At 40.9% G+C, this 121896-nt stretch overlaps 1 protein-coding gene across 2 annotated transcripts; it reads right to left on the bottom strand.

The window, feature by feature from the left end:
* Positions 1-4004: 4004 nt before the first annotated feature.
* On the bottom strand, positions 4005-102558 carry chd1 (chromodomain helicase DNA binding protein 1). 2 transcript variants are annotated; one of them, XM_007893111.2, is made up of 37 exons: positions 102439-102558; positions 101024-101230; positions 60561-60771; positions 59785-59895; positions 58572-58642; positions 57252-57389; positions 54375-54637; positions 53150-53375; positions 51690-51790; positions 48641-48819; positions 44491-44618; positions 43491-43707; positions 43063-43152; positions 42574-42764; positions 40681-40869; positions 39081-39243; positions 36187-36339; positions 34717-34788; positions 28354-28503; positions 27731-27879; positions 24690-24786; positions 24090-24185; positions 22026-22193; positions 19250-19407; positions 18411-18452; positions 18176-18303; positions 17171-17309; positions 15744-15894; positions 14319-14438; positions 13265-13399; positions 12081-12353; positions 11854-11994; positions 10638-10816; positions 9455-9554; positions 8065-8116; positions 6883-7081; positions 4005-5833 (listed from the first exon to the last, which is right to left on the bottom strand). In XM_007893111.2, the coding sequence occupies exons 2-37, from the start codon at positions 101074-101076 to the stop codon at positions 5386-5388; spliced, it is 5481 nt and encodes a 1826-aa protein (XP_007891302.1). In that variant the 5' UTR covers positions 101077-101230; positions 102439-102558; the 3' UTR covers positions 4005-5385. The 2 variants fall into 2 exon arrangements, with proteins under 2 accessions (XP_007891302.1, XP_007891303.1); XM_007893112.2 differs by lacking the exon at positions 102439-102558 and adding an exon at positions 102374-102391.
* Positions 102559-121896: the final 19338 nt, after the last annotated feature.

Genomic DNA, 121896 nt, shown 5'->3' with positions numbered 1-121896 from the left:
TAGCCACATGGTGTCCTGTAGCTTAGTGGTTAGCACACTCGCCTCGCAAACAAGAGGACCTGGGTTTGATTCAGAGGAAGCTTTCTTACTCCACATGCCTGTTTACATAGCAGTAAGTAGGAACCCGGAACAATGGTGATGGGTGTCAGCGTGCGTCAGCCAGCAAAACAAATTCTCATGTAGATATCTGTTTTGGTTTTCCAGAGCTCTCAGGAGAGGGAGAAATTTTTCAGGATATTCTCCCCCTAATTTTTTTTGTTTTTTTGCCTTTCCTGAGAGTTTTCACTTCATTTGATGGCCTCTAGGCCTTTTATCACTCCATTTGCCACAGTTCCATGATTTCCTAAATTTGGTCATTCTTGCTTTCAGACTGACATAGAGTGAAACAATGGTGCGGGAAAGAAGAGAGAAACTTCAGTTTTAGTCTTTGAAAAGACTAAACTTCAGTCCAGACCTAAGTGTTTTATTTCGTCATTCATGGAGAGCGAAACATGTGCAACATTCACCTGGGTGGTGTCCTGCTCCATCCCTATACAAGAAATTAGCCGCAGTTCAGCAACGTGCAGTTATAAAGCACCTTTTAAGTGGGTGAATGTTTTGAAACATTTCAGACAACAAAGAATAGCAAACCGGGAGGGGTGAGAATTTAAGTGTGTTGACCAAGAGGTATGCATTTAAGAGGGTTTGAAAGCGTAAAGGTATTTTAGAAAAGCTGAAGAGATTTTGGAGTGAGTTCCAGAGAGCAAGGACACAGTGCCTGACACTCTGCATAGAACCAAAGGCGATGACAGAGAGAGAGGGGCAAGTCCATGAATGAAATGGATACTTTGAACAAAAATCTTTTCAACCTCACTGTCATTAATGAGACTCATTTTAAAACATAATATTGTGCAAAAATGCAAAACTACTGAAATAACATCTCAAACGAATAGTAGTTTTACGGTCAACCAGCGATTTGCAAAAAATCTTCAGCTGGAAGTACACCACATGAGCACCATTCAATTCAGTTACTTACATAATGCATAAGTTTGCTTCATCTTGTAGCATTCTCGATGTCAACTCAGAATATTGTGGTTTCAAGTCTTGCACTGGGACTCGAGCTCACTGTGCAGGTTGACTGCACAGTGAGCTCAAGTCCCAATGCAGTGCAGTTCCCTCAGAACACCTCCCTACAGTTGGGAGGTGTCATCTTTCAAAAGACGTTAATAATAATAATCCTTGCATTTGATATAGCGCTTTTCACGTCGGGAGGACGTCCCAAAGCGCTTCACAGAACACACTGTAAAGTGAATTGACTGTATATTTGTGGGCGAATGCAGCAGCCAATTGCGCACAGCAATGTCCCACAAACAGTCGTAGATTGAAAATGACCAATTTATTATTGTTTTTGGTTTTGGAGGGATTATTATTAGGCTCTGTGTGGAGTAAGGAAACTTGCCCAAGGTTTCGCCCTCTGCCTGGAATTGAACTCAGGTCTCTCACTTGCAAAGCGAATGCTCTAACCACTGAGCTACAGGACTCCACGTTAAACAGAAATTAAATTGTCTTCTGGTGGATGTGAAGATACAATTTAACAAGGGAAGTTTCCATTGTCCTTACCAAATTAAGTGGTTATCACCTCATTGCTGTTTGAGGGACTTTCCTGACATTGACTGTTGTACACAAGTGCGATTCAACTTGATGAAAATGCAAATTCTAACTTGTTTTTGTATTTGCAAATGTTCATTATTCTTGTAATGGTGTGAGCGCCTTCCATTCTCATTGTTTGTGTCAGTTGGTTATTGAGCAATTCGCTTACTGCTTTTTGCCTTTCCTTTCAACATGGGCGTCCTGCGGCTTCAGTTAGCATAACCGTGGGGCCCACCTCCACTTCTCATATGAAAAACTGACTTCCAAGTGGTCAGATTGGTGTCATCACTTTGTTTGCACATATGCAGTACGTACCACTGAAATCATTTCATAATAATAATCCTTACATTTGGTATACTGCCTTTCACATCAGGAAGGCATCCCGAAACACTTCAAAGGATATACTGTAAAGTGCAGTGAGTGCGTTTTGTGGGCAAAATGTTCACATTTATGTACATCAGTCACTTATCCTGCACATAGTACACATGATGTGACGTTAGCAGTGACCTGGCTATTTGTAGTACTGTAAAGCTCTGAGCAAATGGACCTAAACAAACAACTGCACTGTAACAGGGTTACCCTATATTAACTGATTGTTACACTTCGGAAGGTAGATAATGCTTTCATTTGATCTCAAGGTCCTCACAACATTCAAGTCTTCAATAGAATCATTTGATTAATGTGCAGCCATATAACTCCTACTCATATTACACAACAGTATTGTCAATAGACCATAATAGTACATTTAAATCTGTTTTATGGTATTCCAAAACTGGTTGGTCGAAGGAAACAATTGTGTTCCTGCTGATTTATCACAATTAGCACAATTGTCAGAATAAATCAGTGGTAGTCTTTTGGGAGGTCGTGGCAAAAATCAGATACCACATATCACAATACATTGTAATACTGACACCTCCACATGAGATGGGGACTGAAATTAATGTTGCTTTAACTAATATTTTTGTACTCTTGCTAAATTCAGGAGATTCCTGAGGCTGGGAAAATAGCTAAAATCACTCTATAAAGTGTCAAGAACAATACCTGGAAACTACAAGGCAGTACATTTCACATCAATTTTAGAGAAAAACTTTGGAGAGATAGAAGGCGAACAGCTGGAAATGAATAACATCTTTAAATGACTAGGATTCTGAATTCAGGAAAGGAAAATCATCTTCAGCTAACCGCCTGGAATTTGTTTTGAAAGGAATTACTGATATGGTTAACAAAGGCAATGCTGTTATCACACAACTTGGATTTTCTGAAAGGTTCGCTAAGTGCCCATTCAGACAAAAACTGGTTTAAAGAAGGAAACACATGGTAGCCAGAAATTGAAACTTTTCAAGCTAGAAAGAGGTTGCAAGTGAAACCTCTAATAATTTTGATTAAAAAATATGTCCAAGTGTATTCTAAGCAAAATCATAATGCTTATAGATGACAATAACCAAACAGGAAGAAACCAAATGGTGATAAATTTATTCAGATTTTGCATTTGAATATTTGGGGTAGTTGGGCTTTTAAATAGAACATGTGGTTTAAGATTGGAAGTATAATATGTATAGTAATGTGGAATAAGGAAGTGTGGGAGTGTCATCCGTTGAACCTTGTGCTGATCAGGATAGAGATCTAAGATTATTGTGGATAAATCAATGGGACAATCATTCCAGTGTTTTATAGCACTAAAAAAGGCAAATAGGATATTTTGCTGGCATGATAAATAGATACGAGGTTAGATTGAATAAGGCCTTTGTCAGATCTGGAAAATAACATACAATAATCTTAGAATGTAAATGACTGCCCTTGAGCAAACAAACAAATACTAGACCTTAGTTATGAGACATGGCTGAAAAGCTGAGCTTGATCTCTGGGAAAATAATTGCAAGATGGTTGATTGCACATTTAAAAATTTATGAGGGACAAGGAATGATCTAGCAACTTGTTCACCATTGTAAAAGATATAAACACATAACAGAAATGTGGAAGTTGAGAGTAAGAAGGGAAGGAAGCTGTAACTGTTTTTACATAATTTTTAATCAATTGTGTAAAAAGAGTTGTGTGGAATGAGTTACTGTGAAAGGTCACCAAAATTATCTAAATGGATTCGAAAGACAACTCAACGTGTTTCAATAAAAATAATAGATTGAGGATTGTGAAACGAATGTTAAAGATCATCAAAAATCATTGGCCTGCTGGTCCCTTTCCTGCCCTAAAAAATCTTAGTCTCTTCTGTGTAATTATTACAAGTAAATATTTGTACAAATGGATTACTTCAGACCTGGTCCCAAAGTTAATGAAAATAAAATTTAAATAGTTAAGTGGCATACTTTAGTATTACCTGGCACAACTCTAGATGTTTACCAATTTAAATCACACATTTGTATGGGAAAGTTACAAAATTACTTTATTAAAAAGTCTGAGATATGTTCTGGCAAAACAAAAAGGGTATTGAAGCAACATATTGGGTTGCATCAACCTGACGTTTTCTTGCACAGTGAAAAAGATCGTCTTAGAATCCACATATTATTTCTCTGTAAATTTAATTTGTAATATATAGTATCTATTTACATCAGTGTGCATTATAACAGTATCTAATTTCCCTAGTTTACCAATACATTGGAAATTCATCTGACTGCATAGCACATCATTTAAGTATTATTGCCCAGTTTAATAGGGAAAACAAGTGTGGGAAAGGTGTTGCATCAAATTTTAGCTCACTTTATTGTTCTTGTTGAGGATGGGATCTTCAGGGGAGGGAGAAGTTGTCATCTTATAAAATGTATCTCAAACTATAATCTGTGACAATAACTTGATCTGAAAGGAATTTCTTCTCATTATTAGTTACTACAGCAATCACAACACAGACTTTTTTTTTAAAGTAAACACGTTTCTAATACAAGTTACCAATAAAAAAGGACTAGAGGGCTAAATATAATGGAATTGATTTTCCCTTTCCCCTTTTACATTCTAAACAGCAAAATGTTTCATCCAGACAATTCATAAAAACTGTAGTACACGGATTTTATATTTATGAAGTGAAGGCCTGAGTAGGTGGGGAACGGAAAACAGTCAAAAAAGCCTGAGAAGGAAAAAAAAGCTCAGATTCGATCCACTAATTTACAATAATTTACAGTAGTATATCTTCAAAGGCATTACACAATTGATCACCAACAAAACAACAACCCTGCTATTTTACAGATGTAAGTACAGAATTTAAATATTCAAGCTTGCTGAGAACTGGCAATGTGGTCGCAGTGTAAAATGTAAACAGTCTCAATACAAATAGCTTTGGAAGGTGAACCCGAGTCCTCTGCTTTTTCAAGTTTACATTTAGACTCCGTTCCTAAACTCCTGCATAATCGTGCGATCAAACGCGGGTCATTTACATTTTCTGTCGTTCTTCAAAACATTATTCAGGTCAGTTGGGCCGAAAAGCCTCCAGATTGTTGGGAGGGTGAATACTTATGATCCAGTGTGTTTGGGGCAGTGTTCAATTATATGCAGTAGTAAACATGTCCATCTCTGATTTAAAAAAACAGGAAGAGAAAATAAGACAACATGCCACGGTATGTAGCACAGTGCAGCATTAATCTCGATACAAAAATATTTTCTTCTTATGAGATATCAACCTTGCAACCTATAAGGAGGAGCAACAATACTGCAAGTAGCAGCTCTCGTCTGCATGTTTTAAGTCACGTAAGGCATTTACTGTGTTCTTTTTTTATGGCTGCATTGGGTGAAGACATGGCATCACTCGTCCTGTTATGTTTTACGGCTGTTCCAGGTGTGCTCTGGGGTGCTTTTGTGATCGGAAGAGTAATCAAGGGGGGATCTGTGTTCCAATGGTGATCTGGAGTCATAAGGGGACCTCTGATCCAGGGGGGACCTTGGGCCACTACTTGATGGCCTATGGTCCACTGGCCAGTCTGAGTGGTACCTGTAATCCCTGGAGGATTTCTGGCCTGAGTATTCTGAGCTGGATCGATGATCTGAATGGGATCTGTAGTCTGAACTGGATCGATGATCCAAATGGGATCTGTGGTCTGAGCTGGATCGATGATCCAAATGGGATCTGTAGTCTGAGCTGGATCGATGATCTGAGTGGGACCGGTGGTCTGAATGGGATCTACTCTCCTTCGAACTGGCCTCTGACCGGTGACCCCGACTCCTGTGTTCATCAAGCTTCCTGTGCTTATTTTCACTGTAGTACCTGTGAAAGTTGCAAAGTATCAGGCTTTACTTTCTGGGTGCACATAAGCAAGAGCTCCCAAGAGAACTCAAGTTTTGACACAATTTTAACACCTTAGCGCGATAGCACCTAAACCACTGCTCGATTCAGCTCTTCATTCTGGTTGTTCTATTGCTCCTGCGGGCTCAGACCTTCACCCAGACTTACCCATGAAAAAACACTAATCTTTAACTGTCTGCCAAGAGCTTTTTTTAAGAATAGTTAAAATTCCAACTTTAATACTGTATAGGGCCTTGGTGAAACTGGACCAAGAATATTGTGTACAGTTTTGGTCTGCTTATTTAAGAAAGGACATACTTGCCTTAGAGGGGATGCAGCGTAGATTCACTAGGTTAGTTCCTGGGATGAGGGGGTTGACCTATGAGGATGGGTTGAGTAAACTAGGCCTATATTCTCTAGAATAGAGAAGAATTAGGGGTGATCTTATAGAAACGTATAAGATTCTTATGGGGCTTGACAGAGTAGACAGTGCAAGACTATTTCCCCTGGTAGGAGAATCTAGAACTAGGGGTCACAGTCGTAAGATTAAGGGTCAGCCTTTTCGAACAGAGTTGAGGAAACACTTCTTCACTCAGAGGGTAGTGAATTTATGGAATTCTCTACCCCAGATGGCTGTAGATGCTCAGTCCCTGAACATATTCAAGACTGAGATTGATAGGTTTCTAAAGGATAGAGGGATTAAGGGATATGGGGATAAGGCAGGCAGATGGAGTTAGGTTAGAAGATCAGCCATGATCTTATTGAATGGCGAGGCAGGCTCGAGGGGCCTAATGGCCTAATCCTGCTCCTAATTCCTATGTTCCTAATACAAGTATCTTAAATTTTAGCAACTAAGTGATCTATTACCCTCTGTACTACAATACTGCCAAAATACAAGCAAAACCCAACACCACCATACAACAGCTATAATTAAGAAAGTATTAAGAAACACAATAGGTTAATTTTTGACCCAATACATTACCAAAATTTATACTACCTTGAAAGACAAAAGTGCAGTGACTGCAACCTACCTGCTATCTGATCGGTAATGATCCCGGTCTCGGTGGTCTTTGCCATTGCTAAACGAGGAATACGGTCTCTTTCTTGATGAATCACTGTGATGCTGATCTCTATGGTGGTCATGATAATGTGATGAGTGGTGTCGGTCAGATGAATGGCTTTCCCTACTGCTGTCGTCGTTGTGAGAATTCTCCCTCGGCTTTTCAGGTTCTGTTTTAATTTAAAAAGTTTTCATTTAGAGGAGTATCAAAAGTTATCCCAAAATGCCAATTTGATAAAGCGCTTCCACGTTTGCAGTGATGAGAGTGGTTTATCAATTCTGCATTTCAAGTACATGAAGATGGTTCATCCACTTCAATTTTGACCTTTGCTTTGGGTCTACCTGAGGAGTTCATGCTCTTCGCAATGACAGTGAAAAATCTGCCTTTTCCATCCAAATGTTCGCGTCTCAAATAAGTGACTGATACTGAGGTGCAGTTTGTAATAAACTTGCATCTGGCCTTTCACATCAGGAGGATGTCTCAAAGCACTTCAAAGGATATACTGTTAAAAGCAGTGCAGGTGTACTGATGTATTTTGTGAGCAAACGCAGCAGCCAATTGAGCATAGCAATGCCTCACAACCAGCCACAAATGACCAATTTTATTTGGGGCATTGAGGACACTGAGAGAATCTCTCTTCTCTTTTCAAATAGTGCCATAGAATCATTAATGTCCACCTAAATAGACAAACGAGACCTCAGTTTAACATCTTATTTGAAGGACTGCACCACTGACAATACAGCACATCCCCATCACTACAATGGATGTCAGCATAATGAGTTCTAAGTGAGGCTTTAACAACCTTCTTACTCAGAGGCGAGAGTGGTACCACCTGAGCAAGGCTAACACACCTAATTGAGCCAGACTGGTATTGTATTTAGTTATAATTCAACACCTCGCCCAAGTGCCTAACCCAAAGACAAATGTCAGCAGGTTGTATAACTGTGTGGATAAAAACAAGAGGAACATAATCAATGTCTGTATGTACAGATTTTACAGCAGTGGCCAGTAGTGAGATCAGCTAGCGAGTTATTGTGCCTCTCCCCTATACCAGGTAGCACCCCTGCTGCTAACCCTAGCTAATATCAGCTAACAACACAGGCCAGTATCAACCCTGAGACGAAATAAAATAAAAAGTTGCCAACAACATACCTGAGTGTTTGGCATTGTGAATGTTGAGAGTACTGCTGTGCTGGTCATTATGCTGTGGACAGAAAAGACAGATAAGGAAACCTAGACAGTACAGACAGGAGAGGCTGTTTGTTCGGATTATATATCAATCTTCTTATAGACAACTCAAATTAAACAACTCTTACTAATCTGATACAGAAAAGTAAAATACTCTTTAGGAAGTGCAAAATTGGGATTGTTGTTTTGACAGTGGTGTCACTGGGTTTAGTGTGTTAGTGCCAAGAAGTTACTGGCACAATATGGGGAAATCTAAAGAAATTCTGTTTAATGTGGTGCTTACATGCTTCTTGGGAGATGCAGGTTCCATCCCTCCCTCAACCCAATGCTCAAAATGCTCTCTCCAAACAAGTTTGAAAGCACAAACTCTCCAATTAAATTTATTATGGATTTTACCCAATTTAATAATAGTAATAATTTATTCCATTTCCGAGCACGTAAATTTGAGCAAGGTATTGAATCTGTCTCACTCTCTCTCACCCCAGCATTTCATAAATTAATTTAAAGATTTCCAATTATGTCAGTTTTTTCTCCTCCCCATTAATATAATTTGTTGAGTAATATAACTTATCAATTTAAGATGTAGTCCAATGGCTCTAAATTGAAAAGTTTTGGGGGTCAACCAGATGTGTGACAGGTGTAGAAACCCATCACCATGCTTAAGAGTATCCAAACCAGACTTAGAGCCACATATGGAAATGTCCATATCTGGAATGGATTACACATTCTTCCCTGGAATGACACATCCTTTCTAATTCTGGAATATGAGGTGCAGGTTGGCAAGAGATGAGGCCTGAGGATCCCAGTGTGTGTTGGTGCTACTCGAGCCTAGCCAGCTCAATCCGTTTGCCACTGAGAGCAATGTCTGGCAAGTTCCCCATTGGTTGTCCAGCTAGGACCTGTTAGGGCCTTGGCTTACAGTGTTAACAGGAGATGAGTGGGAAAACTCTCTACTTCCGATGTAGAGACATTTTAAGACAACTTCATCTTTTGAGAAGTTTTACTTGCAGAAATATGGGCCAACAACAACTAACATCTTCACGCAGAGTAACATCTGGGAGCGGTTTACAAAGACAGAGTGGGAGATTGATGAGGGGGTAGGAGAGAAGTGACTGTAGACAGTTGAAGACCATAATCCTTTGAAGACTAACAGGTTAAATTAAGCCCTTATAAGAAAATGCTAGATGATCTACAATGGGGAAGGGGGGGGACTGATAGGTTCAATGGCCTTTCTTATTCCATATTCTATTATTATCTCAACACCATAACCAATTTTTGAATGTGGCTTTGTAAATACATGCTCATTCAGCCAGGTCAGTCATGGGAACTACTAAATTCCAAAGTGCTCTCATACCCGAGAGTTCTCCAGTCTCTTCTTGATCGCATGCTTGTACAATTTGTGCAGTTTTCTTGCGTCAAATTCAGTGAACTTTGAAACAAAAATCCATAGATTCCTAGAAATGAAATACAGATTTTTATGAATTAACCAAAGCTTATTTCTTCCAATACGAAAACACTAATAAAACACTTGAGTTAAAGTCGAACATTCTGTTCAATGTTATCTGCAGTAGTTTAAAAAGTATTAATATAAACTGTACTTGTGAACCATTGAAATTAGGCATCCCTGTAACCCACCATCCTCAACATCTAACCACTCCAGTGAGGTGCCAGAGTTACTGACTTTAGTTTGATAGAGGCATGTGATTTGGAACAGCCAATAAGCCAATGCAGAGCTCTCTGATGCTTACATAGCTCAACTGTGATGAGGCATATCATAACTCTGATGGATATGCTCAAGTCTGATGAGTTCCCATCAATTTTATTGCACTCAAGCAAATACTTATCCAGTCATTGTTTTTTTAAGAAAATCGATGATGCACCAACAATTTAGTATTAAACTAAATGTCTAACCTCTACTTTCTGAGCCTTTGAGCTTCAAATCTGTAAAGTTCGGAATAATCTGTATCGCTCTTCTCTGAACCCTTCATAACACCCCCTTGACCATCTGCTTAATTGGTGCAGATCATCCCAAATACGGTTTATGCTCATATTATTCATCTGCTCACAAACCTTGGCATGAGATCATCAAACTGTATGATGATGCCAAAATTACGCTCCTCCAGGTCATTTAAGTTTACTTCAGCCAAGCTTTTTTCAGTGAATTCAGAGATGCGACTCCTCACTCTAAGATGCCTCAAGGAAGTGATAAGGTGTTACATCAAATGAGCACGTCACCCCAGTAATAAGGGTCCTGGCATATGAGCAGCAAGCATCAAGTTGTCCTAAATATTATTTCCTGGTTATGGGCAACTTTGCAGGTGGTCTACAGTTTAGATGTTTCTGAAATTGGACTATACTTTGTGACTGACTCTCCATCTGAGTTTCTGTTGTTTTCTTTCCTTCACTTCCTGTTTTTGCCTCCCTGAGGCTTGTTCTTTGTGTGTGGTACGCATGAGAGAGACTGTTTGTGTGTCAGTCTTTCCCCGTGAGGGTAGAGGAAGGAAGTGAAGAAGGGGAGAGAGGATACAATGTCTTACTTTCTCCACTGTTTGATTTGTTCAGGGTTTGAGTACTCCTTCAGACACTCGGTAATGTGGTCACCTATTTTGATCAAGCACTGCCTGGTGTGCTCCAGCTGCTCCTTTTCTGAAAGACCCTTCTCAGGCCTGTCCAGCTGTTTCAGTGCTGCCTTCACAGGCCTCATCCTTTCTTTACACTAGAAAACAAAGTGTATGTTTATGATCAACTCATGTGTACCCTCCCTGCCCTCCACGCCTCCTGATCCCAACTCTCAGCTCGGGTCCAAATTCCTGACTGTCCAGTGTCTTCGGACTTCCTCCCGATGTGAAAGGTTACAAATGTGAAATTACAAATGTAATTTGTTGTTGTTTGTTTAATAGCCAGGGGTTCATGCTATTGATTGCCATCCAATGACTTCTGCTAGAAAGTCGTGTGTGTCAGTTTGACTCAGAGAGTATGTCAGCACTCTTGCTGTGGAGTAGAAGGTTGTGGGATCAAGCCCCATGTCAGGACTTGGAACTCATATAATGTAACTGACACTCCAATGCAGTGGTGGGGTGTGCTACATTCTTGGAGATGCTATCCTTCAGATGAGATGTTAAACCGTGTTCCTATCTGAATGTTCAAGTGAATATTAAGATCCCATATTCGAAAAGGGAGTTTCTCCCAGTGTCCTGGCCAACGATACCCCAAATCAAATTAATTATTCACTTAATGGCTGTGGTGGGACATCGCTGTGTGCAATTTGGCTGCTGTGTTCATCCACAAAACAGTCACTCCACTTGTGAAGCGCTTTGAGACATCCTCTCGCTGTGAAAGGCACTAAATCAAATGCAAGGACTATTTATTATTATTGAGTCTCCTAGAAATGCAAGAACGAAGCTCAGATCTGCAATCTCAGCAGAACTGAAGTCTCACAACCCTGTGTGATGGTCCTAGAGAATCCCCAGAGGAAATGCTTCAGGGGCAATTTTGCTGGCATCCATTCGATGATGCTGCTGCTATACAATGCCTTTCAAAAGCATAGTGTAAGCTGGAAAACATACTCCACTAATGACTCACTTGCAGGGTCACACATCAATTTAGAGCACATGCCCACTGACAAGCATCTTTAAATTGGGGGCAAAGAAAAGTCTGCGGAATAGATTCAAATGGGCCCATTTCCCAGGAGAAGCAGAGCATCAATGTGCACATTGGGAACAATCCCTGATGATAATCAGCACTTATACTTACAATACTAAATGTATTTTGATCAAGCTCTTCCGCTTCCTCGGCAATGGGAATGGGCTCACTGCTTGCAGTGATATGAACTGGGACGTCAGCAAGCAATGGCTTCTTAGACTTCTCCTTCATCTCCATTTTAACTTCAGTTGCCTGCACCAACCAAGGTTATCATCATTAATATCAACAGTCAAAAAAAACACCTGAAACATACTTTGTTATTCACTAAACCAGTTTACCTTTTCTTCTTTCACTTCTTTTTCTCTATGTACAGATTCTTTTTCTTTCATTTCTTTCTTGTCTTTGATATCCTTCTTGATATCTTTTTCTTTTGCATCTTTCTTTTCCTCCTTTTCCTTTTTGTCCTTTCTACCTTCTTTTTCTTTAGCCTCTTTTTTGATTTCCTTTTCTTCCATCTCTTTCTTGACTGCCACTTCATGATCCACTCTTTCCTCATTTTCTTTTTCCATTTTCGATTTCCTTTTTGAGGGTTTTGTTCCAGGGACGTCATCCTGAAGGGAAAAAAGAGTAGAAAATGTTAAGAAACCCATGACGGAGAAAAAGCACAGCAGTTATGGAAGAAAAGATCAATGTTTGCCACCTGCCAAACCATAGAAATTTATAGTGCAAGAGGCCATTCAATCCATTGAGTCTGCACCAGCTCTCAGAGCAAGCAATAGACAATCCTCATGTATAACCGTGCAATTAACATTAAGTGCACTTTCTACTGTTGTTGTTGTCGGACTTGATAACCCATTTCATTATCTACCTGCCCAATACACAAAGCAATGCTATATTGAAGGAAGTTGATATAATCCAGTCATCTTGTGTATTGTAATCACAATGGAATATCTCCCCCCGCCCCCAACACAGATTAGATCACTGCTTGGATATGTTCAGTCGTATTGGGGGAGGGGTGGAAGGATCTTATACAGATATTTTAGGCTCTATTCCATAATTGAAGAAACTACAAATAACACATTTATGTTTTGCAGACAAAACACGACCAGTTTCAGTTAAATCATTCAACCTTCCAATTCCAGTAAAATCATACTGAGGCAATGCTACAGTGAATATAAATGGGTAAAATATGCCAAAGAGTATGATGATGACATACAGNAAAAAATGCACCTTTGTACAAGCTTTAACATTTTTGGAAGAGGAAATTTTAGATATAGTAATATCACATTGCATAAAAAGACATTTCTGACACCATGAAAAAGCACAATTAACAGCTCAGCAAATTCATAAGTTAGTTTTTAGAATGATTCAAGCAATTCTAATAAATAATAACGCTTGTATTTGTCAAAACAACTCAAAAGCACTTCACAGAATTTACAGTAAATTGTAGTGACTGTGTATTTGTAGGAATGTTCCTGTTCAAAAAGATCTTGTGTTTCATTTGCAATAGTTGAATATCTACCTTGATTTCTCCTTCTTCATCTGAGCTTTTGACTGAGGGAGGTGGTGGAGATGAATCACTTTTAATTTCTTCCACCTTCACAACTTTTACAGCCTTACTTCTTTTATTCCTCGGCTTCCTTTTTTTTGAATTAGCCTTTTTAAAAAAACATAGAAAACCAATAAGTTTATTATGTTCAATATTTGTCTAATATGACTATCTCAATAAAACAATTCGGATTATTTTTGAAGACACATAACATCGAAGAGCTTATTTGCTGGGTGACAAATCAGACGATTATTCTACATATAGCCAAGATTATCAAAGCAGGTGTCAGCCTGACTCAGTCTCGTCTGGGTCAGAATGCTGTGGCTTCAGATCCCACTTTGGGCTTTTAAGCTCACTGTCTAGGCTGACATTAAGTGCAGTGTTGGCAAAGTGCTGCATTGACGGAGGTACACGTCCTCTACTGTACCTATGGTCAATTTAACCCCTGCTTCTCCCTTGCTCAGTGTCTATTATCGCCATTGTGCAATTCTCTGAGACTCTATCCTGCATGAAGGGCGCTATATAAATGCAAGTTGTTGCTCTTTGGATAAGCCTTTAAAACAAGGCCCCATTTGCCTGTTGTTCATGTGGATGTTAAAGATCCCAAGACACTCTTCAAATTAAGATGGGAGTTTCTCCTGATGTCCAACAATCCTCCAGAAATTTTCTGATCAGGGGAAAACTAAGGTTCCACGAGAATTCACTGTAGAGTTCCACACAAAATACTTGTTTCCAGATTGCCTGTATTCAGCAAGCAGAACGTTGATGTATTGTAACAAAGGACTGAGACTGTGCACAGATAACTGAATATCATTTCCGTGGAGATATGACTAAAATCTCTTTGCATTTAGTGATTTTTTTTAAAAAATGCCCTTCCTTGTCCACCTGCTCTGGTTGAGTCTGTTCTCAAGTTGCAGCTAAGATGCTATGCAACCAGGTTACAGGAACCATAGATTGCTTACAGACCCAGAAAGTCATTAATCCTACCCTCACCACTCCCACACACACTTTTGATAATTTTATGTACCTCAGCCAGCCTCTGTGCCTCCTTCCTGGCCAGGTCTTTACTGAGCAGTTTGATGAGGTAGTCAGCTCTGGTCTGCAACTGCTTGGCCTGCGGCTTCTTATCTGGATCATCAGGCAGAATCTGATGAGAAAGAATAAAATAATAAAACAAGAGCAATATCATGGTTATCACTGCACAATTTTTGACAGGGGTTTAGTTTGCTATATAAATGCAAGTTGCTGCTTTATGATACAGGAATGTATTCCTTTCCTTTGTATGTAAAACAAAAGGCGTACTTTCTACAAAATTACTTTTGGGACATATAGCCATGATCACAGGCATGAGCTGGACTGGAAAACGAAACACAACTCAGATGATTCACAGATTGACAGTCTGACTGGACAGTTGACTGGATTTCAACTCCCGCGAAATGGAAGTGTGGCTAACCATTTATAAGAGAATGCACTAACTTGTAACCAAAGCAGTACAATTCATTTTAGTATTTGTATTATTTATAACATGCAGTCATACAGTAACATTTTCACTGGAACAGAAAAGTTTGAGAGGATTTAACAGAGATCTTTAAAACTCTAAACAATTTTGAGAGCATAAATAGTGAAAGATTATTCCCACTAATTGGTAATGAGGAGGTATACAGTCACAATCATCACTGTAAGAGTTAAGGTTAATATTCAATCAACCAAAGGCTTATGAAAACATGAATTATTTGCCACGTATGATTGATTATTAAATAGCATTATTATTAACTGCATTTACAAGAGAATTGGATTGTAAGAGGAAAATCATAAAAGCACGTAGAAAGAGCAGGGAACTGAGTAATAATAAATAATCCTTGCATTTGATATAGCGCCTTATCATGTCTTTGAGACGTGTCAAAGTGCTGCACAGAATATACCATAAGGTGATTTGACTATTTTGTGGGAAAAACGCGGCAGCTGATTGCGCACAGCAATGTCACACAAACAGTCGTGGATTGAAGTGACCAATTTATTATTTTATTTTTTTGAAGGAATTATTACCCCTGGAAAAGCGATCCGCCAATCGACTAAAACTGGGTTCCTACTTACTGAGGCGTGTGGAGTAAGGAAACTTGCCTAAGGTTTCACCCTGCTGGGAATCGAACCCAGATCTCTCGCTTGTGAGGTGAGTGCTCTTAACCACTGAGCTACAGGACTCCACATAGTAGATAGTTCCAGTAAGAGTTAGCATCAGTACAGGCTCAATCTTCAGAATGGTTTCCCCCTACACTGTAACTAACCTATGATTCTCTGTAGATGTATTCAGCTTTACAAACAAGATTGACATGTACTTAACATCTTTAACTAAAATCATCAGAGCTTTTCCATTGCATGCAATGCAAGTTGATGCTCATACAGTTATTTGTAATCTATCTAGCTCTATGATGGTCAAAGGCCAATTTTGTACCTTGTGCGTTAAATTCAGATCTGGATCCATCTTTATCATTTCCCAGCTGCCATAGCCATACTCATAGATGCCTATTAAAAGGTTAGAGTCATCCTCCTTGTTCCAGTCCACGTCAAAATGAGCTGCTTTAGTGTGACTTGGGATTGTGTACCTGTAAGGAGAGAAAAGGGGGAGGGGGGGAAAGCATTCACAAATCAAAAACAGATAAATGCAGCACATTTCAGAGCTTAACCTACTTCTCATATCTAGCACTCATCTCCTATAACTATGAGATTACTGGAGTTTATAGTGAACGTCTTCATAGAAACGGTCAAGCATCACAGAATTTCTGTGAAATATACAAGAGGTTGGTTGGTCAGTTTTTTCTTTTAAAACAAATCTGTTGATTATGTTACAGCATCTAAGAGTAAGGCACAAAGTTATTGTTGGTGTACATGATGTACGAAATAAGGCATATTTTGGTTTGTACATCAGTGTCTGTAACTAACTTTTAATTGCAGACCGCAATGAATGCCCAATTCCTGCTCCAATGATAGACAATACATTGGTCTAAACCTACCAATCCCCACACTTTGGGTTTTTGACTTCAACCAATCCATCATGAGCAGTTATCACAGAGGCCAGCTTCAAGACATACATCTAATGTGAAAGGCGTGAATTAAATGAACATTTTTGTTTCCTCTTTACCTGAACTCACTCCCCAATCAGTAATAGAAGACACAACATGCACCCACATAATGACATGTCACAATATGTCTGAACAACAGAAGGTCACATCTACAATACTGTGTGGAAACACCAGATAGGGCAATGCTCACCACAGGGACAGAAGGAATATCTGACAAGGTGGCATTGGCAGAATTGAGCACATTACATGCATGAACTCAAGAGAAATATTTGTGGAGCAGTGAGAAAATAAAACAAGCTGCTAAAACCTAAAGCCATTAAGGGCTAGGAAGGAAAATAAATAAATATTTTAAACAAAACGCAAAATACTGCAGATACTGGAAATCTGAAACACAAACATTATGCTGCACACAGAATAGAGGCATATTTAAAAAAAAAGATCAGGACCAAACAGATCTGGACATAAATCTTTATGAACAGTCTCAAAAGACTGAACAGATTTAAACAACGGTTAGGAGGTTTAAAATGTCAAGAGATCAGTCCTGTGCCTTTAATTGTTCTGCCCTAGAATATATGAGATTACAAAACACAACAGACAAGTTTTTTTGGTAAAGCCAATAAAACAAAAGTACGACAAACACTTGCTATACTCAAACATCTGGCTAAGTACAAGTTACAAAGGGAAAACCTAACGAAAATGTGTAAAGGATGAATGCAAATAACTTCTATAAAGTATATAATCCCAGTTCTGGTGAGTAAAGTAATAATCCCAGTCTGGTCTTCATCCAATTGAGACTTACTTCTTTCTATCCTCTGGGTCTGGTGAAATGGATTTGTGCAAAGGTGCCAGTTCCTCTTCATGGGCAATCACAAGTTTAGCATTGACCTGCACGCCTGAGATGCGAAATGTAGGTCCTTTCACTTTACCACGACGGGCAGCTGTATGTTTTTTTAAAAAAAGAAAACATCCAGTTTAAACCACATTTCTATTTAAAAAGAAACAGCTTGACTTCCACATAAGCACACATTTCTAAAGTTGTTTTAATATTGTGAGAGGGGGAAAGCCTTTTGATTTCTATGGGTTTAAAGATTTCCATGGATTTAATAGAACAGCCATTACAAGCAGACTGGTAACAGTGTAGATTTTAATCGCCAGAGTGTGGGCTAAGGCAATGTGCTAAAATCTAACAGGAAGTTTGCAAATATCTCTGTGGACAATAAATGCATGCTAAACCAGAAAGGTTGCAAATTCCATCCCTGACTGTGAATTAGCCTATCTCACCCAATCACCACTTATGATTGGATTGGTGTCAGTGTCCCAGGTTAAGGAAGGAAAAATCAGACAAGGAAACAGATTATCATTAGACCCAAATAATAATCCTTGCATTTGACATAGCACGTTATCACGCCACTGAGATGTCTCAAAAGCACTTCACAGGATATATTGTAAAGTGGAATGACTGTATTTTGTGGGTGAAACTTGGCAGCACAGCAGCATTCCACAAACAGTCGTGGATTGAGTGATCAAATTTATTTATTTTTGAGAGGGATTATTACCCACTGAAAGGGATCTGCCAATCGACTAATAACTGGGTTCCTATTTACTGCTAGGTAAATTGAGGCTCGTGGAGTAAGAAAACTTGCCTCTAAGGTTTCACCCCACCCAGGAATCGAACCTGCAAGGCTAGTGCGCTAACCACTCCATAATAATAGGAATCCTTGGAATTTATCTGAAGTAAAGCTGTAAATTGTCTGAAGAGAAAGGTGGGTAGACAATTGGTGAAGGAGGGAAATAAAGCTCTTACCAGTCTTCTCTTGGGCTGTGGATTCTCGAAGTGCTTTAATACATCCATTGTGCACCATCTCTCCCAACCTCCTGAGGTCCACCTCAGATTTATCCACCAGTTCAGCATCTCGTGCAATTGCTTCTAGCCTTTTGATCAAATTGGATTGTTATACCATCAGACTTACAAAAACTGTGGTGGTAATTATTGGGTATTGGGTACAACAACAGTCTGAGGAAAATTAAAATATTTATACCTCTCAAGGGGTCCACCAAACTTCTTGTAACTCTTGATAAACCTAGTGAACAGAAAATGACTTATAATAGCTTGTTTCCTGAATATACATCAAAACTCTGACATTTGGGGAGATGAAAGATTGCTCCAAAAAGGATGTGCACAAACTGCACTTCACACTTCATTAGTATTTCAATAAAAATCAGACTGCATTCAAAAATATATTTCCCAAATATTAAACCCAGAGAGGGAGAAAAAAGAGAAAGGGATAAAGAAAAAAAGAAGCACAGATGGACACTCACATCAGTATGCAGATATAGTGCATTTAAAATATGCCAGTCTGGATTCTCTCAAAGGCTTAATATTTTCTTCTACAAAATTGGGAATCAATTTGAACAAAAAATGCCCCTTTTCAGACTTTCATCCCCCTTTAATATATGGTTTAAACAGCCATGCTCACTGGACTCTACAATACATCGCCTTAGACTGTTCTCCACTGTGACATATGGCACCTTTGCCAACGGCACTGTGCTCACTACATCTCCCCACTGGTGTGAGGCAGGCTGTTCTCCCCCTTGCCACAACATGCTGACCAAGTAAAATTGTTTTATAAGTAATGGATACAGGGAGAGCAGTGAGGAAACACAAGCCAAACTGTAGTCTTAAAATTACTTTGTATTAAGAGTGTATGAATCTGGAACTTACATTAAAAACAATCTTTAAAAAAATAAAATGTTGATGTATTTTGTTTCACATTTCACAAAAGCAAGACCGTCAGAGAACAGAATTGCAATTTTTAATAGGAGTGGTAATCAAACAATCTGCTTTTCTCCAAAATCCAGCATTTGTATAAAACAATACCTTCTAATTTCAGCATCACTGAAGCCTTTAATGTTTTCTCGTGGAATTGTTCGCGGCCGACCACGTTTTTTGGGGCGTTTCCCTTCAGATACTGAGTCGCTGTCTGACTCTGAAGATCTCCTCCTTCTGCGTCTTCCGTCATTTCCATTAAAACTGATCTGAATTGAAGAAATGGACAAACCACATCCAGTACCCAAATATATTAACAAATAATCAATCCATAAATTTAATCACATCCTTCACTGAATCTGAACACACAGCTGCAAGTTTTCACATTTGAGAACACGGTTGTAGATGAGATATTAGACAGTTCTGTTCAATTCCATTTAAACACCTGTTATTGCAACCTAGTGCATGAAATGCAACAGAAGAAAAATGACACTTTACAGCATGCAAACATGTTTCTACAGTACACAGTTTAGCCACTGTGTGGCATTAAGCACATTTAAGAAGTACTAGATACATTACATAAACTTAGAGCTATCAACACTCGATTAACATGCTGGATCAGAGATGGCAAGATTTTAGGCTCCATCGACCTTAATGCTGAAATGGGATGTTGTTAGAGTTGATTTTCTGGAGACACGAGTGTATTCGCCCACAAAATATTCAAATCACTCCACGTTACAGTACATCCTAAGAAATGTTTTGAGATATCCTCCTGATATGAAAGGTACTATACTAAATGTAAGAATTCTGTAACCACAGAATGTTAGTAACAGTGTCCTTTAGTGGGTAAAGAATCATTGACCCAAAACGTTGACCAACTTTTCTTTCTTAATAGATGCTGCCTGACCTGCTGAGTGTTCCCAGCGATCTCTGTTTTTATTTCAGATTTCCAGCACCTGCAGTATTTTGCGTTTCCTTCAGTGGGTAAAAATTATTCTATCACAGCACACAAATAGGAAGCTAATTTGTGTGTATGGGGCAGAATGTTGGAGGCCACAACAACAACAACAAGAAGACTTCATTTATAGAGCGCCTTTCACGTCGGGAGGACGTCCCAAGGCGCTGTACAGTTGGGTCAGGACCCGAGCAGGGGGGAAATGGTCAGGGTGAGGGGAGGGAAGGGAGGGAACGAGGAGGGGGTAGAGAGTCGAGAGGGGAGCTGAAGGCTCGGTCAAAGAGAAAGGTCTTGAGACCGGCCTTGAAGGAGGAAAGGGAGGAGGCGGCGAAGGCACTGGAGGATGGAGTTCCAGAGCCTGGGGGCTGAGAGACTGAAGGCCCGACCACCGATGGTAGGGCGGTTGGGGCGGGGGATGTGGAGGAGACTGGAGCCAGAGGAACGGAGTGTACGGGCAGTTAAGCAGGGGATGGTTTAGCTTTGTTCTCCACATTGCTATCCAACAATAAATAGGGATGAAGTATATTGTGTAAAAGGGAAAGGTAAATTCATTGAGTTGATTATGGCCTGGGCAAATAGAAAAGTGTGGAAATATTTGCCAAACATTGCAGGGAGATTGGAAAATTTTGCAGAGAATTGCTTGACATTTTTGCCAAATTTTACAGAAAATTGGTGGGCAGTTGATTGGTGCTATTGAGGTTCATTTTACCACCAACTTATATTTTTTCATTTTATTAATGAAAAATAAACATGAGGAAACAATACATATTAGATTGCTTATTTAACAAAAACTTGATGGCCTTTTTTTTGGGTGAGGGACACATCAGTGGGACTACAGGAGCTCTCAGGGCCTAGCACCACATACAGACCAAGAGAGATATATACACACTCACAGCTACAGAGACACAGACAATCAGAGTCACTGAGAGAGAGACACACACATACAGAGAGCAAGATACACACTCACAGAGAGACACACATTCGCAGAGAGAGACCCACACTCACATAGAGATAATCAGAAACACAGACCACACATAGGCACACCCATAAACTCAGAGACACAGAAATACTCACAGACACTGACAGAGAGAGAGACACACATACAGACATTCAAACACATCTCTAGAGACATACACACAGGCAATCACCCCGCCACCCCAGGCATACACACAAACACACAGAGACACAGACAATCACAACGGTGGCATTGAGTGAGGCCCATTTGCGGCTTGCGCTGCACCGCGCATGCGAGTCCGGAACCGCCCCACCCACAGTGACATCAGGTAGTCAAGCTAGAAGCTACATTTATAGCAGGTGAGATTGTTTGTGGCATGTTCGATTGGCCCAGGTTATGGCTTGGTTAAAGGAAGAATATTTGCAAAATTTTACACCTGAGGATGGACACTACCAGACACTAACTCCAGTTCAAAAGTGGAGTGACTGAGGCTGATGAGTACACAATGTACTTTATCCCATTTTTTGTGGGACAGAAACTGGACTGCTGTCTTCTTTTTACCTTCAGTAAAGTCTTATGGGGCAATTCATTATCATGTCAGTCAACCAGCAGAACACAATTGGTACCTGCAAGTCCTCATTTGCATCCTGTAGTTTGACAAAGAATTGGACACAAATTGACAGAACATGGTGCATTTACAGGACTGTGTGCACAAGTGCACAAATAGGAAAATAAAAACAGTGAAAATCATGCCTCGAGGCAGAAAAAGCTTTTCCAAGGTACTCTTAGTTTTCCTGTTTCAAGTGCTTTTACAACCCGGGTGTCTTGTACAATCACTCATTGACTGAACACACAATGTTTGCAGTACTTTGCCCTCACAGTCATCGATTGACTAAAAATAATAATTGCACGGGACTTTGTTCTGTAGTCAAACATTGACAGAACACAATATTTGTACAGGACCTGTCCGACATTACCTGTTTGGCACAGTTGCGCATTCGAGGAAGCAAATAGATCTCTTCAAGCTCCTTCTGTCGGGCTTCTTCTTCCATCCTTCTTCTCTGTACCTCTGGAATAATGTCATCCCATTCCTTAATGTTTCGTTGAGGTTCAAGATCATCGTCCATTGTGGTAAAATTCGCCACCTAGTTTGATGGAAGAAGATTACTTGGAAGTCTACAAATTAAATCACTTATTAGCATGATTCAAACACAGAAACCTACACAAACAAAATCAATAGAAATCATAAAGTTATAAGAAGAGGTTCAGGGGGAAGTTGGAGGTGTTCTCTTTGGAAAAAAGATTTCAAAATGACGCATAAATTTATTTTTTCCAATTATGAAAGGGACTGAGAAAATTGATCCTGGCAAACTGTTCATTATGTTAAAGGGTTGAAAAAAAACAATGTTACAAATTGAGTTTCAAATAAGAAGTCAGATCAATAGAACCTTTGACATCCATAAGGTAATGATTTATGGCAGCGCGGGCCGATAGGCAACCCGCGGGCAGCATCCAGCCGAGTGGGTGATTTTCCAACATTCCAATTTCTGCTCCCTCCCTCCCTCCCTCGTGAAAGTCCTCCTATGGCAGCAACAGGAGCCAGCAGTGGATGCAGCACGGAGAGTGGAAATAATACCAGCCTTTACTGCAGTCTGTCAGGAAGACAAGTGTGTCTCTTACCAACCACGTCCTTAGCCACTTAGTCCAGCTGCTACAGATAGTGACCCGTGTGGCTGATTGGGAGAGAGAGGGATTTAGAGGGGGAAAGAAAGGGATTGAGAAAGGGGGAGAGGGGAGGTGAGAGAGGGGGGCAGGGATAGAGAGATGAGAGAAGAGGGAGAGAGTGGGGGAGAGAGGGCTGGAGAAGGGGGAGAGAGGGGTGGGGGGAGAGAAACTGGGGTAGGAGAGGGGGGAGAGGAGAGGGAGGAAAGAGGGGAGAGGGAGAGAGGAGAGAAGGGGGTGACAACAAAAGGGGAGACAAGAGAAAGGGGAGAAAGTGAGGGAGGGAGTGGAAGATGGAAAGGTCTTGGACCAGATAAAATCACCGGCTGGACTGGATGTAGCTCGCGGGCTGCCAGCTGGCCCACGTTGGATGTGGCCCACAGACCTTCCTCAAATAGCCCGCATCAGCCAAAAACTTGGACCACCCTCACGTATGGAATAGGGTTCCAGGAAGAACCATTGAAGTAAACAGTTTAAATGGTTCGAAAGATAAATTGACCATTTCTGGGGAGAGACCAGATTGCATGGAGATGGATAGGTGGAATTTATCAAAATACTGCATATAGTTTGTTAGGAATTTTTTTTTTTGTGTTGTTAAAACAAAATCTTATCCTTAAACTTAAAACAGAATGTAATAGCCAAGGTTTTATGAATAACTTGGGCACCTCCACTTACTCACGGTAGGTAAACATCCACAAAGTACTTTCCTAAGTGTTTGCAATACATTTTGAATGAATGAATGTTTATAAGGGACCATCAAATTTCCTCAAGGTGATACCTGACATGCATTTGTTAAAATTCTTGCAGGTAGTCTTAAATTCTACTGATGCATAGTCACTTCTCCCCAGCAGTTGTTTCCGTTCTTCCCACTCTGCTCTATTGTTCTTTCCTCATTTCTTTTGTCCCACCAATGATTGGTGACACTTCATCACTATGCCCCAGTCTTCGCAATGCTCTTCCCCCAAATCCATTTGCCTCATGCTTTGAAAACCCTCTTTATCCATGTCTCTGATCGACATCCTCAAACACCCTCGACTTCCTACTCTAGTCACTAAACATTGTCAAGCATGAAATCATATGTGAAAGCAGTTACACAGTGCAAGATGTTGGAGAATTAACTGACTTGTGGCAATATTCAAATTACCACCATCAAAGCTTATAGAAGATCAGTGTAGGTTCATTTGTACAACAATAATAATAATTAATTTATGTGCCAGTACAATATTAAAATAATGCTTCTCAATCTGGGTACCAGATGGACATATGGCTTGTACAGTGCTGTGTGCAGGGAGCAATAGATAGGAAATTGCAAAATGTACCTTGAACTGTGAGAGCAGCTCCTCACCCACTGTAGTGGGACCAGCTTCATTCTCCCGTGTTTCAGCACGACGAAGAATTTCATCAATATCCATTTCCTAAGAAAAACAATTTAGTATTTTACATTGCTCCAGTACCATACTTATAGGAAAAGTAGTACGTTAGAGTTCAATATTGAGGTTTCTCTTAATGACTTCATAATTTTAAAAAAAATTAAGATTTAATTTCTCATGGTGTGTGTGTCTTTTGCCTACAAATATAGACACTTCACTTCGGTCCAAAGTGCTATAGGACGTTTTGATGTTATATGCGACCCCCAGTCAAATGCAACAATTTGTTAACATCAAAAACATTTTCCTAAAATTTAATATTAAGGGAAAAATTTTAGAAAATTGTACACAAGATTGTACAAAATGAATAGATAAAGCCATAAAAAATGTTTGGGCCTCTCATGCTTTTGCAGTTCCGGTACTGACAATTTGATGGGGGGGGAAAAAAACTGCGACAAGAATGAGAAAACAGAGATCACAACCAAACAGTAAATATATTCACTGCCAGCAACAAGCCTACAGCAAATTCATTCAACTAAACTGAAGAACTACCTGTGGTTCTTGCTCCTCTCCTTCTGGCTCCTTGAAAAGTTCCTCAGCTCCAAACTTCAGGATAGATGCCAGCTCTTCTTTATTAAATGGAGTAGAACTAAAATTAGAAGAGAAAAAAACCTAGTCAAATACAATACAAATCTGTATATTCTGTCAAGTGCTTTGAGGGGTCTCAACAACGTGATAAGGCACTAAATCAAATGCAAGGATTATTATTATAAAATTTACATTTATGTAGTGCCTATCATGTCAGGAGGATGTCTCGAAGCGCTTAACAGTACTTACTGCCTTGGCACCCGAGTTGTAGTGGCAGCCAAGGATGAGTGGGAGATGAGGAAGATGAGGAGGGGAAAGATGGCCAAACACAAGGTCAAAGAGATAAGTCTTGACTCAGCCCTTGAATGAGGTAAGAAAGGGAGCAAATAGGAAGTATGGAGATCCAGAGAGTGGGGAGAAAGAGGCTAAAATCCTACCCAATGATGGTGGGGCTGAGCGAAGGGGGCAGCTGGATTGGTTAAGGTTCGAGGAGGTTGAAAGGTAGGGTGGGACAAGTCTGTGGAGGGATTTAAAGGTGAGAACAAGGATCTTGAACTTGATCTGCTGGGGGAATGGAGCCGAGCTAGGATAGGGGTGATAGGCAAATGTAAGGATTCTTAGGATTATAAATCTGACATATCAAAAGATCACAGATCCAATTACTTGTGAGTCAGTTGTTGAATTAGCTAATCTCAGATGGGGCAGGAGTTGTGGCATAAAACTGGCTTCAGTAAATTTAGGCAACTTGGAGGGGGGGAGAGAGGAGGATCAGCCAAAAACAAAATCAGCCAAAAAGAATCAGCTACGTTTCCTGTTGCTAAATCACTATCCAGTGATGCTTGTTGAACAACCTCTTAAAAAGCATGTTACGTTGACTTCTGACAAAACCAGACCAATTTTAATTTATCAGCCAAAAATAAAAAACAACTTGAAAAGATGCGTGTTCTTACTGGGACATCTATAATTTATCCAATACCATTTAACTCAACTGTACGATCTAACCCTAATCTATGTACACTGTCAAATGATAACATCACTACTATTAGCAGTGATATTAGCAGCTTGTAGCAACAATCAAATAGCATACTTAAATCATGATGTAAACTGTCTTCCAAGAGAGAATTTTCATTTTTCGAAGATCTCATCATCCTCAAATAATCAGTCCTTGTAATTGTCAATGCAATTACTGTTTTTGTAAGCAAACCCAGCAGCCATTGCTGTCACCAAAGTTACACAAACAACCATTAGGTGAATTAATCTAGACGATTGCTAGCCAGGACCCAGGAAGATTTTGCTTTCCATTTTGAATAGTTTCACGGGATCTTTAATGTCAACCTGAAAACTGGGACTTCAGTTTAACGTCTTATCTGAATGATGGAATTGGCAATAATGCAGCACCTTCACTCCCCCCACCTAATAAATTATCGGAGTGTCAGTCTAGGCCCCAAAGTGAGAGAACTACCAACCAACCGAGTCAAGCTGATGCATCTTTTTATCCAGAAGAGGTCTTCACCTCCCTTCCTCCCCCAGTTATAAACTATATCAACTATGTTTAAGACCAGTTGAAACCACGACTAAACCATTTCTTAAGGGTACTGGCAAAGACAATGGATGTTGTAATGGGAAGACAATTTTTTTTCTGTGTTGGATGTCGGATGAATCATTCAAATAAAACGGGGACGAAAGAGGTAAAGGTGACAAGATTTCCTTTTCTTTTGGTTATCTTTTGCCTCCTAAATGAAAATCAAAATTTACTGACAAACAATTAAGAGTTATTCAAGCAGGACATTCCCTTTCCAAGGGATCCATTAGTAGCCTCATCAATAGATAATTGCTTATAAGTGAATCATTTGAGTGTTTTAAATCATCTTCTAATTTTTGACCAATTAGGTGTCAACCTAGCTCAGTTGGGAGCACTCTCATGTGTGAGTCAGAAGGTTGTGAGTTCAAGCCTTGTATTGGAAAGCAGATGGTCTTGGCCCACACTTCAAAATAGTGCTGTGGGTATGCTGCATTTGACCGTGCCTTCAGCTCCCCTCTCGACTCTCTTCCTCCTCCTCGCTCCCTCCCTTCCCTCCCCTCACCCTGACCATTTCCCCCCTCCTCTCTCCTCCCTTCCCTCCCCTCACCCTGACCATTTCCCCCTGCTCGGGTCATGACCCAACTGTGCAGCGCCTTGGGACGTCCTCCTGACGTGAAAGGCGCTCTATAAATGGAATCTTGTTGTTGTTGTTGTTGTTGCATTGCTGGAGGGGAGGTCCTTCAGACAAGACGTTAAACCGAGGTTCCTGTCTGCCTGTTCAGGTGGATGTTAAAGATCCCATGGCACTACTCAAAAAGAGTTTCTCCTGGTGTCATGTTCAACAATCCCTAGATAAAAATTGACCAATCACTTCATGGCTTTTGTGAGACATTGCTATTTGCAAAATGGCTGCCAGGTTCACCTACAAAATACACTGACATTACGTTTTACAGTAAAATCCTGTGATGGTGTCTTTCTGATGTGAAAGGCATTATATCAAGTGTACAACAACAAAAAAATAATATTTGTAAAGTGCCTTTCACGTCGGGAGGACTTCCCAAGGTGCTGAACAGTCGGTGATCAGGACCCGAGCATGCGGGGGGGAGGGGTGGAGTTGGGATAAGGGAGGGCAGAGACGAAGGAGGGCAGCTGAAGGCATGGTTGAAAAGGAGGGTCTTGAGTCATGCCTTGAAGGAGGCAAGGGAGGGAGCAAGGCGGGTCGGGGGAGGGAGACAGGGAGCAGGCCGGAGTTTACTGAACCTAGGGAGCGGACAGGTTGATAGGGGGTCAGCAGGTCAGAGTGATAGGTGGTGGGCCTTGAAAGTGAGGATGAGGATTTTGCATTCTATCCTCTGAGGGATGGCGAGCCAGTGGAGGGAGTATTATAATTAAATTTGTAAGTATTATTATTGTAATGTAATACAATGTAATGTCATCTAATGTAAGCATTAATAAATTGCACAGGAAGGCCTTGGTTACATACTTTGGGGGATTGGAACCAGTGTGCAGCACTGTTTTCCCTGTTGTATCCATTCGTTGTATGACAAGATGATCCAACACCATTTTCTTCTTTGCTCTTTCAATGATCTCTTCTTCTACTGTTCCCTTTGTAACTAGCCGGTATATATTCACCTGTAAACAAGATTACACCATTAAACTCAAAATACAAATGCAGTTTGAACCACAACCCTTTTAAGTCCACTAAATCAGTTAAAAGCATATTAAGGTAATCCTTCAAGTTTGCAATGACCATGCAAACTTAGCACATTAGAAATAAAGCAACTTTTGGGGAATTTAGGGTACAACCTTTTATTAAGCATATACATATATTTTTCCATTTAATATCAATCAATCATTGTTGGTTGAGCTTTCTCCCATTCTGGAAGCCCTTTGCTGTGCTCCCACTTTCCCCGCCTTAAGACCCATCTCTTTGATCACATAGGTACCTTCCCCCACCTGACCTCCAGGACCACTATATCAAGTGCTTTGAGATGCAATATGAAATATGCTATATAAATGTAAATTGCTGTTATGTCCTGCATACAAGTATCATCAATATTAACCAAAATATTCTGCAAACAATGAGAATCAACAGAAAAATGTTACCTGTTTTTTCTGACCAATCCTGTGAGCTCTGGCTTGAGCCTGCAAATCGTTTTGTGGATTCCAGTCTGAATCAAAAATAACCACTGTGTCTGCAGATGCTAAGTTTATACCCAGCCCTCCTGCTCTGGTTGACAGCAAGAAGCAGAAGTCCTGTAGCCATAATGAGATAACATCTCTCAAACACAGTCCTCAAAATTCTGCAGAATCATTACTGCCCACTTCCCCCAACAAATTAGGAAGATGTACATTATACATTATTGTATCTTTCACCTGTGTAGGAATACCTAAATCTAGCTAATTTTTTCATTCTCCTCAAATGTTTTGTAGATCTAAGGTTCAGCAAACATTAATACATATAAAAAATACATAATTCTAGAACACAGAAATCACTATTTGACTTAAATAATCTATCTTTAATAATCTTCTGAACGTGTGAAAATACACCAGTCTCTCTCTCGAACCATTCCCAGTATCATATGTGGAAATCCTCTGAATAGGACGTTCATTGCACCAGTGAAGACAGACTCATACCATCAAGCATACTGCAAGCACTTCTTCACAAGTGAAACACAAAATTCTGAAACTTCACACTCAATGTTCTATTTACAAGGTGAAAAAATCTGACTTTTAGGTTATATGACAATATACAGCTCATACTGCGGGAAAGAAAATTGTCAAGTGATTAAAGGTAAGTAGCCTGATTTAGGTTTATTTTTCCTGCTCTGAAATTGGACTAAGTGTCAGCCTGGCTCAATTTAGCAGCGCTCTTACCCCTTCCAAGTCGACTTGAACTCATATAGTCGAAGATGACACTCCAATGCAGTGCTAGGGATGTGTTGCATTGTCAGTGCCAAGAATTTGAGGCAAACACGAGAAGCCAATGCAGGGAGGGCGGACTTGACCTACATTGATCTGTCGCTAAGCACCCTTGTGGTGGAGTCGGCTTGACAGCAGACACAAGTATTTGTCAAGGCCCTTCACATGAGGACCTGGATTAAACAGCTGGTGTTCAGTAATCTTGATACACGGCATTGGACTTGGACCTCAAAAACATCAAGGTGGCTGGCAGGTTGCAAGCTGTCCTGTCCTCCCACAACCTGAAGGCAGATGTCCACCAGATAGCTGATGAGAAAACTGTAAGGCTTGGGGCGACAGCTGCTGGAAGGTGTTACCTGGAGTCCGAGTTCGTATATCCAGCGTCTGGAATCCACCTCGATTGGTTTGCAGAGAGATAATCATCTGCTGCTTAAGCTCCGCACCTTCAATTGGTGGAATCATCACTCAATGGGAAAACATATGTGTTCGAGCTATAGACAGGAAGATAGTGGCAATGCTCTCACACATTTCATGCTGAACTGTGTCGCCCATCAAGAAGCTCCCTGGGAGTTCCTGATACCTATCATCCACACAATGAGAACTCAAACCCATGCTTAAGTCGGATGTCAAGTGAACAACTAGTGCCTATCCTCGGGGTGGGTGGTGGGGTAAAGGAGAGGAGGTAAGCAGGTCTCCTTGGACCTGAAATGGCTCCAAGGTGACATTTTGGCAATGGAATGTTGGAATCGAGCCAACCAACCGTGGCAATCTCAGTAGTCCAGTTCCTGAGCCAGTCAGGACTGCAGTACTCCAGGCAGTCCTGGTGACAGCGCACCTCGGCTGGCTCATCGACAGGACTTGGAAGGACAGACCAGTCACTGAGGTGGGGACTCTTCCCACTCAGCTCTCGATAACCCTGCAAGCCAAAGCCCTAATGGGTAGGGTGGTCCTAGCTGAACAAGAAGCGGGAAGCTTGCCAGGCAGTGCTCTCAACGGCAAGCTATGTGGTTTGGGGTTCTCCAAGCTTTGGCATTTGCCAACCTGCGTCTAATACTCTCCAAAATTAGGTAAGCAGAATATGTCTTTCCAAGGATAGAGTGTACATTCCATTCCAACAAACAACAACAAAATTAGATTTATACAGCGCCTTTCACGTCGGGAGGACGTCCCAAGGCACTGGGCAGACAGAGATACGGACCCCAGCTAAGGGTCGGGGTGGGGAAGGGGGAGGACAGGGGGAAAGTAGGGAGATCGAAAGCACAGTCGAAGAGGCGGGTCTTGAGGCGGGTCTTGAAGACGACGAGGGGACAAGATGAAGGGACTGTGGGATGGAGTTCCAGAGGGTGAGTGGAGAGGGGAGGAAGGCCCGCCTGCCGATAGTGGGGCGCGAGCAAGGCAGGGAATGTGAAGCAGGCTGGAGCCCGCTGAGTGGAGGGAGCAAACAGGATGGTAGGGGTTTAGGAAGTCAGAGAGGTAAGGGGGAGCAAGACCATGGAGGGCTTTGAAGGTGATGACCAGGATCTTGAACTGTATCCTCTGTGTGATGGGAAGCCAATGGAGTTGGGCAAGGTTGGGGGTGATAGGGTCGGGGAGCCTAGTGCGGGCGAGAACACGGGCTGCAGAGTTCTGGATGATCTGCAGCCTGTAGAGGGAGGAGTAGGGGAGGCCAACAAGCAGTGAGTTTGCATAGTCGAGCCTCGATGTAATGAAGGCGTGTATGAGGGTTTTCAGTGGCCTGCGGTGTGAGACAGTGTTGGAGCCGGGCGACGTTGTGGAGGTGGGGAAAGGCAGAGCGGGTCATGGCACAGATGTGGAGTAGAAAGGATAGTTGAGGGTCAAACAAGACGCCAAGGTTCCGGACTGGCTCAGTGAGGTGGAGTGTGCAACCATGGATGGTGATACTGTCAGCACCTGAGGTGAGGAGGTGCTGACGGGAGCCAATCAAGAGAGCCTCGGACTTATTGACGTTCAATTGAAGAAAGTTAGCTCTCATCCAGGACTTGATGTCTGACAGACATTCTGTCAGGACAGCAGTGGTCCTGGAGTCAAGGGTGGAGGCAGAGAGGTAGATTTGGGTGTCATCCGCATACATGTGAAAGTTGACCCTATGTCTGCGAATGATGTCACCAAGAGGGAGAATATAGATGTTGAAGAGGAGGGGACCAAGGACAGAGCCCTGAGGAACTCTGCACGAGATGAGAGGAGAAGCCATTTGAGGAGATGAAGTGCAAATGGTGTGAGAGGTACGATCTGAACCAGTCAAGGACAGTGCATTGGAGTTTGAGGTGAGAGGAGAGGACAGAGTGGTCGATGGTGTCAAAAGCAGCAGAGAGGTCAAGGAGGATGAGGAGGCAGAGGGAGCCCTGGTCGCAGATGGACAGAATGTCATTTGTCACTTTGACCAGGGTGGTTTCTGTGCTGTGGGCGGCACGGAAGTCCAATTGGAGGGGTTCGAGAAGGGAATAGTGGGAGAGGAAGTAGCGAAGCTGAGAAGCAACAACTCGTTCCAGGACCTTGGAGAGAAAGAGGAAGATGGAGATGGGGCAGTAGTTAGAGAGTAGAGAAGGGTCCAGGGAGAGTTTTTTAAGGACAGGAATGATGACAGCGGTTTTTAAACTTCTGCATTGGTCTATCGTTTTGTAGACCGATGCGGAGAGGACAGTTGGTAGCAGAAAGTGGGGGGTGAGGCGGGGGACTAATAGGGAGGGTAGCGATGTGGATCAGGGAGGAGAGGTTGGCCCCTGAGGGGGGAAAGGCTGTCCCCTGAAACATCTCCTGAATTTCCATATTTAAGTGAAACTCAGTTTGGTGTGGATACTCTTATACATGGGGATGTTCTTCCTTTCTATGCACTCTTTGGAATTTTTTTGGTAAATAAATGTTGGGTTCCACAAACCAACTATAGGTAAACCCACTTTCTAACGAAGTGCATTATATCAAGGTTCTACTGTAATCTGTTTTGCACAAACATGTTTTTTTAAGACCATATTAGCAACATTAGGAAGTTGTGCAACAGCAAGGCTACTGTTGATTCAACCAGCAATAGCTGGCACTAAGATGCTATCTACAGGTAATGGATTCCTTCCTCTTCTCTCAACTCCCAAAATTGCTGATGGTTTAACGGAGAGTAACCTTCTTATGGCTTTTGGTCCATTTAATCTGATTCTTTCAGAATGCCACCCAGGTTTTGTGGCTTCTACCACCTTTCCTGGTAATCTATTGCAGCTATTAATTATCTTCTGTGTAAAGAAATACTTCCTGGTGTTTTACTAAAATTGCCCCGCACAACCCTGAATCCATTTGTGGTCTGCTGAACATGCAAGTACTGTTCTGGCTTTACCTACTCTATTCCATTCAGCACCTTATATGAGCATTAACTCTATTGTGCTTCTCTGCACTCTCTGGGTGGCCTCCTAATGTTGCCATGACCAGAACTGTACTTGTACTCACTTATCGAAGTGCAGCCTGATCAGAACATTGTACAGCTTGAGCACAGCTTCTGAGGATCTGAATTCAACTGATTTTGCAACGTAGTTCAATTTTGTGTGGATTAAACTCCTCATCGCACACACATTTATCGTAATCACATAATCCACATGAACAAGAGCTTTGTAAAAATGTTTTACATGGCACCCAAGTACAGCATTATAGAGAGAGACTACTGTATTTAAACAATTCTACACAAACTATTGAAACTTTTAGACTATTTAACCAAACCTTTGGCGTAGCTAAATTCTCTGCTGTGGCATTTTTCCTACACCTTATGGCAGTAAGTTTTCCTTTTGTGCAGACAGTGCAGCATCAGCTAGCTCACAGATAAGAATCTCTAAAAGGCCAGAAACAATAGTTTCACTAAAACAGACCAATCTCACAATAACTGCTAACAGTAACTATTCAGAAAAAAGACCTCCAACCACTTCACTGATGTCTTCATAGAAGTACTTTTTAAATTTAATAAGACAGAACATTTAAACTATTCTGTTATATATTCTTTTTTTAAAAAAAACTATTGTAGTAATGTTGCCTGGGACTTAGTTATTCCATTAAAAAGAAAGCTAGAATTGAAGTGGTCAAATCTAGTGTAAAATATCTAGCAGCAAACTTCCAAATGTGATATTCTGTAAATGGGTAAAGTTGTTAAGGTTAAAAGGAGATTCCCGATATTTGATGACTGCAAGGTGGCCAGTTAAACTGGACATTCAGATTTGAATGGTTTAGGAAAAATAGTGGCAAACATCAATTTATGCACACTGTTTTTCCTAACTTGATTGTTGAACGTTGGGCCTCCCTTGTACAATGGAGTCTAGTTAAAATGTTAGTTTGTGTGTGTGTGGGGTGGTGAACAAAATTCTAACTAGTGCTATAAGGGGGTGCGAACATACACGGATTCAATTGGCACTTGAAAAAGCCATGCGAGAAACTACAATGGCTGACTTCTGGGTCATTGGGTCCCTGCCAACATTATTTCCTGCGTGTTGTGGTTGATTTTTTTCAAGCACTAATGAAGCTAATCTACGAATTTTCGAGTTTCTGGGCAACTAAATGTTGGCCTTCACACCCCAACCATGTAAGTGAATCGCTTATAATGAAGCATCTTTTAAGGGTGTTCTACTGTATTTATACCTGATGCATTACTGGCAAGTCTGCAGAAGCTGAACCTGCTTGACCCCAATTTAAATTGGCTAAACAAGCACACGCTAGGGATCAAACCAGTGAACGTCACACAGTCCAAAATCCTTCATGATCTTAGCCTTTAATACTATGGTCCTAAAATGCAAGATGGTACAGAATTTGATAAAAATCCTTAAATCCAGTCTTAGTTTGGAAGCCGGGCTCATTCTTTGCCTAGAATTCAACCTCCATATACCATTATTGGGGGGAGGAGAAGAGAAAAGAGGAGATGAAAGTGTGCTACTTTTTGTTTTAACCCTGACTTGCCAATTGTCACTATTTATTCTCACACGTGCCAACCTTACACCAGCTTACTTCCGTTTTCTTGCTGGACTTTAGAATCCCCACCCGATGCTTGCATGGACGACAGGGAAGTTTCCAACTCGTGTATGGTAGTGAGTCAGTGAGGAGATGTCACATAATTGTCAACATCATAAAGTAACAGAGTGATTTCAGTCATGGTTTTGTCAAAACCAGTGTGTCCCTGGCCAAACGAAAACTGTGCCTGGATACTGTCCATCCATCAACACTCCCCCACCCACCTTCAAACAACCCAGCTAAGCATGGATGAAATATCTGAACTAAACAAGTGGACTGAAGCACATGCATTCACACCCCAAACCCCACCACTTCCTCATTAGGAGATAGGTCACTGTTACTTGTTGAGATGCACACTAAAAAAATAATAATTTGGTCACTCAATCCACGACTGTTTGTGGGATGCTGCTGTGTGCAATTGGCTGCCACGTTTCACCCCCAAAATATACAGTCAATTCACTTTACAGAATATTCCGTGAAGTGTTTTGAGACATCTCAAAGATGTGATAAGGTATTATATCAAATGCAAGGATTATTATTTTTATTAGTATTACTTACTTCAGATCCTTCTGCATTGAAATGGTCAAGTGCTTGTTTCCTTAGTTCCCCCTTAATAGATCCATCAAGTCTCTATAAGGGAGGGAGCAATAATTAACATTGTTAGGCATGCTTCAAATCATTTTTTTGAAAGATGCAATGTTCCTCACATTGTTTCCCGATACCCCACCCCCCATCAATCGATAAATTATTCACTAACTACAACAAGATAAATAACTACAGTGAGGTGGTGCTCTCTGGTTGGGATCAGTCAAACCTGTAATCCTTTGACTGGGGTAAAGATTTAATGACTTAGACTAAAATAAAGGACTAAAAGGTGAACTATTGCAGATCAGTCATCTGAACACTGAGGAATACACAATTCAAGTCACAAATCAACAATACTTCAAATTAGGAGAGGGAAATTTAAAGAGATCTGGGAGTAAAGGCAGACCCAATCAGACAATAAGTTGAGGCAAATTAAAAAGAAATTGGATTCTAGGATAGATTTGTCAGACCACACCTAAAATACCATGTTGTTTAGTCACTGCCACAATAAACATTTACTTGCACGGAAAGAAAAGAACAATAAAAATCCATCCTAAATTAGGTACCGAGAAAGACTAAAAAAACATAATCTGGGTTAAGGGAGGGGTTAATTTCAATGCAAAAACTATTAAATCATGTAGATACATTAAATTCAGATTATTACTAAGTAAATCAAGAAAATAGGTCCAGAGATTATTAATGAAGAATTGTTCAGTAAAGACGGTCTTTCCATCTTTCCTGCTGCTGAGCAAGAAGGGAGCTAGTCGATCTGCTTTCATACTCTTATTAATAAACAACTTGTATTTATATAGCTCCTTTTGGCTGCCCTGTATGGTTAGTTAACAAAATAAAGCAAGAAATATTCAATCAAGAAAAAACCTAAAACAAATTGAAGATCGAACATAGACTTATCTAGAGTCATATGAACGTTCAGGGGGGCGCTTCTTGACAGCCCCACAGGCCACTTCTGACCTTCAGGCCACTGCTGGGATAAGTACACTTCATACAGACTGGGTTGTGGGAAAGTTGATCAAAATTGTTATAACAGCAAGTTCCAGCACTTTAGGACAGGGAATGCATTTTTGTAGCATGTTTTTCCAATCTCCCTCCACCCACCCCCAACTATATAACCTAACTAGGATTGAGAGAGAACAGGGAGAATCATGGAAGCACTTGGCAGCAATTCAAACAAGAGATTAATTGCTGAACCCCTCGACTCTAAACTGCATTGTCACCAAGGGGTCGAGTTCTTCGTCTTTTAAGTGGTTTCACTGTCAATGCTTATGGCTATTAAATGTGACCGAGACATCTCCCTATTGAAGGAGATTCAGAAGACCAAACACTTATCGGCAGTTTAATACACACACACACACACACACATATTTTTTGGCTAAAGCACATTTTAATAACTGCATTTGGGACAATTGTAGTGATAAAACTGACCTGGAAACAAAACTGTCTGCATTTCAAATACTCTGCTAGAATATCCAGCATCCGAACCATCTGAGAGAAAATAAGCACTCTATGTCCTCGTTCTTTTAGTCGACACAGCAGCTTGTCCAACAAGATCAGCTTCCCACTGCTGCGGATCAGATGCTGGCAAAAAAGGGAATCAGAAAATAGCAATTATAACAATTTTCACACACTCCACATATCTTTACTGTAGACAGTTCAATGCCAAAACAAATCAAGCAATTTTCAAAAGTTGATGATTTACTTTCAGAGATAGTTTTTGTGCATTGTAATTATACAGATAAACCAATTTCATTACTCTGTATATGTCCTTATTTGCATTAGCATGTATTTCCAGAATTAACAGAACAAATGGCACATTAAACACTGCATCTTCTTGAAAAAATGACGGGAGTCAGTCAAAAAAAGCTCATTGGTCTGTCTTCCTTGAATCTGACAGCAATATATGCAGAACAATCATACGTAGGTTTTTAATGTCAATAATACCATTTATCTTCATTCAAACTTAGAGATTAAAAAACAAGTATATACTCTTGCACAAGGAACATGGTAGGAGGCAATTCCGTGTAATTTTCTAAAATGTTTGAGAAACCAGTGAGCTTGTAATGCAGAACCTTCCCTCAGGTGTCAACTTGGCTCACGGTGTCATTCTCTGGGTCAGATAGTTGTGGGATGAAACTCCACATTGAAACAGAACCTAATAGTCTTGGATGACACTCCAATACAGTACTGCGGAGCGCTTCATTACCAGAGATGCATCCTTTTGATGAGATTTAACCCAAGATCCTGTCTACCCATTCTTCAGGAGATTGTTAAAGTTGACAAGAGAAGGGAGTTGTTCTGGTATTCCAGCCAATAATCCTGCAGATTAGTTGGTCATTTGCCTCATGGCTGTTTATGAGACTTGTGTGTGAAATGGTTGCCTGTTTGCCTACAGAAAATTGTCACTATGCGTAAGAGTAATTGCTGTGCAGTATTTTGAGATGTTTTCACAGTATATGTGCTATAAAAATTTAAGTTTTTTTCTAAAGGGATTGGTAGAGTTCCATTACTGAATTGAGTACATGTGGTCTGTTGAAGCGGCTTGATAAAGCACCAACACTCCATATGCTATATAAATCTCCAATTGAGATGGCCAAAGCAATACAATATTCATACTGTAAAACAAAGCAATCTATTTTACACAGTTTACTGAATAGTCTGTACCAGGATTTATTTTTACTATTTGAAGCAATTAGAACACTTTTTTTTAAATGAACAAAAATTAAACATTTGCATTAAATTGCCATGGATCTTCTTTGTATTTTGAGCAGGCCACATTATGATTACCTAGAGGTGGGCTTCAAATCCCCAAATTGGCATAATTTACCATCTTTGTTTTTCTCATCACTCTACCCTTCCAAACAAACCTGTTCATCATATTGGGACATTTAATGTCACCTTTACCCATTTCAGTTAAGTCACATGTGATGGAACACCAAATGTTTGCTCAGTGATCTGATCATATCATTTAAATTTAGGACAGCCCAAGCACTTAGGTAACTAGAAGAATCCACAATGCCTTTGCTTTCCTGCAAATTGCAGATATCCAGCATAGTGGACACACTTGCATAGAATCTGAAGGCTGACCAGTACTCGAGCACATGCTTGAAATCTATTGAAAGTGAGAGCTCACAACAACAACAAGATTCCATTTATAGAGCGCCTTTCACGTCGGGAGGACGTCCCAAGGCGCTGTACAGTTGGGTCAGGATCCGAGCAAGGGAGAAATGGTCAGGGTGAGGGGAGGGAAGGGAGGGAGCGAGGAGGGGGTAGAGAGTCGAGAGGGGAGCTGAAGGCAACAACAACAACAACAAGATTCCATTTATAAAGCGCCTTTCACGTCAGGAGGACGTCCCAAGGCGCTGCACAGTTGGGTCATGACCCGAGCAGGGGGGAAATGGTCAGGGTGAGGGGAGGGAAGGAAGGGAGCAAGGAGGGGGAAATGGTCAGGGTGAGGGGAGGGAAGGGAGGGAGCGAGGAGGGGGAAGAGAGTCGAGAGGGGAGCTGAAGGCACGGTCAAAGAGAAAGGTTTTGAGACCGACCTTGAAGGAGGAAAGGGAGGAAGCAAGGCGAAGGCACTGGGGGATGGAGTTCCAGAGCCTGGGGGCTGAGAGGCTGAAGGCCCGACCACCGATGGTAGGGCGGTTGGGGCGGGGGACGTGGAGCAGACCGGAGCCGGAGGAACGGAGGGTACGGGCAGGTAGGTAGGGGGATAGTAGGTTGGAGAGGTAGGAGGGAGCAAGGCCGTGAATGGCCTTGTAGGTGAGGATGAGGATCTTGAAATCAATCCTCTGGGGGATGGGGAGCCAGTGGAGGCGAGCGAGGGTGGGAGTGATGTGGTCCCGAAGCCTGGTGCACGGTCAAAGAGAAAGGTCTTGAGACCGGCCTTGAAGGAGGAAAGGGAGGAAGCGGCGAAGGCACTGGGGAATAGAGTTCCAGAGCCTAGGGGCTGCAGGCCCGGCCACCGATGGTAGGGCGGTTGGGGCGGGGGATGTGGAGCAGACCGGAGCCAGAGGAACAGAGGGTACGGGCAGGTAGGTAGGGGGATAGTAGGTCGGAGAGGTAGGCGGGAGCGAGGCCGTGAATGGCCTTGTAGGTGAGGATGAGGATCTTGAATTCGATCCTCTGGGGGATGGGGAGCCAGTGGAGGCGAGCGAGGGTGGGAGTGATGTGGTCCCGAAGCCTGGTGCGGGACAGTACACGAGCTGCAGAGTTCTGAACACAAGTGTATACTTCAGTTTCAGTTGTTAAATGTAAACATAATTTTTTTTCCCCTAATATTAATTTTCTTAACTCTCTGCACACACTCCTAAAAACCATACCTGTAAGGCCTCGTGTCTGTTGTAGAAATCATTTGCTTCAGGCAATTTAATGAGGTAGCAATGGTTGCAACACTTTTTAAGTTCCATCATTATATTGAGAAAACCAGATGTGCTGCCTTTACAGCCTTTACTTAAGGCTTTGTAATTCCTGGTCAAAATCCACCTGTTACATTAAAAAAAACGATAATTAATATCATTATTATAACCCAAAACAGTGGTCTTTAATGTCAAACAATCTCGTATTACTGCCAAACTATGCAAAGCAGATTTTACAGAAAACTGGTCAAAATACAGATGTTGATTTTTTTGTAAAAAGCATTACGATGCACAACACAAAAATTTACGCAACGTTGATCAATCTTGTAACTAAAACCTGATCTAGGTATAAAAATCCTGTTACAAGTTCATTGACCCATTGAGCATTTTAATAACATGATGAACATTTCATCAGCAGAAAACATGCAACTCTGGAGATTCAAATGAGATTCCTATTTTATGATTTTTTTAAAAAAACAATTAAGATCTTAAAACATACAAAATGTACACTGGCTGGATCCAAGCACCATTTTTTTTAAAAAAAACTAGTTTAAAAACTAGAGCTTTTAGTTTAAAAACTAGAGCTGTTAAGTTTAAAAAAGAAATTAATAAAACAAAACAAAATCTATCCCCCTGAGGACGAGAAGGGGTGGAACTAAGTAAGCCGGGTCCCCTTGGAACTGGCTCCAAGGTGATGTGCTTGGCAAAGGAATGTCAGATCAAGTCAATCCTGTGTCATTGTCAATAATATGGTTCCTGTGGTCAGGGAAGTGCACAGTACTCAAGAATATGCACAGTGCTCAAGGCAAGTGCACAATGTTCAACACAAATGTATAGTTTCAGTTGTTAAATGTAAAATGATGACAGACCGGCCAGCTTCTCTTACCAACAGGACTTGGAATGGCTGACGCTCAGTTGGAGCAGGGATTCTTCCCACTCAGTTCCTGTTAACCCTGCATGTCAAACTCTAATGGCTAATGGTAGCTGCACAAACAGCAGGAAAGCTTATCAGACAGGGTTGTCATTGGCAAGCTATGAGGTTTTAGCTGATTAAACTCCAGCAGTATCCCAATGCACACTTGCCTCCAGAACCAAGCCTTGGTTCTCACCAGCCTGTGCCTAACACTCTCTGGAAAATGGCTTTCTTTCCCCCCCTTACTCCACGCCTCCTCGGCCCCCACCCTCAACTCAGGTGCAAATCTTGGTTTGTTCAGCAATTTGGGACATCCTCCTGATATGAAAGATAATATATAAATATGCAGAGCCCTGTGTATTGGAATTATGTAAGCAGTATATGTACAAATTCCATTTAGTAGCATTAAAAATAAAAAATATAATCCTTGCATTTGATATAGCACTTTTCAACGTCTTCTAGACGTCTCAAAGCACTTCACAGAATATGCTGTAAAGTGAATTGACTGTATATTTGTGGGTGAAATTATTCGATATAGTTCCGAGCACAACAATTGGTGCTCACGGAATCATAACCCAACAAAGTCAAACGGCTTCAGAAGGAGAGAAAATTAGCAAAGAAAATAAAGAATAAATTCTTATAGACCATTACTTGTAATATTGTTTCTGAAGTGCACTCATCTCCACTCGCAGGATCTGTTCAACCTTGGCAGGTAGGGATTTCTCAACATCCTTTTTCACTCTCCGCAGTAAGAATGGCTCAAGCTCCCTGTGAAGGCTTGTGTATCCGACTTCTCTTCCTTTACCATGTTCCTCTTCAAATATTTCCCAAGAAGCAAATCTTTCCCCCAAAAACAGAGAAATGTCAAAAAAAAATGCTAGTACCACTGTCAGTCATATTTCCTCTAGAAATGTTACTGCATATACATGGAATAAAACTTCAGCTCCATACATGATATAATAATTTGGTCACTCAATAATAATCCTTGCATTTGATGTAGCGCCTTATTACGCCTTTGAGACATCTCAAAATGTTTCACAGTATATACTGTAAACTGAATTGATTACATTTTGTGGGCAAAATGCGGCAGCCAATTGCGCAGTTTATGGGACACTGCTGTGGCAATTAGATGCTGCGTTTCGCCCACAAAATATACATCAACTTACTTTACAGTATGCTGTGTGAAATGCTTTGAGACTTCTCAAAGACGTGCTATATCAATTGCAAGGATTATTAATATACAATTTACTTTCTGTAAACAGCTGATGGACAAACTGCCAAACTACCTTTTTGTATAAATCTGCAGTCAAAACAAAATCTTCACTGTAGTAACATTCTTTACAATGGAATACCTGTTGTTGATTCTCATTATGCACCAAAAACAACCACTTTTTTGGTGAGTTTGTGCACAACAATCTTGAGGATACTATCTGGAGGATTCCTAGCCCAATTGTGGGGAAAATCAGGACTTCAGGAACTGCTAAACCAGCAATTTTAAACAAATGAAAAGGATCTCAACCTGCACAACCTGATCAAAAAATAATCCCAATATTAGAGTGGCATCCAATTCAAGTTTTTAATCTTACAATGCTATTGTTTATTGCAAAGTGTATATTTTGGCTATTCACAGACTCTAATAGAAACGAGTATCAAAGAATCCTTCAAGTTTTTCTCTGTCTCCATTTCATTAACTTTATTCACAATATTGCACTGCAACATTTGTAAATCTTTAAATCTAGTCTAACTTTGTAGGTGAAAGAGCTTAAAATTTTAGCTAATTCAATGTTATAATTTTTTAGATTTTGCTACTGGCTATGATTTACATTATACAGTATTGTATACACAACAGTGAATATGTTAAGTATTTAACATAATTTGAAAACGTCTGATAAAACTTTTCAAGCGTCTGATAAAACTTTTCAAACATTTGATAAAACTTCAAACATTTGATTAACTTTTCAAACGTCTGATTAACTTTTCAAACATTTGATTAACTTTTCAAACGTTTGATTGACTTTTCTACTACTCCATTTCTAATTTTCAAAAAGCTGGGGTGTTTTCGTGGCATTATTATATCACATCATCATCGAAAATTTGAGTATTTGGGAATAATAAAGTAAAAAACTTTGGCGTGAGCTGTGCATTTACTGAAAGCATAAACAATGCAAACCAAAATATACACTTTGCATTAAATAATAGTGTTATAAGATTGAAGACTCGAATTGGATGCCTCTCAAATAATGGGAATATTTTTTAAGTAAATCTTTCCACAGATTTGATCAAGTTGTGCAACTGAATAACCAAGATACTTATACATTCATAAAGATAAAAACACACACATCTAGATTATATTTCAGAAAATTGTTTTGAAATGTCCATGAAATTTCACGGATAAAAGCAACTCTGGTCAATGCTATCGACTTTTCCAGTTTCACCAAAGTTTGAAATGTATTGCCCTCGATAATGGGAACATTTCAGTCCAAATTCCCTCAATTCCTCTTTTCTCCACCCACAACAACAAACATAAATTGGCAAAACACCTACTTTTCTGGCATGATGAAACGAAGGAGGGACCAGAGTTCTTTGAGGGAGTTTTGCAGTGGGGTACCAGTGATAAGCAGCCGGTGACTGGATTTAAAATCCATCATGGTTTTATAAAGAAGAGAATCGTCATTCTTCAAGCGATGAGCTTCGTCCACACCAATGAAAGCCCAATTTACACCTCCAAGGAATGACTGAAACAAAACATCAAATTAACATGTTGAAATATTTTATTACAACATAGTAGCCTAAGGTTACTGACCATTTTCATGTTTGTAAAGTTACAACCAGAAAAAATCCCACTATATTGAACAAATTGATCATTATTCAACACTGCAATGTTTCTGTTTAACAGCCTACGTAACTATGACGATTTAAAAAACGATGTTTTCTAACACAATCATTATTTAACCTTTTTCAATATACCCCTTCATATTTTCTCCCTCCATCTTTTGAAAGCAAAAATTCATGCTAAATTGATTTAGTACCTACCTTATCTTTTAGCAAAATCTCATATGTTGTCAGTAAGATATTGAATTTCAACCTTTTATTCTGAGGATGCATCCATTCGTATGTTCTTATCTAATAGAAAAATAAACAAAAGACAACTTAATAAATGTGGCAACTTTGGTAAAACTTCCATAAAAAAGTAACAAAGTTGTGACCAAATGTGGATTTGTTCTGAAAAGATTAGATGCCATTATCCCATTTCACCTTAAGGTTTTTTCCCCTACACCACCATTCGCTTGTTGTGTTCAATGCTACTTCTACAATGATGGTTATTCAAAGATTTGAGAAAGGCTCAAATCAGAAAGGTTCAAGTTTGAGACGAGAGGGGAAAAACTGAATGTGCTCATGCAAGGGGGTGAATAACCTCCTTCTGTGCTGTAGAAGTCTATGATTATGGAATAGCAATTTACCACATTCCTGCTGCTGATATCACCCAAGTAAACAACAACGTTCATTTCGGGTGACCACAGTTCAATTTCTCGCTGCCAGGAAGTTAGCGTTGAGAGAGGAACTACTAAAAGGAAAGGTCCATACAGCTGGTGCTCATGGAACAGATAGCTGAGGAAGGAGATGGTTTGTATTGTTTTCCCAAGACCCATTTCATCAGCGAGGATAACACTATTGTTCCTGAAAGACACAGAAAACAATCAATAATCAGTAGTATAATTTTAAAACCGAGTTTAAATTTTTTTCACATGAACACACTTAAAATAAAACGCAGAGAAAAATATTCAAAAACAGTCACCAGGTGATTAAGAGCATAATAATAATAATCCTTGCATTTGATATAGCGCTTTTCATGTCTTCTAGACTTCTCAAAGCGCTTCACAGAATATACTGTAAAGTGAATTGACCGTATATTTGTGGGCGAAACGCGGCAGCCAGTTGCGTACAGCAGTGTCCCACAAACAGTTGTGGATTGAAAGTGACCAATTTATTATTGTTTTTGTTTTGGAGGGATTATTATTAGGCGTGTGGAATAAGGAAACTTGTTCAAGGTTTCGCCCTTCCGGGAATTGAACCCAGGTGTCTCACTTGCAAAGTGAGTGCTCTAATCACCGAGCTACATACATCACAGTCTAGTGCAATAGAGTCTAGTGCAATAATTCATTTCAATCATATACGACTACAGCTATACTACTAAAATAAATTACTGCACCAAACTGCATGGTGTGGACTGTATTATCGCACTGCTCAATTTTATTTTAAAATGTCATTCTCTTCCAAGAATTGTTTTTACACAAATGACACATTCAAAATGTACATCATGTATACATCACTCTCCTTCAAATTTAAAAAGATTAAATTCACCCCATCCAATTTTTTTTAAACAATCAGAAATTCCAGCACATGTAAAGCTATAAGAATAGAAGCATCAGAAGTTTTGGGCTTGCATAGAGAACCACTTACTTGCACCAAGAGTGTGCCAACCAATTTAACCCTGATAGCTGATAGTCCCGGAGCTCCAATACATCAGAACTTCCAATATATGATGGCTGTTTCTTCAGTGCAACAAATCTGGGTCTTTGCTTTAAGACCTGCATATAGCAGAAGAATCATTTGAAAGGTCATAAGTTTCAGTTATCACAAAGAACTTTATTTGCAGAAATAAGCACTCTACTTTTAAAAAAAACATATTTATTTTGTGTAGCTCAACCTTTTACAACTTGGAAATAAACAATCAATGAAACACTAAAAGCCATCTTTTATCTATTGGAGTTTAACTCTTCTCTCTTCCTTTCCCACCCCGAGGTTTGCCTCCCTTCATTTCCTCAACATCACAAAGTGGAACTAAAAAGCACTTGATAAATAACACTAATGTTTGCATTTGACAAAGCTCTTTATCAGATCATTAAAATGTCTTAAAAGGGCTTCACAGGATTTACTGTGGAGTGATTATATTTTGTAGGCAGACCATTATTATTATTATTGTCCCACAAAAATTGATTCGGACAGTCAGAATTTTTTTCATAGCCTAATTCACAAGGGAATTTCTTGAAAAACTTTAGCTAGATGTTGGTTAAGAAACAAGCGCCAATGTTTATTTGCAATAACAACTCAAATTAGTCATATCACTATCAATGTAATAAACTATCTGGAGTGTTTTTAATTATGACATGCAAGCAATACATCCTTAAACAAAACTGCAATCAGTCCTTTATTTGCAACAACAGGAAGCTCAAAAGAAAATATTGCACCATGCCATGTTGTAGTGAGATGTGAGTCAGCTCATTCAACTGAATATTTCATAACATAACATGTAGGAGCAGGAGTAGGCCATTCGGCCTTCGAGCCTGCCCCGCCATTCAATCATGGCTGATCTTCTAATCTAACTCCAGCTAATAACCTGACCCTGCCTAATCCCCATATCCCTTAATCCCTTTTACAATAAGAAATATATCTATCTCAGTCTTGAATATGTTCAAGGACTGAGCGTCAACAGCCCTTGTGGTGAGTTCCATACATTCATCACCCTTTGAGTGAACAAGTTCTTCCTCAACTCAGTGTGAAAGGGCTGGCCTCTGATTTTAAGGATGTGACCCCTGGTTTTAGTTTCTCCAACCAGGGGAAACAATCTCCCACTATCTACTCTATCATGCCCTTTGATGATCTTATAGGTTTCTATAAGATCCCCTCTAATTCTTCCATATTCTGGAGAATATAGGCCCAAATTGGTCAACCTATCCTGGTAACTCATCCCCTTCATCCCTGGTACTAACCTAGTAAATCTACACTGCACCCCCTCCAAGGCAAGTACATCCTTCCTTAAATGAGGAGACCAAAACTGGACTCTGTATTCCAGGTGTGGTCTCACCAGGGCCCTATACAGTTGCAGCAAGACTTCCCTCCTCTTATACTCTAATCCTTTCATAATGAATGCTAACATACCGTTCGCCTTCCTAATTGCTGCTGCCCCTGCAGACTAACTTTCTGTGATTGGTGTACAAGGACACCCAAGTCCCTCTGGACACTAACACATTCCAATCTCTCCCCTTCTAAAAAATAACCCACTTTACTGTTTTTGCTACCTAGGTGGATGACTTTGCTCTTCCCTACATCTTCATCTGCCACCTCCCTGCCCAATCGCCTAACCTATCTATGTCTCGCTGCATTCTTTTAATTTCAACCTCTTCCCGCCCACCCCACCCATCTTAAAGAATACAATGCACATTAGAATAAATTAGAATATACAGCACAGAAACAGGGCATTTGGCCCAACTGGTCTATGCCGGTGTTTATGGTCCACATGAGCCTCCTCCTGCCCTTCCTCAATTAAGTCTTTAAGCATAACCTTCTATTCCTTTCTCCCTCATGTACCTTTCTAGCTTTCCCTTAAATACATCTATGCTATTTGCCTCAACAACTCCTTGTGGTGGCATATTCCACATTCCCTCTACTCTCTGTGTGAAGAAATTTCTTCTAACTTCCCTATTTGATCTATTTGTGACTATCTTATATTGACTGCCCCGGGTTTTGGTCCCACAAGTGAAAACATCTTCCCTATGTCTACCCTATCAAAACCTTTTATCATTTTAAAGACCTCTATCAGGTCACCTCTCCGACCCACTATCCCCCCACGTACCTGCCGTACCCTCCGTTCCTCTGGCTCCGATCTGTTCCACATCCCCCGCCCTACCATCGGTGGCCGGGCCTTCAGCCTCTCAGCCCCGAGGCTCTGGAACTCCATCCCCCAGTGCCTTCGCCGCCTCCCCCCTTTCCTCCTTCAAGGCCGGTCTCAAGACCTTTCTCTTTGACCGTGCCTTCAGCTCCCCTCTCGACTCTCTACCCCCTCCTTGCTCCCTCCCTTCCCTCCCCTCATCCTGACCATTTCCCCCCTGCTCGGGTCCCGACCCAACTGTCCAGCGCCTTGGGACGTCCTCCCGACGTGAAAAGCTCTCTATAAATGCAATCTTGTTGTTGTTGTCAACCCTTACCTTCCTTTTCAGCCTTTCTGATAGGTATAACCTTTCAGTTCTGGGATCATCCTTGTGAATCTCCTTTGCACCCTCTGCAGTGCCTCTACATCCATTCTGTATGTGGTCTAACCAAGGTTCTATAGCAGTTCACCATAACTTTCCTGCTTTTCATTTTTATCCCTCCAAAAATGAACCCTAATGCCTGGTTTGCTTTTTTTTTTAATGGCTTTATTAACCTTTGTTGCTACTTTTAGTGAATTGTGTACATGTACCCCTTATATGTGTCCTTTGCTCCTCTACTCCATTTAGCTTTTTATTTTCCAGGATGTATGTGACTTCCTTATTTCGTCTATCAAAATGTACCACCTCACACTTTTCTACATTGAAATGCATTTGCCATTTAAATGGCCATTCAGCAAGTTTATTAGTGTCTTACTGTAATTTGTTGCAGTCCTCCTCTGTATTAACTACTCCCCCCAATTTGATATCATCCACAAATTTTAAAATTGTACTGCTGATTCCCAAATCCAAATCATTAATGTATATTGTGAACAACAGAGGTCCCAATACCAACCTTTGTGGAACACCACTGTCCACCCCCTGGTAATCTGAGTAGCTACCCTTCACATAGGAAAATAGGAATTAGGAGCAGGAGTAGGCCCCTCAAGCCTGCCCCGCGATTCAATAAGATCATGGCTGATCTTCTAACCTAACTCCATCTGCCCGCCTTGTCCCCATATCCCTTAATCCCTCTATCCTTTAGAGAAGTGTGAGGTAGTACATATTGGTAGAAGACATACATCCTGGAAAATAAAAACTTCTACTCTCTGTTTTCTGTTTTGCAGCCAGCTTGCTATCCATTCTGCTATTTCCCCCGACCCCACATGCTCTGACCTTATTCATTAGTTATGTGGTACCTTATCAAACGCCTTTTGGAAATCTAAATATATTACATCTACCACATTATCCTTGTCTACTCTTTCTGTTACCCCTTCAAAGAATTCAATGAGGTTGGTCAAGAATGACCTTCCTTTTTGAAGTCTGTGCAGCAGTGTATACTAGAATCACAGCATATTACAGCACAGAAACAGACCATTGGACCCATTAAAAAAAAGTGGAAGGGTGGGAAAACCAAAGACAACCCTTATAAGCCATTATAAACTTTATTTTGTTCAGAAATAGACATCTCAATTTGTAAATAACACTAATTACTATGTGCTGTTACATTTTCAAAAATGCTATTTAACATCACGATGTACAGGCTGACCATGTTAGAATGCATTTCGGCTGAACTTGGATTCACTTAGTCTACTATGGACCTACTATACTCAAAGTGTGTTACTCCAGCTCCACGTGCTAAAATTGGCCGACTTCTGGGTTATCAGGTCACCATTGACTTCATTTCCTGCTTGTTGATCATAAGAAGCATCAATGTCAATTTCTGTATGCTACCCAAAAAAGTAGGAAGTGACATAAGCAGCCAAACAACCCAGACATCTACCATTTTTCCACCTTTCAGAAGCATTCCGAAGCCACCGTGCGAGAAGAGAGCTATATAAATGCATGGTGTAGAATGTTGCCCCTGAGATATTGGGCTGCACTGTAAAGAAATTTGTGAACAGATTAACTTGTATTTTGCATACCTTGCATTCCTTAAAAGGGATGGTTTTCGATTGGTTCCGGTTCATATATGCGTCAATGTACGATTTAAACTTTCTGCTAATAAGACCTCCATCTTCCCAGCTGCATTCAGAGTATGAAAGGCCTTGCCATTTGCATAAGTAGTCTGGAAAACCTGATACACCTTTCTGGTTGGAGTGGGCTGAAAATAATAATCATTATTAAAATGTTGTGTTAAATTTAGTGCTAAAAACACAAATCTCTGGGGAAAAGAATCATACATCTACTTTTTACAGCGAATTTCTAATTTTTTTCTTTGTTTACAGTGTTATTCACCATTATTAACTAGCCTTTCACAAGACACTGAACAAGTTTCATCAGAGAAAAATTCTGTATGTGAATCCAAGGTTGTGCGACATACACAACAGACTTGTCTCTCGCCTGACCCGCCCTACCATCGGTGGCCGGGCTTTCAGCCTCTCTGCCCCCACACTCTGGAAGTTCATCCTACGGTCCCTTTGCCTCGCTTCCTCCCTTGCCTCCTTCAAGGTCGGTCTTAAGACCTTTCTCTTCGACCGTGCCTTTGGTCTCCCTCCCACCTCTCTGCCTTCCCTCACCCCTACACACCACCCCCCCTCCCCCATGCTCGGGCCCCGACACCTGACTGTTCAGCGCTTTGGGACGTCTTCCTGACGTGAAAGACGCTCTTTAAATGTAATTTTGTTGCTGTTGTCGTTGTCATGAAGAAACCCAAGTGCTTATGCACTTTCCTTTGCTTATGCATTGGAGTGTTGCTGTTGGGAGGACGAATCTTAAAAGCACTATTCATTGTAAGTATTTATTGACAGACTTTTTAGTAAATATTTACTTTACTGGACTCTTCCATGGGTTTGTTTGATTACCATCCTCTGCCAAGTATTTCTCATCCAATACCATAAAGTTGCCTTTTTAAAAACAAAATGCCTGTCAAAGCAACAAATAAATGAATCTGGCAGAAACACTGCAAGGGATTTCCCCAAGTTAAAATCATTCTCTCCTCCTACTCCTTGAATGTCTGCTTCAATCTTTGTGGAACGAAATAAAGGATAGAGGGATTAAGGGATTTGGGGTTAAGGCGAGCAGATGGAGTTAGGTTAGAAGATCAGCCATGATCTTATTGAATGACGGGGCAGGCTCGAGAGGCAGAATGGCCTACTCCTAATTCCTATGTTCCTATGTAAATGGCCTACAGAGCACCACAGAGGCCCAGAAGGACAAACAATTTGGAAAAGGCTTAAAATAAAATGGGATGTAATCAGTTAAGTACTTCTCTGAAAACAAACCTCTCCTTAAAATCATGGAAGTACTGTCTAAGTGAGTAAACATTATTACAAAAATAAAAGCAGAACCAGTCATAAAGTATTAGTCAAAGCCTTCTCTGCTTTTAAAAGCACATTCAAACAAAAAACACTTTCAAACAAAATGATTAAAAGTACACATAATGTTTGTTGCCAACTAGATCTGCTGGTAGATGTGGCTCAAGGTGAGGTAGTTAATCTTGAACCAGCATGGAGTTACAGTATTCATGTCTAAACAGTATCAGATAAGCCCAAATCTATTTTTTTGGTCACCGTGATTAAGATAAGAGTTCCACATATGTATACAACAACAACAACAAGATTCCATTTATAGAGCGCCTTTCACATCGGGAGGACATCCCAAGGCGCTGTACAGTTGGGTCAGGACCTGAGCAGGGGGGAAATGGTCAGGGTGAGGGGAGGGAAGGGAGGGAGCGAGGAGGGGTAGAGAGTCGAGAGGGGAACTGAAGGCACAGTCAAAGAGAAAGGTCTTGAGACCGGCCTTGAAGGAGGAAAGGGAGGAGGCGGCGAAGGCACTGGGGGATAGAGTTCCAGAGCCTCGGGGCTGAGAGGCTGAAGGCCCGACCACCGATGGTAGGGAGGTTGGGGCGGGGGATGTGGAGCAGACCGGAGCCAGAGGAACGGAGGGTACGGGCAGGTAGGTAGGGGGATAGTAGATCAGAGAGGCAGGACGGAGCGAGGCCGTGAATGGCCTTGTAGGTGAGGATGAAGATCTTGAATTCGATCCTCTGGGGGGTGAGGAGCCAGTGGAGGCGAGCGAGGGTGGGAGTGATGTGGTCACGAAGCCTGGTGCGGGACAGTACACGAGCTGCAGAGTTCTGAATGACCTGCAGCTTGTGGAGGGAGGTGCCGGGAAGGCCGGCGAGGAGAAGGTTCCCATAGTTCAGATGATAAAGGCGTGGACCAGAGTTTCAGCAGCGTGAGGGGGGCGGTAGTGCCGTAGTCTGACGATGTTCCGGAGACCACCTATATATGGAAATTTTCCTGGATGGAATGCACACCCTCTCCAAAGAGGGATGCACCTGACTTACTCTCACCTCATTCGGGAGACGAGAGTCAATGCCTGAAGACCGCAGCATGTATGTTGGGGGACTGCTAGAATTTAACCAGTTAAAGTGGCATAGCTCACAATTGAAATCACTGTGTGGCAACCTTCCTGCAGCTTGGCCAGCTCGGCTTGCTGGATTAACAGCTGAGTAGAAAGAATCCCTGCCCCCACTGGTCCTTCCAAATCCAGATTGGCTGTCCTGTCATCAGCAGTGCCCTAGAGTACTGCAGACCTGCCTTATTCCACTAAATTATTGAGAATGTGAAACTATTAACAATCACCGTGCTTGCTTCTTTAAACATTTGGATTGATGGCATCTGCTTTGCTTGATTTGATTTTGATGGCATAGCAATATTCAAAGCTACAGTGGGTGGGTTCCAACGCTTCATCATTAAACTGTCATATATAGAACTTGGTTGTCCAATTGTTTATCCCACAAATCATAACTCTGCCCAGCAGACATTTCAGATTCAGTCATAATCTAGCATTTATTTAAGAGAATGTATCAATGCAAGAGATTTTTTTTATATAAAAAAGTATAGTTTGAGAATACTCAGCCTCAGTAATACCTATAAATAAGATATCCACATAGTTACTTAGTTCAGACAATGTAGCTCTAACTATATCCTACCTGGGATGTTGGTTAATACTTTCATAAAGTCTTACCAATTATTCGCTCCACAAATTGATACTGACTGTGCAAGTCATCTACCAGCTCCTGCTGACAGTTGAAGTATTCTATGTCTTCAGGAGATGCTGCTTTCAGCCTAGAAGGTTAATTTTAATTAAAGTGTTAGATTAAAAAAAAACATTTTTAAGAATAATCAAGGTGAATTTCAGTTACCTTATTTGGAAATCTCTAAAGACTCTGGAACAATACTTTATTCGGGCCAAGCGGAAGGATGCTTGGTTTAATCTGCTCATTTCATAACATGGGGTCTATAATACACCATGTGTAAACACCAGAATTACCTGCAATACTTTTCATTGGTTGTTAATTGCACAATGAAGGGCATTTGTAATTCCCTCTGTACATGTTTACACGAGACACATACTCATGAGTTTAAACACTGCATACAATAGCTTTAACTGCCTAAGAACAATGAATACGATACTGTTTGCTTCTGAACACGAAACAATTTCTTCAGTGGTGTACTGAAGGGTCCAGGTTTGTATGGATCCTTTTAATAAGCAAAGTATTCCACTCCCATCCCCAAACCAAACACCGAGAGCTTACAGGAAAACCATAATAAGGGAGGACATTTAAGTGACACTTAAGACTCCAGTTAAGACATGAATAATCAGATGGCCTTATACACCCACCTTATCCAATGAAAACACATTTTTATTAATATACAATAAATCCCAACAATACAAATTTACATTTATATAGTTTGTTAGAAGTGCGAGCACGTCTTATGGCACTTAACAGTACTGGCTGGGCACCTGGGCCTGGCAGCCAAAGTGGGCGGGGAGGGAAAATATGACTGAAAGCTCAGACAGAGATAAGTCTTGAGATGGACCTTAAAACAAGTTGAGGGAAGGATCGAATTGGAGGGACTCTGGAATGAAGTCCCAGAGAGTGAGGGCAGAAAGCCTGAAAGCTCGCAAGGAGTATTGTAAACAGTTAAACAGAACAAAGTCAAACACAAACAGGTCAAGTGTTTGTGCCTGCCAGGCTTCCTTTTTAGTTGGAAATAACTACTTTTTGGATTGGTCTGTGACATATGTGAAAACCCATCACCATGCTTAAGAGTATTTCAGAATTTCACACATGTATGTATGAATATTTCCCATCATCTGGAATGGTGTGCAGTCTCTCCCTAGAGGGATGCACCCTTTCTTCTGGAAAATATTAGGCACCCATTGGGAACAGCCAAGTCCAGGGAACACTAGAATGTGTGTTGGGATATTTCTGGAGTTTAATCAACTAAACCCAAATAGCCTGTCCTTTCAAACACTTTCTGGCAAACTTTGTGCTGCTTATCCAGCTAGGACCACCATAATACCAGTTAGGACTTTGGCTTGAAGGGTGAACAGGAGCAGAGTGGGAAGAAACCCTACTATTAGTGACTGGTCTGCTGGCTCATGACTCAGGCTATCACAATTTCACTTGCATAACTTACCATCGTTTCTTGTCTTCCTCCTTTTTCTTGTAGTTCTCCAGTTTTTTCATTCCTTTTGTGTTTTGTTGCAAAAGTGTTTCTTCGCTCTCCCAGGTGTTGTGGAGGTGAGACCATCCCTTCCATTTGATCAAGTACTGACATTCGCCTACCTCCTTCAAGGGATCAAACCCGAAATTGGGATTACCCTCAGCCTCTACCGCATAGACAGTGGTGGCAGCACCAGTTGCTAAATAATAAAAATAAATTAAAAGTGAGAAACATTTTTAAAAAATCTATACAGCTATTCTACTACACTTTTTATTAAAATAACTTGTTTGCCAAAATAAAAGTAAATCCATTTTAACAAATTAATATGTAACAAATGTTAACCCTTTGAATGCAAAAATCAAGAGAACAGAAGTACGTAACTAAATATAAATAAATAAATGTATGTACTTATAAATGAACAATATAAAATTGTAGTAAAAAGCAACAATTTACACTTATATAGCATCTTTTGAAGAGGTCGGGAGGAGGCCTCAAAGCACTTTACACAGCTGTCCAGATACCTGAGCTGGAGGAAGATGGGAGGGGAGGACAGGAAAATGAAAAAATAGTCAAAAGATGGGCTTTAATAGTGGGGAGGGAAAGGGTGAGGCGAAGGCACTCTAGGATGCAATTCCAGAAATTTGGACAGAATGGCTGAAAGCCATTGATTGTGGCATGAATCATGTGGGGAACATGAAGAAGGGTGATGTCAACTGAGCAGAGGGAACGGTTAGGGTTGCAGATGTTGAAGAGCTGATATTCTCCCAAACACTCTGTTGCAATAGTATTCATACAGAACATATGTAGTCTGAATCACTGCTTTCATGTTGTATCCCACGAGTTTTTCCCGCCTCACTTGAAGGCACTGATCCTTGCAGCCAGGTGGTTGTGCAGATGTCAGATGCCCTTGCCAACCTCATCTTAATGACCATTCTTCACATGTGAATTTAGATAGATTGAGGGAGAGTACGGGTATGTTATTCAATGGTGAGGACACATCACATTCAAACCCGCTAATGTCTTCACTCAGCACCCATACACTTTTGCAGCACAGATCACAAAGCAGAGATAGTTTGGGCACGCAAACGGATTGTGAAGATGATGACAGACAAGCCCAATCTTTGGCTATCCACATGTATTAGATAAATAGGCCAATCTACGCTGCTAATTCTCACCAATAATTATTTATACAGCATACCTCCTTTCTTCCCTTTTCGAGAATCCATCAATCTTTCTAGTGTCTCAAATTCTTCCTCTTCCTCCAGGGGAGGAGGAACATCTTCCCCACACATTTCAACCAAGTCATCAGAATCAGTTTTGGCATCTTCATCTTCCTTGTAGCTGACGTTTACCGTTGCCTGGCGACGAGAAGCCCTTTTATCATCAGGTCCATCGTCATCATCTGATGATTCAGTCTGTTTCTTCAATACCTTACCCTTCTTCACACTTTTTGTTTTAGCCCTTTGTTAATTACAAAACAAAATTGCAAAGTTACCGGTGTTCAGAAAAACTGTACATTTTCTCTGTATTATGAAGTCCTGTAGCTTTGTGGTTAGAATATTCGTCTCGCAAGTGAGAGGACCTGGATTCGATCCCCGGGCGGGGCGAACATTGGGCAAGTTTCCTTACTCCATATGCCTCGGTTTACCTAGCAATAAGTAGGAATCTGGTTGTTAGTCGACTTGCTGATCCCGTTTCCGGGGGCAATTATCCCTTCAGAAAAAAAATAAGAACTTGTTCACTCAATCCCAAACTGTTTGTGGGAAACTGCTGTGTGCAATTAATTGGCTGTAGCGTTTCACCCACAAAATGTACGGTCAATTCACTTTACAGTACATTCTGTGAACCAATTTGAGTTGCCTTGAACACGTGATAAGGTGCTATCTAAAAAGACAGGACTATTATTATTATAATTCACATATCACTCAAACTGTGAGAAAGTACCAATAGTCATTCTAAAATGATCACTGAATGAAAGTGGGGCGGAAAGAGGAAAACATTGAACTATTTGAAGTTAACACAGTTTAGGATACTATTACACACCTCAAATTTCAAGCTACAATAAAGTCCTGATACTTTGTCACTCCAAGGGAAGAGCTCAGTGACCAGTTACTTGGAGTGGCAAGTTAGGCATATGTATAAATACAAAAATAAATGCAGCTGGGATCGTCACAGCATGATGATTTAAGTGGTAGTTATATTACGCCAAAGTCGAATTATCAGGAATGTACTATAGTTTAAAAACAACTAGATAAACATACAGCAACAAGGACAACAATAGATGTAGCTGAACTGAGACCATTAATGAGTCATCTGAAATACAGTTGAAGCTGAAGTGTGTGGGCTGTGTGGTTGCTTTAATACCCTGGAGTTTTGTTCAATGTCTTTGGGCATGAAAGAAACTTCACAAGAGCTTTATCATTGCAAGTTATCTGTGGTTTGTTGTCTGCCTCAAACTACAACTCTCTTAGTACAAATTATTTCGTTTTTATCAAAAAGAGCTCTCAGCATTTTTGCTTGGTCAGCAGGATGTCAGACATGGGTTAAACCCACTACCACGCTTACGAATTTCCAAACCAGACAGTACCACACATGCAAGCCATCTCCCTTTAAATTATCTCGTATCTGGAATGAAGCTGTTCACTCTGGTTACCTAATTCTGGAGAGGATTAAAATATTTTTTACATTTGATACAATACCTTTCATGTCAGAAGGACATCTCAAACATTTCACAGGAATCGCTTTAAAGTATAGCAACCATGTGATAAGGCACTATATCAAACGCATGGATTATTATTATTTTTACGGGCAGCTTTGCCCCACAAACAGCCATGAAGTGTGGGGGACTGTCGCCAGGAAACTCAGGGAAATTCTCTTTTTGAACAGGAAGGCAAAAATGCAGTGCACCATCCACTACCTCTATTGAGATTTCTACCTAGAGTGGAAGTCCAAAGTTAGGTCCAGGATCCCAGTGTACATGTTGGAATACTGCTGGAGTTTTAACGAGCTACAACAACATAGCGTGTCTTTGAGAGAACTCTCTGGCAAGCTTCCTAATGCTTGTGCAGCTCGGACCATCCAGCATGTTAGGGATTTGACTTACAGGGTTATAGAAGCCTACTGGGAAGAATCCCTGCTCTTAGCAGCCTTTCTGTTCCTCCAAGTGCTGCCGACGAGCCAAGCTGGCTAGTCTGTCAAACTGTCTCAGGAATGGGCGATCAAGACCACCACAGAGGGTTGGCTCAATTCTGACATTTCGTTGCTGAGCCCATCACCTAGCTAATTTGTATATAAACACAGTGCAAATAAGTCAAATAAACATTGATAAAATAGGATAAATAATTTCAGTATGAAATAGTTATCTGAAAACATAAATCATTTAAAATGTAGGACATAGATCATGCCTTTCCATGTGAGCTTTTCTGGTAGAAAGAGGAGAAAAACAGAATGTGATGGACATATTGAAACCTACATCCATCCAGAAATATCACCTGAATACCCACATTTCAAAAATCCCCAAAATTGCTATTGTATGTGGAAGATCAGCTTTGCATCAAAAATGAACACCACTGCTTCTCTAAAAAGCAAATGTTCATTATATGTCACATCTATTTAACTTATCCAAGAGGATCTATGCAGCAAGGAGGAAGGAGCATTGTTTTAGCCAATGAAAATAAATGTGTGGCGATATGAGGTGATTAAAGAGGAAACTATAATGTTCAAATGATTAAAGCATGTTTTCTTCACATGAGCACAATAGGTACAAATATTATTTTATTACAGCACTTTCCCTTATTTTTACAGTAACTGGAACCAGTCACCTCCTGCACTCAGCTGCTATGTAAAACAGATAATGTTAACATAACATTTGTAGTTTTACAACAGTGTTTGAATGTTAAAGCAGCTCAATTGGGCTTAGCAGCGATGGGAGCTTTGGACAAGCTCGAGAAATGAATTGGAGCTGCCTAGTTTGTAGGATATTAGTTTAGTATTTGCTGTATACTCTCTAAAGTCAGACAACTCTGGTTCTGTTCAGAGTGTCCAGAGCAACTAAATTGTTTCCTGAAACATTTACCTGTTCTGGGGTTTCCTGCTTTTGACTTTGTTGGTGGGCTGATAGTCAGATTCACTGTCTCCTGAGGTACTCTTATGTTGACCTTCCTCCTCCTCTTCCTCCTCTTCAGACCCAGTACCAGACATTTGCCAGTCTTCACTAGAGGGATTAAAACAGCAGCAGTTATTTGAAAAACTTACAAATTCATCAAAAAACAATTAGATGGATATGTGTATATATATATAATTATATATAACATATATATATTGGGAACTGGTCAATTTCTGCAAATAGTATGAACATGGATAATGCACAACATTTTCACAACCATAGGGATAAAGTACATTTTTGCTTGATTCCGCTAATCTAAAATATATATATATGTATATGTTTGCTCCTTCCCACCCACAATACATTTGCAAAAAATACTTAAATCTTTGGATGCCAGTAGGGACCCATGCAGTTTACAATAGTTGTATGGGTTTTATTTTATCTTCCAGCATTCAAGCTATTTGAGGTTTGAAAAGTTTACAAAAATCCATACTATAATAAAGCAATCCAATGCAAACTTTTGAAACAGAATCTGAATTAAAGGTCGAGGATTAGCCATCTAGAACCATACTGGCACAGATATTATTGGGCGGAAATGAGAATTCAGCAAAGAATTGGGGTAGAAAAATAGCCCTGATGACAATGACAGTAAAAAGTTCCAAATGCAGACCATTGTCGGACTATTATTAGAAAAACCCCAAATTTAACAAATTTAACAAAGTAAAGTACTGACAAGCAATTGCTTTTCTGCTTTAGACAAAGAAATGTCAAGCCACGTGTATCATGCCTTGGGGCATCCTCGCGACATGAAAGGCGCTTTACAAATGTAATTTTGTATTGTATTACACTGTTAAAAGATTTAAGGAAAGGACTCTAAAAACAGAAGAATAGGATTACCTAAATAAGTTGATAACTCAATTGGAACAATTTTTAAAAAAAGTTAAAAATTAAGTTGTGAATATAAAAGAAATTAAATATATACAGCTGGTAAATTGCCATTTAGGATAGACAGCAGCATCTATTAAAAAGGTACTTAGAGAGCACTGTGTATCTGAAAAATCATCAGTAAGCTTATCAAAGTTTTACTTTGGGAAGAGCAAAATAGTTGTATTATAATAGTATTTTAATACATTTGTTGTACCTTTATTGGAATCAAGAGATCTCAGGTGAAATCTTCCAATTTACCTTAATACAAGCTGATTTTCTTCATTCATAAACTGAGTTTCAGGAAAATTATTCATTGCATTTTTACAAAAAATCCTGACTTTCATCAACAGGACCCAGACTTACTCTCTGTGTTTCTTGTGTTTAGTAGTGCTTTCACTGGAAGATTCATCATCAGACCCTTCACTACTAGAAGACTGCGGAAACAACCATAAAACACATTTTAAAATGAATTGTTATGAAAGACTGTAAACAGTCATGAAATCTGAACAATATTCACATTACACTGTGAAACCAGTAATTACAATGTAACTGGCTTCAAAGCAAGCATGTCACGACTCCTCATTGGGAAGATTTACTGTTTTTCACAGATGTCACAAACCCAAGACCTATTTCAATTGTATGATGCAGGTAAAGGTTAGAAATCAAGTCTAGGTTTATACCTTTACATACTCTAATAGATGCAACAAAAACAAATCTCAAGCTCAAATATGTGTTAAAATTGACTTCTCTCCACAAACAACAACAAAATTACATTTGTATACAACAAATTTGACTTCAGAAATTTATATTTACTTATACTGATCAATTTGACTTCTGTAACTTGTATTTGTATACACCCATTTAGTGCTGTTTATTTATGAAGACTAATCATTCTGAAAATAGATTTTAAGATGCCCAAATGCTGTGAGATTTAAATTAATTTATTTTTCTTCTCATTCCACAATGATTTGCTGATAGCTGCAACTCAAACTTTGCATGGGTTTTCTCCAAATGAACAGAAATAAAGATTAAGAAGTATTACAATTCAGACACCTAAGGCCTCACTATAACTGGATGTAAATACTTAATAGCATTTTAAGGATTATCTCCTTTTTGTCAAACAAACTGGATAAGGAGAGGCTTCCAGCATTAATCATTTTGAAATTTAATAGGAAGTCCAAATATGCATTTAAAAATGATCATCAAGCAAAATTAGGCTTCTTAGAAGGCACAAAAGACCTCTGCAACGTATTCTGATACACCAATATCAAATACAAATGCAAAAGGTTGGAATGAAAGCACGACTATAAGAGGAATTTCGGTTCAAAATTTCCTTTTTAGGAAAACTCACTTATCAATTTGACTTCAGAAATCAACAACTTAAATGTACTCCCAATTTAAACAAAATGATTCTTCCGGAAAGTAGATGTAACGTAAACTCTTTCCTCTCCCTTGTGGGATTGGCTATAAACACAGGTATTATATTGTTTACACTTTCAAAGTTCATTAATTCCTTGCTCCAGTGAATTAGTATCTGAACAGCCTTTAGGCTTCTGATTTTAAATAAACTTCCTACCTCCTCTGAGCCATTGTTTGATGACAATTGCTGCTGCTGTAGCTGTTGCTGCTGTTTCCTGATCATGGCAGATCTCTGAACAGCTAAAATACTTGGATGAGATTTCCAAAACTGCGACAGAATAAAATGAAGTGGGTCACAAATTCAAACTTACAAATGGTCACATAATAACATATCTTAACCCTTCAAAGTGTCACTGGTGCAATGAGACTACAATTTCAGGCAGTGGTAGATCATCTACTGCACACATCTAAATTTTTGCAAGATTCCTTTTTTGGATTTCTCTCTAAATCCTTTTAGTTAACAGGAATGTATCTAGTTCCCTCTAGAAACATTTTATAGTTTATTGTACGACCGTGTGTTCTGGTATTCGGTTCCATATGCAGATCATCTCGTAAGCAACTTCAGAGGAAAGAGACAAGACTATTGGGTAGAGAGATGCAGATAAAATGTAATGCAGAAAACTGTGAGATTATATATTTAGGGAGGAAGAATAAGGAAACTTGGCCACTCATTACGGGATGTCACTGTGGCAGATTAGCTGCACATTTACCATAACCATTGACAGTGCTTTTGTTCATCTTTTCCCTTGCCACCTTCTTCAGCTCCCACCCCAGCTCAGGTGCACAGCCAACAATATCAAGTGCTTTGAGACATCCTCCTGGCATGAAAGGTGCTGTATAAATGTGAATTGTACTGTACTGTGTATTTGTAAAGTGTTTGACAAGATTATTTTCATGTGAAAAGCACGTATATAAATGCAAGTCATCGTTCACCTCTGCTCCATCGGTTTTGGGGACTTTGCTCTCAGCTGGTCTCTTCCCTCTGGATGATGATGCATTACTTCTTGAACCTGATGTATCAGAATCGGATTGGCTGCCTGAGTCTGAGCCACTGTCAGAGTCACTGGAGTCATTGCTATCGGAACGGCTGCTGCTGCCATCACTGCTGCTCCCTGAACTCGAACCAGATTCCTTGTCTGATTGACTGAAAAATAACCACCAAAAGAAAATCAATCAACACACAAAGCTTTATCAAATCTTATGCTCCTGTTATATACAGTAAATACTTTCAAGTTTCCAATAATATACTCATGTCCACACAATAACTTAAGGAAAATATTGATGCCTGGCTATCATTCTTTAATACTTCCACAGTGAATGTATTATAGGTTTTAAGAAAACCTGCTCCACTGACGACTGTTACTGCTGCTGCTAATGTAACCTAAAATGAGAAGCTGGGATGTGAGCACAGCATTCCTACATCCATTATATTTGTTTGCTGGCTTTAAATGCTGATATAAACCCTACAACTTGGACCCATCTGCGGGTTCAGATGGAAGTTAAAGATGCCATACCATTATTCGAAAAGAGAAAAGATGTCCTCCCCGGGTCCTGGCCAACAATCCCCCAAATAAAATTAGTAATTCGCTCTTGGTGCGCCATTGCTGCAAATTGGTTGGTGTACTTGCCTAAAAATATACCGTCATTACAATTGATAGTAAAATCCAGTGAAGTGCTTTGAGATACCTCAACCACTTGAAAAGGCACTATATTAAATGGCAGGATTATTATTCACATTTTAAATTAGCTCAAAGATTATTATATTTAGTTACAACGTGGGAAACTAGCATGGTCTGTTGGAGCATTCTTCGCTTTTGCACCATCATCATTGCTGCGAACTGACCACAAGCAAAATATGATGAGAGACACAAAATAATGCTTGTTTTTGGAGTTCACCCTGCCCGTTACTTTCTCCCACTAAAAAATATTTATATGTGCTATTCTCCATCTCAAAGAACATCTCTGAACAAAACAAATCTGTCTTAATCTGTGATGTAATTAGGAAGAAGTCAGTACTAATATCACCTGTGCTGCCAGAGAGCTACGTTCTAAATGTTTTAAACAACATCTCGCATGCCAGTTACTTTTTGACTTTGCTATTTTTAATCTGTGCCTTTAAAGGATATTCTGACATAAAATGTCTGCATTGAATGTTCAGGGGTGAATGGAGTATTACGATCTTACATAGTTTTATAATCATTATTTTACACTGAATCTGCAAATCAGATTTTCTTTTAAGAGACCTGTAAAAAACGAATTGTGCTAACAAATGCACCCGAAACTGCAACGGTTTCAAAACCAATGTGAAAAACTACCTGGCGAAATTGTTGCAGCTAGCTTACTAAAAATTAATAACAGACCATCAAGCATCCAAAAGTCACTACAGAGCTGCCATCAGTCACAAGGCTGGGTAGCTAGCATCCCAATGGCTTGGTCAAGGCAATGACTCATTCAAACATGATCCACGTCATAAATTAGAAGACTGGTTGCTATGCAAATACAGATGGGCAAGAGGTGGACTGACAAACAAAATAAGAAATCAAATTTGCATTTGCCTACAAATATAGTTATTTGCTTTTGGACCTTGTAATCGATGGCAGATCTGCACTTTACAGCAAATCGTGTGAAACGATTTGTTATGTCCTCCCGATGTGAAAGGTGTTATATCAAATACAAATTACGTATTATTATCTTGTGCTTCAATCATGTAACCTAAGCAAAGACCACAGTTGTCCCTTTAACACATGCTTAAAAGGTTACTAGGGCTTGAAACCAGAATGAAAACCACCAGCTATTATGAGTTGCCAGTTCACAGCCAAAATCACTGGCCTGAAACAATTGCTTCCTATTCATGCATGTAGTGGAGACAGCTCATGAAATACCTGCATAAGAGCCTCCAACAGGTGCAAGCACGCACCTCTCTACTCCAGAGCAATGCTCAATCCCATTGTTACTGTTCATTGTGAACCCACCACAAGCACCCTCAATCCTCAAATGCAAAGAGGTGATGGACTTCGTCAAATCTGAAAGGACAACATCTGCTTATCTGCATCCTCCAAATACTTTATAATAATCCCTGCATTTGATATAGCTCCTTATCATATCATCAGAATGTCTCAAAGCACTGCATAAAATTTGTTGTAAAGAGTAGTGACTATGTATACGAGAATATAGCAGCCAATTTCCACACAGTAATGACTCAAAAACCTTGTACGACACACATTATGTGGAGGAATTTTAGCCAGGACCCCAGAAGAAATTGACTTCTTTTTCAAATAATGCTGTGAGATCTTTAATGTTCATCCCTGAAGAGGAAGATAGGACCTCAGTTTTTAACGTTCTTGGTTTAACTCAATAATGGCATCTCTGACATTGGGTGCTCCCCCAGCATTTCACTGAAGTGTCAGCCTAAACTGTGAGTTCAAAGTCTCACTGTGTGGCTTGAACCAGCAATCTTCTGAGTCAGGGCCAGGCTGACATTTTACAGAAGGAAAAATACTGCAGGTTCTGGAAATCTGAAATAAAAACAGAAATCGCTGGGACCCCTCAGCCAGTCAGGCAGTATCAATAGAGCCATGGACCCTGTTGACCTGCTGAGTGTTCCCAGCGACTTCTGTTTTTATTTTACAGTCCAGGTGCATCATCACACTGCACCAAAGCCTAGCATCAAGCCCTGTCTTCCGTAACTGTATGAAATTTCGCAATTGCTGAGAATCATGGAAAATTCATAAATTCAGCCTGAATTCACTATTAAGCTGTTTTTTCCACAGTTGGTAAAACAAAACAACAAAATTACATTTGTATAGCTCCTTTCACATCGGGAGGAATCCCAAGGCGCTGGACAGACAGCATTACGGTCCTGAACTGAGGGTTGGGGTGGCGGAGGGGTGGGGGAAGAAGGAGGGAAATCGAAAGCACGGTTGAAGAGGAGGGTCTTGAGATGGGTCTTAAGGGTGGCGAGGGAGGGAAGTTTGGTCTGTGTAAGACCTGGATCTTTTGAATAGTGCAACTGGATAGACCGGTGAGGAGTGAATTTGAGTAATCCAGGTGGAAGGTGACAAACGCATGCAGGAGGGTTTGGGCTCCATTTGGGGTAAGGTATGATCGGAGATGGGCAATGTGGCAGAGGTGCAAGAAGGCAGTCCTGGTCAGGGATTGTATGTGGGGGAGAAAGGACAGCTGGCAGTCGAACCAGACGCCTAGATTGCGCACTGGTTCGGTGAGTGTGAGGGAGAGCCCAGGGAGGTTGAGGAGTTCAGATCCACAGGAGTGAAGACGCTGACAGAAGCCAAGGAGTATGGCTTCTGTCTTGTCCACATTCAGCAGCAGGAAGTTTGCACTTATCCAGGTCCTGATGTCTGCCAGACAAGCTGATAGAATATCAGCGGACCTGGAGTTGGTACTGGAGGAGACAAAGTTAATTTGTTAGTCATCAGGATACATGTGGAAGTTTACCCTGTGTCTGCGAATGATATCACCCAGAGGTACCATATAGATAAGGAAAAGAAGAGGGCCAAGGATGGAGCCCTGGGATACTCCGCAGAACGTGAGGAGAAACCATTTGCCGAGAAACCAAAGGAATTCTGAATTGAAGAACTGTCCACAATCTAAACATTTTAAGACAAAATGGTCTTACAGGTTAAACCTATGTTTTAATTTACAACCCATTAATCTAAATCCGACAACATTTACTCTGGCTTTTTCACAGCGTTTGAATCCCATATTCTTTACGCTCACTGTTTATTCATTCTTTCATATCCATACAGGCTGTCAGGACATCGGTGGTCGTGGAGGGTAGAGGAGGAAAGGTAGAGTTGGGTGTCATCCGCATACATGTGGAAGTTAACCCCATGTCTGTGGATGATGTCACCACGGGGAGCATATAGAGGGTGAAGAGGAGGGGATCGAGGACAGAGCCCTGAGGGACACCGCACGAGACAGTGCGGGGGCTGGAGGAAAAACCATTTGTGGAAACAAAATGAAGACGGTGGGAGAGGTACGACCTAAACCACTCAAGGACAGGGTCTTGAAGGTTGAGGTGGGAGGACAAGCGGTGGAGGATGATAGCGTGGTCGACCGTATCGAATGCGGCTGATAGGTCGAGGAGGACAAGGAGGCAGAGGGAGCCCTGGTCGCAGATGGTCAGGATGTCATTGGTGACCTTGACCAGGGCGGTTTCTGTGCTATGGGCAGCACGGAAACCCGACTGAAAGGGTTTGAATAATGAATGGGTGGAGAGGAAAGAGTGCAGCTGGGAGGCGACAACTCTTTCAAGGACCTTGGACAGGAAGGGGAGGTTGGAGATGGGCCGGTAGCTTGATAGCTGCAACGCATCAAGGGAAGGTTTTTTCTAAGTGGGAGTGATGATGGCAGTTTTTAGGGGAATGGGAACAGAGCCAGAGGAGAGGGACAGGTTGATGATTCTGTGAGAAGTGGGGCAAGGAGGTGGAGCTGGGAGATAAGGAGTGGGGATGGGGTCAAGGGAGCAGGTGGTGGGTTTCAGGGACAGGATGAGTTTGGTGACAGAGGGTGGGGAAACGGGTACGAAAGTGTGTAGGGGAGGATGGGTAGGAGTCGGAGTGTGGGAGGGAAGGGGTGGGAGGTGGATGGAAGTTGGAGGGGGAGTGACCGCGGAGCGGATTCCCTTGATTTTGGATTCAAGGCTCCTCCCCCCGCTGTCCTGCCGCCGCTCCCCGTGTGGCTGAACTCCCTGCCGCCTCAAGCTTAAAACTACCTGAAAAGGTAGGTCCAGGCTCCTCCCCGCGCTGTCCTGCCGCTGCTCCCTGTGTGAGTCAAAATGGCGCTGTGGCATCCTGTGTCACAGAGCACGCATATAGCCAAGCGGCGGCGGGAACAAAATAAAGAACACAGATGAAGCTAAGCCCCGGCAACAACAACAAAATTACATTTTTAAAGTGCTGAGTCCTCCCAAAAGTAGTCCCACCAGATGAATATAGATAAAGATGAAATGTCTGTCTGCGTGTCAATCTACATTCCATATTGGATCCTTTGGTTGCAAGCGAAGCTGCAACAGGTACAGCTAGGTTTACATAAAATTATACCTTATAATAATCCTTGCATTTGATGTAGCGCTTTTCACGTCTTCTACACATCTCAAAGCGCTTCACAGAATATGCTGTAAAATGAATTGACTGTATATTTTGTGGGCGAAACGCAGCAGCCAATTGCGCACAGCAGTGTCCCACAAACAGTCGTGGGTTGAGTAACCAAATTATTATTATTATTTTTCTTGAGGGGATTCCTATCAGGCGTGTGGAGTAAGGAAACTTGCCCCAGGTTTCACCCTGCCGGGCATATAACGATTGAGAAATCCTTTTTCTGCACAAAAGTGGCTATCAAGAAGTTTATTTTTTAAACAAAAGCAAAAACTAGGCATAACCTTAATTGACAAATTATCATAAACTATAAGCTTGAGGTCATCAGTTCCTTCCTAAGGATGTGCTTTGAGTACCAGTGACAATTTCATTTTTTCAAACATGAGAAACTGAAAAGATGAAAAGATAGCAAATATATCTGCATTCCTCGAGTATTTAAACTTGTTTTTGTGCAATATACCGTAAATAATAGTTACTATATTTATACCTACCCTTAATCAAATTTGAATGTGAAATGCGATGTGATTGTACTAAAAATGTAGAAATTATAAATGTTTTTCTACCCCTACCCCCTATTCTGCCATATATCTTTGTAGTGTAAATGAGTTATAATTCATCAACAGATTCTGCAAACCTACACAGGCTGGTACAACTAAGACTGCCCGATTAATATTCTACACACTTTATTGTATTAAAATCCACCATCAAACCTTTTGCACTCAGGCGGAAAAAGAACATCCCCCATAGCTCTTGATTTAAGTTGGATTGTACACAATTAGAATCCTAAGCATCTTTGTTATCTGGCGGAAATCAGAATTCATTTGCCAGATGCTGATTTTATAGTAGGAGTAATAATATAATACTAGTTAGTGTTACATTTAGTAATAGTTACTAAACTATTAGTTACATTATGTTACTTAACATACTGAAGCCTGGGTCTTGATCATTAGTGGTTACAATTAATGTTTACAAAGAGTGTTCACAGCAGTGTACAAAACGTCTAATTTCCAGAAAGTGTACCCCAGTGAAAGTGAGACAAGCAAAATCGCTATTACAATTCCCCTTAGAACTGTTAAAAGTGGCAACTGCTGCATTTTCCAAAGGATGGTAATCATCTTATTTGACCTCTTTAATTTAAATGGAACAGATATTTAACTGAATTGTTACACAGCGGCTACCTTCTTAACACGTTTAATAAATGCCTGATATACCGTCACTCTGAGGGAAGAGAGCTCAGTGAATTTATATCCACGGTGACTATGTCGGCACAAGTTTTCCGGGGCCACTATGAGGTGCTGTGGCTGTGAGGACCTACAGCAACACACAATGCACTTGCTCAGAGCAAGCAGCCGTCAGCGTGACAGTGCAGCCCGGGCCCCCACGATTAGTTGAAACTTGTTTTAAATACAGTATAACTAAAAATTTCTGAATAGGCATATGTGTCTATCAATGTGCTTGTTTTCTGTTTCCTGGAGCTTACTTCTGTTACTGTATTGGAAACTGTGCACTTCTCAGGAGATGTACTGTAGTGTATTAAAGAACAAAGATACTGTACTCCCAGGCTGGATGAAAACTAAACATCTTTATGCAATAATAATGCTTGCATCTGATATACCACTTTTCATGTCTTCTAGACATCTCAAAGCACTTCACAGAATATACCGTCAAGTGAATTGACTGCATATTTGTATTAAACAATTTAATAATTTGATATAACAAATTATATTGCATTGTATTTTCAACATGACAAAACATGGCACATGCCCAAAGGCAAGGGCGACCTTTTACCGTGGTACCAGACCGCTCATCGCGAGAGTTCGCCCCAGTTCAGCTGGCTGAGCAATGCATTTAAATTTGTTCAGATGATATATACAATATTTTTACTTATAGGTATGTGCAGAATATAACTTTATACATTATAAGCGAGTGACGAGATAAATGGGGAGCGGATGCTTATTCAGATTTTGCATGAGAAGTGGCTGAGACATTGACAGCATGTATCATGTGATGATATAAGGCAGAATCTGAATATCAGGAGTTCACTATACATACTGAAAGTCTAGTTAGACCTGATTCTAGCATTTACAAAACTACTTGTCGTGTCTGCATGAAATAGAGGGGTACCAAGAAGACAATGTTAGCGAGCGACTTGGGGGAATTAATATTAGTAAAGAAATGGTTTTAGGTAAATTGTCAGGTCTTAAAACTGATAAATCCTGGACCTGATGGCCTACATCCTAGGGCTTTAAAAGAGGTGGCTACTGCGATAGTGGATGGCTTGTCTTTGATCTTCCAAAATTCTCTGGATTCCGGAACGGTTCCCACTGATTGGAAGATTGCAAACGTAACACCACTATTTAAGAAGGGTGGGAGAGAAAAGATGGGGAACTATAGACCAGTTAGTTTGACATCAGTGGTAGAGAAAATTCTTGAGTCCTTAATTAAAGATGTCATTATGGGATTCCTGGAAGACCATAACAAGATTAGGCAGAGTCAACATGGCTTTACAAAAGGGAAGTCATGCTTAACAAATCTTTTAGAGTTTTTTTGAAGATGTATCTAGTAGGTTAGATAGGGGGGAACCAGTAGATGTAGTATATTTAGATTTTAAAAAGGCATTTGACAAAGTGCCACACAAAAGGCTATTACACAAGGTTAAGGCCCACGGGATTAATGGGAACATATTAGCATGGATTGAAGAGTGGCTAACGGGTAGAAAACAGAGAGTAGGGATAAACGGGTCATTCTCGAATTGGCAGAATGTGACTAGTGGAGTGCCACAAGGATCAGTGCTTGGGCCTCAGCTATTTACAATTTACATCAATGATCTAGACGAGGACATTGAATGTAACATATCTAAATTCGCGGATGACACTAAACTAGGTGGGAGATTAAGCTCTGAGGATGATGAAACAAGATTGCAACAAGATATAGATAGGCTAGGGGAGTGGGCGAGTAGGTGGCAGATGGAATTTAATGTGGGGAAGTGTGAAGTTATTCACCTCGGTAGAAAAAATAGAATAACAGATTATTTTCTAGAGGGGGAGAGATTAGATAGTGTTAAGAGGGAATTGGGTGTCCTTGTACACCAGTCTCAAAAAGTTAGTTTGCAGGTGCAGCAAGCAACTAAGAAGACGAAGGGCATGTTAGCGTTCATTGCAAAAGGTTTAGAGTACAAGAGTAGGGAAGTCTTGCTGCAACTGTATAGGGCCTTGGTGAGACTGCACCTGGAGTATTGTGTGCAGTTTTGGTCTCCTTATTTATAAAGGACATACTTGCCCGAGAGGGGGTGCAGCGTAGATTCACTCGGTTAGTTCCTGGGATGAGGGGACTGACCTATGAGGATAGGCTGAATAAACTAGGGCTGTATTCTCTAGAGTACAGAAGAATTAGGGGGGATCTTATTGAAACATATAAGATTCTTAAAGGGCTGGATAAAGTAGACACTGAGGGTCTGTTTCCCCTGGTAGGAGAATCTATAACCAGGGGTCACAGTCTTAAAATTAAGGGTCAGCCTTTTAGAACAGAGTTGAGGAAACATTTCTTCACTCAGAGGGTAGTGAATTTATGGAATTCACTACCCCAGAAGACTGTAGATGCTCAGTCCTTGAACATCTTCAAGGCTGAGACTGATAGATTTTTTAAAAAATAGAGGGTTTAGGGGATATGGCAGGTAATTAAGTTAGGTCTGAAGATCAGCCATGATCTTATCAAATGGCGGGACAGGCTCGAGGGGCCGAATGGCCTACTCCTGATTCTAATTCTTATGTTCTTAACTGTACCATTAAATCAAGGTTTCCTAGAAAAATATTTTCATTATTGCTCAGTAAGGAAGGAAAAGCTAGAGAATGCCATGGAGGCAGCAGCACCAATCCACGTTGATAAAGCAAACAATATGTGCTTTCCCCACTGCTTTGTTTATAAAATTTACTGCAGAAACGACAACAAATTTACATTTATGTTCATGTCGAGCGGACACCAAGGCTTGCTTAGTGTTAGTTTAATGTTTCCAAGCTAGAGAGAAGAAAATCAGCCTGGGGAGGGGAGACAGATTTGGGGAAAAGGAATAAAACAATAAAGAATATGGTTCTTCCAGATGATGCATTTGTTGGGCATCCCTGCCTCTTACAGACTTTGCTCACTTTACAGTGAATGATGCTGTAAAATCCCCACATGCAATGACACAAGTTTCATGAGAGAAGAGAACATTATGAGACCCCATTTACAACGTGCTGTACTTGAAACTGCCCGGTGACAGGAGTTATTACCAAGTCACATCAACCATCTTTGCAGCCATTAGAGATATTATCAGGTATTTCAGCAGAAAAAAACTAATCTTCAGAGATTTCATGCAGAAACACAAAACTATCCTTCTTGGGGAGAGTGGGGGACGGGGGGAGGTAAGCAAGGTCTCCTTGGAACTGAACTGGCTCCAACGTGGCATGTTTGGCAACAGAATTTCAGAATCAAGCCTGGGTCTGCTGCGGTCTCGATAATCATCTTCCTGAGCCAGGCGGGTCTGCAGTATTCCAGGCACTGTTGATGCCAACAGACAGCCTGGCTCATCAGCAGGGCTTGGAAGGGCAGACCAGTCACTGGGGGCCGGGAATCTCCCACTTATCTCCTGTTAACCCTGCAAGCTAAAGTCCTAACTGTTTGGGTGGTCCCAGCTGAATAAGCAGCAGGAAAGCTTGATAAGAAAGTAATATCAATGGCAAGTTTCGCGGTTTTAGCTGGATAGACTCCAGCAGTACCCCAAGTCTTGCTTCTTGCCAACCTGCGCCAAATACTTTACAGAATTAGGAACGATCCAGGGAGAGAGTGTGCATCCCATTCCAACAATTTATATCTGGTTGTGGGACATTGCTACGTGCAATTGGCTGCCGTGCTTTGCCCACAAAATATACAGTCAATTTACTTTACAGTACATCCTGTGAAGCGCTTTGAGACATCTCCAAGATGTGATAAGGTACGATATCAAATGCGAGGTTGATCAATGAAATTTCCGTGTGTAGGTGGGATGCGTGGAATTTTCAGTTTGGTTTGGATACTCTTAAACATGGTGATGGGTTTCCGCATGTGTCAGACATCCGGCTGACCAAAAAAAGACTTGGTCTCCCAGTCAGTGTTTCAAGATGTCCTCCCGATGTGAAAGGCGTTAAATAAATATAAAACTGTTGCTGTAGTTCATTGACACCAGGAGCATAAAAACAACTACTATCATCAGTCTGAGAAATAGAGTTTGGCAGAAATCGGTGCCTCTGCTAGAATAGATCCCCGGAGTACAAGAAAGCACTGAACTGATCCCCGTAGATAAATGACTTGAGTTATGCCATCTGCTCACAATGGAGAAATGTAAACATCAACCAGGGAAAGCATCATTATACAGCAAGAAAGAGAGATCAAAGTGCCTTAAAAGATCAAAATGCCTTGTGATGTGTTGATGTTCTAGGTGTGCAACTTTTGTGTATAAAGGATACTTGAATGATGTATCTGTTTGAACACGAGCTACCGCTTAAACTCTTAACACAGACAGATATATGGTGTTCAAGTTATTTAATCGAATATGGCTTACTGCGTTCTGCAAAGAATATTCTCCGGTATTTTACATGATACACATATGCAAAGCCACCACATAGAGAACAAACAGCAGCTAGCTTATATCAGTCAATTTCCACAAAACTGCATTTAATATAGACATCACTATTCAAAGCGTACACAGTTGAATAGTCACAGTGAGTCTTAAGAGACAACAAGGAACTAGCAAAGACAATTCAGATAATCCCTTCAACAGACAAGATTCAATCTTCTCATTCTTGGGCTTTGCCTCTACCCAAACCAAATCGTTGCTTCATTAAAATGATCTACAATGTTTTTTCCTGTAAACCCCAACAAGGTAAACTAATGCTGAGTTCATTTAAGAACTAGTTGATGCTGTAATGGGAGGACAGAAGTTTGGGCATTCTGGAAGGATGAGATCAATTGGAATGAAGAGCCTTCTTCAACTGAAACTCTTGTGACCACGTGAACTTTAGAATGACTACATTATTCTTCACCCAACATTGTTCATTCCAATGGTCAGGTCAACTTGGGAACTTGTTCCACGCAACATTCAATATCTCTACCTACACTTTACGGTCATCAGTCTCATTTTTGATAGATAGATAGATAGAAAAGCACTGTTAGGTTCATTGTATAGAGTCCACTTTTCACCGACATTAAAAGCCATCAGCCATTCTTTAGCTTAACTGTTCCTTAATCATTAGAACAAAACCAAATTTGCATAAAGGCTGATGGATATCCTATATTTTAAGCACACAGAACAGAACAGAACAGTAGACTGACATTCAGTTCTTTTAAATGCTATTATGGACTTGATAACCATGTATGGTAAAATACTGTACACATTCCAACAACCCTCTTCTAACTATTTTTTGCTTGTGCTGATCTTCATTTATTATATCTAGTTACTGATTTGCCAATAAGTGAAATATTGTTTCTATATTTATCCTATCAAAACCATTTATAATTTTGAAAAACCTTGTTTGGATTCCCTCCTAAAAAATCTTCTTTGCTCTGACAAAAATAGTTCCAACTTTTTAAGTCTCTGCACATAAATGTTGTTCCTGGTGTCAGGGTGGCAAGTTGTTCTGCAGTTTACACTAGCTAACATAACATGGTCACACTGAACACTTTACACCATCTATCCTGTTAGACTTTTGAAATGGACACCAAACATTTCAGTGTTAGACTAAACTTCATTGTCAAATTGTTTTCCTCATGACTCAAATAGCCACTGCCAGATCTGCTAATGCTTGTTTTGTCATTAACATAATCTGAACACATCATGCTGACCACATTTATGACATCTATCATAACTGCTTCCAGGTACAAAAGTGGAGAAAAGGGCATATTAGTGGTAGAATCAATATCAGAGCCACTCCAGAGTTCAGCTATAGCCTCCAGCGTCTGAATGGCTCACATGCATGGATTAAAACATTTTTTGATAATGGCATTTAACGCTTACAAATTGTGAACAAAAGCAAACCAAATCCAGTTCCACAACTGTTGGAGTAGAGCCACACCTGTTTGTGACTGGCAATACTTCACCTATTTCAGTTTCAAATATAAAGAAGGCATTAAGCACAAGTATATGCTAGTGAACAAGATGCTTTCAAATAGTACAATAAATAGAATTGTATTACATTTCAAAGAGAATGTAATGCAGATATGTTTGACATAAATAAGGGTGGAGAAATGAATACAGCACAACCATTGAAAACTCTGCTTTATTTTCATATGTTCGTACTACATACTTGAATTGACAGATGACAATCATGTTGCACAATTCATCTGTTCAATCCGATGCACAATATAAGCTTGAATATGCTCCGGAGATATTAAGTAGTTTGTTTTTTAGAGTTGGAGTAAATACTTACTATTTCACTATACTTTTACCACCTAAAATCCATTTCACAAGAGCACAACATGTTCTAGATGTCTCCCATCTTCATTCACATTCTTTTAGATACAAGATTCAACTGTTAACTACTATATTAATATTGATTAGGCATGCATTATTTAATTCTCATTTTTGAAGATTGGTACAATTTCTAATTTAGAATACTTCTAAATTGGAAGCTTTTGTGTACTAATCAGGTGTGCAAATTAAATGCCCAGAGCAAGAAGCTAATCTTTTATCAACAAGATTGCTGCATGCAAAGACAAAACCTATCTATTACCAAGTTCAATGGCTAACAACACAACAAGGATTTAAGAAGTCAGTCTGGAAACAAATGCTGATAAATTGAACATCTAAGCAAATTTCAAATCTGTATTTTTTTTTAAAAAATGTTTTGGACTCCTTGAGGCAAAAGAGGCCAGCATTTGAGAAATTGAAAAGTTTTTTTTAAATGAAATATGATCAATCATGTCTTAAAATAGAGAATATTACTATCCATAAACTGTTTGTCATATTCACCTACCTATAAATACAGACAGCTCACTAAAGTGTTTTGAAATACTGATATAATAGGTACTACATTAAATGCAAGGATAATTTATAAGAGAGTTCTGCTGAGGATACTGGAACAAGTTCTAAGCATAAATGTTAATACAAAACACTCATAGGTCTCTCCGTTTCTCACAAGTGTATGTACAGTATATACACACACGTAACCTTTCAAAAGTAAATATGTGAACTAGCTCCTACTTTTCTAAAATTGTGCAAGTATATCCACAAAAAGTGCTTGAGAGAATCTGCAAAATATAATTGACTATTTTATGTAAATCATGATATTGCAATTGATCATATTGCTTGATGATTCCTTGTTGCTTCATCAGTGTTCATTCCAACAGGAAAAAATGCCACTGTAAGGTCACTGCCCTGTTCCAACACATTGCCAATTACAATTGAAAATATAGGACAAGAACTACTATCTACAGATTTTACAGTTAATCTTACTGAAACATCCCACAACTTAAATAAAGCAGCAAATAATCTTTCAACTTCCTGATTAAATTAAATCTCTATTGGAAATAAACAGCATTAATGTTTCTTGACATCTGAATCATCAGATTTTTCCAACTACCTTTTCTATTATTATTCATATGGGTTTACCTGAATTTCTTTGGCTATAAAACTGCTCGTCATATTGAATACAAATAACCACAGGGTTAACAACTGAGCCAGGCAAAAATTATTAATCTATTTTTAATTGAAAATTGCCTTGTCTTAAACTTTGTGCGCTCTTCATCCAGATCAATTTTGTATTGGCAAATGGAACACAGAATCCCAGATTCATAGAATCATACAGCACAGAAGGAGGCCATTTGGTCCATCTGGTCCCTGCTGGCTCTTTAAAAGAGTTGCCAAGTTAATCCCACTCCTTCACTCTCCCACTACTCCTCCAAATCTCTCTTGAACGTTGTTATCGAATCGCTTTCCAACACCCTTTCAGGCAATGCATTCCAGATCCAGACAACTCGCTGTGCGTGAAAAAAATTAGTTTCACCTCCCCACATGAAAAATAATAATGCGCTCTACATCTTGCTAAGTTGGTATCATTTTTGTATATCTTACATACCCTATAATAGGTTTGATTAATGGAGCCCAGATGTCCTTTTTGCAGATAATAATCCTTGCGTTTGATTTAGCGCCTTATCATGTCATTGTGACGTCTCAAACGCTTCACAGTAAAGTGAATTGACTGTAAGTTTTGTGGGCGAAATATGGCAGCCAATTGCGCACAGTAGTGTCCCACAAACAGTCGTGGATTGAAATGACCAATTTTTTTAAAAAAAATTTTTAGGGAATTATTATCCCGAGAAAGCGATCCTCCAATCAACTAACAACCAGGTTCCTACTTACTGCGAGGTAAACAGAGGCGTGTGGAGTAAGGAACCTTGCCTAGTTTGCCCTGCTTAGGAATCGATGTAACTTGACTGGCTAAAGAAACTTTTTTTTCCAGCCATAAAATGTTACACAGAAGCAAACGGAACCAAAATTTAAAATTTGCCATGGTCTGAAATTAATTTAACACTCGCAATTGAGGCAGCGAATGAGTTAAATGTTACACAGCTGTCTTTAAAAACTCTATATTAGTAGCACCGGAGTGGCTTTAAAATGTTTCGGATAAGAATTCAGATTAGCGAAAGGCTTTTTATTTTCTCTCTGGCCAATAAATAGTATACAGCCGTTTATGTTCATCAACTCATTACTCATTATGTGAGTCAAAACTTTTTCCATTTTGATACACTGAATGAACAAAAAGTTATAGAAAGAACATTGAGGACATAACACAAAATAAACCCGCCAGAATAATACTTTCCCTTTTACAAGCAATTTTTTCCAATTATACATTTAAAATATACACATTTTATAAAATAAGCAGAAGCAGAGCTTAAATTCATTACTGTTTTGCTAGATCAAATGTATTCAACAATTCATCAGCAACATTGGACGTGTGACCAGCGTAACTTGAACTCAGTGCCCTGTACTTTCAAACAGAAAGCTTCTAGTGCCGGCTTTTTAATAACTACCTCCAATAAACTGTATACATGTGTAGAAGTATGGTATGCACAGCAAACTTTTTTTTTGATTATGTTTGCAAACCTGATATCCACTACTGATCATGATGTCTCCAGTGTTTCTTCATTTTTAAACAGTGGACGTTCATAATTACCGTGATTGTACCCAAGGGCCAGGAGATAGCAACTGCTACCCATTATTCAAAAAAAGAAGTGAGATGCGAGTCTGGAAATTTTAGATCACTTTGCCTAACTGGAAAAATTACTCAAGAGCATTATATGGATATAATATCAATATCAGGATATATCAATATAATAGCATAATATATTAATAATATAACAGTAATAATAATATATAATAATAAATACTATTTATATATAATATATATATCAATATAAAGATCACAGATGCTTTAAGAAGTAATGAACATCATAAACTAAGAAATCAAAATTTAAAAATTTGCTATGATTTGAAATTAATTTAACATTCACAATCGAGGCAGCGAATGAATTAAATGTTACCCAGCTGTGTTCAAAAAAATTATATTAGTAGCACATTGCCTCATGAGGAAGTAATTAAGTGCATGAGGCTTTCCAGTCCATAAGCTTGGTTTACAGTAGTGTAAAAGTATGGTATGCACGGTAAACCTTTTTTTGATTGCCTCGTGAGGAAGTAACTAAACATGTGTATGAGGCTTTCCAGTGTACATAACAATGCTGAATAGTGGAGATACAGCAATTGATGTGTATGCTGGAATTTTTGTTCAACTTTCTTTGGGTAATAGTGAGCATCTGTGTAGATCTCTTCTATGGATAGAATAATATAATAATAATCCTTGAATTTGATATAAAGCCTCATCATATCTTTCAGATGTCTTAAAAGTGCTTTACAGAATAAAGTGAATTGACTGTACATTTTGTAGGGTATAGGAGAATAGGGTTTATAGAAGAATGCTTGATTGACCAAATAGTCATTTCTGTGGCAAAAAAAATCTTTTAATTGAGAATTGGGTAGAAGGAGCCTCAGTTGAGCACAGTGTTTATAGTGTGGATCTACTGTAAACCCAGTTTATGGACTGACTGCCTGGCTGCCTACGCATAAAAACAAAAGCATGGTTTGGGACTTCCTCCCGATGTGAAAGGCGCTCTATAAATGTAATTTTGTTGTTGTTGTTGTTAACTTGCAATGCATTATTTTATCTTTTTATATTGGATATTTTTTATATGCCTTTATAAGTTCTGTGCAATCACTGCTTAAGAAATAGCCAGATATAAACAACCTGCACGGCAACCCAGCTATAATGCTATAATACTACTAATGCTATAATGACTTCCCAGAAATCAGACATTATTTATGCTTCGTTTCAATGACGAGTTCTGAGCTTAAGGACCCAGGCCACAGCATTATAGCTGGGTTGCCGTGCAGGTTGTTTATATCTGGCTATTTCTTAAGCAGTGATTGCACAGAACTTAAAAAGGCATATAAAAAATATCCAATATAAAAAGATAAAATAATGCATTGCAAGTTATCAACAACAACAACAACAAAATTACATTTATAGAGCGCCTTTCACATCGGGAGGACGTCCCAAAGCACTGAACAGTCAGTTGTCAGGGCCCAAGCATGGTCTTTTCCTGCATGTCTTAATTAAGATGTTGACTTAAAATATATTTCATTGCCAAAAATAAAATATCTCCTCTCAAAAATGTGAATGTCAGAAAACACCCCAATTATTTTATTAGCACACTTTATTATTATTTATTTATTATTATTTTATTAGCACACACTGACATCTGACGCAAGTTAAAAATGAAAAAAACAGAAATAGAAACAAAAGCACATAAATTAGCACAATTATCTTCCATTCATAGCGAGTACCACTCATTACAAATGCAAGGATTATATTATTACAAATATGGTATCTGAATGATCCCTTTAGAACATTTTCCACTCTATTAGATCCACAATTGGCTCCATTTCTGGATTGTTATCAAAGTCTTCCTCNAAAAACCCACCCTCGATCCATCTAATCGCTCATACTACCATCCCATTTCCAACCTCCCCTTCGCTGGTAAAGTCCTGGAACGCATTGTTGCATTTTAAGACTTGTCAAAGTCACAAATGATGTCCTCTCTATCTGTGACCAGGGCTCCCTCTGCCTCCTTGTCTTCCTGGACCTCTCTGCCACGTTCGACACAGTCGATCACACCATCCTCTTCCCCTGCCTCTCCTCCCTCATCCACTTTAGTGGGACCGCACTCGCATGGTTCGAGCCTACTTAACCAACTTCCTCCACTCATCTCAGCAAATGGTCTTTCCTCCCGCGCCTGCCCGGTCATCTATGGGGAACCCCAGGGCTCCATCCTCCACCTCAGTCACGTCGCGCGCCTCCGACCGTACATTACTCCAAATGCTGTCGAAACCCTTGTGCAAGGTTTCTCACCTCTCACCTGGATTATTCAAATACACTCCTCACCTGTCTCCCCAGCTCCACTATTCAAAAAATGCAGCTCATTCAGAACTCTGCTGCCCGCATATCTGCCCGGACCAGACTCTGTACCCCTATCTCACCAGTTCTGTCCAGGCTCCACTGGCTCCCCATCAAGGAACGGATCGACTTCAAGATCCTCACACTCGTGTTTAAATCCATTCACACTATGGTACCTCCCTACCTCACTCCCCAGTCCACCACCCGGCGCCTCCACTCGACTGGCACCAGCCTTCTGCTTGTCACTTGCACCTGCCGCTCTACTATTGTAGGTCGCACTTTCAGCCACTCTGCCCCGAAGCTCTGGAACACTCCCTTCGCCTTGCCCCCTCTCTCCCCTTTTTCAAGTCTCACCTGAAAACCTTCCTTTTCGACCATACTTACGGTTACCTCCCCCACCCCCACAGGCTCAGATTCAGATTCCACCACTTTTAAGCGTTCTGAGACGCTACCCTGTGTAAAGGGTGCTATATAAGTGCAAGTTGTTGCTGTAAACCAGGTGGCACAATACGATGTTGCAAGACATTAGATATAAGTTTGATTTAGTCATTCATGCTGCTTGCTATCGAAAACTGACAGCACCATTATCGCAGAAATACATTCACTGCTTTTATTTTACCACCTTGAACAACTAACCTATGTAGTAGCAGGAAATTATTATTCAATCAATCTTGGAATCTATTCAGTGCTATACAAGTACTGTTCAATACAATAGATACTCATTTAACTATTTGAGCGATGGTTTAAATTTTACAAAGTAAAAATCAATCAATTGTCCACTCGGATTTTGGCAAGCTTATTCTAGCGAATGAACATATACTAATTTATTGAACTGGATAATTCATGTAACCAAATATACATTTAAAAGAACGAGTGTCCTAATTGGCAGAAGTAAATTTTATGCCATCGTTGAAAAACAAAAGGCAACTTCAACACTGCACAAGCAAATCAGCCAATCATGTTTCTTCAATATTGAAACTTATGCTAAAGTTTCAAAAATGACTTTTAATACTAATTTTAGGTTCTTTCATCCCTTATCTTTCCAGAGCTTGTTATCCACTCCTGAGGAATACCATTAAAATTTGCAAATATTTCTATAATTTGCAGCATTATCAATTAATTTTGCATTTCAGACACCACAAAAAACAAACATTTTCTTCATTAACTCATTCACAAAACTACACATTCATCTCCCATTAATTTTAAATCAATAAAGGACCAGTTTACGCATGGATCTGAGGAAGAACTGGGATCTCAACAGTGAAAATGTTCCACATTTTTCACAGCTGGCCTAAGCATACCATCATTCATGCTATAGAGAACCGGGGATACCTCCCAGCCTGAATAACAAGCTGCAATCTCATTAAATTGTTCAGATAACATGATAAACTCAAAGCAACGCTTTGGTGGTTTAAACCTGATATCTCAACTCAGAGGAAAGATTATAACCTCAAAAATCACTACAAATGTTTGTGAACATTAGACTATAAAAGTCATAATGTGGTTTTATTCAGTTCTAAAAAGGATTAATGTGAGATGATCAGTCCATGTTTTAATCAAAAGCTGATCATCTTTAAAAATACAATTTTTTTTAAGTAAATTGATATTTCACAACATCTTATTTGTGATAACAACAATTTGCATAGTGCCTAAACAGTGCCCTTCACACAGCCTAGGGTCTCGTAGAACTTAGACACACACTATTTACCTTAAAATTGGCAGGTCTAGGGACAAGTTACGTCTTGGTTAAGCCAATTTTGTAACTTTTCAGACACACAATAGGATTAAGACAAACAATCTGACGTGCAGCTCAATGTCAGGTCTAACTTTATCACTATAACTGTAAACAAACTTTTAATCAACAACAGGAACAGCAGTCCAGATTAGGGACAATCATTTTATGATTATTATAGAACTTGGAAAATAAGTAACTTAAACTTAACACAAAATATTAATACTGAGAACATTTTATTATTTCTTGTTAATTACTAAGTTAATTAATGACAGTCAACACAGATTTATTAAAGGCAAATCGTATCTGACAAAAGGGACAGTGGCAGCATAGATATGAAGTTGGCAGGGAGACGGAAAGCAGAGAGTAGTGGTGAATGGTTGTTTTTTATATTGGGGGAAAGTATACAGTGGTGTTCCCCAGGGGTTGGTATTAGGTCCACTGGTCTTTTGGATATACATAAATTACTTGGACTTGGGAATAAAGAGCAAAATTTTAAAGTTTGCAGATGACACAAAACTTGGGAACATAATAAACAGTGAGGAGGATGGTAGCAGACTGCAGGAGGATGTAGATGGACTGGTGAAATGGGCAGACACATGGCAGATGATGTTTAAGGCAGAGAAGTGTGAGGTGATGCATTTTGGGAGGAAGAATGAGGAGAGGCAATATACAATAAATGGTACCATTTCAAGGGGGTTCAGGAGCAGAGACCTGGGGGTTCACATACACAAGACTGGCAGGTAATGGCAAAGCAGGCCGAGAGGTCTCAAGGATCGGGAGGTAGCAGTAAACAGGGCTGGGGATTGAGTGGGAGCGACAGCCATTACTAGGCTCAGCCAAGTAGCCACCATTTCAAATCCTTCTGTCCAAACCAACGGCTGAAACTCCCCGCGTGACGTCACTTCAGCAGCCAGGTTTAAACCACTGAAACCAGGTGTAGTATAGTATCTTTAGTCTATAGTGTCTGTCTACTTCCTATGTCTGTCCCTTGCAGGCTGCTTGGTGTTGTTTCCCAGGTTGGGCAATGTTGAGTCAAAACGCAACACTCACAGCACGGAAATTGTTCTGGTCAAGGTGACAAATGACATCCTGTCCATCTGTGACTAGGGCTCCCTCTGCTTCCTCATCTGCTGCTTTTGATACTGTGGACCACTCCATCCTCCTCCACCGCTTCTCCTCTCACCTCAATCTGTCCTTGAATGGTTCAGGTCTTATCTCTCACGCCATCTCAATATGTCTCCGCCAACACTTTCTCTTCCAGCCCCTTCGCAGTCTTGTGCGGTGTTCCTCAGGGCTCTGTCCTCAGTCTCCTCCTCTTCAACCTCTACATGCTCCACCTTGGTGACATCATCCGCAGACATGTGGTCAACTTCCACATTTACGTGCAGATGACACCCAACTCTATCTCTCTGCCTCCACCTTCGATTCCAGTACAACTGATGTCCTGACAGACTGCCTGTCAGACATCAAGTTCTGGATGAGAGCCAACTTTCTATAGTTGAATGTCAGCAAGACCGATGCCTTCCTGATTGGCTTGTGCTAGCCCCTCCGCACCTCGTGCACTGGCAGTATTAGCATCCACGGACACACACTCCACCTCACCAAGCCAGTTAGGAACCTGGGCATCTTGTTCGACCTTCAACTGTCCTTTTCCCTCCATATCTGTGCCATGAGCCGCTCTGCCTTCCCCCACCTCCGTAAAATTGTCCGACTCCACCAATGCCTCACCTCGCAGGCCGCCAAAACCCTCATACACGCATTCGTCACCTCAAGGCTCGACTACGGAAATTCCCTCGTCAGCCTCCCCAACTCTTCCCTCCACAAGCTGCAGATCATCCAGATCATCGAGACCTCAAATCCTCTCCCACACCAGGCTCCATGATCACATCACCCCTACTTTCGCCCAGCTCCCCTGGCTCCCCATCTGTCAGACGATAAAATTCAAAATCCTTATCCTCATTTTCAAGGTCCTCCATGGCCTGTCCGCTCCCTCTGTTCAGCAGGTTCCGGCCTGCTCCATGTTTCCCGCCTGACCTGTCCTACCATCGGCAGCCGGGCTTTCAGCCTCTCTGCCCCTACCCTTTGGAACTCCATCCCACAATCCCTTCGCCTTACTCCCTCTCTTGCCTCCTTCAAGGCTCGACTGAAGACCCTCCTTTTCAACCGTACCTTCAGATGCTCTCCTTCTCTACCCTTCCTCATCGCAACCCTCCCCCCCTCCCCCACGCTTGGGTCCTGAGCCCCGACTGTTCAGCACCTTGGAACATCCTCCCGACTGAAAAGCACTTTACAAATGTAATTTTGTTGTTGTTGAAGGTGGTTAGAACTGTTAAGAAAGCATATGGGATCTTCGCTTTATAAATAGAGGCACAGAGTACAAAAGCAAGAATGTTCTGCTAAACCTTTATAAGTCACTGGTTAGGCCTCAGCTGGAGTATTGTGTCTGGACACTACACTTTAGGAAGGATATCAAGGCCTTGGAGAGGGTGCAGAGGAGATTTACCAGAAAGGTACCAGGGATGAGGGACTTTAGTTAGTTATGTGGAAAGACGAGAGAAGCTGGGATTGTTCTCCTTAAAGCAGAATAGGCTATGGGGAGATTTAATGAAGTGTTCAAAATTATGAAGGGGTTTTGATAACAGGAGATAGGGAGAAATAATTCCACTGGCAGATGGGTTGGTAACCAGGGGCATAAATTTAAGATAATTTGCAAAAGAATCAGAGGCGAAATGAGGAGAATTTTTACGGTCTGGAATGCATTGCCTGAAAGGGTGGTGGAAACAGATACAATAAATAACAACGTTCAAAAGTGAATTGGATAGATACTTGAAAGGAAAAGGTTTGCAAGGATATGAGGAAAGAGTTGGATTGATTGGGTAGCTCTTCCAAAGAGCGGGCACAGGCACGATAGGCTGAATGGCCTTCTTCTGTGCTCCAATATTCTATGATTCTACTTTTATAACATTCTGGGATCTATTCTGAGAAGGTATCATCAGTGCAGACTCACTTTTTGTTTTTAGATTCTCCCAACTTGCTTGATTAACATAGGAATGTACAGGAAAAGACCACTGCAAACCCTATTCGAAGCAATAACAACTATTAATAAAAATTGCACTGATGAAAATATCTTGCAGCTATAAAGAGCCTTTCAAATAAAAATAATCTCTAAGCACTTTACAAAATAACTGACTAAAAATTAAATCAATGTTGTTTTGGCAAGCACAGTAGCTAAATCTGCCCAGAAAACGTCCAGAAACACTGAGGAGATGAGCAACCATATTTAAATTTGAGGTTAAATTTGCATTAGGAGGGGACTATAAACCAGGATAGGCAGAACCATGATAGACCTCTCAATATTCTCAGATAACAATACATTGCATTCATACAACGCTTTTCATGTCAGGATTACGTCCCAATGCTCTGGACAGTTGAGGCTTTGCACCTGAGCTGGGGATTTGCAGTTCCAGAGATAAAACTGTATTTTGAGAAAGCTGAATAAAGGGAGAATGAAAAAGTGTTGATGAAAGTAGAGAGATAGAGAATGATTAGTTGCAGAAAATGTCATTCTAAAGTTTCTAGAATTTGTTTACTTTCCACAGAGAAAGAAAAACAGGTTTAGAGTAAGGATGGAAACATTTTTGCTGAACAAGAATTAAAATTAGGATTCCAAAAATATTGCATTTAAAATGGACCATAGAAGGGACCTGGGTGGCTCAATCAGTGTGCTGACAAACTGTAATTCAGATTGTCCTTGAAATAAGAGCAACAACAATCTGACTGCAATACCTGTTGTAGTTTTATTCTGATTAAAAACTAGGTCACGAATAGTGGGCAACCAACTTACTTGCCAGCCTGATTCAATTGGTAGCACTTGAGTCTGAAGGTTGTGTGCCCCAGGCCAACGCTTCAAAATCGTATAGGCTGGGCTGACACTCCAATACATTACTGGGGATGTGCTGTATTGTTGGACGTCCTTCGAATAAGATGTTAAACCGAGGCCCCATCTGTGCCTGTTTAGGTGGAGATGAAAGATCTCATAGCACTATTCAAAAAAAGGGAGTTCCTCCTGGTCTCCGAGCCAACAATCCTTAAAATAGGTCATTCACTTCATGGCTGTTTGTAGAACATTGTCGTGCTCAATTGGCTCCCACTTTTGCCTACAAATACACACTACACTTTATAGTATACCCTGTTAAGTGCTTTGAGACATCCTTCTAACATAAAAGTACTATACCAAATGTAAGTATTATTATATTATTAATAATAGTCAGCTTTGAAAGATGTGGCATGTTACACTATCAGGAATCCCCCAAGTTCCAGTCTGAAATCAGGAACTCATTATTTTCCCCTCTAGCTAGATAAAGGGAAGATTGTGAATATTGTGAACTTCAGGGTTCAAACATGAAAAGTCAATCGCCACTCTGGTTTGGTAGTTATTGAAGCTAAAAAGATAACATATAAAAGAGTTATATCAGCATTTGAAGAATGTAAGGGAGTTGGTGAAATAGGATTACCCTGTTAGCTCCAGAGGAGGAGAACAATGGTCCAAAAGGCTTCCTTCTATAATTTGTATGATTCTATTTTATGTGTTGCACATTAATAAACTATTTATTGCCCTTATGAAAGTGATGGGATGGAACTGTAATCTTTGTAAGTATGAGATAACAGATTATTCCCACATAGGAAAAATTTCACGTTGTTGCTCAGTACACAGTATTGTATCATGTTAAATACTTGTAGTCACTTTCAGTCAACATGGTTCTGATTTTCCTTGGTACAAAGTCAAATCTAGTGCATAATCAACTTCACACAAAGTGATTTTATGACTTGCAACATTCTTGTGCCTAACCCAATAGACAAATCTTTCTTGGCAAGAGAATGAAGTTTTTCAGTTTACAGTGCTGGTTCCCAGCGACAATACTTAACTTGTGAAATTCAAGAGTCACTGAACTTTGATCGCTTCCCCCCACCCCACCCCCTGGTCACTTAACTCTGATCATCTCCCTTGAGATACTCCCAAGTTGCTTAATTCTATACTCCTAATCGTTCCTGACAATAAGAAAAATATGAGTCTGTTTGCACAGACATTATTGAGACTTCTCACTGGGAACTACCAACGTAATCTCCATTCAAATGATAAGCAACAAGGCAAACTAATGTCACAAGCTACACCACTCTGATTTATACCCCAGACCTGACTCTAACCTAGTTTGAAAACAGTAAGCCCTATTTCGCCACACCTGAGCTTGAAATGTAAATTTCCTATACGGCTTAAATTTTCAATGAAAAGGCACTCCTTATAAATACATATTATAATTAGGCTTGTGAACTTCATTTAGCTATACTTCCTAACTTTACTTGTAATGGACATTTTAAACAGTCTGCTATGTTTTTAATTCTGGTGGAAGCATGAAGAGATTTCTAATGCAATCTACTCAGATAATAATAATCCCTGCATTTGATATAGCGCTTTATCACATCTTCGAGATGTCTCAAAGTGCTTCACAAAATATACTGTAAAGTGAATTGACTATATTTTGTCGACAAAACGTGGCAGCCAATTGTGCACAACAGTGTCCCCACAAACAGTCGTGGATTCAAGTCAATTTATTATTATTATTTTTTTTGAAGGAATTATTACATCAGAAAAGCGATCTGCCAATCAACTAACAAGCAGCTTCCTACTTATAAAGTTAAGTTTGCCTGCAGCTCGGACTTCATGCCAGTCCAAGTAAATGTTATGGTCCTGATTGATACAGGCAAATAAAATTGGTCATTTTCAATCTACGACTGTTTGTGGGACATTGCTGTGTGCAATTGGCTGCCGAGTTCGCCCACAAATATACAGTCAATTCACTTTACAGTGTGTTCTGTGAAGCGCTTTGGGACGTCCTCCCGACGTGAAAAGCGCTATATCAAATGCAAGGATTATTATTATTATTGCTAGGTAAACAGAGGCATGTGGAGTAAGGAAACTTGTCCAACGTTTCGCCCTGCCCGGGAATCAAGCTCAGGTTTCTCGCTTGTGAGGCGAGTGCTCTAACCACTGAGCTACAGGACTTCCATGTAACCAATTGGCACAGTAAGGTAAAACTCATATATGCTGTATCAATTAGGACCATAACATTTACTTGGACTGGCATGAAGTCCGAGCTGCAGGCAAACTTAACTTGCATAAGTCATATAAATTTGATTTAATAAATCTACACTGCTCATACGCAATTCAATGCAGCCGGTAAATGCGCATGGGTACTTTGTCACTGCAGCCGATAAGCGAGCATGTGATGATGAGTCAAGACTAAGTTTCCCCTGATTCAATGTGTCTTGACTGTAGCCACATGTACATTTACCGGCATAGAATCGCATCAAATCACAGAAAATTAAATTTTCTGGCACGGGTTGACGGATCAAGCCGTTTGGTGTGGGAATAATGGAGGATAGGGGAGTGATATTAGAAGTTGATTAATACAACTTATGCAAAGAATTCTAAATGGGTTTGATAGGAAACTGAATGAGACTCAGGTGCATGTATGACTTAGGCGATTATATGATATATAAAGGGAAGATGTATGAGTTTTACTCTATAGTATTTCCTTACAATTGTGTTATAAAAGACCATGCATGTTTAATATACAAAACAATAATTTTATTTTTCCTTACTTCCTATAATGCTCAACAGATGGGGGGTGGGGGTGAAGGAGGGAAAGGGAAAAGACAAAAGAACATTTCAGTCACCAGCCTGTTCAGTGAGCTTTAGATTTCAAAATTATCTAGCCACACTGTGGACACAAAACTGCTGTACTTGCATTTGTATATTACCTTTCTCCAAAGGAAAACATCTCAAAGAGCTTAACAGAGTAAGAGTAGACACCAGAGTATGGAGCAGAAGAGAGGAGGATGCACTGAAGATGCAGGCAAATTGGTAGATTTTTTAAAAGCAGAAGAGGGTACCAGGCAGAGGAATTTAGGGAGTTCCAAAAAGCAGGGGCAAAGTGGCTAAACGCCACCAATGGTGGGGCGGAGGAAGTGAAGCAGGCCTGTGTTAGTACAGAGGGAGTGAACAGGGAATGAGAACTACAGGAAACAACAGTGTGGCAAGAACATGAAGACATTTGAATGTTAAAGCAACAATCCTGAAGTCAATCCATTGGGGAATGGGAAGCCTGGTGAGGATAAGAATCACAATTTACATTCATACAGCGACTCTGATGTTGGGAGGACATCTCAAAGCACTTCATTCAGGGTAGAAATGATGCACTCCGAGAGCCTGGGGCAGCAAAGGATGTGGACTGTAGAGTTCTGAATAATCTGGGGCTTCTGAAAATTAGAAAGTGGAACTAGGAAGATCAGGGAGGAAGGCATTGGTGAAAACAAGTTTTGGGTGAAGAAGATGTGGATAATAATAATAATCCTTGCATTTGATATAGCGCTTTTCACGTCTTCTAGACGTCTCAAAGCGCTTCACAGAATATACTGCAAAGTGAATTGACTGTACATTTGTGGGCAAAACACGGCAGCCAATTGCGTACAGCAGTGTCCCACAAACAGTCGTGGATTGAAATTGAATGGGTAGATGAAAAGTATATTTGGAACAAAGAAAGGTGTACATGATAAACCATGAGTAGCTTAAGTCAATTTTGTACTTTGAATATCTATTTATCACCAGCCACATATTTAACAGCATAAAGTAAACTTAAACATTAACCAATAACAATTTTACCTGAAATGCAAAAGAAATTCCAACAGCTGAGTGAAATGGTTTAAGGAACTTTGCTAGATTTCCGAGTCGTCTTTCACACAAGTATTTGCATTTCCAATTTTACTGAGTTTTAACCCATTAAAGTTTAGAAACATATCTCAACAGAGACTTCACAAATGTAATATAAAAAATGAAAGTTGTTGCTGTTGTACCTCCATTACCACAGTCCTTGTCAAACTCACTCGCAATGCAGAGTGAGGGGTTAATGTTGCGGAGATGGAGAAAAGCAGACTTGGTCTTGGATTTGATGAAAGGCTTTAAAGACAAATAACCACATGCGTAGAACTCCGCCAATCAGCCTTGCCTTTTCATTTTTTTTACAAAGTGCAACAGGCACTGCTATCATATCCACGGTAACTCTCCAATTCAATTTCTGTATGTTCCTTTATATCTTTACTTAATACTGTACCTAATCCTGTAGCATATTGGTTAAGAGCCATCGCCTCGCAAGCGAAATGACCTGGATTTAATTACGGGGCAGGCCGAAACCTTAGGTAAGTTTCTTTACTCCATATGCCTCGGTTTACCAAGCAGTAAGTAGGAACCCGAATTGGAAGGTCTTCAAGCGCGACCTGAAAACAGGGAGAAGTGGAAAGGTGAAGGATTAAGGGAGAGAGTTCCACAGCTTTGGGGGGTAGTGGCTGAAAGCATGGCCACCAATGATGGGTTGGAGGTTCCCAGGGAACAAGGAGGAGGCCGGAGACAGTCGAACACAGGCAGCGGGTAGTAGCGCAGGGAGACAGCAGGTTGGAGAGATAGGGGTTGCCAGCCCGTGAAGGATTTAAATACAAGTGTGAGGATCTTGAAATCGATCCGCTCTGTGACAGGGAGCCAATGGAGTTTGACAAGGACTGTGGTAATGGAGGTACACAGCAACAACTTTCATTTATATAGCATCCTTCACGCAGGGTAGCGTCCCGGGGCACTTGACAATGGTGGAGTCTGATACCGAGCCAGGGGGAGAGGGAGGTGACCGAAAGCACAATCAAAAAGGAAGGTATTTAGGCTCGATTTGGAAGTGGGGAAGGAGGGGGCAAGGCAGAGGGATTGAAGGAGGGAGTTCCAGAGCTACAGGACGTAGTCGCTGAAAGCACGGCTGCTGATGGTGGAGCAGAGGGGGTGAGGGACTAACAGGAGGCAAGAGTCGGCCAAGCAGAGGAAGCGGATGGTGGAGTGGGTGGGGTTAGCAAATCAGATAGGTAGGGAGGTCCGAGGGCTTGAAGAGATTTGAAAATAAGGTACGAAGTTTAGTGCAGGAGATGTTTGAGTTAGTTGAATTTTGTGAATAGTGGAGGCAGGGGAGACCAGCGAGGAGGGTGTTTGAGAAAGCGTAGACGAGGGTTTCGGACGCTTTTGGGGTGAGGTACAGGCGGACAATGTGGCGGAGGTGGAAGAAAGCGGTCCTGGCCAGGGACCGGATGTGGGGTACGAAGGAGAGCTGGGGGTCGAACCTGACATCTAGTGGCGCATAGGTTTCCCCCACAACATACATTCAATCCAATTTACAATATATTCTGTGAAGCACTTTGAGACGTTTCAACGACATGATAAGGCGTTATATCAAATGCAAGGATTATTATTATTATAATCCTTTTAGTTGACAAGAAATTATTCGGCTGTTTTTGGAACCTTTTTACCTTCTTGTTCCACAACTGGTGCTTGTACTGACTACTATAATAATGTAAAGCCCTAGATGCAATTGTCACACGACTGTAGCAACCTGGTGTAATCATCGTGATTTACGATCAAGTCAGTGCACTAGTCTTACCGCACTTTGAAGGTCAGAAAAGTATGTACAAAGAAGCAATCTGTACAATGGAACTTGCATTAATCTTCTGAAGAATCAATTTATAATGCTGCAGTACCAGTAATGTGTACACTTTCAGTTCCTGAGTCACTACCAGTTTACCCACTTTTCACTGATATTTGTCATGCTCATGATTACAGTGGTGAACACTTATAATCTAGTTTGGAGATCCATGAAATTCCAATAAGCAAGGCACCACAGCTAGTTCCACCATGGATATGCACAGCCTGCCGATCCACTTCTTGCATGCCGGGTGATTCCCTTGCTTGAAATAAAAGGGTAACTGCGTTGCGCATACGTAGAAAGTGACATCAGTAGCAATCTGATGACCCAGAAGTCAGACTTTTTTTCTAAGCAAAAAAACACTGCAATTTTAACACAAACTGTGTTGGAGGGAAGCATGGTTGTACGCACGCTCAGTGAATAGTGTTTAATCTATATCCCCGCTAAAACTTAATCCACACTATGAAATGAGGGAGATGTAAAATGAGAGAACCTGCATAATATCACTCTACAAATCCCATCATGCCCTGGCACATCCCTACCTCTCCGCCTTGCATTCTCTCCACTCCATTACCAACTGCCACCACTCTGGCCCCTCGGTTCCACCATCGGCGGCCGTGATTTCAGCCACTATGCCCGGATGCTTTGGAACTCTGTTAAGCGCTCTGAGAAGCTGCCCTCTTGAAGGGTGCTATATAAATGCAAGTTGTTATTGATTGTAATAGTAGGTAAGCATACCTGCCAATTGAGGGATGGAAAAAAGTAATGGAAAACTGCATTTGTCCACCAGAGTCAATCTAGTCGCAATTTTGGAGCCCCTTGTGTACTATAAATCCGAGCAATACAGTCTGGTCTCTAATATGCATAAGGTGCTGTCAGTTCGTCTCAGAAGATGGGGAAGGGGCAGGTGCTTGTCTGATTTGTGTGGGACTGTAAATCCACTTGGAGCTCTGAAACTTTGACTTCATCTGGGCAGCAAGTGGGAGGATCAAAGAAGAGGTGCAATAATTATGCCTAAATCATAGATGCTCATTGGTGTATTATAGTGTGACTTCCACTCAACATTTCTGGGTTGTGAAATTGCTGCTGACACAACTAAGCAATGCGCCTAAAGCCATCAAGCTCGGATGCTAGGATGCTACTAACTCCAGGAGGCCTTCTGGACTGCGCACTATGTGCAGAAGCCTGGCCAGTCAGCACCAATTGCCCAATGTGTACCACACTTCCAGTGTACTGCAGGTCTAAAGTACCTGCATTATATACAGACCTGTAGTGTAACAGAGTCCCACTGTATATGGTTCTCAAATATTTTCAATAAATTTAAACAGTAATATTTCAACTATATAAAATATTATCATGGAACTATTTAATGAGTAATGAGAGAGGAGGAAAACAGCCAAGTTGCAGCTTCTGATTATGAACCAGTGACCTCTGCACATGTGGGCATTACGTGAGAGAAGGATACGATGCAATAATCTCATGTTTGAATAGCCTGCCATATTCACTATCTAAGATAACTTGAGTGAGCTACTAAATTGTAGGCACCACCAACAACAACGTGCATTTATATAGCACTCTTCACGTCGGGTAGTGTCCCTGAGTGCTTAACAGTGGCAGAGTCTAACCCCGAGCCGGGGGAGAGGGAGCTGACCGCAAGCACAATCAAAAAGGAAGGTCTTTAGGCAGGATTTGAAAGTGGGGAGGGAGGGGGCAAGGTGGAGGGATTGGGGGAGAGAGTTCCAGAACATGATACTCCTACAAGAAACAGTGTCTTCAGAAGAGGATAAGAAAAAATAAGTAACAAAATGGTACAAAAACAAGAGGTATTATGTGCATAATATTTTAGTTTCATCAAACAATGCAACAATAATGTGGGTGCATTACTGAAGGCACATCTACAAATTAGTCATATGGCGATTCTAGCAGATAAGTTACCCAGTCCGGACGGGATGCATAAATAAATAATGTATAATAATAATCCTTACATTTGATATAGCACTTTTCACATCTTCTAGAAGTCTCAAAGCGCTTCACAGAAGATGCTGTAAAGTGAATTGACTGTATATTTATTGCCAAATGCGGCAGCCAATTGCGCACAGCAGTGTCCCACAAACAGTCGTGGATTGAAGCATCCTAGGTTACTGAGGGAAGGGTGGAAATAACGGAGGCTCTGGTCACAATCTTTCAATCTTCCTTGGACACTGGGGCAGTGCCAGAGGACTGGAGGGTTGCAATGTTACTCTCCTGTACAAAAAAAGGGCAGAAGAATTAACCCGGGAACTACAGGCCATTCAGCCTAACATCAACAGTGGGGTAACTTCTAGAGACTATAATCTGGGACAAAATCAATTTTCACTTAGAAAAATATGTGTTAATAAAGGTCAGCCAACACGGATTTGTTAAGGGCAAATCAACAATCTAACAAACCTGATAGTTTTTTGATGAAGTAACAGGTGGATGAAGGTAGTGCAGTTGATGCAGTCTATATGGATTTTCAAAAGGCGTTTGATAAAGTGACACACTGGAGACTTGTAAGCAAAATAGAAGCCCACGGTATTAAAGGGACAGTGGCAGCATGGATACAGAACTGGCTGGGAGACAGAAAGCAGAGAGTGGTGGTGAACGGTTGTTTATCTGACTGGAGGGAAGGGTGTCCCCCAGGAGTCATTATTGGGACCACTGCTCTTTTTGATTCATATAAATGGGTGTAGGACTTAGGTATAGGGAGTACAATTTCCAAGTTTACAGATGATACAAACTCGGAAAAATAGTAAACAGTGAGGAGGATAGTAGCAGACTGCAAGAGGACATAGACAGACTGGTAAAATGGGCAGATATGTGTCAGATGAAGTTTAATGTGGATAAATGCAAAGTGATGCATTTTGAGATTAAGAATGAAGAGAGGCAATATAAGCAACATATAAGATAGAAACCTGGGGGTTCATATATAAGTAAATCTTTAAAGGTGGCAAGACAGTCGATAAAGCTGTTAAAAAAGCATACGGGATACTAGGGTTTATAAATAGGGGCAGAGAATACAAAAGTCAGGAAGTTATGATGAACCTTTATAAAACACTGGTTAGGCCTCAGCTGGAGTACTGTGTTCAGTTCTGGGCACCACACTTTAGGAAGGATGTCAATGCATTGGAGAGGGTACAAAGGAGATTTACCAGGATGGTACCAGGAATGAGGGACTCCAGTTATCAGGAGAGGCTAGAGAAACTAGGATTATTCTTCTTGGAGCAGAGAAGGTTAAGAGGAGACTTAATAGAAGTTTTCAAAATTATGGGGGGATTTGATAGGGTGAACAGGGAGAAACTATTTCCACTGGCGGGTGGGCCAGTAACCTGAGGACACCAACTTAAAATAGTTGTTAAAAGAAACAGAGGGGAGGCAAGGAGCCATTTTTTCACATAGCGAGTTGTTTGGATCTGGAATGCATTGTCTGAAAGGTGGTGGAAGCTGATTTGATAAAAGCTCTTAAGAGAGAAGTAGATAATTATTTGTGGAGGACAAGTTTCCAGGACTATGGGAAGAGAGCGGGGGAGTGGTACTGATTTGGATAGCTCTTTTCAAAGAGCCTGCACAGACACGATGGGCTGAATGGCCTCTTTCTGTGCTGTATAATTCTATGATTCTATAAATACCAAGTAAAAGAAAATTTAAATAGCACTCAGAAATGACACTGCCAATTTTATAAAATCAACAAATAGACGAGGACTGTACAAAAATAAAATCAACAAAACATTAAAACAGAAGAGAAAGCAAACATTTACAACAATACATTACTTGGCGCAAATACTGCAGATGCTGGAAATCTGAAACAAAGGGATACTTGGGTCTGACATGTCAGCATTGCGATTTCACACCAATAGCTATTACAGTAACTTAAACACCACTTCAGAATGAGATCTAGACCTGTTATGACTTTAGGTTCCTGCTGACCAATGCAGTAAAAGCATTTTCTTTTAAATTAAAAAGTTGAGTTAGCCAGTCACCATACTGCACAATTCATTGGAAGTAAAATGTAATCCAACCGGTATTCTAACCAACATTACAGAATGGGTTATTACATCATACCAAAAGCATTGTTGGACAATTACCGGAAGACTTCTAGTTTCTGAAAATATAGCTAATTAACTGTAAAACAAGGATTTTCCTCAGTACTATCTTACTTAATGCAATAAATATTATACATTTCTCATATAAACTTCATTTTATAAGCACATATTGCACAGAACTTTTAATAAAACATAAGTTCTTCAGCGAGTACCCAAACCAGTTCCATAGATGTAGTAATAATAATAATAATCCTTGCATTTGATATAGCGCTTTTCACGTCGGGAGGACGTCCCAAAGCGCTTCACAGAACACACTGTAAAGTGAATTGACTGTATATTTTGTGGGCGAAGCACATGTTGACAAGAGGCAAGGCTTGGGGCCCCCAGAGTGTTTTGGGACACTGCTAGAATTTAACCAGCTAAAATCACACAGCTTGCCATAGAGACCAATGTCTGGCAAACTTCTCACTGCTTGTCCAGCTAGGACCCTCCTACCTATTAGGGCAGTGGCAGCCAACCCAACCACTTTCAGCCCACAGGGCTGTCAAAGAGTGGCATGCCAAACTTTCACATCAATTGAGTCCATTCCAAATCAATGCCTCGTTTCCAGTAGCTACCGAGAAACAATGCTCATGGTGTGGCCATAAATGAAGAAATATTCAATCAAGAAAATTGATTCGGTCTGCTGACCAAAAAGGTTGGCCACCACTGTATTGGGGTTTGAAGTCAAGTGGGAAGAATTTCTCCTCCCACTGACTGGTCTGCCGTTCCAAATCCTGCTGTTGTACCAGGTTAGCTGGTTTGTCATCAACAGTGTGCTGGAGTTTAACCAGCTAAAATCACATAGCTTGAGAAACTGGTCTACTGAGACCATCCCAGAGGGTCAATTCTGAAATTCTGAAATTCCATTGCCAAACACTCACATTGTAGCCAGCTCACCTTATGATTGGATGGTTGGAATTTCTCATTCAAACTAGATTTAAAAATAAGGATGCACAGGTAAATTGATACCTCAAGCTCCATTTTTGCATGAAGCGCAAATAAGACTTTTAAACTGTTGGTGACTCACCCACAGCATACTGACCTGCATTACTCCTGGGTTATTCCAGGATAATGTGCTAACTTAAAACAATGGCATGCAAGCAGTTGCCAATACATTCCTTGTAATGACTCATAACTCACCCACAAAATACAGTCACTACACTTTATAGTATATTCTGTGAAGGGCTTTGAGCTGTCTCAATGACGTGATAAGGCGATAAATCAAATGCAAGGATGATTATTATTATTAAAACAGGGCATGATCACTGGTCAGTGTTTCCGTATCGTGACATCACTGATCATGACAGATGACATCACTGTGTATACACACAGAAAGTCAGTCACTTCAAAACAAGTCATGAACGCGCATCAATACATCATTAAAGTACAACAATAATAATCCTTGCATTTGATACAGAACCTTATCACTTCATCGAGACGTCTCAAAGCTCTTTACAGGATATATTGTAAAGTGGTATTTTGTCTGGGTATTTTGTGGGTGAAACGTGTTTGGCACAGAAATGTCCCACAAACAGCCATGATGTTGAGTGACCAATTTTATTTTAGGGAATTTGTTAGCCAGGGCATCAGGAGAAACTCCCTTCCCTTTTCACATAGTGCCAAGGGATCTTTAACATTCACCTCAACAGGCTTAACGTCTCAGCTAAAGAATCTCAGACAATGCAACACCCCCACCAGTTCTGCACTGGAGTGTCATCTTGGATCGGGGTTGGACCAACTGGCGGTCCGCAAGATGATTGCATCCAGTCCGCAAACCATTTCCGTACCCAGTACAGTGGCTCCCTATTGCCCGACCTTACTGTTATCAACGCCCACAGCCTCAATCGCTGTACCTGGGTTCCTGATTTAAATAACTGTAACCATACTCCCTGTGTTCCCCAATCTGTGTCTGACTACCAAGACACGTGGTTGAGTGACACCAACCCAGGTCCTAGCGCCCACCCTGTACTTGGTGCCTTGCATTTCCATTGATCCATATGCTAAGTTGATATAGTATCTATGTTTTGATTTTAGTACATAAAAATGAACTTGATGCATATATTATTTCCATTTGAGATTATCATTATTTGGTTGATTGTTAGGGTTATTAAACTACGTGGATTTTAATTCACGTCATTATTTCTTTCACTTTCATTGTTTAATCTGGAATTAATTATTCTTGCATAGATGTACTTTATTGACATATTATGTGTATTCATGTTTTAAAATTTGTATTAATTTTTACATTGCCTATTTAACTTTATAATAATCCTTGCATTTGATATAGTGCCTTATCACGTTTTTGAGGCGTCTCAAAGCACTTCACAGAATACACTGTAAAATTGAATGACTGTATATTTTGGGGGCGAAATGCAGCAGCCAATTGCACATAGCAGTGTTCCACAAACAGTCGTGGATTGAGTGACAATAATTTTTTTGGAAGGGATTATTACAATGTAAGTGACAATGTACATTTTGACATCAAGAAGACTTCTCAAAGCATTTCACGGTGCAGGATGGCACATGAGCTCAAGGTGGGACTGAGGGGAAGGGGAGGTGAAAGATGACAGAAAGTGACCAATTTTTTTTGAATTATTACTCCTGGAAAAGCAATCCATCAACCGACTAACATCTGGGTTCCTACTTAATGCTTGGTAAACAGAGGCATGTGGAATAAGGAAACTTGCCCAACATATAGCCCAGCCGGGAATTGAACCCAGGTCTCTCGCTTGTGAGGCGAGTGCTCTAACCATTGAGCTACATGACTCCTTATATATCAGTATAAGGATTATCAGTTACAATAGTAATCTTTCTCTTTGATATAGCACCTTATGTCGTCAAAGCATCTCAAAGCTCTTCACGGTATTGGAGTGACTATATATTGTGGGCAAAAGTCTGCATTGTAACTAAAATATAGTGAAATTAAGTAATACATTTACACAACTTAAAACATTGCATTTTCATGATTCTTTCATCAAACTTGTGACATTTGTCAAACAAGTATAAAAATAACTTACAAACCATACATTATGCACAACAATTGTGTTGGTGTGAGTTACGAGCTGTAACATTACTGCTGAGTAAAGTTCATTATCTGGATGAAAATCGTGTTTATGCTGTGATGTCATCAGACTCCACAATTGTGTTAAACCTCAAAATACTAGATCCCAAATTTTATCTATTGCACATCTCAATTTACTTTTCTGAAAGACAAAAACCTGAAAAAAAATTAATAGTTAAGACCTCTTTTGTGCATCAACGTTATGATGAACACTTTATGAGCTACACAGACTTTTTTTTAAGAATAGGTAACCATTCTCTCTGTGCTGGGTCACTGTAAGCACTACCTGCTTCATTCAGCTTTCCTCTCTTTGTTATATTCTTATATAAATTATAAATAAATTTCCTTTTCAGACATTTGTTTAATTCCCTTCTCAAAGCTAGTATGGATTCTGCTTCAACCACCATTTTTGGTAAGGCTATCCTACAAAAGCTATCCTACAAAAGCTATCCTACAAAAGCCCTATGTGAAAAAAAATATTTTCTGCGCAGAAAATTTTCTCCCAACTTCTCCCTTTGTTTTTTGTTCTTAGTATAATGCGTACATGTATACTATACATCTAAAATAAAGCATATCGATAATGAACCACAATACACAGAATAACACAAGGATCTGGCAATAAATGTTAAAACTTCTTGTGGATTGCAAAATATGCCATATTTGGCCAATACATACATGCTTATAATAATAATTCTTGCATTTGATATAAATCTTGATCAAGTCATTAAGATCTCGCAAAGCTTTTCACAGAATATACTGTAAAGTGGATTCACTACATTTGATGAGCGAAATGCAGCAGCCAATTGCGAACAGTAGTGTTCCACAAACAATGATGGATTGCATGACCAAATTATTATTATTATTCTATTTATAATTTTTTTGAAGGGATTATTAACCTTGGAAAGCAATCCGCCAATTGACTAACAACTGGTTTCCTACTCACTGCTAGGTATGCAGAGGGGTTTGTGAAGTCTCATAACCACAAAGGCAACATTATTGCATATTCCTCAAAATATAGTATTTATGTATGCACAGAACAGGATTAAAAGATCCCTTTCCATACTGTAAGATTCTACAATTTTAATGCAGAATCTCAATTAATTTTAAAAACAAAAAAGCTATATGCCAAAATGGAAAAACGTAATGTTTTTGTGACGGTTTCCTCGAGTAACTTAGTACTAAGTTTCATTTTCCTTCTCAATTTTAGCAGTAGCCACTTGGTGGGGGAAGTCCCTCAAGTTGAATAGTTCTTCTCCTGATCATTGTTACTTCCTTATGATCTCTGAGCTGTGCTTCAAGTAGGGAAAAAATAGCAGTTCCATATCCTGCTGAATGATATATCGTGCAAAATTCTGCACTTGGTTAAGTGACCCGACTGAAAGCTGACGAAATTTGCTCTCAACAGTGGAAGCAGAACTCTAAGTCTATCATGATCTTTGCTGTTGTAATACTACCATGAGACTTGTCCAGAGGCAGACACTCAACTAGCTGTGATATGGGTCCCGCTCCTCCAAATTAAATATTTAATTTTATTTAATTTGAACTAAGGATGAGGTTTTCTTTGGTCATCTGAGTGACAAATGCAGAAACCGACTACCGTGCTTATGAGTATCCAAACCAAACAGAGAATTCTGTGCATCCCACCTACACGTGGAAATTCCAGAGGTATTTGTTGGAATGGAATGGGCACTTTCTTCCTGGAGGGACGCATCCCGCTTACCTAATTCCGGAAAGTATTAGGCGTAGATTGGCAAGAGCCAAGGCTTGGGGATCCCAGAGTGTGCATTGGAGTCCAACCACCTAAAACCACACAGCTTGCCATTCAGAGAAATGCCTGGCAAACTTTACCACTGCAGGTCCAGCTAGGACCACCTAGGGCTTTGGCTTACAGGTTTAATGGGTGGTCCACCGTTGGAAGGGCAGATCAGTCCAACAACAACAACAACTTGGGATTTATATAGCGCCCTCCACACAGGACAGCGTCTCAGAGCACTTTACAGTAACGGATCCCGGGACCGAGCCAGGGGGAGGGGGAGGAAGGTGACCAAAGGCGCGGTCGAAAAGAAAGGTCTTCAGCAGAGACCTGAAAATGGGAAGGGAGGGAGCGAGATGAAGGGAGTGAGGAAGGCAGTTCCAGAGCCTCGGGGCATAGTGGCTGAAGGCACGGCAGCCGAGGGTGGTGGGGAGGACTCAGGGGACGAGGAGGAGGCCAGACCCGGAGGAACAAAGGCAACGGGTACTGTTTTGAGGAGAGAGGTCAGAGGTAGGGGGGTGTAGAGGAGTGCAGGGACTTGAATACAAGGGTGAGGATCGTGAAATCGTCCAGTGACTAGTCTGCCTTTCCAACTCCTGCCGATGAGCCAGGCTGGCCGTACTTTCATCAGCAGTACTGCAGACCCAACTGGCTCAGGAACTGGACTACTGATTCTGAGATTCCATTGACAAACCTGTCACTTTGGAGCCAGTTCAGCTCAAGGAGACCCTGCTCATCCCCCGGAGGATAGTCAATAGTTAGACATTTGACAAGTGAAGGTTTGAGCCCTGGTGGGAGTTCCTGGTAGGAACTCCCTGCAAGTTTCCTAATCAGCGATCTGAGAGGACGTTTATAGGACAGTTTGCGATGTGCCAGCCACCTTGGTGTTCTCAAGCATACCAGGCTTACGCAGTACCACAAGATAACCTGCTTAAATCAGATCTTTATGTGGGGGTTCTTGGCAACTGTAAAGCTGACTCCACCTCAAGGGTGCTTAGCGAGAGGTCAGTGTTGAACTTGAACCCAAACCAAATCAAACGGAGTAAATATCAAATTATGGTGTGGGTGTTGGAAGAGTATGGATGTTGTTTCTAGAAAATATCCCATATAATATATACTAGTTTCATATTGAATTAGATTGACTTGACATGAGTTTCAAGTATTTTAAAACAAAGAACACAAATATGTGCCTACTGAATAGGCAATCAGATAAAATAAAATACAATATTGTGCACACTGTCTAAAATGTACAGTATAGATTTATTTCCTAGATTTATTTTATTTCCTACCACTAGTCTCCCTAACCAGGCACCTCTCTCTGCCATTGAACAGCCTAGCATTGAAAGATCAGGATGCCATATTATTACAAGTCACACGCTTAGATGTTAAGCAGTTCAGTTATCCAGAAGATTATTAAACCAATGAACATCATGTCATTTTGTTCACAATTTTCTTATCAAAAAGTTTTTAAACAGAATTTATATCTTATAACATAAGAACATAAAAAATGCTAGACGAAAAAAGACCAAAGTCGATCTAGTTCGCCTTCCACCTTCCTGGCAACCGCATGCACATATGTCCCGAACTACCTATGCACAACATCCCATAATGTGGTTTCCTAAAAGAAAACTATCTAATCTGTGTTTGGAAGAATCAATACTTCCTGCTTCAACCATCTCCCTTCGGAGAGCCTATTCCACAGGTTCACTATTCGCTCACTGAAGTAGACTTGTTCTGAATTTCCCCCCCTTCAACCGCAGGCCGTGTCCTCTGGTTTTGCTGTTCTGGACAAGTTGAAACAGTCTGTCGTGATGTATATTGTTTTGCTCCTTTAGAATCTTAAGACAGCAATCATGTCGCCTCTCAATCTTCTCTTTTCCAGCGTGAACAAACCCAATATACTTAGTCACTTCTCATAGTCAGTCCTTCCAGTCCCTCAATCATTTTGGTTGCTCTCCTCTGTATCTTCTCGATTTCTCCAATATCCTTTTTGTACTGCAGTGACCAGAACTGTACATAGTACTCTTTAGATTTATTTCCTACCACTAATCTCCCTAACCAGGATTCTCAATGATTCATACAGTTATCTTATACAGGACCACACTCGTTTTAATTCATTTGGATTATAGTTCCTATGCAATAGGGAAAAGGTCGTTTTGCAACATGACAATATTAAACATAGTTATGAGTTCAGCTGGCAGGAAACATAAAAATATATAAATTCTGACAAATCCCTGAAATGAGAAAAACTCCATATCTATAAATACAGTGCAAACCACATTATGTTCATTGCTGGAACACAATCGTTTTATTTTTATCTGGCAGCGTTACCAATCCCATGTACACAAAAAAAATCATATGAGCAACACTGTAGCAACGTTATTTACATCACTGAGGGAGAATGAAGGAAAGATCTTCCGGTTTCTGAACGTGTTACACATAGGATTGAGATCGATGTGCGAAGGGTTTACAGTTTAAACGTTAGAACCAACCTCAATACATTCCCCTTGTTACCATCACTAAGAATAAATATTTTAATACCTTGAGTCTCCACTGCTGTTGCTGACGCTTTCCTCGTCATTGTGACCCTCCATTTGCAGGTTTAAAAAGGGAAGGATCGGATGGAAGTCTTCACTCAAGCTTGAAAACTGTTGGAAGTTCCCACTCTGAAATAACACTGCCGATAATCGTTATCCGTCCACAGCCCTTCTGCACCCCCGTTTACTCTTCAAAGGCGAACCCCGCTTTCTGCATTAAAGAGATTCAAAATATTTAGAAGGTTTCTTATCATCACATAATTGTACTTATTCAAATGCAGGTAAACAAGCATTACGTGCCAGAACACCACGATCACTAACTGCCAAAAAAAAAATCACCCCTCAGCCTCGACTAAAAGTTTCTTAAACGAAACGACTTTTCTTTTTTTTAAAAAAAACACACACATTTGAACATCAACGAAAGCACAAGATGTTCTACTTTTGTTCATCTAATCCATCATGAGGGCTTTGGTTTCATTTTGCTGTAACTCTGCTGATTTACCATGCGGACCTACTGCTGCTACTTCCAGAATAAACGCAGATGAAAACTACAATCGCGATTCATCGAAACCTTCTGGCACGTCGTGGTTGCGGCAACTGTTAACGATTTAATCCGAATATCTCCCATTTCCAGAGAACACTGAACCTAACGTTAGCCGTCACCGAGCAAAGAGGGTGGGGGGGGGGGGGGGGTGGGGGTAGGGGTGGTGGTGGTGGGGGGGGAAAGAGAGTGACACGATTTCACCCAATTCCCCAAGAAAAGAAAATGCCAAACAAAGAAGATGGGAGGAAAATACATACATACGTACGCGAAGAAAAAAAAGAAACACCTCGCCTTTCTTTTGGGGGAAAAAAAAATCTTCGGCCTCTTGCGAAGCTCCCGCGCGTTACATGATATACACACGAAAGCGCGACCACGGGAATCCGACAGGGCCTTAAACCGCGAGTAACAAAAGCAGGCGCTGGTGGGTCTGACCGTGGGGCTCGCGAAACGCACTGCCCCCAAACACCCGAGGGCCGAGCAGAGAGGGAGAGGGGTTGCGGCGAGGGCCGGTGACCCGGGGCCTAGCGCTGGGGTGTGAGCCCCAGGGTCAGCGCGTGCCTCCTACCCCCCCCCCCCGAGCCGCCCGCCGGAGGGTGCGCCGCCCCAGCGCCGGGACACACACACAGAGAGAGAGCGAGAGAGCGCGAGAGCTCCGGCTCTCCCCGCGCGCGGCGCTCGGCGCAGTCCGGGACCCGGGAGCTCGAGCGCAGCGTCGCGAGGCGCGGGCCGCCCCAACCGCCAACCGCCGGCTCCGGATCATCGGCCCGGCCCGGCCCGGCCGGACAGACCCCCCCCCACACACACACACACCGGCCAGACCGACCCGACACGGCCCGCGACCGACCAAACCACCGGCTTAACGTCACTTATCGTACCCTTGGTTCCTCCTCGTCTTATCCGCACTTTCTTATCCCGCCCCCGAACCGTCTGTCTGTCTGTGCCCTTCCTCCTCCGCTCTCGTTCCTCGCTCTGTCACTCGGGTTTGTGTGTGTGTGGTGGTGGGGGGGTGGGGGGGGGGCGGGTGTCTCTGTCTCCCTCTCCCATACACACACACGCACTGCCTGCCTGCCTGACTGACTGACTGCCTGACTAGCTCCCCGCCGCCATGGCTTCTCACCCACTCTCTCCAGGCCGGCACTCACTCGGCACTGACGTCACGCCGGCCGCCCCCGGGGTGGGGGAGGGGGGGGGGGGTGAGCCAGGAGCATGCCGGGAGTGGGGCAGCCGCGCGGCTTTGACAGATGTGGCTGGAGCCCCCCCTCCCCCCCCCCCCGCCCCGCCCCTCCCCGCCCGGTCCATCCACAGGACCTGGAGTGGCAGCCCAGTCACCGCGGGCCGGGCGGGAGTCCTCTCGCTCAGGGCGGTGCACGGCTCTGGACTCGCAGCGGGAAAGCTCGCCGGGCTGCGACGCTGAGGGCTTGTGCCCCAACGCACGCTCTGGGGTCCCCTGTGCCTAATGCTTCCCGGTGTTATGCGAGCGGGATGCGGCCCTCCAGGGAGAGCGCGCGCATCCCCATTCCGGCGAACATCTCTGGGATTTCCGCGTGTCGGTGGGACACATCGAAATCTTGGTTTAGTAATAATAATAATAATAATCCTTGCATTTGATATAGCACTTTTCACGTCGGGAGGACGTCCCAAAGCGCTTCACAGAACACACTGTAAAGTGAATTGACTGTATATTTGTGAGCGAACGCGGCAGCCAATTGCGCACAGCAATGTCCCACAAACAGTCGTAGATTGAAAATGACCAATTTATTATTGGTTTTGGTTTTGGAGGGATTATTATTAGGCTCTGTGTGGAGTAAGGAAACTTGCCCAAGGTTTCACCCTGACCTGCCTGGAATTGAACTCAGGTCTCTCGCTTGCAAAGTGAGTGCTCTAACCACTGAGCTACAGGACCCCACGATACAGGACTCCACAACACGGTTTGGATACTCTAAGCGTGGTGATGGGTTTCCACATGTCTCAGAATGACATTAAGTGAAAGCTAGCAAACCCAGCCCTGCAGAGTGAAGGGTATTATATACATTATAACCTTCCTGTAAGGATACAAATTTATAGGATATTTCCCAACCGCTCTCTTTCTCTTCCCGCTTCTCGGAATATCAGCATTTGCAACTTGCGCAAAAATAATTTCAAGTCAACATGTGCCCAGCATGGAGCAATCTATAGATCTGCCATATCTTCAGAATCTTATTGCAGTCTTCAAATTTTGAAGCAAAATGATCAGGAATAGGTTGGTACAATGACTAAAAATATTTGATGCCAAATTACTAGGGTATTACCACGGCAATAGAAGAAGGGATAGGATAAGATAGTCAAGATCAAATTTTGATATCAAGCTTTTGATTTTGAATAAGCTAGTGTGTAGTAATAATAATAATATTTGGTATAGCATCTTTCAAGTCAAGATGATGTCTTAAAATGCTTGACAGGATACACTGTGACAGTACTTTGACAGGAGTTTGTGGTTTTTCCAGTTTTCTTTGTTATTCTGAAGACACTGACTTGCTAGAATAGTGTTGTAGGTATCAACAGGCTTAGTTACCTAGAGCGCCCCAGTGGTTCAACATTAATACTTGGGTTCTTAAAATATAATGCAGAAAAGGATTAGTATATGAACCTGGCAAGTCAGTCAATCTAAAAAGATTGGTGGTATAGAACAAGCCTGAGGTTATCATGGACTGACATTGAGAATTACTGGCCATTCCTCAGAGTTAAGCTTAGATAGTGTGCTAAATTTCAGTGGGCTCTGCAAGTCAGTATACTGGTTTTCAGTATACTGGTTTGACTTATTTCCAGTTGCTGAATTACATCTCATTTATTTTTTCTTGCCTACTCCATATCTTATTACAATTGGCCTTTTGTCTTAAACACAATTAAAAATGACTCATTGCTATTAAAATGAAAATTAATTTATTAACTATTGTCGTTCCTCTGCCCTCACACTCTGGAACTCCATCCCACAGATCTCTCTGCTTCTCCCCCTGCCCTCCACCCCAACCCTCAGCTTGGGTCCATAACACTGTCTGTCCAGTGCCTTGGGACATCCTCCCTATGTGAAAGGGACTATATAAATGTAATTTTGTTGTTGTTGGTGTTGTAGTAGTGCTAGGTTGCACATTGAACTCAACTTACTATGAGGCTATGGGAAGAGAGCGGAGGAGTGGGATTGAATTGGATAGCTCTTTTCAAAGAACTGGCAGCAACAACAACAACAACATTTCATTTATAGAGCGCCTTTCACGTCGGGAGGACGTCCCAAGGCGCTGGACAGTTGGGTCGGGACCTGAGCAGGGGGGAAATGGTCAGGGGGAGGGAGCGAGGAGGGGGTAGAGAGTCGAGAGGGGAGGTGAAGGCACGGTTGAAGAGAAAGGTCTTGAGGCACAGGCACGATGGGCCGAATGGCCTCCTGCGCTATATAATTCTATGATTCTATGATATGGTCAAAGTGCAGGCTCAATAATTAATAAATTTGAGGATAAGCACGATTCCAAAATTGGCTTTTGTTTTGAATGTCATATGATTAGGAGCAGGAAATGTAAATCAAGCTTCCAGTTCCATGTTGCTTACCATTACAAGTCAAAATAACCCTTTCACACACTCTGCAACTCTCAAGCCTTAGCTCTCACCAACTCAATTAGACTTTCTGGAATCAAATTGCAGACAATGGAAAATTTCCATACGAAGGTGGCATACTACATTTCTAGTTTGGATCGGGCACTCTGAGATTCTAACCTGTGTTAAGTGTGCTATATAAAGTTGTTCTTGTCAACTCTTGAAACTTGGTGATGGTTTCTACATGTGTTACATACACAGTTGACCAAAAGAAAACATTTGTTTTCTCCTCCCCTTATGATTCCAATTCAAGATCATGATCTGATTTTATGGTACAGGATTAATCAGAGAAAGTCTATAGCTCCTCTATTAAATAGTAAGCATTTATTTAGAACTCTTAATACGACTTTCACTTGTGTCCTGAGCGAATGGTCCATGTTGACGTGCTTTTGACCTTACATTGTTCAGTCTAACATGTTCAAGCCACTGGTGAAATTAAGAAACGTTGAAAGATCTATGGGTGAATATTCTAAATGACTTGAATTCACAGACTCGATGTAACTTAATAAAGATGATACCAAACAAGAAAGAACTGGAATCAGAGCAGATAATCAAGATCTTACAGGAGACCTTGACAAGGTAGACACCACTGCTGAACTCTGAGAAATGCAGTCCAATAGAAATAAATGCACATTTCCCCCATCCCCCCATATTTGTCTTGTTTAAAGTTAAGATATACATTATATGTGATTCTACTGAACTCTTAGTATCCAATACTGCATAGAAGAATTATATAGCATCTTCCAGATTGTGAGGAGAAAAACACTTCACACAAGTAACTGGGAGCCCAAGTTTTGGAAGGAAAATGTAGTCAAAAGCATGGTCAAAGAAATGGATTTTAAGTTGGAATTTGAAGGTAGAGAGAAAAGTGCCAAGGCAGAGGAAATCCAGCATGGAGTTGCAGAGAACAGGAGCAGAATGGCTGACATCTCACCTGATGGAGGACATGAATCAGATTGGGTGCTGAGTGGAGAGAACAGTCATAGGGTCATAGGACCTTGCAGAGCTCGGGTGAGGCAAGGCCATGGAGGCATTTGAATATGAGAAAAAAAATCTTTAATTTGATCTGCGGGGGAATGGAGAGCAGGCAGAGCCAAAGAAGGAAGGAGGTGATGGGCTTGTGGTCCCTGGTACAAAAGAAGACACAGGCTGCAAGGTTCTGGATTGTCTGCAGCTTGCATAGGGAGGAGCTGTGAGTCTAGGGAGCAAGAATTTAGAGTAATAATAATCCTTGCATTTGATATATCACCTTATCCCGCCTTCGAGATGTCTCAAAGCACTTCACAGAACACACTGTAAAGTGAAATGACTGTATATTTTGTGGTTGAAATGCAGCCAATTGCACACAGTAGTGTCCCACAAGCAGTTGTGAATTGAGTGACCAAATTATTATTTTTTCATTATTACCCCTGGAAAAATGATCCGCTAATATCGACTAACAACCACATTCCTATTTACTGCTAGGTAAACAGGTGTGTCGAATAAGGAAACTTGCCTAAGGTTTCGCCCTACCCTTAGTTATATTGACTCTAGAAATGATTGCGGTGAAGATGAGCAGCTCAACAGCCTTGGGGAAGGGGTTGTGGGGGAGGCAGGAATGCTCCAAAAATGCTGAATATGAGAGTTGCCGAGAGACCAGAAATATAGATTGAAGGACAGTGTGGGGGGTGTGGGGAGAAAGAGGGGAAGGAAAACAAGACAGACCTATTGGCTTTTTGAGGTGGAACAATCACCCATCCAGATTGATGTGGTCAGACGAGAATAACTGAATTGGTGCCAAGGTTTATGTACTGATCTATAATCAAGGTTCTAGATAGCTATTTCCTAGCTTGACATTCAGATTTTGGCATATTTCAGTAATATGTCATTAATCTGGTAACTTTAATGAGAATCATGGAGAACTCTAGTCAATGTTATTATGCGATTCCTTTCGAGAACAATTCTCATTTTCGAAATCCTCCGATGAAAAGGTTCTGTAGGCAGAGAGAAAAAAAACACAATTATCTTTAAAGACAATCTAAATTAATCAAATATTATTGACAAGAAATCTTCTGTAACTTCTTGCCATTCTTCTCCTGCGATCACTTGATCAATAGATTTCAAACTAAAGTGATCGTTACTCGATAGATTTTAAACTGAAGTGCATAAACATTTCGACCCACGAGACTTCAGTGTATAAATTTCAACGCCGGAAAGCAAACTAACAATACTCTTGCATTTATTTGTAGCCACTGAAGAATCTATATGCACTTAAATCTTCTCAGAACAATTATTTTTGTTAGTTAGGTTTGCACGTTTTAATTTATTGCTGCTCAGTTTGAAGTTCAATCTGAATGGGTAATGAACAAATGCTAGTGTATGTCTGCATGTGTGTGTTGGGGGTGGGGTGGGGGGTGGTGGGGGTCATCGACTAGATATCTGACACACGTAGCAAGATATTGCCATACTCAAATTCACTATTGAGAGTTCCATACATTAGGTTTCTATTTGTCTGCTACACACTATCTTTGAAGGAACTGCTTGCCTGACCCCGAAGATGTTATTGGTAGGTTGGTGAAAGCCAAAGCTTGGGGACCCTAGAGTGTGCATTGAGATGCTGCTCAAGTTTAACCAGCTGAAAACCACCAGTAACCATCATTACTGAAACCACCAGAGAGAATAAACCCAATTCTGATCTTCAAGATTTAGCATTAGGTATGCAGGATCCCTCTAGAAAGGGTCAGCACACTCCATATCAGACAAAAGGAAACCCTACACGTTGGAACTCTTGGCAGTGTAGTTTGTGGCTTTAAAGCATGGCGATAGATTTCTACATGTCAAATATCCGGCTGACAAAAAATAGTTTTTTGGGAAATTACAGTTCAATTTTTCACTCCCCCAGGATTCAACAATTCATCAGAACAGAGCAGAGTTTCAGAAAGCTTGTAATAATGTAATAATAATCCTTGCATTTGACATAGCGCTTTATCGCGTCTTTGAGACATCTCAAAGCACTTCACAGAATATACTGTAAAATGAATTGACTGCATATTTTGTGGGAGAAACACGGCAGCCAATTGTGCACAGCAGTGTCCACAAACAGTTGTGGATTGAGTACCTATTTATTTATTTTGAAGGAATTATTATGCCTGCAAAACTGATCTGCCAATCGACTAACAACTGGGATCCTACTTACTGCTAGGTAAACAGAGGCATGTGGAGTAAGGAAACTTGCCCAGCGTTTCACCCTGCTGGGAATTGAACCCAGGTCTCTCGCTTGTTAGTGCTCTAACTATTGAGCTACAGGACTCCACTTATTTATACAGTAAAACTCACATAAGTGTTATCTTTATAAATCATATAAGTTGTACATGAACCCAAGTACCATTAATTTTCCTATCAAAACACTTAGATTTCTTTGAACTAGTCATATTTATCATATAACTTGTAACTCTGCTCCCCTTTTCTCCATTACTCCTGCACTTACCAGCTACATTGAATTGCAGGAAATTATGTCCTAACCCATTGACACATGCACACTTACTGGCCGGCTGCATTGAATCCCAGGAAACATTGTCTTGATTCATCGACAACACACACAGAAGAACTTCATTTCCGGCGATTCAATCCAATTCCAATGCTTGCCATTAAGTGCGCATGTGGCAATGGGTCAAGATGCATTGAATCGCAGGAATGTCTTGACCCGTCACCACTGGCTGCATTGAAATCCGCATGCTGAGCGTAGATTGATTAAATCAGATTTTAAACTACTTATACAGTTTGTCTAACTCAGACCTCCTGTAAATCATATTAAATGTTATGGTCCTGACTAATATGACTGATGTGAGTTTTACTATACATGACAAAGCATTGTTTAGTCTTAGGTAGGTAGGATCCCGAGAAAGAGAGAGAGAGTGTCAGCACACCCCATAGACAACCCCCAAGCCAGCAAGGTAATGGGCTCACTATTCCCCCAACCACTGGCTCACTATTTCCCCAACAGATCAACAAAAATCCTCTTATCCTCAAATAATAATAGTAATCTTTGCATTTGATATAGCGCCTCATCACGTCTTTGAGACATCGTAAAGCGCTTCACAGAATATACTGTAAAGTGAATTGACTGTAGCGTACCTACGTGCTTTGCCCCTTTCTTGTCTTGATCACATGCAGTGCTGCACTTTGTTCCATCAACTCCAACCTGCTTCACATCCCCCACTCAGCCATCAGTATATCTGCTGTCGGCTAGCTTTACCACTACTCCCAGGAATTCTCTTCCTAAATTCCTTTACTCTCTCTTTCTGTTGCACCCTCTTGACTGCATCCTCAGTCATCTCTCTCCACATAGACACCACCCCCCCCACCCCCCCACCCCCCCCACCCACAATTCTGCTTAGGGCTCTGTAAAGCACTTTGAGAATGCAACTGGACGGTATTCAAAAATGCAAGTTATTGCTGATAAAGTCACAATTAAACAAATACCTTACTCATGAATACATTAATTGAAAATCTTCCGCTAAACGTTTATAGAACACTTTCACCTATGGTAAAGAAGATGGATAATAATCATTTGATTTTTTGATTTCACACATTTTTGGCCATATTCCTCAGGAATAGAGAGCATAAGATTGGTGGCAACCCAATTAACGATATGGAGTAGCTAATAATTTTTGCACCTGAATTATGACCCTCTATTTGTAATCTGAATCAGTAATGCAGCAAAAATATTGTCATATTTCAGGTTCACTTCTAACCACTAATCCTCCTTGCCTCACATTTGAATGTATTGCAAGAATGGTAATAAAGAAAGAAGAAATCCATTGCTCAGCACTTATGCAACCATCAAATTATCACTTTTAAAAATTAAAATACTGCAATTTGGGGGAATTTCAATACATCTCCAGTGAAGTTTTCAATATTTTTTATATTCATGGTGTCAACTAATTATAGCTACATTCTGAATACATTCTGAAAGCAGATTAGCTACTCTTTTTCCAAGAATACTACTATATTGATCACAGCTCCTTACGATTATTCTTTATTCTTTGTCAGTTAATTTATTTGTTGTTGTCTATAAAAATCGGAGACTGTGCATTCCTGCTCCTGATGAGGTCTGACCACAATAAATTATATTAACCACTTCATCTCAGTTGCTGTCTGGTGAAGATTTATACTTTTATATCCAAATTCCCCTACATGCTTGTGATTTATATTCTCAGCATGAATGGTTGTGAAAAATTATATGATACCTTAAGATTTCAATGTTGGTGGCAAATACAAAGAGTTATCTGTATTATGTGACATTTCTTCATTTCAAATTTTACTTACCAGTCCTCTGCCAATTTCAACATTCTGATTAGTTCTCTCTACTTCACAGTAGTCTGTTGTATCGGAGTAATTAACTGAGAACAAATACAGATCAACTTGAATTTTCATGATGGCTCAGTAGCTAAAGCCACCGGTCCCTGGTTCTGTGAAACAGAACCAAATGAAGCTTCCAGCTTCAATCCTTGGTGTGGGGTGAGTTAGCTGAGATCAGCTAAGGAAGTAGTGGAGCTGATCTCAATCACCTAGTTTACATCACAATAAGGATTTCTAGTATGAAACCAATAAAGTGCCTCTAGGTTTCTAATAATAATACTTGCATTTGATGTAGTGCCTTATCACGACTTAGAGACGTCTCAAAGCGCTTCATAGAATATAGTGTAAAGTGAATTGACTATATATTGACTCCATGAAACCCACTACCTGCTGCCTCGACCCCTTCCCCACCAACTTGCTGGTCACCCAGCTCCCCCTCCTCTGCCCACTACTGGCTGACGTCATCTCCTCCGGATCAGTCCCTGCGCCCCTCAAAACTGCTGTCATCACCCCCCTCCTCAAAAAACCCTCCCTAGATCCCCCAAACCCCAGCCACTACCTCCCTATTTCTAACCTGCCCTTCCTCGCAAAAGTCCTAGAATGCGTTGCTGCCAATCAACTCTGTGCACACCTCTCCTCCCACTCCCTCTTCGAACCCCTCCGGTCCGGTTTCCGCCCTGCCCACAGTACAGAGACTACGCTTGTGAAAGTCACAAACGACATCCTCTCTATCTGTGACCAGGGCTCCCTCTGCCTCCTTGTCCTCCTGGACCTCTCCGCCACGTTCATCACAGTCGATCATACCATCCTCCTCCAGCGCCTTTCCTCTGTCATCCACCTCAGTGGGACCGCACTCGCCTGGTTTGTGTCCTACCTCACAAACCGCCAGCAGTACATCTGCACAAACGGCTTCTCCTCCCGCTCTCACCCAAGGATCCATCCTTGGGCCCCTCCTCTTTCTGATCTACATGCTCTCTCTTGGGGATGTCATCCGCAGACATGAGGTACACTTCCACATGTATGCGGACGATCCCCAATCTATTTTTCCACCTCTCTTTGTGACCTCCAGTCCCCTGATGTTCTGTCAGCCTGCCTGTCAGACCTCAAGGGCTGGATGAGCGCAAATTTCCTTCAGCTGAACGTTGACAAGACGGAAGCCATACTCTTTGGCTCTCGTCAACGTCTAAAATCTTACGGTTCTCACCTCCTCCACCTACCCGACCTTCCTCTAAAACTCTCTGAACCCATATGCAACCTAGGCGTCAGGTTCAACCACCAATTATCCTTCCTCCCCCACATCCGGTCCCTCACCAGCACCGCTTTCTTCCATCTCCGACGCATCACCCGTCTCCACCAATACCTCTCTCCGAAAGCCGCTGAGACCCTGGTCCATGCCTTTGTCACCTCTTGGCTGAACTATTCAAACACCCTCCTCGCTGGTCTCCCCTCCACTTCCATTCATAAAATCCAGATTATTCAAAACTCTGCCGCCCGCATTCTCACCCGTACCAAACTCCGCTCACCGATTACCCCAGTCCTTGCCAGACTGCACTGGCTGCCTGTCCCAAAGAGGATTGACTTCAAGATCCTCACCCTTGTCTTCAAATCCCTCCACTCCTCTGCACCCCCTTACCTCTCTGACCTCCTCTCTCCTCAAAACAGTGTCCGTTGCCTTCATTCCACCAGCCTCCTCCTTGTCCCCCGAGTCCTCTGCTCCACCCTTGGCCTTCAGCCACTATGCCCCAAGGCTTTGGAATTCCCTTTCTCACTCCCTTCGCCTCGTCCCCTCTCTTCCTATTTTCAGATCTCTGCTGAAGACCTTTCTTTTTGACTGCGCCTTTGGTCACCTTCCTCCCCCTCCCCCTGGCTCGGCCCCGGGATCCATTACTGTGAAGCGCTCTGAGACACCGTCCGGCATGGAGGGCGCTATATAAATCCAATTTGGTGTTGTTATATTTTGAGGGCGAAACACAGCAGCCAATTGCACACAACAGTGTCCCACTAACAGTCATGCATTGAGTGACCAAATTATTATTTTTTTTAAAAGGGATTAATACCCCCGGAAAAACAATCTGCCAATAGTCTAACAATTGGGTTCCTACTTATTGCTGGATGAATAGAGGCAGTGGAGTGAGGATACTTGCCCAATGTTTTGCCCTACCCAGGAATCAAACCCAGTTCTCTTGCTTGCGAGGTGAGTGCTCTAAATACTAAGCTACAGGACTCCACTTGTACTTCAGTTTTCAATATTTCCATAATACCTTTGTTGTCTTGATCTGGTCCCACCTTACTCTCCTAAGCTATAAATGTGCTTTCCAACCCTGATCAAGTTTCATCTGAACTGTTAATATATTCTCTTTCAGGTGCAGATCAATTTGTTGTTTATTTTGACTCTGTTTGGCTTTAACCAACATTTCCCATTTGACCAATCAAGTCTACATACCATATGGAATCTTCTCTATTGTGGATTCAACCCCACAATTGCCGATAAGAAAGTTCTGTAAAATCACTTTAGCAAAAATTCCAGTTTAGCCCAATAATATGCAAAGATTAGTATAATAATCCATGCATTTGATATAGCGCCTAATCAGGTCTTTGAGATGTCTCAAGCGCTTCACAGAATAGACTGTAAAGTGAATTGACCATATATTTGTGGGCAAAATGCAGCAATTGCGCATAGCAATGTCCCACAAACAGTCGTCGATTGAAAATGACCAATTTATTATTGTTTTGTTTTGGAGGGATTATTATTTACATTTATTTATAACTTTTCTAGTAATATGTTGGAGGTTGGCACCAAGACACATATTTGCAATGATGCAACCTGAGAATACAGTATTGTCAACAGTCAGTGAGCAATCTGCATGTTCTTTGATTACTGCTTATTATCACAGGTGAAACAATTTCATGTGGCAATACCATATTACTTTATATAATAAAAAGGTGAAATCAGGAAATTATGGGAAGTTACTGCTATATATGGTGAAACAAGAGAATGTGGGCTCGCAATGAAGTTTGAGAACTGTTTTCATGAGATTTTTCTCACTTGGCTCTGAATCCTGCAAGATAATACCCTGTCATAGAACATCAACCGAACAGAAGCTGATCAGAACATCATACTAGTGAACACCTTCTTAGTTGGTTCAGTGTAACAAAAGTACATGCAATGACTAGTGTTCTGTGATTCTCTTCTGTAATTCCCCCCCTCATATATATGTATACACGCATACATATTCACACACATATAAAGCAATTACTCACACACACTCAACGGACAGTTCCCCAATGTGCCAATGTTCTTGGCTTCTGCCAACTTGTACTTGTGAACAACACCCCCATTTCCCCCTCCCCCCCCCCCCCCCCCCACCACCACCACCCAAAAAAGAGAGATTGCACACCCCATAACTGGCAAACATAAATTTTGTTTTTGAAAATCATGGATCATCAGTAGATAAAACTGGAAAACATGAGGTTTTGAGTGATCTAGCAGAGCTAAACTAAATTGTTAGTTTCAATAATGTTGCATCCAGGTATTATGAGAAGCTTAGTCACAAATATGAAACAGTAGTAGATATCTTATTAGTACATTAACAGTGAAGACATGCCCAATCTATGTAACAATATTACACAGAATAAATAGTGTTCTGAGATTCTTTCCTACAACTGCCAATCTATAAATACTCGCATTTGACATAATATCACATGCAAACGTCTCAAAGAGCTTCACAGTAATTATTCAAACTCAGATATCTGAACATGCACAATGTAACGTGTCATCCCATTTGTCTCTTAACAGATTGTAACGTGTTGCTAGTTATTTCATCAAACGAGTGCATCCACCTTTTCAAGCAGCTTATTTCAACAAAAGGGCACAATCACAATTGACTGCCCTGGTTACTGCATACAGAGTAATTAATTTATTGCAATAAATGTGGCTCTATCAAACGATTGTCATCAAACGATGTAAGACAAGTTAAGGGAGTCCTGTAAGGTCCCCCCCCCCCCCCCCCTTACCCAGCTACAGCTACACCTTCACCTTGTCTTTTCAGATGCAAAATTCTACAAAATACGAATGCCGACAGATGATCAAAATCTTTACTTACATGTGTACGAGGCTGACCAAAGCTGCTGTAACTGTACTGCACCAATCACTGGCGAATTGATCTGTAAAATGCAAACTCGCTGCTGTACTGGTTGAACATAAAACTGGGAACAAGTTTGCAGGGGCGCGGTCCCCGCCGGCAACCTTTAAAAGCAAGATAGTCGCTCTCTGATGCAGCACAAACCTGCAAAACAAGTGTGCGAAGGTCCACTCTGTGCATCCTAAAACGAGAAGCTTTGCCACGAACAAATCCGTCGGTTTTGTTGTTGTTGTTGTTGCTCTATTTGCAGGTTTGGTTTTATCCGCCTATTCGATGCATTGCTCTCCTCCAGGTTGCCTTGTAAAAAAATGACCTGTAAAGGCAGGTTTCACTGGGACTAAAACTGACCACTGGTAAAGACAGTATAACTGGAATCAACATCTTTATAAAGCGGTCTCTGCTCCACTGTTGGAGCACAATAGTGTGCCAGTTGGTATATCTGGTCAGAGCAGCGGGAGGCTGAGGCTGGTATTCACGGGAGACATTTATCCAGGTGGCAGATAGTAGCAGAACCTCCAGCTGTTACCACCATTGACGATTGAACGAAGTTTCTTTATGTAAAAAAATGCAATATTTGTCCATGTTTTTTTGCGAAATGGAAATATTTGCATAATTAATGGGACATTTTAAGCCACCGCTTTCAACCGGTGCATTATTTTGCTTTTGTCATTTGAAAGATTTCTGATTTACTTTATCTTGGTACAATGCAATGGTGACATAGTTTAAAGCCTGACCAAAAAAAATCCTAAATGAAAATAGATGAATGGCTATATATAAAAAAATGTTGTAATCATATCTGAGTATGCATGTGTATCCAGTACCATGTCTTGAGCTCCAGGAATCAGTTTACAATGATGTACAATAAGAACAGCTCACTACTCAGAGTATTATATCAGTATTATATTATTGTAGAATAACTTGTCGGTTTCACATGGCAAGTTCTGATAAACTCTGTCAAGTGGGAACTATGCGCTTGAGGTTTAGAGCCACAAATCGCCCACATCAGAGCCAGACCACAGGTTTCCCACTTAATGTTATTCAGTTATTAAGATGTTATTTTTAAAAAAAAGCTATATATCTGGTGACACAATTGGTGTAACGTCTCCTGCCTTGCCCCAGTTGAGTTGGATTCTAGCGCATAATTTACTGAGACCCACATCAAATCAAATCCCCCCACCCCCCACCGATTGCATTTGTTTGCACTGCAACCACACACTTTACTAACCATCATAATATTACACCCAATACACAGCCTGGGCTCTTATCTCTACTGCTTCCATTGCTTCTGAAAACGGTCTGAGTATCATATTTCAGGACAAAAGCACATTTCGAAGAATTAACGTAGAACATCGACCTCCTAGTTTATTTCTTAAACTAATCGGTTCTAATCCAGTGCATCCGGATCAATAATCCATGGGTTTTATGCAATGATATTGAATTAAGTATTTACAAATAACACATATTTTTTATTATATTATTATGTTATATATATTATAGTTGCCTTCTTTTGCGGTCAGTTGAGTTATTTTGATATTTTAATTCATGCTTTGAGTGAAAAGGGACAAAAAGGGGTAGCTGTTCATTCTTCTAGTTAAGTTATACTGAATACTTTACTTTTGAAAACAAATTAAGTTATACTTAAGTATTCCAGTGAAACCGAAGAGGAAATGACTTAAATACCTATACTTTCAACATTGTTTTGATGGGGGTACTTCACTTGGAATAGGTTTGTTCAATGAGCAACCTGGCTAATCGGATGAATACCTTTATTGCTCTTGCAACAATGTCTTGTGTGAAGGAAATCACCTTGAAAGAGTACTTCACTTACACCTCACGTGCTGCATTTGCTGTCTGGACATTGCACTGGATCTGCTCAGTCTCAGCAAGTTGTAAACTCACGTAAGAAAGGGAGTTGATCGAACTCCATTCATAAATTGCCAGTAGTGAGATTAATACTATATCTCAACTGTCTTGAAACTAGAGAATTATTTGGAGTGTACAAGTTTGCAGGGCTATGGGGAGAGTGCGGGGGAGTGGGATTGAATTGGATAGCTCTTTTCAAAGAGCTTGCACAGAGACAATGTGTTGAATGGCCTTCTTCTGTGCTGTACAATTCTATGATAGGATGTCAGAGCCAACTTTTTAAAAGCTTAGAAGGTGCAATTTGATGAAGTCAGTGTGTCTAATACTTAAATTCCTTCCCATTGCTTGAAAAAAGAACAATTGCATCCATCCTTTTTGTAACATGTAAGATGTCATCTGCAGAAAGACTGAGCTGAGCTGCAGCCAGTCTGTATTTAAGTATTAAAGGCAAGCTCTGCGTGTGGTGATTTGAGCACAGTTTTTGGTCACATCGGTCTACCTATCCCTATAACTACAATACTGTCTCTAAACAACATTTATTCTGTATTTAAAGGGGGGTAATTACCACAATATCAACTAGAAAATTGTTCAATATTTTATGTTTCTTCTAATTCCTGTTACTTAAAGTTGTATCCGTTGGGTTTGTACTTTATCGAAAGGAAAATCTTGAGGCTTCCTTAAGAGGAAAATAGTATGAATCATTTATTTGTTTCCTTCCTTCTTGTCTTGCTAATATAACAGAAGAGGCATTTCCTAGGTGATAATAATATTAATCCTTGCATATTATCACGTTACTGAAATGTCTCAAAGAGCTTCACATAATTTTTACCACGAATGGCAGTGACTATCTGTTGTTAAACATGATATTGAAAGAGACACAAATTTAAAATACAGTCATGGGAATGAAGGAGTGTAAATGTTAATTGTGGTGTCTCCAAAGCCGGCATATTTGGTGTATCAAGTTTTACCTGGTAAATGCAATTAAATAAACCATTTCCGCTCATTAGTTTGTTCGACCCTCAACGCTTCTTTTAACCTTTCATTCAGACTATATGACCAAGTCCACTTTCCTCCACCTCTGCACATTGCCTCACCCACCCATCCCCAGACAGCTGAAATCCAAATTAATGATAATTTGGTCATTTGGTCCACGACTGTTTGTGGGACACTGCTGTGCGCAATTGGCTTCTGCGATTTGCCAACAAATATACAAGCAATTCACTTTACAGTGTATTCTGTGAAGAGCTTTGAGACGTCTCAAAGATGTGATAAGGCGCTATATCAAATGCAAGGATTATTTTTATAACCCTCATCCCGTTATCAACTCTAGACTTTTCCATTGTGCTACCCATCAGACTTGTGGAGTCCTATAGCTCAGTGGTTAGAGCACTCGCTTTGCAAGTGAGAGACCTGAGTTCAATTCCAGGCAGGGCAAAACCTTGGGCAAGTTTCCTTACTCCACACAGAGCCTAATGATAATCCCTCCAAAACAAAACAATAATAAATTGGTCATTTTCAATCTACGACTGTTTGTGGGACTTTGCTGTGCGCAATTGGCTGCCGCGTTCGCCCACAAAATATACAGTCAATTCACTTTACAGTGTGTTCTGTGAAGCGCTTTGGTACGTCCTCCCGACGTGAAAAGCGCTATATCAAATGCAAGGATTATTATTATTATTATTATTATTATTATTATTATTATTATTATGTGTTCCAGACCATCCATGACTGCAGGCCACACCTTCTCCTTGAGCTATCTCCTTCATCCTTGCTCAGTTTCCTATTTTTCAGTAGATCTACTGTAAAATCCTTGACAATACCTTTAAATACTTCCATGGCCTCGCACCCACCCAATTTCAGTGATCTCTTACAACCCTAACACCCCCCTGCCCCCAGTCCCCACCCCCTGAACCCACTTCTTCCAATCCACCCACTCAGGCCAGCTTCATGCTTTTCTGCCGTACCATGGTCGAGCAAGCTTTCAGCCACTTTGTCCGTCCTCTGGATTTCTATTCCCAAATCCCTCCACCTTGCCCCTTCCTTTTGGCTTTCAAAATCTGTCTGAAAAACGTATCTCATTGTGCTTTCAGCCACATACCCCCACCTTCATACCTCCCTCCCAGCTTGAGCTCCCAATCTGTCTGTATAAAACACTTTGAGATATTCTCCTTACATAAAAGGTGCTGTATAAGTCAAAATTATTATTGTCAGCAACAAATAGCAAATAGCTACGAGGGTTGATCAGGATAAGATTAATTAAATCCCTGTGGACGTTGGCGTCTTCAAAAGAAGAAAAAAACTCCAACTTTCACAAACAATTAGGAGGAATTAGATAGTATCAACAAGCAGGCATCTTCCCTTAACTATCATCTGATTCTTTGGAAAACCTGGAGCAATTCACTACCCAGCCAAGATCAACACTTATCACATAAACTTAGATTTTGTTGCAATAGAAATTACAAATTGACCTTCATAAGCCATCATTTCTAACTGGAAAAAAAACCCATCAGCATTATTTATGGATTCAAAATGATGCTAGAGATCTTCTAGGAAGTTGGCTCTTAGCCAATGCCCACGAGGATTGCACAAACCCATTTTAATGAATGTGAAGAACCCGTCTTGGTTTGTTTTATAAACAAATACTATATTAAGCCTGATAAATGTACTGCATAACCTATGGAGAATTGCTTACCTCTAGTAGTAACTCACATTAATTAAATTTAAATCCTCAATATTTGTCCTCAATGACTTGTAATGTATTGATGGATTGCAATGTAATATTCTTCCTCATTTTGTGTTTAGGAGCACCATTTTTAAAAAATATATATATTTATTTATAAATATATTTAGTGTAACAGAAATCCAAAACAAACACAACATCTTGTGTTGCAATTTTTCCCTTCCTCCTGATACAAAAAACCGTTGTTTACGGTACATTTCTTTACCACATCTAGGTTGTGCACATGTTTTTTGGGACGATCTCTTCCAAACAGTCGGGAGTCGCCCCTGTGTGCACCACATCCATGTGCGCTCACTCTGATAATCATAGGTGTAATGAAGGCAGGTGAATGCTGAGCAGTTTTACAATACACTGTTTTTGTTTCTAGCTTCAGAGAGTACCTCTTCTTCATCGTCATGAGTTTCTTCATTTGTAGTCTGAGTGAGATGAACACATTAATGCTTATAATGGCAAATGTGAAGGCAGATTTATGATTACTATTAGGATTTGTATTTAAATTTTATTGTTTGTCCTTTTTTTCCACATTTGGTCTTCAACTAAAACCTTCCCTGGACCCATTCCTGCTCTTAAACTACTGCCCCATCTCCAACCTCCTCTTCCTCTCCAAGGTCCTGGAACAAATCGTTGCATCTCAGCTTCGCTCCTTCCTCTCCGCAAAACTCCCTTCACGAATCCCTCCAATCGGGTTTCCATGCTGTCCACAGCACAGAAACCGCCCTGGTCAAAGTGACAAGTGACATTCTGTTCATCTGCAACCTGAGCTCCCTCTGCCTCCTCATCCTCCTTGACCTCTCTGCTGCATTCGACAACGTTGACCACTCTATCCTCATCCACCGCCTCTCCTCTCACCTCAACTGTCCTTGAATGGTTCAGTTTGTATCTCTCACACTGCCTCCACTTCATCTCCACAAATGGTTTCTCCTCTAGACCCTCACTGTCTCGCGCAGTGGTCCTCAGGGCTCTGTCCTTGGTCCCCTCCTCTTCAATATCTACATGCTCGCTCTTGGTGACATCATCCGCAGACATGGGGTCAACTTCCACATGTATGCGGATGGCACCGAACTCTACCTCTCTGCCTCTACCCTTGACTCCAGGACCACTGCTGTCCTGACAGAATGGATGAAAGCTAACTTTCTTTAGTTGAACATCAACAAGGCCGAGGCTCTCCTGATTGGCTCCCGTCAGCGCCTCCACACCTCAGACGCTGACAGAATCACCATCCATGATTGCCCATTCCACCTCACTAAGCCAGTCCGGAACTTTGGCATCTTGTTTGACCCTCAACTATCCTTTCTACTCCTCATCCCACCATGACCCGCACTGCCTTCCCCCACTTCCGCAATATTGCCCGGCTCCGCCACTGTCTCACACCGCAGGCTGCTGAAACCCTCATACATGCTTTCATAACATTGAGGCTTGACTATGCAAATTCCTTGCTTGTTGGCCTCCCCAACTCCTCTCTCCATAGGCTGCAGATCATTCAGAACTCTGCAGCCCGTGTCCTCTTACACCAGCCTCCATGACCCTAACACCCCCCATCCTCGTCCGACTTCACTGGCTTCCCATCATTCAGAGGATACAGTTCAAGATTCTGGTCCTCACCTTCAAAGCCCTCCAGTCCTTGTCCCTTTTACCTCTACAACCTCCTAAACCCCTACCATCCTGCCCGCTGCCTCCACTCAGCGGGCTCCAGACTGCTTCACGTTCCCCGCCTCACTCGCCCCACTATTGGCGGGCAGGCCTTCTGCCACTCTGCCCCTACCCTCTGGAACTCCAACTCGCAGTCACTCCACCTCGTCCCCTCCCTTGCCTGCTTGCCCATTTCAAGACCCTCCTCTTTGACTGTGCTTTCAATCACCCTGCACCCCCCTGCCCTCCACCCTCCCCAATCCCAACACCCAACTCGGGTCCGAAACATTGACTGTCCAGGGCTTTGGGACGTCCTCCCGACGTGAAAGCACTATAGAAATGTAATTTTGTTGTTGTTGTTAGAATTTGGCATGTCTTGGCTGACATTTCAATGCAGTGCTGGGTGTGCTGCCATCTGAAGGTGCTGTTAAACCAAGTTCCTGTCTGCCCATTGAGGTGAACGTTAAAGACTTCATTTGTACTATTTGAAAAGAGAAGGAAATTTCTCCTGGTGTCCTGGCCAACATTCCCCCAGATAAAGTTGGTCATTCACTTCATGACAATTTGTGGGACATTGCTGTGTGCAAATTGGCTGCAGCATTTGCCCATTAAACACAGTCACTCCACTTTACAGCTCAAGAACACCAACCACAACTTGCATTTATAAAGCACCCTTCATCCTGGGGTAGTGTCCTGGAGTGCTTAATAGTGGTGCAGCCTGATGCTGAGCCAGGGAGCGAGGGAAGGTCACCATAGGCATAGTTAAAGAGGAAGTCTTCAAGTGGGATCTGAAGATAACAACAACACCACCACCAACAACAAAATTACATTTGTATAGCGCCTTTCGTAACATAACATGTAGGAGCAGGAGTAGGCCATTCGGCCCTTCGAGCCTGCCCCGCCATTCAATCATGGCTGATCTTCTAATCTAACTCCAGCTAATAACCTGACCCTGCCTTATCCCCATATCCCTTAATCCCTTTTGCAATAAGAAATAT

Source organism: Callorhinchus milii, unplaced genomic scaffold (genome assembly GCF_018977255.1).
Source record: "Callorhinchus milii isolate IMCB2004 unplaced genomic scaffold, IMCB_Cmil_1.0 Scaffold1, whole genome shotgun sequence".
Taxonomy (NCBI): Eukaryota; Metazoa; Chordata; class Chondrichthyes; order Chimaeriformes; family Callorhinchidae; genus Callorhinchus; species Callorhinchus milii.
Note: the sequence above shows the minus strand (reverse complement) of the source record. Positions and strands in the feature narration are given on the sequence as shown.

What these genes read in the sequence shown, in the direction of transcription:
- chd1 (XM_007893111.2), bottom strand. Translation starts at nt 101,076, where the DNA reads ATGGAGGGTCACAATGACGAGGAAAGCGTCAGCAACAGCAGTGGAGAC. An exon ending in ACTGGTTCCAATCCCCCAAA is followed by an intron (nt 24,787 to 27,730) that starts GTATGTAACCAA and finishes TTCTAATTTTAG; the next exon opens with TTCTACTCCATTTAATAAAG. An exon ending in CATTACCGATCAGATAGCAG is followed by an intron (nt 5,834 to 6,882) that starts GTAGGTTGCAGT and finishes CAACTTTCACAG; the next exon opens with GTACTACAGTGAAAATAAGC.